Here is a 144179-nt window from a genome sequence, read left to right as displayed (position 1 = left end):
TGTTCCTGCTCTCATTATGGAAATAAGGATTTTTTTTTCCTGGCATCATTAGTAGACTTGTATCTTCAAACAACCATTTCCCATCTCAGGTTTTTTTGTTTTATAGTTCCGTGCTAGGAAAATTGGTTTAAATCTTTGCTTTGCTCAGACGATGCTTAAATTTTAATCTGCAGTGAATAACAAGTGTGGAACTCCTTTGTTATCTAGGTCAGCATTTTATATTATCCAGTGGGAATCTTGTGCAACTTCACAGGAGACCCATCTGTTTTACTGCTCTTCTCATCCTGCCAATAAAAAGTCACTTCTAATAGTAAGAAGAGCCACACATCATTGGTGGATTCACAGGAGAAAATGAGCCTCCCCTGCCCCGTCCCATGAAGAGTTGTTTTAGTTCTAAGAACTTGCAGTTTCTGAACAGAACCTTCAGTGAGTTACATTTCAAGTCAGATTTTAATTAGTTGATGTAATAACTATTGACTTTTCTTTAGGAATATGCCAGTATTATTGATATGACAATTAAAAGCAGAAAGATTAGTCTGTTAAAGAAGTACTAATTGACTTTTGTCTTACCAGGCTAAACAATTAAGAGCTGATTGGTCAAAATAAAGTGAGCTGTATCTGTAATCATGGAACTTGGGATTTCACTTCTTCTCCAACTTTTTTTTAATGTTTTTGTCTGAATAATCTGCTGAATTGATAGATGTTTTCAGATGAATTTTAATTGAGTAGCATAAATAGAAATTGCAGAAGTTTGTGTTTATTGTTGATGCAGCCGTGGAATGGTTTGTAGACAAAGGAGAAAGCTTTCCAGAGATTTGGAAATTGTTACATTTTGATGGTGCTGATTGGCTTAACCATGTTTTCTAGTAATTTTCTAGTAAAAATATAATTATTCATTGTGCTGAATTTTGTATCTTAATACATTGACTCCCTGTGATGTAGTGTGGATTCTTTAGTTTGCAAAGTGGATGCAAATTGTGCCTAATAATGATATTTGTCGGAAGTTGGTTCCTCTTGTCATGATAGGAATGTGGGTTCCTTTTGCCTGGACACAAATGACTGCACAAGATACAAAGTACTCTGTAGGGTGTCGCGGTGCCTTTAAGAGAACTCAGTCTCTCTGCCTGCCCAGGCTAGCTCAGGCTCCGCAGCAAGCTAAAAGGTACAGCCAGGCGAGTCATGCAAGCCTGCTGATCCCTGTGAGTTCTTGTCTCCGAGAGGCTGTGTGAGGCGGTGGAGAAGTGCTGACAACGACGGACAGAAACTAAGGGAGGAGCCAGTCGAGTAAACTAACAGAAGGTTTATTTGGGGGTCACAGGGGACCTCCTTACCACCTGCCGAATCCTCAGACTGTGCCCCCTAGGCTTTTGCAACATGATGTTTTATACAGCAGTGACGTGGGGCGTGGTAAGGAGGTTACAACCAATGGGCTTCAACCAAAGAGGTGGTACGAACATGGGGTGACATTACAGAAACCAATCAGGGACAACAGGGAGGGGTTTACACAGACCATGAGGAAAGATTGACAAATAACTGAAGAGTTATATGACTTTGGGAATTCCAGGATAATACCAACAGGGGAAAATGGGGTACAAGGAACATACCATTGTACAATCAACCTGTATCAACCTAATAAACTTATTATGAACTTAATTCCACACGACCACAGTAGGGTATTTTTTTTCTTGACATTTTCTGCATTGTCCTAGCAAACACCATTTTCTGATTTGAAGTAAACGTTCAAATACTTTGTTGCCAAAAGGCACAAGAGTCATCCCTTTCTGTTTGGGGAAAAAAACAACTTCAAAATCTTGAAAATACATGAAATCCAAAATTGTTATAACAGCAGGAGTTTTATGTCATCAGAATGGGTTAACACCATTTTCTTCTATGCTATAAAGTTAGAAAAATAGTTTTCCCATTAGAGCTAAATTTTAGTTGTGTTGCTGATAGAGAATTGAAATGTTTAACTGCTAAATTGAAATTAAACTCCTGCTGACAGCTCTTATTTATCACTTGCAATAGTTTTTGTGTACTAAGCATTGCTCTCCCTTCTCTTCCCATCCAGGTATAAAGGGCACTGATGGAGCTTCATAATCAAGATCTAGGAAGACAAGACTTGAAGGATATAAATTGATGCTGATGATCTTATTTTGCTGATTTGGATTCAAGTTTTGCCGATTGCTCCACTGCTTAGAAGGCTTTGGATTCTTCTTGTGAAACTGTAATGTGATTTTGTTTTCATGAGAAAAGAACATTTTAAATTGTCTGCAAAATTTTCCTTTCTGAAGGTGTGGTACTTGCAGTTTTGACAGTTCTTCTGTTTGTCCTGTGTGCTGTAGGACAGTGGATGACTCTGGCTTACTGATGTTTGTCACACCAGTCTTAGAGCTTAAGCAGAAACTTATTAAAAAAAACCCCAAAACCTTTGCATTTTTCAAAAGTTTCCTTTTGGGTAATTTGTGATGTTCACATATATACACTGCTGCCTATATTTTGTGTCCACATAACACAGCCTAAAGTCTTTACAGCAGTCCCAGGAAAGAAATAAAATGACCCAGGGCTGTGTGTAAGGGTTGCAGAGTGCCAGAAAATGCTCAGCTGTGCTGCTGGTGGGTGCTCAGAGCCACAGGCCATTTTCTTTGCGGTTTTGTTGCTTTTTACATTCTGTGCCAGTTTTTCGTGCTGCATTGTTGTTTGGGGTTTTTTTAATGCCTATATTGTGCACTTCAGCAATGTCTGATGTACTCCAGGGCTGGCTGGAAGCAAATCTGGGCTGAGGGAGGATGGATGCTGATACTGAGGTGAGGAGATGGACAGGAGGCAGTGGCACAGGGGAGCCACAAAAGTGCCTCCAGTTGTGTCTCTAGGAGCTCTCTGTGTCCTGGTTGATAACACATCAAAAGAACAAGGAGAGCAGCTTCTGCTTTGCTCTGGAACTGCCTCAGTTGCTGCCCAGCAGACCAGCTCTGTCCAGGGATGGCTGGGCAAGCAGCAGGAGCCAACATCTGTCCCAAACCTGCTGCTCCCTCCTCCCAGCCCAGCTCAGTGTCCTCCTGGGGTTGCAGTCCCGCTGTGACCACTCACAGCACTTCTGGGTCTGTGCAGCCCAAAATTGCTTTGTGTTTCTGTGGAAAGGACAAAATAATCTTCTCCGAGAGAGAGAGATGGCTTAATTTGAACTGAAGGAAGTTGCCTTGAGTGACTGAACTGAAAGTACATTTCATGAAGGAGGTTAAGGAGGAAGAACAACTTTTCTAGGGTGAAGGAGTATCTCTGTGATGGTAGAGTCGGCGACAAAGTATCTCTGTAAGCAAAGTAGCAGGGGTAGCACGTGGTTTATTGTGAGGGCCTTGCTTGTAGCTGCTAGGCACAGCTAAAGCAGGCCAGGAGAGCAGGAACAGCGAACCGAGACCAGAGCCCCAAATACCGTACATTAAATATCTTTTCAAGTTGAATAGTATGAGTTGGACTAACCAATCTAATACAAGATAACAACACATACAGCCAATAGAAATGTCCCACCACCCAAGGCAAGCAGAAGGGGATTGTTTAATCAAACGATCTGGCCCTCAAACGATCTGGCCCTTAGCTTAGCAGGAGTATATTGTTTAATCAAACGATTTGGCCTTCAGCTTAGCAGGTCGTTGTTCACAAGCTGATGGCCCTGCACCCCACACCCTAAATCTCAAAGCATGCTTTCATTTCTATCTCGCTTGTTGAACTCAGACTCCCAGAATCTAAACCACCATATTTGCAAGGTCTTTCTACTTCATCTTTCCCAACACTAGGGGAGTTCAGGAAGGACTGTGAAGGTGTTGGTACTGCAGAATACAAATACATCTGAGCAGAAATTGAGGTAGAGACAAAAAGATATGTAATCCTGTAGTTCTGACCCAAACTTTATCCAGAAAGTAACTTTGTCAAACATTTAGAAAGGAAAATATCATGGCATGAAAAGTAGATGTGAAGAGTGGCAAGATCTTGGTGAACTGGATTAAAAATTATTACCCAAGGGTATGTGGCACTTTCAAGCACTGAGGCATCTGAGAAGTTTTACACAGTTTAAAAATTATTTTGTTCTTTACACAGTTTAAAAGTTATTTTATTCTTTCTCTGTATCGCACTGTGGATGGAGTTGGGGTTCTTGCATCTTGTGGAGTGGGAATATCAGTCTGGAAGGTAAAGGAAAGAATTGGGCCAAAGCCCAGGATTCTAACACTGACAGTCACACAATTGAGTGATATTGCATGAGGTTCCTGATGAAGCATTATCTGAGCAGAAAGATGGCACTACCTTGTTTTTTCAGTCACCAATAAAGAAATCACTTGTTTCTAACCATAACAGTACTAATTTCTTAAAAAATGGAAATAACACGTTAAGTTTTCTATTATCCTTTTAGGTGAGCATTTTGTTTTGCTGCAAGCAAATCACCTAAAAATTAACTGCTGAAATAGATTTTTTTTCATTATGTACACTCACAGGAGACTACTTTAAAACACACTTGATTTGACAGTCTAAAAACAAAAATTCAAATAGTTATCACAAATGCTGTGTTCCTTAGATTATGTACTCCACTTCATATTTTTCAATGCAGGCCAATGTTCTCCAACTAACCATTTCAAAAATCTTTAAAACTATTTAAAAAAGAAACAAAAAACCCCAACAAAACAAAAGAAGTCTGAGAATTTTTTCAAAATTCAGTGAAGTAGCTCTCTAATTATATATTCAAGCTGAATTATCTTTTTCCTTTCATGACATTCAAAGCAAGAAACAACATTTAATTTAAATAAAAATCTCAGTGTGGTAAATCAGACTGTATATTTATATAGGACTTTCAAAGAAATCTGTGCATTGACTATTCCAACTGCAGGTCAATTATATATCTTAAAACTGAATACATGGGACAAATAGTGATTTAAATTGACAGTATCAATCCATCTCTGAAGAAATGGAATAATGTGGTACATTGGAGAAAATTATCTACAAATAACAATTGAGAATAGCACCTAGAGCAGATCGACAAACTACAGGTAGAACTAAAAAAAAAATGGGATTGGAAAGTTTGAAAACTAATAATGTTTGGAATGTTTTTAATTAAAATTTTGAGGCAGCTATTCAACTATGAGGTGTTGCATAATCCTATGTTCATTTAAGTGGAAATGAATAAGAAAATTGATATGAGGAAAACCCTTGAAGTGTGATGTCGCAATAGGACGTGAAAGAACCACACAGGGATTCGGAGATGTCCAAGTGGGAAAGAAGGGACGAAGTTTATTTTCATTCATATTTATACATTTTGTGGCACCGGCTGCGGATTGGAGGATGGAATCACCACCCCTCCAACCACACTGGTCAAACAGACAGTCAATCAACTTCTCTCCTCCTCCATAAAGTAATGTAAACAAAAAAACACCGTTGGGTAAACAGAGCTGTATTTACATTCAGAAACTGTTAGAATTGTCAGAAACTGACTCCAAGAAGGTAAACAATTCAGAAGGCTAGGAAAATTTCAAAAGAACAGGGCGACAGCGTGAAATTCCCAGTTATTTATAAAAAGTTAAAGTTCTATTTTTCTGTCTCTCCTAACAGCAGTAGAAGTCAGGTAATAATAGCAGATTTGTATTGCACTTTAATCCAACATGCCACAGTCTCAAAGGTTTCTTTGCATCATTCCAGCAGGTGTTGAATGCAGAACTTCTTTGAAAAAGCTGTTGAAAGATTGTAGGTTTGGGAGGTTTATGTGATTTGGGAGGACTATCATCGAATTTGGAAGGAAAAAAAAAGGAGAAAAAAGTTGGCTGCTGAGCACTGTGTGATGAAAGTAAGGTCAGAATGATTTTCTTGTTCCAGTTTTCATATGGGTCACTAAATATCTCAGCTCTTGTCGTCAGAGCTGCTGAACAGGTGCAAGTTTGTAAAAATCAGGACATTTGTGGTCATTACCAGTTTCTAAATGTAATGTTTGTTGCTTGTTATTTGATACCATTTGATATTCAGGGGTGAAGAGCCAAACCTAGAGCTGACTGGAAATTTTTTAGTCAATGAGTTGTTTTTCTAAAAGAGATTTAAAACTCAGTTATGAAGTCTCATTAATACCATTGTCTGGTACGCTATGTCTTCTGTTGGGAATTTTTCAGAGCAGTGGAACTCTGAATGTCTTTGAAAGCACAGGAAATGCTATGGCAGGTGTGCATTTTCTGTCACAGGATTGCATATGCTGCACTTCCCAATCTTTATAGGAAACAGATGGGAAACCTCATTTCCTGCGAGACAGAAGTGGAAATGTCCCCTCACTTCTCTTCTTTGGCAAAGCTGGTTTGAATCTTTGCTGTTGTGAGACAGAAAGAACAAGAAATAAAGAGAAATAAAAGGAAATATGAAGTATATTAGATAAGGTAACATAGGCTGCTTTGAGGAGGATCCTTCCCTTTTATGTCAGATCTGAGAGGCCAAGCATCCTCCTGCCTCCCACTCAGGATTGCTTTCTTTTTCTCTTTTCCCCCCCTTCTTTTATAATTTTAAAGGATTTTGTTTGCCTTTTCAATGCAAAGTGGGTCATCTTCAACTGCAAGCTGTTAAGCTTTTGCAATCCAGTTTTCAAGAAAATTAACCAGCTCATTCTTACCCAGATCATATGGGGGCCCATGTAGCCTGAGGATTTCATCTTGGATCTAGTTCTCAAATATTTTTTCTCTGGTCTGTAAGATTTTATATCCTTTCATTAGACTTGTCTACTCAGGCTTTTCCTCAGCTTTCAAAAATTTACAGTTTTTGTCTTTCCATCCTATATTCCCCTTATTTGACTCTTCTCAAGCTCTTGAGACACCCAAGCTCTCTTTGACACCATTGTTTTCCTAAAAATCCACAGAAAAAAAAAATCTTAGGAACACTTCTAATCATGCTCTTTTTTGCTGATTAACTGGTTCTCAGAAGATGGTCGTTGTAGCAGCATGGGAGGATAGAGAAATGCTTCTACCTTCTTGAAGCGTCTCCTTCAGAAGCTGCTCAGAGCAGGCCATAAGAACAGCCATTTCAAGTCCATGCACACACACGCCTCAGCGGAGGAAAGACAGGAAGGGCCTCCTGTATGATATTTTCCAGTGAGGTTTATTTCAGCGTGCTGAAGGGATCAGGAACAGAAGACCCAACCATGTGGTCTGCACAGGTGTTAAGTATGGAGTCCAGGAACCAATGGTCTGAGGGCACAGGGGCAGTACAAAGACAGGGCAAGGGGTAGCAAACCTATAGGGGGGAATGAGGGATGAACAATTGGGGTGGACAGGGTTAAGTGGCCAAAGGGGGGGCAATCTAAGATAGATTGGCAATAGTTCTGCAGGGCACCATGGCAGAAGTCCTCTCTCAGCCTAGGCAAGGAAACTTCATGGTACATTCTTCCAGGAAAAAGCCTGGAAGTTTCTCTGAGGGGCTTTTTAGGGTTCCCACAGGTCATTGTCTCTTCCAATATTGTGATGCTATAAAGTCTCAAGATGTTCATCTGTGTAATATTCATGTTTTAATATTTTAAGTCATATTTACTTAGTCGTTACTATGCAACAGGAAAAAAGCAAATTAACAAATGTGGAGCTCTGGCCTGATGTCAGGAGCCTCCCAGTGTGTCTGGATAAATATCTTTAAAACTACCTCATCTGTGACAAAGTAAAAAAGGAAGCTGCCTACACAGAGGAGGGAAACTCCAGAGGATGCTGTTGAAAAAGGAAGTTGTGTTCTCCTAAGGATGTAAATAGCTCAGGCTGGTACCAGTCACCCACACAGGACATTTGTGCCTTGCCACACTCCCTTGTCAGCACACCCAGATTGGCTGAGAGTGTCAGAAGGGAAAAAGCCAAGCCAAGCCTTTGCTGTGCTGATGTTGAGAGTGTTCCAGGTAAATTTGGTCATTCCAGGGCAATTTCTTTTCTGAGGTCACAGGGCACCCCCACAGCAGCACCGAGCTCTCCAAAAGCCCAGAGGCACCACAAGAACACTTTTATCATGTTTAGTCAGCAAAAGAATTGCCCTGGATCCATTGTAAGGAGTGGACACTGAACTTCTGGAGCAGCCCCTCCTCTCTGCAGGGCTTGGGGTGTTCACAGTCTCAGAGGTGCAGCAGTGACCCTGCTGAGCACCACGAGCTGGGGACTGCACCAGCTCTCCTTGTCTCACTCCTGCAGCATGGTTTGCACTCAAAATCTTAATTGAATCCTGCAGGAATGAATTACATTTTCTTTGGAAAGGAAGGAAATAGTAAGATCCAAAACACAGTTGACAAACAGATGAAATGCTGAAGAACTAGGGGGAAAAAAGTACCAAAAAAGGGGAAATAACCTTCAATTTAGAAACAATTTTACATAGATTGAAAGTACATGGAAACAGTCATCAGTGCCTTCAATTGTTCTTAAATAGTTGATTTAATACAGGATATTGCTAATTTTGTCTAAAGAAAGGAAGGTATTACATTTACTATGGGTTGAAAGTAGTATATCAAGTAAAAATTAGGATCCTTTGCACAATCCTTATTAATTTTCTTCTCTCCAGAATTAATGTAGTAGGTATGCATTTCAACACTGGGTTAAATTCTCTCTTTTTATCAATTTGATGTGAAACTGTCTGGATAATGAATCTGATTGGATCTTTGTAAACATTTAACCACAACCTTTAGATATTGCCCACGGTTGGACCCATGCTAGGGAGTGTTGCACTGTGGTTTGAGGGGTCCCCTGGGGGCGTCTGCGGGGGCCCCCTAGGCTGTGGGTTCGTTGGTAGCAGCAGGCAGGCAAGGAGACTCCACATGGCTTCTGAGGGTGCTAGTTAGATGAAGATTTATTGGGTGTCCCATGCCAGGCAGCAGCATGGTTTCTGAGGGAAAAGTGTGTGTGTGTCGGTGGGGGGGAGGGGGGGGAGGGGAAGGGGAAGGAACGGGGAGAAAGGGAGACAGGGAGCAAGAAAGCAAGAGCAAGAGAGCAAGAGAGCTTCTCATCTCCCTGCATAGCTTAAGAGGGAGATTCAAAATGGGTGTGGAAAAGGACTTGGGCCAATGGGATTGCAGATACATGATATTTCAGGGGAGGGTTACAGATTTGGAATAAACCGTACATTTTCGAGGGGTGGCACAGAGCATACCATTTCACAGAAATGCAACAAGGGAGCTTTACTGCTCATTAGTTGTAGTTAAACTTTTTCCTCAGCAGCCTGCTGTGGCAGATGATGCTCAATAGTAAAACTACTCCAAAACTAGTGTCTTGTGAAATAAAAGTATACAGAATGAGAATCAATGAACTTCCAACAGAAATAACCTTCAACAAAGTCCTCTTTAGTTACTGCTTCTCTATGCAGTTGCAAAATTTTGAAGAATATATAGTTATTGCATTAAGATCTCAGATATTTCTATGTTTACTCTCCTTATATACCTGAATATCTGCAGGAAAAGATTTTGACAGCTGAGTTCTGTGGGTATGATTAAATATTATTGTAGTGTTTTTTCTGTATATTCATCTATTTTGATTTATTTATGGGTTGTACACACTGGAAGGGTGCTAGAAATCCCCCTCTTTTTGTTTGGTATAAAATTGTAGTGAATAGCTGAGGGATCAGGAGAGAAGTGAAGTACTTCAAGGACAAGTTCAAGGCACATCTTGATTTGTGTGGTGTCAGCTTCACAATGTGGAAAGCTACAGCTGGGGGCTGTCTGCTCTGGAGAGAAAATGTACTCACACTCAAAGCCTAGGAACAAAACAGGAATGACACTGGGCAGCACAGAAGGTGCCAGACAAAAGAAAATCCAGTGAGCTCAGGAAATGACACAGGTGGTAGCTCATTGTACTATCATAATGTGACAATCTGATTAATTTCACAGCAGATAAGGTGAAAAAGTTGATTCTTCATACTGGGAGTCAATAGAAAAGTTCTCTCATTTGTCTTTGCTTGGCTTCTTCCACTGTGACACAGTTTTGTGCTCTCTGAATATTCATCCTCAAGATTTTGGACTTGGATTTCACAGCACAGCTGCTTTTCAAAATAAACCAAGTCGAAACCCTGCCATCCCTCAGACATCCCTTTAAAAATTAATGTACTTTGGGTACACAAGTTCTGGTCACCCTACAGCTGAAGCATATTGCAGGAGCAAAACAAAGTACATTGGATGATATTTAAATGGAATTGGGCTCTGCTGAGCATGTTCATGTTGATGATAGAAATTAATCACAAGCAGAATTTAGTAGGGACAATGCTCAAACGAGTGGCTGGTATCTTTGTGTATCCTGTGTTTTGGGATGAACTCTCAATCATCCAGGGATTTTCCTTACCCCACAAAAGGCTTGAATGGGTACATTTTGTGATTAAAAACCAGCAACAAAGACAACTCGTAATATCTGGAGCTGTAGCATAATCACTGTGCTAAGATAATTTGATTTGTGTGTGTTGGGAGCTAAAACACCAGTTGGAAGTCTCACCATTTGTGTTGTGTTTCCATCAACCTCCAGCACAGGAATTCCTGTGGCCACCATGCAGTGGAATGAAAGTGCTGCTGTTCCCGGATGTGCATCTTGGAGCAGTTGTGGCCCTTTCATTCCCTCCACTGCTCCAATACTTGCAGTTGTCCACAGAGTCCCTGGCAGTGCCTTCCCTCCTCATCCTCATCCCATCCCAGCCCTGTCTCTGCTTGGAGCTCCTTCTCTGGTGGCACAGGATGGAGATGACCCTAATGGTTCAGGGTTTGAGGGATTTGTCATTCCTGTGGGAAGGGACGTTGGTGACACTGAGCCACCCAGGGTTCCTGGGGGGACACAGCTGCTGATGGGAATAATGTAGCACACAGTTCTAGGCTAGATGTGAAGGAAAAATAGATACAGCCCAACCTCAGCCCCTTAATGCTTAATCTATTAGAATTAATGAAAAAGTGAAGAGACAAATCACCTCTTTTTGTCTAGAGGGCCATACCAAATGCAGTCTGCTAAACAGAAATCAGAGCTTCTCCAGGAAGAAAAATTGCTAAAATTTGACATTGAAAACCATAAAATTTGTTGTGGGGTGAACAAGAAGAAGCAAAGCAATGTTTTGATGCTGGTGTGAGATGGTGTTGGGCACTTAGAGTGAAATCAGTCTGTATTTTGGATGATACATCAGAAAGCTTTAATAGATAAGAACAATAAAGCAATCTCGTTATTGAACCCTGGAGGGCAGTTAGGAAAAGCAGATAGCAAAATGCATTGCTGATTTGGAAGAAAAAAGTCTGCAAGAGAGCCAGAACTTTGATCATGGAGGAATTTTATTTAGGAGATTTTGATTGTGATAACTATATTATTTCAAATGTTTTTGGATGACAGTACTGCATTACCTAGTGAGAGAACTTGTGGAACAATTCGTGACTATTTGAGAGCTAATCCTGTGAAAAAGACAAGTCTCATAAATAAAGGAGCATGTAGGAATTAGTGATAATATCTGAACAGACATGTTAAGAATAAAGAAAGAAACAAAAGTTTGATTGCGAAGCAGCTGATGTTGAGGGAATATTAAAATGCACTAAGATTTTAAGTATCCATGTAATATATAGGGAATCATTTAACAGAGAAATTTGAAATGTTTCAGAAATTGTTAGCAGCAATGATATTGTAACTCAGTTTAATTAAAAGGAATTAATAAAGCAAAAGAAAATTATTAGTTGGTGAGCATAAAGAATAGTGCAAACAATAAGATTATTTCTTCACGATATCTGCGATAATAAGCATGGCAAAATATTTGATTATTGAGGCAAATGCCGGAGAAACCCAGCTAGCTCGCACACCCTGGCACTGCACAGTGAATGGCTGTCTGCACGCCGGAATGCCGCTCGGGTGACGGTGGAGCAGGGCTGCCGAGTCTGGCAGCTGCAAAGCTGATCTCAAACGGCAGTTGAATGTGCTGTGCTGTGGGTCAAGGCAAAGAACAGAGAGAGGGTCTCTCGGGTGCTTCTCAAAGGATTTATTCCCCCAAGCGCTGTCACAGAGAAAAGCCAAAATGCCCGCACTTTCACAGTCTTTTTAAACGGGGGAGGAACAAGAGGAGGATACAATTCTTCAACCAATCTAGGGTAAAAATGGGAGGGGATTTAGGGGGAACTCAAAGTATGACAGCCTAAAGGGAAGGCGAGTGGAAAAGATCACATGGGCCAACAGGACATCGAGGAAAAGGGGGATTCCAGGGTGGAGTTTAGGACTGACAAGGATTTCTCTGGAAAAAGGGGTAGGGATAAGGGAGGAGTGACATTATGTAGATGAGGTAACAGGTGGGTCTGGGGGTGAATGACAGCTGAGAGAGGGAGCGGAGAACTTGGGGTAAAACCAAACAGATTGGGGGAGAACAGGAACAAACCATTCAAAAGGGTTTACAAAATATGCATAAAGAAAAACCCACCACCACAAATTATAAGGAAAAATACATGAAACTTAAGGTCATGAGAGAAGTGCAAAACTTGGGTCTTAAAATACAAAAAAAGAAGTATTCAACTTTTATTTACTATTTTGCTAGCTTTTGTTTAATGGTGAGTACTAAAAGTAAGCGATCCAGTGGAGAAAATCTGCTGAAGTGTTGAAAGCTGTTGGCTGAGTTCAGTGCTCCTGTGTCTTCTCCTGATCTAAAATAGAGTGAAAAGTGGATAGCAGTGAGGTGAAGTGTTGGGCAGGAGGGAGAGATTTCAGACAGCACCATGACAATATAATCTTCAAACCAAAGCTCTGCTCTTGGTGAGCCTGGCCCATTTCTTGGGGAAATGGGGTTTTCAATTCAGGCTTGCTCTGAAGCTCTTCATGAATTAGGCCACTTAATTTGTGGCATGGAAAGACTTCTCGTTGGTGTTCACAGCTTGTTCGGTTTAACACCCATCCCACTATTTTATTGAAGTTACAGGCATTCCACTACTACACACCTACTAAAATGGGATAGAAGTCAAACAAAAGCAATTTAAAATTTCATCTGTTCTGTTCCATCTTCACCACAGAAGTCTGTTGTGGTGTGGGTTTTTTGCTTTGAGTTTTCAGGCTAGCTTTCTATTTCATTTGTGTGTTATGATTTAAATTATGCATACCATTATGTGTCAGTTCTCTGTATCCCTGCCTCTGTTGCTAGAATCTTCTTTTCCAAACTTCCTTAGCTCGATATATCATTTGCTATTTTGTATCATTACACTGCTTTTGCTATTCCTATTGGATTTAGTTCTGTATACCTGCCTTAGACTCCTCCCTGAGTGCATTCTCATTGGTTGTTTGCTTTGTATTGCCCTGTCTATAAAACCCACAGCGGGAAGTGTGTTCCCGGTTCTTGGGGTTAAGCTTTTAGTTTTTATTCTTCAGTAGTACCTTTAATAAATCTCCTCAGTTTACCCCAAGACCCGTCTCGCCTCTGCTTCATCGCTGCGCCACAAAAGTACTCGCTGAGACCATCTGTAACCGAATTTCTTAGAGATCGTGAGCATAATGTACTGTGGAATGAGATGTGAGCTATCCCAAACTGGGCCTCAGATTTGGGCCTGCTAGGCCTCAGCTTTTAGCCTGTGTAGAAGTAGATAAGCTTTGTGGCGCAGCTAGAAATTGGGTTAAGGTATGGGTATCAATAGAATAGGGCAATTACTGTAAAGACACAGTAGCTGCCTTAAACTGTGATTGTTTACATATTTGTCTATGCTCACTGCCAATAGAAATGCACCTGTTACTGTAAACTGTTCTTACTGTATATAACCGGCCATTTCGTGAATAAAGAGGAGAATGTATGTTATAACCATATTGGTCGGACCTGCGTTGCTCTGTCTCCAACCCCAAGATAGAGTCCCAGCCTTCATTCTGGCGTCCGAACACGGACCTGTTTTTCTTTTTTATTTTTTGCTTCGATGCAGATGCTTGGACGTTTTGATACAGATTTTATTTGATTTTATGACGCTTTGATGTGGAGCTTAAATGCGTAAAGCCCCTGCCGTTTTGGAGTTTGTTTTGTGTATCTGGATTTGGTCTGAACTGAATACATGAACATTCCTCAACTTACAGGGCTGGAGGCTGGAGAACGTTTGCTGCCTCATTTCACTTGAAGGACGACAGCGACACGCTGTAGGGAAGGTAAGCAAAAACTGCGGATTGAAGCGAAAGGCTCTAAAAAGATGGAAAAAGATTATCGTGCTGCCCTGCAGCTTTTAGCTACAATTGCCTCCAAGAGGGGTGAAAAAATAAAGGACACTGATATAGACCAGTTAACCCTATGGGCTCGGAAAAAAGGAAAGTTGAATCAACCATCGCTTCTCTTTAGTGAAGCAGAATGAAGAGAGATAGGTGAATTACTATGGGACTCTGTTGTTTCGCAAGGGAAAGAAGCAAAGATTTGCTCAGAATTAGGCGTGATTTGGAAAAAAGTGATAAATACCTTGCAAACATTCGCTGCAGAGCGCAGAGCCACCCAAGCTGCAATTTTAGCCTTAGAGAGAACGACTCCTTGCCCTTCTGACTTAGGGGTCTCTCTCCCCGAAATAAAAGAACCAAAGAAAACATCCAGGGTAGCCAGATTCTTCGGAATAAGTTCCACACATCCCGTTAAAGGGAACGCAGCTCCCCTCTGTTCGTCCCTCCACGACGTGGTAGATGTAGCTGACCATGCGGTCTGAGGGCAGGAAATGCTTTTGTCGCTCCCCGAGGCAAGTGAGAGCAGACAGGAAGTGTCTTGGCCACCAGACTCAAGGGGCGGAGTGAAAGACGAGGAGGCAGGCGGGGTCGAAGGTGGAGCCGGGTGGGCACAAGTGATGCAGCAGAGAGGCGGACCTCAGGGCGGTGCTGAGAGCCGGGCGGTGTTAGATTGCTCCTCGCCGGAAAAGGAGATGATGTCATCACCACGTGACCAAAACAAACATGGCTGCGCCCATGCCGGACCCCGAGAATGCAAATTCAGTTCAATCTGAGACCCCTGCGCCCCCACAGCCTGCTTCAGCAAGACCTGTCACCCATCCACAAGCATCCCGCTACCCCCTGCCAGAATCCGATTCTGACGGAGAAGCTTTTGAGCCTGACGACCACTGCACACCTCGACCACCAAAAAAGATGCAGAGATCAGATGAATTACAGCAAATAATAGCTAAGCTCGCTGAACTGTCTAATCGCCAGAGTCAATTAGAGTAACAAACAATCGAAGCATCTAAGATTTCTCCACAAAAAACGCAGAACTTACAAACCCTTTCATCATTACACAGTAAGCAGGCACTGCTGCCTGCTGCCCAGCAGATGGCGCTGCGTGCCAACCAAACAGACCCGATCCAGAGTCGCTGGTCCACGGCGAAGAAAAGTGCCATTCTGGACGGGGACTATGAAGCTGCAAATTTAATAGCCTGCCCGGTGTTAATTGAGCAGAACACCGCGAAATGGCAACCGCACAAATGGAAAGTTTTACAATCTGCTAAACAAACTGTAACTCAGCATGTAATTAGATTGGAAGCCGCGAAAAATATCATACAATATATTTTTACGGCTGATCTCCCGTGCCCGGCAGATAGTGCCAGCATCATGACTCTCCTGCTTAGCCCCTCACAATTTCTTATTTTTGAAAGGGAATGGAGATGCCTTGTGACTGAAGAAGCCAACAAACACCAAACAGTAGTAGATCCATTCTATGGGATACAGCCTGACATGCTCACGGGGCATGGAGCCTATGCCATGACAAATGTACAATTAACTTTTCCAATTGAAATCCACCAACTGTCCCAGGCATTAGCCCACAAAGCCTTGCTACTGGTGCCAGATAAGAAAAAGCCTGCGTCATACGCTAATATTAAGCAAGGAGCTACAGAACCATATGGCCAGTTCATCAATCGTCTATCTACAGCTTTGAAAGATGCCCCAGATCTGCCTGCAGATGTGCAAGAGCATTTATTTCTCTCCCTTGCATTTGAAAATGTCAATGCACGCACCAAAACCATACTAGCCTCCCTTCCCCAAGGTTGTGGAGCCGATGAAATGCTAGTAAGAGCAGCCAGAGCAGAACAAAATAATCAAACAGCAGCTTTCACTGCAGCTATGCAGGATGCAATGCAACAACAAGGACATATCACAGCTGCACTGACAGGGAAAAGGCATCAGCTATTCAAACAGCAACAAAAAACCACTGTCGAGCATCATTTGCTTCAGCTGTGGTGATACAGGCCATTTTAAACGAACTTGTCAAAAGACTGTGTGGTGTCACAAATGTAATGCAGACACCCACGCCACTGAAGCTTGCAAAAAACAGGGAAACTTCATAGCCAGCGCGCTAAGGCAGCTCGCCAAGACACAAATCAATGCCTTGGCCCACAAGATTCCAAAAATGGCTTCTTAAATAAAAACAGGCCTGCTACATGGGGGAGTCTCAGAGTAGATATAACAACAGCAGAAGTTGTTACCCTGCAAGACAAAGAAGTAACCCTGATTCCCACCGATGTTTATGGACCAATGTACAGCACAATTTCTCTAGTTGGAGGTTTATTATTAGGAAGATCCTCCACAGGTAAACAAGGTATAATCATAATTCCAGGAGTCATTGATGCAGACTATACTGGACAAGTGAAAATAATGGCTTATGCTTTACAGCCACCTGTGACTATTCCAAAAGGGAGCAGAATTGCTCAAATTATCCCATTTGAAAACATTCTACCAAATCGTCAGCTACCAAAACAGCCAACTGAGCCAGAAAGAGGAAACAGAAACTTTGGATCAACTGGCCACAATGTTTTCCTTACAGTGAGCCTGAAGGAGCACCCACGGATTACAGTAAAACTCCAGCGAGGTGATGAGATCATTGAGCGATCGCCACTTCTCGACACAGGCGCAGATGTTTCGATAATGAATCAACTACACTGGCCAACTAATTGGCCGTTGCAGTCACCCTACACCCACGTAGTGGGGGTAGGTGGCACGAGTGTCCCTTCAATGAGTGCAGACCCTATTCGTATTATCTTTAATGATAATCAAGTCATTGTAGCTCATCCTTATGTTATGCCAATGCCCGAAAAAATTCCAGGACTGTTGGGCAGAAATGTGCTTTCCCAGATAGGGATGGTCCTAACCACTGATCAGCATTTTATTTAATGGCCACTGCAGAGCAGCCACCCATTTTAAAAATCACCTGGTTGACTGAAACTCCTGTATGGGTCGAGCAGTGGCCAATGACAGAAAAGAGGCTGCGAATTACCAAGCAATTAGTACAAGAACAACTAGAAGCAGGTCATATTCAACCCTCAGTGAGTCCATGGAGCACACCAATTTTTGTGATCCCCAAAAAATCAGGAAAATGGAGATTATTACATGATCTTTGCTAAGTCAATGAGCAAATGCAAGCAATGGGTGCCTTACAGCCAGGCTTGCCAGCACCAACTATGATCCCTCAAGGGTGGAACATTGTAATCATCGATTTGAAGGACTGCTTCTTCACCATCCCGCTCCATCCACAAGACACTCAATGCTTTGCCTTCACTGTGCCATCCATCAACAGAGCAGCCCCAGCACAATGATATGAATGGATTACATTACCCCAGGGGAGTCGGAACTACCAACGTGTCAGTTGTTTGTTAGTTGGGCTTTGCAACCCATTCGTCAGCATTTTTCTAGCGCAATGATTTATCATTATGTTGATGACATTCTTATTGACACCAAAACACCATTGACAGAGACAGAGTTAAACTGGTTGATAGCACAGTTGAAACATCGTAGACTGACCGTAGCCCCAGAGAAAATACAGCGATCAGCTCCTTGGAAATACTTAGGTTGGCTGATCACAAGTGCACAAATTCGCCCACAAAAAATTACTTTACATACTAAAATTTCCACCTTACATGATGCTCAGAAACTCTTTGGGGACTTCCAATGGGTTCGTACCATTTTAGGAATCACCAATGATGATTTGCAACCGTTCCTACCGTGGCTTCATGGTAGTGATGCCAGCAGTCCTCGAACGTGTACCCTTGAACAACAAAAACCTTTGAATCAAGTGTCAAAAAAGTTACAGTGTGGTTGGAGTGCTCGTCGGATAGAGCACCTTCCACTGTCACTTTTTCTTTCCAACGCTGATGTCTGTCCATTTGCCATCATTTTTCAATGGCAAAAGGAAAAGGGGGAACGCCTGTCTAAGTTTAAGTCAACAGCAAGTGTAATAGAATGGGTGTTTTTACCTATACAACCAAAGAGTCGTGTCCTGACTAGAACAGACACTCTTGCTGCGCTCATAAAAAAGGGTAGGGACAGAATTATAGAGACAGATGGGAAGGAACCAGCAGATATCAGCGTTCCTGTTAGAAGTGAAGATTTAGAGTGGAAGCTGAGAGATTCTGTCACATTACAAGAAGTGTTGCTAGGTTTTACAGGTGTGGTTCACAACCAGCAGCCAAAAGGCCCAATGTGGACTCTAATTACACGTTACCAATGGCTGGAAAGGCCTTTGTGTTCCTTGACACCAGTAAAAGGCAGAACAGTGTTTACAGATGCTAGCCGAAAAGTAAAAAGAGCTGTGTGTGTATGGCAACAACAAGGAGAGTGGATGCAACATTTACTTCAGAGCGAAGCAGGAAACAGCCTGCAAACCCTTGAACTGAGAGCAGTGTGTTGGGCTTTACAAACCTGGAACAAAGAACCTCTCAATGTTGTTTCAGACTCGTTATATGTAGTTGAAGTTGTGCAAAGAATTGAAGATGCGCTCATCAGAACCACTCAAAATCAGTGACTTGGAGAACTGTTTCTGCAGCTGAGAAGTATACTGAGACAGCGTCAGCATGCCTTTTGTGTTATGCACATTCGTAGTCACCAGTGCAACAGTGGTTTAGGAGAAGGCAACACACGAGCAGATGCTGCAGTCAGTTGTGTTGCTCATATTCCTCCTGAAAACAAATTTGTACGAGCTCTCGATAGCCATGAGAATTTTCATCAGAATGCTAGGGCCTTGCGTCGTCAATTTCAAATATCTATGAACGATGCACAAGGGATCGTGCGTGCCTCCCCTCAATGTAGTCATCATGGGCCTGGCCTTGGTCTAGGCACGAACCCCAGAGGAATGAAAGCTTTAGAATTGTGGCAGATGGATGTAACTCATGTTCCGGAATTCAGAAGATTGAAATATGTCCATGTCACTGTTGATACTTATTCTAAATTCATCTGGGCCACAGCACAATCAGGAGAAAGAGCTTTGCATGTTGAAAGACACCTGACTGTTTGCTTTGCAGTGATGCGAGTGCCTGCAGAAATTAAGACCGACAATGGTCCAGCCTATGCCGGTCAGCAAGTTGCTAAATTTATGCAGAAGTGGGGAGTCAAGCATACCACCGGAATCTTTCACTCTCCCACTGGTCAAGCCATCATAGAAAGGGCTAATCTGACACTGAAAGAATATTTAGCAAAGCAGAAACAAAATGATAAGACTGACATAACTAGCCGATTATCTAAAGTACTGTTTACTTTAAACTATTTGTGTTTAGCAGAAGGAAGAGAAGAGCCTGCGATTGTTATCTACCACCATGCAGTGAAAGAAGGAAGACCACAAGCGATTCCAGGGCTTTATGTATGTCATAAAAATATGCAAACGGGTGAATGGCAGGGACCAAGTCCTGTGTTATTTAATGGTCGCGGCTATATGTGTGTTTCCACAGGAGAAGCAGGACCTGTTTGGGTGCCGAGCCGATTTACCCATGCGTGTCCGCAGTCAGAGATACCAACTAGCGGTAATAACCACGGTGACAGTGGTGAATTACCTGAAGCACCTCAAGAAGACTCAGAGACTGCTGAAAATTAATCGTTATAGCAGAAATAAATAGTTGTACTGTTACAGTTATATGATTAGGGTTGTGATAAGTCATTGTTAGGATTTAAGTTCAGGTAATAGGCAAGTGTTATTTGTTTTGTTTTCTATAAGAGACAACTAAAATGATGAGCAGAATGTTAGGTGTTGGGATATTTGTTTTAATTAATGTTCTAATAGAAACAGGATCAGGAATGCTTGAAACTGACCCAAGACAAAATATCTGGGTTACTTGGGCCAACCAGAACAAACAAGATTCCTTTTGTTTGTCTTTAGCCACACCATCTAATCCTTTTCGGACTTGCTTGATTGGGGTCCCAGTGGACTCCATGACAGAGTTCAGAACCTGGTCTCAAATTCGAATTGATCCAAAAAGTGTTTTAGGAGCACAAGCTGCTGTTATTGCACAAAATCTTAAAGTTGCTAGTACAGAGCCTCAGGAACTTGATCTTCTAGGCTCTGTGCCGGGAAATTACTGTTTAATTTTTGGACATTTTATGATAAATTCAAGCTTGTTAATTATAGACAAACAACAACTAAAAGATGACAGCATTTGGTTATCTCCCCATTCCCCATTGTACTACAATTACACTGAATATTGCAACAAGTGGACTAAGTCTGTGACACCATTAACAGGTGCTGCTAAGAAGTTGCCACCAGGGATCTTTCTCATTTGTGGAGATAGAGCCTGGTCTGCAATGCCCCAAAAAGGTATAGGAGGACCGTGTTATTTCGGTAAATTGACATTGTTTGCTCCTAGCATTCATCCAGTTTTAGGATTGTCTCAAAAAACCCGACGAGTCAAACGTACTATGTCTCAACTAGGCCCCAACTGTAAAGATCGAGTTAACTTATGGCAGCCTGCAGCTGTAATCTCAGCATCCGTTTTTGCCCCAGGAGTTGCTTCAGCGCAAGTTCTCACGCAATTAAAACATTTAGCCTGATGGACAGGAAAACAGATTAATATAACATCCAATTTGCTAAGTGAGCTTCCCAAAGATGTTAATGATATTCGTCATGCGGTGCTCCAAAACAGAGCCGCTGTAGACTTCCTCCTTTTGGCACAAGGGCATGGATGTGAGGAATTTGAGGGCATGTGCTGCATGAATTTATCAGATCATTCACGATCGATTTACAAACAGTTATCACAGTTGAAAGAGAACATGAAAAATCTTGTAGTTGTAGACACTCCGTTTGAAAAATGGCTTGGATCATGGGGTTTCACTGGTTGGATCAAAGATTTGATTTGTTTTAGCATAATAGTACTTATTGTTATCGTAATTATCTTAATTATCGTGCCTTGTTTAATACGATGCATGCAAAAATTAGCCAGCCGTGCCTTAGCATCAGTTTGGATAGCTCAAAAAGAAAAAGGGGAACTGTAACCGAATTTCTTAGAGATCGTGAGCATAATGTGCTGTGGAATGAGATTTGAGCTATCCCAAACTGGGCCTCAGATTTGGGCCTGCTAGGCCTCAGATTTTGGCCTGTGTAGAAGTAGATAAGCTTGTGGCGCAGCTAGAAATTGGGTTAAGGTATGGGTATCAATAGAATAGGGCAATTACTGTAAAGACACAGTAGCTGCCTTAAACTGTGATTGTTTATATGTTTGTCTACGCTCACTGCCAATAGAAATGCACCTGTTACTGTAAACTGTTCTTACTGTATATAACTGGCCATTTCGTGAATAAAGAGGAGAATGTATGTTATAACCATATTGGTCGGACCTGCGTTGCTCTGTCTCCAACCCCAAGATAGAGTCCCAGCCTTCAACCATCGGAGTTCCTGAGCGGGGAGGAAGAGCCTCCCCAGGGGGAATGTGTCACAATCCAATGCTGCCGTGCGCGTCCTGGGAAACGCACACCGGGGCAGAAGTCTCCTCTCCCCAGGGCTCGCAGAGAATGTATTGCCAGGGCTCTATTAATGGGGGCTGGACAGAGCAACGCACGGTACAACCAATATGGTCAGATCATACGTTCTCCTCTTTATTCTCAAAATGGCTGGTTTTATACAGTTTCAGATAGTTTACAGTTGCAGGTGCATTCTAATTGGCATTCAGTGTGAGAAAGAATGCAAACAATCTTAGTTTAAGGCAACTACCGTGATTCTACTCTAACTGTCCTAACTAAAGCATGCACTCACCTTAACTTAAATTCTAACTGCACCACAGGCTTATCTACTTTCACACAGGCCCAAGACTGAGGCCCAGCAGGCTCAAACCCTCGGCCCAGTTTGGGATAGCTCAAACTTCATTTCATAACAAGTCATGTTCATGCTATAAGAATGTACATCCAAATGCTTGTTTCAGATGATTGTGTTTCCTTACCCACATACACTCTAATGACAAAAATAAATCTTGTAGGGAATTAAACTTCATTTGGACTTCTTACAGGGAGGTTATATATTAATTTTCTCAAAACTTATCCAAAATCTTCATTGTTGTGCCTGCAGAATGTTGCCTTTCTGCAGGAAGGTGTTCCTTCCTCTTCTGCTGTTGACTGACAGGATGAGCTGTCACCATAGCAAGAGAATAAATAATAAAAAAAAGGTCAGGTTACCAGACTTTAAAACAGGGGATGGGAAACAAACAAATAATCTGAGAAAAAACTAAACTGTCTGTCTCCTGAAATTCAGGTGTTGGTAACACTCCTCATAGGGTAAATCTGCATTTGAAGACCTTGAGGTACATGTAGTATATTTGAGCATCAAATTTAGATTCTGAGATGTAAATTAAGGCAGAGAAATGTTTTATTTTTAAATCAAGGGCCATGCAAATGTCTTTTCACAACTATTTTTCCGCCTGTAAATAGGGGAAGAGTACCAGCATTGCAACAGCAAGAGTCAAATTTCCTCAGCACACTGATGCAGGGAGTTTGGATACTCTCACTGCACCCTGGATCTGCTTTTTTCCCATATCCCATGAGGAGCACAAGCCTTGGTTTGTCCCTGTGGCACAGTGTGTCCCATGCACTGTGAGTTACTTGGGATAGTGGTCATGTTCCAGCAGGAAAGGTTGAGACACCTTCAGACCAGCTGGGAGTCTGATACACTCAAGGGACACATAGAAAACTGAGAATCGTGGTGTTGGCCTGAAGTAAAGGGAGACAAAATCTGAAATTCAGTGTTTCAGACTCAGCTGTAGTAACTGAAAACGTGTGTACACCTTTCTGCCCCTGACTAGAAATCCTATTATGAAGCTGATAAAAACCATTTTCAGAGTGGCTTCATCAAATTGACACTTTCAGGTAAAATCTGGCTAGATCTAGCAAAAATGACTGCTTACAGACACAGAAATTGGCTGAGTTTTGCTTAGAGAAAGCTGCATAAATCTTGTTCACACCTCATAGTTCTTCTCATCCCTCTTTATCAGTTTTAGCACCAAACATCAAAAGGAGACACTTTTTAGAGGTGTGAATACCTAGGGCTTTAAAAATCTTATCACTGGCCATCATGGATATTGTGCCCCTTCTAGCTGGAAAGCTTTCTGGTTTGTAAAACACTTCAGCATCAGTGTTGTGATTCTCTCAAAGCACAGATTCCACTGCTCTTGAGAAGGGAGTGCTCATTTCTTGTTGGTCCATCTTTCATTAAACTAAAATTGCATTATTTGGGCTGGAAATTATTTGTTTTTAGTAACAGGAGTTTCAATATTCAATATTACACTTTTCAAGGTATCTTGGAGGGATTTTGCATTCCTGCTTTAGGTTTCTTTATTTGAAAATGCCAGCTGTTAAATACAAGAGAGAATCACGCTTCAAGGCTCTGAGAGATTAATTGGGAAATGTGTCCTCTGTATATCCTAAATTATCAACTTACATAAGGCAAATAATTAGCAACAAAATGTGTTGCTCAGAGAAGTACACATTTGTGTTCTGTCTGAGGAACATTTCAATCACTGAGCTGCCAGTGTTAACTATGGCAGCAATCAGGAATCAGAAGCAAAATCAAGATCCAATTGTATTCCATGCAGCATATAGACCAATTATGTAATTATTCTTTAAAAAATATATCATTGGAACATTTTGCAAAGGAAAGAATGCAGGTTGCCTTTCATGTGGCATTTTCTGTTTTCTTAATTGCCACTTTTTAACGAGAGAGCTGATGCTGCATGACCCCAGTGTGTTGGTTTTGCATGGATGGTAAAAACTAATTAGTGATTGACTCTTAAGACTGATGGCCAGATTGGCCAGTTAAATACAGGTATACACCTCTGGGTCACACAGGCTTTAAATCAGCCCAGGAAGCCTGGGGACTTCCTTTTTCTTCTGGCCAGTGGAACAGGTAACATCGAGTCGGGCCGTTCTGTTGGAACGGCCCAGGCTGGCTGGGCCCTGCTGCTCCCCCTATCCTGGTGGGGGGAGCTGGCTGAAGGCCTGGTCAGGCTCCATTGGCTCCCAGTGGGGGAGGGGAGGCTGCAGCTTAACATCAGCTAATCCTAAAGCCTACACTCTGAGCCAGCCAAGCCGGGAGTGCTGTCTGCTGGGGCCCTGATATAAGCTATGGGCCCGTTTGGGCCAAGCCTGCCCCAGTTGTCACTGAGAGGTGGGCAGGGCTCCCCCCTCCCAGGGTGAGAGGAAAGGAGAGGAGAAGCCTGGCCACTCTGAGATCTTACCCTGGGGAGGCTGCTGCCCAACAGAGATCCCATGACCACTGCAGGCCTGGGCAGATTTAACCCTTTCCTGGCAAAATGAAGCTTTCAAAGCTTAATCCTCCTTTTGAGTAAGAAGAAAAGGACAGTGATTGAACGTAAAGAAGACAGAGCATGAATTCATTGGGGAGAGAGAGTGAAGAGACTTTTTGGAAGGTGGGTTTGAGGAGATGCTATTTTAAGCTGAATTTCTCTTATCAAGCCATGGAAATGAACTCTATGTGTAGATTATCCTTTAAATCATGGGAAAGATATGCGTTTGGGGAGATGATTGTTAGATTTATGTGTGGATCTTGAGCAAAGGTGTTTGTGATGGACTAAGTGATATTGATCTTATGTCACGAGCCAAAGGATGGTCGTGATGGTTCGTTTTGATTTCAGAGTGCAAAAAGAGGCAGTGATAACTTAATTCAAGTGAAATCAATTGTATCTTTATTGATACACACAGTTATGCGATAGAAAAGAAGGGGAAAGAAGAGAGGGAGAGAGAGAGGGAGAGAAAGGGGGGGTAAAGAAAGGGTATAGCTACCAACTGACAGACGGGAGTCCTCGTGACGCCGATGCCAACAGACCACCTTCGCAGTCTCCGTGGCATGTAGGTCAATGGAGCCGTCATCCGAAGGGGAGGCCTCGAAAGCCTGCTCTTCTGGTGGAGTTGTTATAGTTCTTTTCAAAGCGAGAGGCAAGAAGCCAGGAAGGGGGGTCAGTTTCGTGGGTATCGCAGGTGTTCTTTCACAATAGGGGGAGCGGTGCAGCTCAGGTCTTACCAAGTACGGTCAGTACAGGAACATCTCTTTGCAAACATGGCCAGAAAACCGTAACCATCCCCATTGTTTCATGCATGGGTCCCTGAGGAGGGCGTCTTGGTCCAGTGACAGCAGCTGCAGGGAAAACTTGGCCTGTGCTGTGGCTCAGGGTCCATGGGTTAGGGTCTTGGCCTCTGACAGTCGTGAGGCAGAAATGAGGGATTTTCGGACCGACTTTTACATCTTATGAGATGCTTGAACAGAGATAGAGATGAGACATCCTCTGCACCAGTGAAGAAGTGAGAAGATATTTCTATTTCCTGAGAGGAAGAATCCTTTGTCTTTGGAGTTATTCATCTTTAAAAGGTGACACCCCAATATGCAAGTCTGTTACATTCCCCTGGGAAAATGGTTTCTTCCCCACCCAGGGACCCCTGGAACTCCTGTCATGTAGTCTGACCCTTCCTTCCCTTTCTGACCCCATTGGCTGTGTGCCAGCTTGCCCCTCCCTCAGAAATCCTGAGAAAAGGCCCTGTCCCCCTGGGATCTCCCTCTCTCCTCGGACACCACCTATGAAATAAACTTCGCTGCAGCAAAAGGGTGAGAGCCTCTTTTGAATCCTTTTCCTGTTTCCTGAGATAAACCTCCTAGGCCTGAGAAGGACTGAGCTAGCTTGGATTCCTTAAAGGGAATAAAGGGGGTTTATTCTACAGTTGGCACCCAAGTGGGTAGAAATAATTTGTGGAAACCCACGAGGAGCTGGGGACCTTTCCTGGGTCTCAGAAGCTTTTTGGGAAGTTCAACTACCCTAGCCTCTTGGCCACATTTTGTTGCTATAGGTGGGTAGGGATAAGCTCGTAGCTTGTGATTTTGCCCAGTCACGAGTGAGCTAAAGACAGGATCTTCAGTTGCTCCTGACTCAGCATATGCTACCACGGACCAGGTAAAGACCTCCGTTTGGTTGGTACCACAAACTGGGAGGGAGTAATTTTACCTTTGCGAGTAGCAGCGGGTGACTTTAGGACCCAGCGTCTAGGATTTTTTTTCTTTTTTTTTTTTTTTCGTTTCCGATTGCCGCGGCCCGCCGGCCCGTGGAGCAGCTCCGCACAAGGAGCCCGGGTTTTTGGGGAAACCCCGGCCCGGCCAGGTATCCCATCAGCCAAGAAAGGCTGCGGGACCCCCCCGGTGCCACCAGGGCTGGAGAAACGGCGCGGACATGTGACCGCAGCCTTGGAGCTTTCCCCGCCTGTTCTCTCTGGTTATAGGAGACACAGGAGTTACATACAGCTGACTGAAGCGGCTGGAGGCTGGATTTTGAGCAAATAGCTTTTAGTAATATCGAATCATGGGCATACAGCTATCTGCTCCTCAAAAGAGTGTATTAAAACAACTTCAAGACCTTTTGATTAACGTTAAAATTTCCAAAAGGCTGCAGAAAAAATTTGTTCGCTGGTTAGAACATGAATTTACTGAAGCTGAATTGTTACAGATGGATACTGTTTCCTTTTGGGACCACGTGGGTACTGTGATTACAGACAAAGTACAGGATAATGATCACGCTGCTTCTGTATTTATTCCCATATTTTTACAAGCTCGTAAACATCTTCTAGAATTAAGCAAACCTAGCCAGGAGCAAAAACTTCCCCCAAGTCCTCCTCTCTCTGATCCACCTTTATATCCGGGTTTACCTTTGTCCCGGGATCCTTCTAACAGAGACAGTTTCTCTCCGACTGATCTCGGTGGGAGTGCAGCGGCGGCCCAGGGCTCCTGCCAGGCTGCAGAGCCCCTGGGGGTCACATTCCACGTGGCTGATAACAATGGCGGCTGCCATGTGCTCCGACCGCCCTCCCACAACCCCTTCTCCCCCCTACCCCCTCCCTCTGCCCCGGCCCCCGCCCCTGCTCTCTATCCCTGTGCCAACCCCTTCTGGCCTCCAGCAGCCCCGCCCCACCCCTCCTCCCCCTGCCTCCCTCCCGGCTGCCCCGGCAGCACGGAGGGGGACGGGCCCCCCTCCCCTCACAGCCACGGCGGGGAGTGTGATTGCCTCACAGCGGGGGGAGGGCGACAGCCTGGTCTGCCGAGCCAGCACGGACAGAGTATGCCTCCTCTTCCCAACCCCCAAGGGACTGCAAACGCTGTAACTCCAGTGTCCTAAGGCCCTGAGAGATCAGCAGCCGTTTCCAGACCCTTGGCAAATGCAGATGAACACATTTTCTCTGTTGCTCCTGTTACATATTTTGGTAGAAGGCAAGGTTCCAGGCAATACCAGCCGATCTCCTACCAAGATAAGGAAGAGCTGTGCAAAGTACAGCGTGAGTTTGGGAGGGACACTCCCATCTTTAAAGGGATGTTTAGAGCCACATTTGATTCTAATGAAATGGTTCCTAGTGATATTAAGGACTTATTCAGATGTCTGTTATCTCCCTCAGAGTATGATCTGTGGGACAATATGTGGAAAAGAGCTTTAAGAACAATTTTACAGGAGATTCAGCAAAACCCTAATATGGCTAAGGACACTGAGAATAATGATATTACATTTGACCATCTGTGTGGTGAAGGTGCCTGGGCTTGCCCCGAAAAACAAACTCGAGTGTTATCCAAGCCAATTTTACTTAGGATTAGCAATGTTGCAGAGAAAATGTTTTATCAGCTACCATCATTGGAAGGGAAAGGAAGTTATATCAATGTTAAACAATTTGCAACAGAGAATTTCTTGCAGTTTGTTGATCGTCTGAGGACACAGGTGGAACACCAAGTACCAGATCCCGTGGTGCAGGCAGAGCTGATCAAAGAGATGGCTCAAAGAAATGCCAATGAGACCTGTCGTAGAATTATTCTCAGTCTCCCCTTAGACCCTCCACCTACTCTGTCCCAGATGATAGAAGCTTGTTCCAGACGGGCAGAAATGTTCTGCACATCTGAAAGACATCCTGGAACAACACACCCACAGCATACAGCCCCTGCGGGACCACACCCCAGCAGGCAACCGATGCCACCAGAGCAGCTGCAGCGCATCACCTGCCTCCGCTGCAGGAAACCAGGACACTTCGCCAGATCCTGCCCTCAGAACCAGAAGCAGAAGAAATCCCACAAACAAAAAAACTGAATTTACAGCGCGTGCCCGCTGTTGATACTACAACGCACAAAGATATAAATATAGCGGGACTCACATTGGCAAAAGCCTCTCTCTTAAAGAAAAAGGGGGAGGGCAGGTCACAGGGTGTGGGGGTGCAGAAAAATGTAAATGTTAAATGCTCAACTAACAAGGTTTGGCAGCCACTAGGCCGTTTTAGACTTGTAACTACCAAAGGCTTTCATTTCAGATCTACTGAGTGGATGGTTATAACAGTGGACCTGTCACACATCTCACAGGACCTGACGGTTTACCACATGGGATTGGACAGTGAGTATTTTGTTATTGGGGACACGGCACACACACCTTTGGAAACTGAGATAGCTCCCATGACCATTAAGGGAAAAATAATAGGCCTCATGTTGTTGGCTCGTTGTATGCACCCACCCTTTTATCTGGTAGCGGGGCAAATTCTTGCCCAAACCATTCCTGTCCCAGCAGAGATCACAGCAGACGATAAATCACCAGAGGTCTACTGGACAGAAGTGGTGGGGGAACCTAAACCCTCTATGATGTGCAACATTATTTGTGGGTCAGAGCGCCTCCTAGTGGCAGGAGTGCTCGACACGGGAGCTGACATTACCGTACTGCCACAAAGTATGTGGCCTTCGAACTGGGAATTACAGCCTATGGCTGGCAAACTTCAGGGCATAGGAGGAATCACAATGGCAAGAATTTCGAAAAACGTGGTGCAAATTGAGGGACCTGATGGAAGGGTGGCGAATGTCCGCCCTTTCGTAGCAGATTATAAGGCCCCACTGTGGGGGAGGGACACCATGTCTCAGTGGGGAGTCCAATTGGTCATTCCTAAAACACCCCAGGATTTTTGCAAGTAGCCACTGTGAAGCGCCCTACCCAGAAGTTAAAGTGGTTGGAAAACACCCCAAGATGGGTAGCACAGTGGCCTTTGAGCAAAGAAAAGCTCAAGGCGCTGGAAAAACTCGTGGAAGAGCAATTGGCTCAGGGACATATTGTGGAGACAACAAGCCCCTGGAATTTCCCGATCTTTGTGATAAAGAAGCCGGGAAAGGACAAGTGGAGGTTGCTCCATGATCTAGGAGAAATTAATAAAATAGTAGAAGACATGGGACCCCTCCAACCAGGAATGCCCACTCCAACAATGCTCCCCCGAGATTGGAAATTGGCTGTCTTAGACATCAAGGACTGTTTTTTCCAAATTCCATTGCACCCTGAAGATGCCCCTAGGTTTGCCTTCTCAGTTCCCACTGTCAATAGACAGGCTCCAATGAAGCGCTATCACTGGAGGGTCTTTCCCAAGGGTCTCAAATCGAGTCCTTTCATATGCCAACAATATGTAGCCTCATTACTGTCTCCAATACGCGCACAGAGAAAAGAAGCCATCATCCTTCACTACATGGATGATGTGCTAGTGTGTGGCCCCAATGACTCCATACTCCAACACACGCTTGACCTAGTGGTTAAAGTTTTAACCTCTGCTGGATTTCAGTTACAGGAGGACAAGGTTCAAAGGATGCCACCTTGGAAATACCTGGGCTTGCAAATCAGTGCAAGGACTGTTGTTCCTCAGAGCTTAGAAATTGGTTGCAATCCAAAAACTCTAGCAGATCTCCACTCCCTGTGTGGGTCTTTGAATTGGGTGAGACCCTGGCTAGGCCTCACAAATCAAGATCTAGAACCCCTCTTCAATTTATTGAAGGGGGAGAAGGAGCTGATGTCTCCCAGGGAGCTGACCCCAGAGGCAAAGACAGCAATCGAAAAGGTACAAAAAGCCTTGTCAGAGAGACAGGCTCACCGGTGTGAGCCAAAGGTGCCTTTCCAGTTCATTGTTCTAGGAAAACTGCCACACCTGCATGGTTTGATCTTTCAATGGATCGAGGAAGAGAGAGATTCACTCTTGATCATAGAGTGGGTCTTCCTCTCCCACCAAAGATCCAAGACCATCACAGAGCCACAGGAGCTGATAGCTCAGCTGATTCGGAAGGCCAGGGTAAGATTGTGTGAATTGGCAGGTTGTGACTTTGCATGTATTCACCTCCCGGTCAGACTTTCAGAGGAGGGAAAGAACTCTCCTGAGAGATTGACCAAAGAGATGTTTGAGCATTTGCTGCAGAGTAATGCCAGTCTCCAATTATCTCTGGACAGCTACAGGGGCCAAATATCAGTCCATGCCCTGTCCCACAAGTTGTTCAATGAGGAATTCCACCTCATTCCTCATGAGAAAAGGAGTCGGAGACCACTCAAAGCTCTCACAGTCTTCACAGACGCATCGGGGGCTTCCAACAAGTCGGTGATGACTTGGAGGAACCCACAGACTCAGCATTGGGAAGCTGATGTTGAGTTTGTGGAGGGATCCCCCCAAGTGGCTGAACTGGCCGCAGTGGTAAGAGCTTTTGAGAAGTTCTCAGAACCAATCAATTTGGTAACTGACTCTGCTTATGTGGCGGGAGTAGTGTCCAGAGCGGAGCAGGCTGTGCTCAAAGAAACAGAGAATGAAAATCTCTTCAGGTTGCTTTCAAAGCTAATCTATTTGGTTTCTCATCGACAGCACCCGTTTTACATGATGCATGTGAGGTCACACACTGATTTGCCAGGTGAGATCGCAGAGGGGAATCGCCAGGCAGACTCCCTTGCAGCACCAGTTGAAAAGGCACATCTCCCTGATGTCTTCCAGCAGGCAAAACTGAGTCACCAACACTACCATCAAAATGTGCCAGCCCTGATCCGACAATTCCAGCTAACACGGAGCCAGGCTCGAGCCATTGTAGGTACCTGTCCGAACTGCCAGCTCCAGGCCATGCCATCAATGGGCACGGGGGTTAACCCCAGGGGCCTGGGCAGCTGTGAGGTATGGCAGACAGACATCACACACATTCCTAGCTTTGGTCGCCTCAAATATGTTCATGTGAGCATTGACACATATTCAGGTGCAGTGTATGCCTCTGCCCACGCAGGAGAAAAATCCATGCATGCCAAGCAGCACCTAGTGCAAGCCTTTGCAGTGTTGGGAATTCCAAAAACAATCAAAACTGATAATGGCCCAGCGTATGTGTCCAAGGAGTTCCTAGAATTCATCCAGCAGTGGGGAGTGGAGCATAAAACTGGCATCCCTCACTCCCTCACAGGTCAAGCTGTGATCGAGCGTGCACACCAGACGCTCAAACAGGTTTTGAGTAGGCAGAACACCTCGGCTTCATGGATGACTCCACAGCAGAAGCTCTGCAAAGCCATGTTCACTATCAATTTTCTGAACTGTTCATTTGAAAACATGAGTCCACCTGTGGTACGTCATTTTAACAGTGGTAATCAGTTTAAATTGTCTCAGCGTCCACCGGTTTTGATTAGGGATCCTGAAACTTGGGAAACCAGAGGTCCCTATGAGCTTGTGACCTGGGGTCGTGGCTATGCATGTGTGGCTACTCCCTCAGGCCCCCGGTGGATTCCCCAGAATTGGGTGAAACCTTTTGTCCCCAAAAATCCAGCTCCAGCAGAAGGGGATGAGAAGCAAGTGACTGATGCTTCGAAGAGAAGACGCCGCCGGAAGGAAGAGAAAGAACCTCCCTAGGTGTGGATTCCTTCTGGCAGAAACAGGAACCTTTTAACATGTTTTAAAAATGTTTATTTTTCCGTTTTAGAGAAAACCTATCTCCCACTCAACCCTATGATGAACCCCATCCAAGTTGTCATCCTGCTAATGCTGAATAGTCTGGCAGCTGCATGGATGGTCCCTCAGCCACATCAGAACGTCTGGGTGACCCTGGCACAGACACTTCAGCAAGAAAACATATGTTTGTCCACTGCAGCAGCTAAAAACCCTATGTCCACCTGTCTGGTAGGAATTCCTTTGAAGGCTGGAGAATTTCCAGCAAGTTTGGGCAAATACAAGTCCAACGAAATTCCAGAGGCACACACCCCACAACCACACAAGGATCATCAAAAGCAAGATGTGTTTGCCATGAACCCCTTAGTGGAATGGGTGCGGGGTTTTCCCAAGGCAGCTCAGGAACCCCAGGAGTTAGAACTATTGGGTTCCTCCCCTGCCACATACTGCATCCATTTCTCTGTCATCCCAAAACCCTCTAGCACTGACGAGTACCACCTTATAGGGCAGTTCCGGGGAGAATTTACTGCAAAGAGGTGGTGTCATAATATAAGCCACATTGTAGCAGACAACCCATCTCACTCTAGCCCCAGAAGCCTCCCTAGAGGATTGTTCTTGGTTTGTGGGGATCGAGCATGGGCAGGAATTCCATCCCGGCTTTTCGGAGGGCCATGTACCGTAGGGCGATTGTCCGTATTGACACCCAACCAAACTTTAATTCGTGAATGGACTCACAAAAACAAATCGGCTGCCAAAATTCAAAAAAGGAGTGCTGACTATTTGGACCCAAATTGTAATTCAGACATTTTCCATTGGGCAAAGTCAAAAAGAGTTGCTGTATCCCTGTTTCTTCCATGGGTAGCAGCAGCCAAAGCTCTAGGTGAATTGGGCCACCTAGAGTGCTGGGTGGTCAAGCAAGCTAATTTAACATCCATCGCCATCAGCTCTCTCCTAGAAGACGAGGAGATTACCAGACAGGCCACCATCCAGAACCGTGCCGCTATCGATTATCTTTTGCTATTGCATGGACATGAATGCCAGGAATTTGAAGGACTCTGTTGCATGAATCTGTCCTCAAAGGCTCCAAACATCCATGCTGCCCTCCGAAGCATGAACAGCATGATCGGAGAAGTGAAGCAAGAATCTGAAGATTGGATCAAGGAACTGTTCAAGGGCTGGGGATTCACTGGGTGGTGGACTTCTGTAGTTAAAACAATTTTGTTACTTTTTGTTATCCTTTTCCTTGTAACCATAGCATTCGGGATCCTACGCTGTTTGATTTTCAAGGCTATTAACGGCCTCATATCTTCTACCTCAGAAGTCAACCATATAGAGTTGGCAAATCTAAAGCGATCTGGTTTCCCTACCAACCATAAGTGGTGGGAAAACCCACACTCCGTGTCAAACAAAATCTGAGGATGTTTCTCTGTATCTTTTAAAACAAAAAAAGGAGGAGATGTTACATTCCCCTGGGAAAATGGTTTCTTCCCCACCCAGGGACCCCTGGAACTCCTGTCATGTAGTCTGACCCTTCCTTCCCTTTCTGACCCCATTGGCTGTGTGCCAGCTTGCCCCTCCCTCAGAAATCCTGAGAAAAGGCCCTGTCCCCCTGGGATCTCCCTCTCTCCTCGGACACCACCTATGAAATAAACTTCGCTGCAGCAAAAGGGTGAGAGCCTCTTTTGAATCCTTTTCCTGTTTCCTGAGATAAACCTCCTAGGCCTGAGAAGGACTGAGCTAGCTTGGATTCCTTAAAGGGAATAAAGGGGGTTTATTCTACACAAGTCAGAGTCCGGTGACCCATAAGCAGCTTGGGAAACTGCTAATGGGAGGGGTCACCAAAGAAGGTTTCCCTGGGTGGCTGTTTTTGTGACAGTTAAAACCCACAAGAGAACTGTTCTAGGTTGTCAGTGGGATCCATGACTCTAAGAGAGACTTCTCTCCTAAAGAATTGATGAAAGACTATTTTCAAATGGTGAAACTGACTGAAAATCACAGGTTGTCTCTTTAAGTGAACAGTTTGTGGGGGAAGGATGAGTGTTTTGAAAGTTTCTTTTTTTTTTTCTCTCCTTTTAGTGTGTGTTAATAAAATCTGTTTAACTTAAGTTGGGCCTGTTTTGCCTTTTTCTCCTAATCCTATCTCACTGAGGGAAAAGGGAGCAGATACTCAAACCACTACACTAAATTTGGCCAACAGAAACAGACAGGTGAATGTGAAACCACTACACCCCAGTTAATGATTTACCTCAGTTTGCTCTCCTTTTAACTGGTTCTTTAGAAAAGGGGTTTCATTTTAATAGTTCTTTTTTCAATAGTTCTTTTTTTTTTCTTTTGCTACAAACTTGCTTTGCTTTGTTTTCTTGAATTGGGTCTTAGTGAGGTTAAGAGCAGTGCTAAGCCAACTCCACAGTAGGAAAAAGCCTTCCCAGGAATACAGGTGTAACAAGAATATTCAAGTACTAAACTTTACAACCTTATCAGTCATGTTTTCACTTTACCACAAACACCATTATAGCTGTTCTTAGCTATTGATTTGATCTTTGTTGTTTTGGGGGGGTGGGTTTTTGGGATTTTTTCCAAATATCAATAAATCAGCCCTTTAAATGCAATGAAAATTCAAAACTTGGGTTTGTCTTATAACTTAGCAAGGCAGTCTGAGAAGCAGAGGGTTGTAACCTTTATATATCTTGATTACAAGAAATTGTGATTCATATGTCTGAGTTTAGAAATGGAATACAAATTCATCTCATGTCACTGTATGCAGAACTGGGGAAGCTGAAACTGAGTATACTTCTTACAGTAGATGTAATGCTTTTTGCAAATTTTTGTGTGCATCAGCTTTGTTCTAATTACATTCCCAAATGTTCATTAAAGACCCAAACAATTTTTGTTTTATAAATGGGACTTAGCAGCATTAGCAGCAGTGATAGCACAGTGAATGTTCCAAGGCTGGAAATAGGAGTTCTGCCTTTTCCAGTTGCAAATCTGATTCAATTCAGACATTTTATTAATCATGACAATATGTTGCTGACATTTCAGCAGAGTTCAGTTCCTGTGATACAGCAACAAATCTCACAGAGGCAAGTTTCATACCCCAGCGAGCCTGCAGACAGTGGTGTTCTCACATTTCCTTTAAATTTGTAACCCAAAAGAAACAACAAATATGTAATGAAAAATGGCAAAATACTCAAATCACAGCAGAGCCTTCCTATCTATGTTCTATGATTTTCTTTGTCTACCCTTCAACTGAACTGATAAAATTGTGCTTGTGCCATCCCAGTTGTATAATTACAGCTGCACAAAAAGAGCTGCCGTGGTCATAGAGATTAGATTTTGTGTTTGAGGAGCAAGAGGCACCAAGGTATTTTTAATGTTATCTTAAAGGTTTTCTACTAAAATATGGCAACAGAAAGCAGAAATATGTTTCGGCCAAGAGCCATGTTACCTGTAATAATTAAGCATCTTCACTCATGAAGCTAAAGGTGAATGAACCCTTAACTCCTTTTAACCCTTGCCCTGAATTTGGCTTGCTTTTATATTAAACAGAAATGGTGGGAAAGAGAAGAAAGGATTTTTTTTTCTTTTTTCAAGGAAACAAAGTAAAGAAAGGGAAGATCACTTTGAAAAATGTCCTGCACCAAAAGCAGGAAGAATTATTTTCCTTACCTTCTGTCCTCTGCCCCAGCCACTCTCCAAACTGGTGATGGTCTCAGCCAACACTGGAATAATGTCCAGGGACTTATTCACTGATATTATTTCACTGTTTGTCAAACAGTTCTGAACTGTGAGTTTTTGGGAACACTTGGTTTCAAAACAAATAGTCAAACTTGCCACAAATCATTCATAATAAATATTTTTCCTGCTTTCTTTGCATCTGTGGCTCACGTTGCAAAAGCACTTGGAGGCCTAAGCTGACATTAAAACAATCAGTATGGTAAAAGCTGTGTGTATAGATAGTAAAATGAAATATTTATGTGAAGAATGTCTCTACAAATAATACTTAGGGCCAAACAGCATCAGCACTTTTGGGGATTTGCTGTTGTATTCATGTTCCGTAGGATTTGGTATGTTGTGGCTTAGGACTGTCCAGGCAGAAGAATTCCACAGATTTATCCCATAAAGAAGGATATTTTCAGGTGTTATCATTTAAACATGACTTTTGTCAGCCTCATATCAGCATAGTTTTTTTAAAAACTTTGAATACTTTGAGTGAAATGCTCTTTACAATCCAGTGGTGCTTGAGAAGCCTCTGTGAACACAGAAATGGACTGGGGAGGTTGAAGAGTTTCCATTTCTTCACAAATAATGCCAGTGACTATGAGAATCCTTTGCAGTCAGAAAATGCAATGTCTCCTCTCTGCAGCAGTTCTGGCACACACTGTTGTGCTGCAGAGCTTGAAAGTTTTCCAGATGAATATTTTAAATAATAAGAATTTTGGAGGGGGCTTCCAGGTTGCTTTTTTCAGACTGACTTCTTTGGGAGTAGTATGGGAAAAAAAAAAAAAGCCCAGAACAGCAAAGCAGTTATTATAACCGTATCTAGTAGTTCCTTTCCAGAATCTGTTCTTTTCCAGTACCTCTTACTCTCTGCTCAGATTACTGCAGTGTAGCTATCACGTGAACTGGTTTATAATAATTTTGGTAGGAATCTGTAGGGACCCAGTTAAGGTGCCATTTTGACAGGAGATTAGAATGGGGAAAACACAGAAGGGCACAAGTCCATGGAGAATTCATTAGGATGCTAATTTGATTATTCTGTGATTATTGCAGTGAGATTTCAGTGTGAGCCTTTAGAGAACTGATGATGTGGAAACAAAAAGGTGTCAATGTGTATTACACTGTCATTAGAAAAGAAATCAAACACTAAGAAAATATAATGAAAAGAAAATGGTACTAAGTTTTAATGCAAACTGGAGAGCTTCTTGGTGTTCCTTCCATTTCATCTCCTCGTGTATCATGTTCTGTTTGTGACAATCAGTGCAGAGATTGCTGGCTGGGCTTCCCCTGCCAATATTTGAGCTACCACAGAAGCCATGCTTTGTTTCAGTATTGGCTTCCCCTTTTCCTGGTATTTCCCAGGTGTAAATTCTCCTGCCTGGTTCAGGGGAATCCGCTGACCAGTGGGACAGGTTGCAGTTCCAGGAACACTGGAGGTTGGATTTGCTGCCTAAAACCTGACTGTAGAAACTTTCATGCCGAGGAAAATCATGTCTCTGGTCTTCCCAAGTTAGGAGAAACAGCTGGCATTCCAGCATGAGGACTTTTGGGAAGAAATAAAACACAAACAGGTGAGAACTTTTGTATGTGCTCTGCCTAAGATCTTTTGTGGAACTATTTGGTAAAATAGAGGTGTGAAATTAAAGAGTTTTAGCTATTTTTTTAGGTATATGATTTTTAAGTTCCTGTTTGGTTATGATGATCTGGAGTCATGCAAGCAGCTTGAAAAGCAGAGTTTGAGTTGAAGTAGCAAAAGGTTTTCTGAGGTTTTTTCTGTACTCATATTCTATAAATTATGATTGTAGGTGGACACAGATCTTCAGGGACTTATTTGCATGAATGTTTTTGTGTAATAGGAGCTGTGTTTTGTGTAGTAGGATTTTCACTTCTCCAAAGTGTTTTGTGCAGTAGGATTTTCACTTCTCCAAAGTGTTTTGTGCCACTAATTCCTCACTGCAGTGTCATGTTCCATGAAAATGATCAAATAACCTTCATTTCTTACAGGTAGGATGTGGTGGTGGGTTTTTATTAAGCTGTTTTGAGTTCTGTATCTCAATGGTTCTTCCTTGTTTCCTCCCGCTCAATGGGTCAGGTGCTGTCCGGGCATGTCCCCCCTTTTGTCTCTTTGTCTACCTCTCCTACCCCTGCCCTGCCCCTAGAAGCTTTGGTCAGCTGTCCATCTTTCCCCTGACCCTGCCCTAGGTTATGGAAAAACCCCTGTCCATCTGTCCTGGGGCCAATCACCTGCTTGTTCCACACCCCCCACCCCTCGAATTTAAAAGCAGGCGTGGGCTTTGTTCCTTGCTCCTTTTCGTCCCCCCCTCTTGGGCAATAAAGGTCTCTGAGAAATTGTATGAAAAGGAGTCTTCTCTAGTCCTTGCTCTGAAGTCTAGACACTGCAACACTTGTTGCCATAGAAGAACAGCCTTGTTCTGCACCGTTACCTGAATCTGCTGGCAGATTTGGGATCGGTCCTTGGCACAGCCAGGATTCAGACCTAGCTGGGATTCTTCTGGCCGTGTCAGTAGGAAATCTGTATTTCTTCCATGTAGTGACTACTGCTGCTGATAAATGGAATAGGATTATGGCAAAACGTTCAGTAAACTGGAACGATGTCCTGTGACAAGAGCCTGGGTACAGCTGCTCTGTTAACGCTGGTTTTGCTGTTCATCACCTGCTACTATTGTTCATTTGTCTGTTCTTTGCAATAATTATTTGGTGTTTGGCCAAGGTGAAGACAAAAACTTCTTGGGCTTGGGTGACAAAAACAGCAACAGGCGATTGCAACACTTCCAAAATCTTTGAATAATTTGCATTTATGAGTTGGGGTTTTTGTCTTTGACGAGACTCTGATGGTTCCCCGCGTGCACAGGAGACCTCCCACTGCAGGTTTTTCCAGGTGTCTCCTTCAACAGATCTGGAATTCTGTGGGTTCTGTGCAGGGCAGATTCTTGCCACATGTGTGCAGCATGGCACACAAGACCATTTCTAATCCCTAAGAAACCAGATTGATGCAGGAAGAAAATGGCAAGTCACAGAGATTTGTTTCCTAAATGTAACAACTACTGTGACTGTGCACGAGTGCTCCTTGGGGAAAGGCACATTTCCTCTGAAAGATAACTTCTGTTAGATAAATTCACTGACTGATATCTAACAGATGTATTTATAGCTAATAAATCAAAGTTATATTAATAATATCTCAGATTAATCAGAGACTGAATTCACTGTAACAGAATCAAAACAAAGTTATTTTTAGAAGTGACGTTGACCAGAAATGGTGAATGTTTGCAAGCAGAAAATAGATTAAGGCCATGTTAAGATGTAAAATAAACAACTGGCTTTTTTGTGTCTTGGCTTGATCCAAAAGATGTTCTCAAGCATTGTCAAAATAGAGATGTTCTAAAGGAAAGCAGTGTCTGTCTTGATGTACAACCTTTCTTGCAAGACTGTCAGCTGAGACAAAGAGAAATACAGCCCAGTTAATTCCTAGGAGTGCCTCTACTGGACTAAGATTTGATTCTGGAAATTCAGAGCACTTAATGCATCTCCAAAGCACCATTCTGGTCCTGCCTGGTTCACAGAAGTGACAACAAATTTAGGAAAACTGAGTTTGAAATTGGGTTGCTATGACTGAGATCGGTTTCAGCTGGACCCAAATGTGCTTCTCACATGGATACACAGTCATGGTCCAGATATAACAAAGAATCCTTACAGAAAGTTATCCTTACTGCCCCAATACTGAAATGGGAGTTAGGGCTGTGTCTTATGGTCACTAAAATTTATGTAAGTAGCTACAGAAATGGAATTTTAGGCTTTAACAGATTTCTCCCCAATTCCAACATATCTTGCCTAAGAACATGTATTGAGATTAAACCTTGTGAAAAAAAATGAGCTTGTAATTTGTGTTGTAGACAAAGTTTAGATCAATCACTTTTTACACTATTTCACAGTTCTTCATTTCATACACTTGTGTAGCTACTTAATAAAAATACATAATGCATGGTTTTATACTCTAAATTGTTAGTTTATAATAATTTTATGTCATCTACTGTAATTATGGCACTGTGCAATCTGTAATAGTTGACAATATTTTGGCAGAAGGATCTACTGTAATATTTACAAGGCATTTCTGGCTCCATTTAGTTTTCATTGTGCTCCCAGTTATTCTCCTGAGTTATTTGGATACCAGTATATAAAAATGTCTGTTGTTTGCTTTGCTTCTTGATTAGTTAATAAAACATTTTAATATTATGGAGCTTTCCAAGAGAGATATTATACTCCAAAACATCCATTATGTACAGAGAAAGTAATGAAGTTCTGCTGGTCCTGAAGTAATTTCACACCATTTAAAGCTAAGCTCCATTGTTTAATCATTTCTAATAATTTGCTTATAAATTCCAGTCAGTCTCAACCTAACTCTATGGATTTATTTTTTTTTGCTTAATTTTTGTTTTCATTATCCACTAGATAACTGGTGTAATTCCCAGACCTCTGCAGAAGTCACAGCTAGTTTGGTTGGCTGGGCTAAATATGCCTAAGGAACATTAACTGCAGTCACAGATTTCTAGAACTCTGTACATTTGGAACTCTGTGGAAATTGTACACATATTTATCTGCAGTAGGTGTTTTGTTATCCAAATGGAAGCTGCAGCTGCTGAACACATCATGAAGCAGATCTCTTATTTTTGTACTTGATGGGAGCTTCAGCTTCTCCCAGATTCAGATCAGACTACTGAGGAGGAGATTATCATTTATATAACTTTAAATTTCAAATTTGCATTTTGTCCATGTATCTCTAAGTATACCATGGTGGAGCATTTAGATCTTTATTTGAGATGAGGGGAGGTTGTGTGGTAGTGAAAACCATGCATAAATATCTGGGAGAATGACACTGGGGCCGGAGAATTCCAGCAAGCTCTTACTCCAGCTTCATGCCAAGAGTGGCTGCCCTCGAAGTACTTGCAGCCTGAGTGGCAGTGCAGAGCAAAGCTGCTCTCTACAGCTTCTGTATAACGACGGTGTCGAGGTTCGAAGCAAGAATCAGAGAAGGCTCTCTCATAGGTCTTTATTTGCCAAGGTGGTACAAGAGAGAGAGCACAGGCAGGGTCCCGCGCTAACATTTAAACTGAGGAGCAGAGGGGGTGGTGCAGGTAGGTGATTGGCCCCAGGTTAACACAGGGCAGGGTCAGGAGAGGGGGACAAAGGGACAGGGGAGGAGATACCTTTGGATGGTACCTGATTTATCAAGGGGGGTGGGGAAGCAGGGATGAACCATTGCGATAAACAACTCCAAACCAGCTTAACAAAACCCACCACCACAGGAGAAAATGATTCTGAAGTTTGCTCTCATTTGTTAATTGCAGATCATTGCTGTTACAGACAGTGAATTATGTGGATGTTTATGACTCCGGATGGCAGATGAGTGAGTTTACATTTGCATTTTGATTTGGATCAGAAATGTGTATTTGAAGTAAATGTCCTGATTGCCTGCAGGTGATCACGCTTTCATGAGCACCACGGAGCAATCCTGGAAGGTGCCAGTGGTTATTTGTGGGTGAGGAGATGCATTCCAGGAGAATCTGGGAATGGGAGACTGCAGGGGTGCTGAGGAGGAGACAGGAAACCAAGACCTTCACTCCTTGCTGTCATTAATTACCATGGGCCACTTCAGAAATTAGAGTTCATCAAGTTGCAGTCACTTAGACCAGAAAGAACATGAAACATGTGATCAAATAGTTAGTATTTACAATTGTCCCTTCATTTCTGGTGTGAAATTGTGGAGATGAACAGGCCAGTGCCATTCCCATGCCTGCACGCTGAATTTGATGCATCCCCTGCACTCCCCTCCCTGCATGGCCAGGCAATGACATTTGTGGGAATCCTGGACCCCTCTGTCAGACACTGAGGGGAACTGAAAAGCCAATTCCTGTTGCTGCCTGTGGCCATGAAGGTCCAGCTGAGTCAAAGAGCTGACCTGGGGCATCAGCAGGCAGAACTGTTGAACAGAGCACGGACTCTGGGGTGTGCAGAGCAAAAATACTGGAGAATAATAATTGTAATTCAGGCATTTTGATCAGGGAAAGCTCAGGCTGGTTGGAGTTGTAGGTTTTGTTTAGACTGGAAATGTTTCTTTAAGGGATTTTTCTCCTGACATTTCTGATTTATATTTTAAAGGATAATAAATTTCCAGTTATAATTTAAATTATTTTTGTGTATGAATTTTATTTGCTGTTCCAGTCATTATATAAATATTTTTATGCCCTGGAGAGCTCTCTTTAGCAAATCAACAAACTTGTGATCTATACTAATTGAATTATGAATCATTTCAAAACCAACACCAACAAAAAATGTGGTGCTGTTGTCCTTTTTTTATTTTTATGTGTACTGTTTGCATTTCAATTTCTTTAATTTATTTTATAAGTTTCCATTATCCAGAGACAGGGCTGGATCCAACACTAATGGATTATTTTCTCTGCCAGTTCAAAGTGTTGTGCATGAGAGACAGTGAGAAATATGACACAATGCTAAATTCAAGAATGAACAAAAAAGTTTGCTCCTGCATCAACAATGAAGATGAAAATATTAGATAACTTATTCTGTGCACAAAAAAAAAACCAAAAAAAACCTGTATGTAGGAAGACTTCAGCAGTTATTGATTCTGAGGATGGTTCCATTCCTTTATTCCCTCCCAAATGTTTTATTTGTGATCACAAGTCATCTACTGCAATAAGTGATTATGAAAACTGCCAGCATGCAATTAATCAGAATAATATAAATATTCAAAACAAAAGCCAGAAGAATATGCAGCAAGCACAAGAAATTTGAGGTCAAAATAAAAAAAGGGGTTTTTATCTTCTTAACAAAAAACCCAGAGAAACTATGAATAAATTTGTCATTTGCTCTGAGATAATAATGCACTGTATTTGAAGGTCCCACATCTGGACTTTTGTTGTACTGAAGGGAAGTATACTCCAAAGGTAGACTTTTCCCCAGGAAGATCCTGTTGCCATTTCTGACTTGAATTCTTTTATGTCAGCTATTATTGCAATGCAAAACTGCTTCCTCCTAAGCAATTAAATATTCCACTGGAATTTGGGAAAAGCATTCGGAAGCTTTTCATTTCCTTTGATGGAGTCTATAATAGGAAGAACAAAAACCTGTGTTATTGTGAACTGGGTTTTGTTTATGGTTTCAGGCATTTTAAGTAATTTTGAGGTAGACTTCGGTTCTCTGAAATTGCATTTGGAGTCTGTTTTTAGCCCCTGATTCTGCTGCAAGGCTCCATAGCTTGTCTTGCAGCATCTTTTGGAGGTGTTTTATTTTCCTCAGGGTTGCCACAGCTGATGTGAGCCTGTTATTTCATAGCCACATCTCTGTTTTGCACCTGTGTAGGACACTCTCCACGTTATTGATGTGCTTTTGGTTTTGGGGCATAAGCAAAGAAGGGAAAATAGGGCAACAGAGTGTCTCCATGCATAGTTTGAGGTGTTCTTTAGGAAATGGCTTAGATGCTGATTTGCTTTTAAGATTTTCCAGACCTCACTGGAGGAAGTGATTTTACAATACAAATTCCTCTCAGCATGTCTGGACACAGAGATCACCCCTGACCCAGAGAAGCAAATCTGCCCCTAACACAGAACAGCCTCTTTTAATGACTGTGTGCTTGGTGTTTGAAACTGATTATTTTCTGGGGAATGGGATTCCTGTTCAATGTTTCATACCTCCTAAATATTCAAGTCTCCAAGCCCAGAACAGCAGTTCATTGAAGAATTGATCAGTGCTGGGTTGTCATTTTTTTCTTCACACAATGAAGACAATTCTTCAATATGTGTGATGATGTCACACACAATTAGCAGCATCAACTGACCCCATTCTGCTCATCTCCTTAAAATATTAAGCCAATTTCAGGATCAAGCCCTAATAACTGAGGATTTCAAACTTGCTGTTATAGTATCCTATTTGCCCAGACAATAATTGCACTCAAAGTCAAAGCACAGAGTTCACAGACCTCTGCCCTAGCACTGCCCAAATTTGTTGCTGGGTTAATTATAGCTGAGAAGAATTCAGAAAAGACCAAAAATTGGCGACCTTGGATGCTTGTCTCAGCACATCATGTTTATTACAAACTATTAATGCATCATGTTTATTACAAACTATTAATGAGTCTTGTACCCAATGAGAGCTGTATTTTTGAATATGTTCTCTGCCTGAGATTATTGTTGCTGCAAGTGTCCTGACACTATTAAGGTGTTTAAAATAATACATTTCTTTCATGTAAAACAGCTTCATTGATCTCAGAGGTTTATACTCAATACAAAACCACTTATGCTGTCATTTGCTAATTAATAATTTAAAAAACAGGGATTTTGTTGAGTTTAGATTTGCATGGTTAATAATTAACTTAACACCATAATCGAAGGGTGTTCTATTTGTGTCATGAGTGGAGGGGGAGCTTCCGACAAAGTTTATTACAAAGGCTCCAGTTGAGTGTCCAAGTGCAGAAAGGACCCTCTGGTTTTCTAAAATCCTTGGAGAGGAGCCTGGATGAGGCTGAGTCAAACCTTGGCCCCAGTTTGGAGCACTGCTCTTCCTAGCTGTGTTATTGGGGTGAGGGAACAGGTCTCTGGGTGATAGAACCCAAAGCCTTTGTGGTCCCCAGAGTCCCAGAGGAGAGCAGAGCAGATCCTGTGAGGGAGAGGCAAAAGGCCAGGGACTGTCCTGGGCTGGCTGAGTGCCTCGGTCACCTGGGCATATGTCCAGCCCTGAGCATTGCATCTGACAGGGGGTGAAAAGGCACAGCTTACCATTCCCTCTGCATTATTTATGCATCTCAGTGTTTGGAGATGGCATTTATTGCATTAAAACAGCAGGGAGAAGCTCAGGAAGAAAAAGAAATCTTACTAAACCAGAAGCTTGAGTCTTTGCAAAACATTCCTAAAGTGGGAGTTGGTCACTGGAAATCTTCAGATGGGTAGCTAAGGATGGTGGTAATGAGCAAGGACAACTGGCTGGTGTACTCAGAAAGCTGGAAATTGCTTTAGAGCAGAACCCTTATTCTGGATACCTTTTAAACTGTGCTATCAAAAGGAATTCCTTTGACTGCAGCCTAATACAGCACCTCTGCCTCCAGTAAGGACTGAAAATTCTCTTTCTTCTTTGTAAGAACCAGCATATTTTAATATTGTTTCAGTCAGCATATGCAAAAATGATACATTAGAAAAGAAACTTGAAAGCATAATATTAGTAGAAATATAAATTTGGCACAGAAAATCCAAACTAAAATTGCAGTCCATATTGAGATAGGAAAATACTGAATATGAGAGGAAGGATGAAAGGTGAAGTCAAGTATTTTGAATCTAAATCCAGTGAAGTGCAGAATTACCAACTGCAAATAATAGTAAGATCAATATGTTCATTTTTTTTACAGAAATTTGTTTCAAATTTTTGAGCCTGTTACTTGTAGAGTTAAAACTTTCCTAAGTTTGTTTTACATCTGTGAAAGAAGTGATCACTTAACAAAAAATCCCAAAACAACTCCCGAAGCTGAGGCTTTCAAAGTGTTGCTATTATTTCCTGGGCAATAGCAGAAGATTTTGCTGGAAGTCAATAGGGCAGAGTATTCTGTAACAGATTTTTATTCTTGTCTAGGTGTAGTTTTGAGATAGTTCTTTACAATCAAAATTAGAACGCAATTACCATATTAGAGCAGGTGAGTTGTAGTTGCCTCTTCAAATCCTGATCCCAACAATGTTCCCTGCATCTGTATCTTTCTTTAGAAGCACAAGGATAATGTTCAGATGATAAACTCCCTGCCAGTCTGACTTTTCAGAAATGGTAGCAGATGCAGCCTGAAAATCCTTCTGCCTATCAGGAGCCACAGAATGCAAGTCCCATGGGAGCTTTGGGAGGCCCAATCTGTCATTGCAGACAAAGGAATGAGGAACCTGTGAGAATTTCACCTTTCTCATATGAGCAAACATATCCCCATTTGACAAGCCCATTCTCCAAAGCTCTTCTGTTTTCCTCCCTCCACCTGCCAGTGTGCCAATAAGATGAGCATTTAAAACGCTATACTTTTTAATTACTAAATAATTAATCTCATTTGTCAGATGTCTGAAAATGTGAACACTTTGTTTTTATTTCTCAAAGCCCCATTGCTTGTGTGAATAAATAGCTAAGCGGTCTTTACTTCCCAAGGGGAGTGCAGTCAGGAAAAGGTGGAATTGGGCAATTAACAAAAGAAGTGAAAACAGTAAAATAAGAAAAGAGGCTTCTGAAAAAGTTGGTGTTATTCTGAACTCCCCACAGCCATTCTGTGGGGTTCCACTTAATTGAGATAACACAGTCTCATAAAGAGACCAGGGGAAGGTGCCTATTTAAACTTTGTAACTAATGAATAGTTTCTCAAGGATGCTCAGCAGTGATGTTGAGAGTGCTGCTCATGTTATTGCTGCTACGTCTGCGGCTGGGTCTGGTTTGACTTTGCACCGGAAGAACAAAACATCTCTGCTAACACAGATTTGTCCATCTGTCACTGAGGGAGGAGGTCAGTTGCTGTTATCAGCATGTACTTTCCATTTCCTAAGTGCTGTCGCAGTTTCAAGAAAGTTTTCCCCTTTCAGACCCTTATAACAAGAGAAGAACAAATGTGTTGGTTTAACAGTTGTAATTTTCATCTTAGCATCAAACAAGAATAACAAGATAATGTTTCTTGTGGCTGTGTGTGAAATTTAGTTTATTAAGTTTGTTATATGTTCCTTTGTTCCCTCCTCATCCACATGTACCCCTGAGGCAAGTGACGTAACTGTCAGTTTTCTGTCACTCATGAAGCCCGCGAGTTTTGTATTTCTCCCTCTCCCCTGGTTGGCAAAAATTGAACATTTCACCTGTCTAACGGTCCCTAGAATTCCTCTATTGGTTGTTTTGCCTTTACCCCTCCCTGACACCATCTGTATAAAAGTGTACGCAGAACCGCCCTCGGGGCAGTTGCGAGAGCAGACGCAGGCGCGTGATATCGCGCTTGCCGCACAATAAACACTGCTACCTCACTGCCTCCCATCCTGCCTCTGCTACGTCACTTTGAGACCGCTGCCAAAGATCTCTCGAAACAAGAACCCACAGGAATCAATATCGTCGCACAGCGCACGAACTGATCCTCATACTGGGCTGGCCGTGCGTGGAGACGCTGAGGTCTCGAAACACAGCACCATGACATAAATTATGGTACCCAATCCGTGGGGCTGAGAAGAGATCGACGGAGGTCTCGAAAGCCCACGGAAAAAGGACTGGCAGACTCCGTGCCAGGCGCGTGGTCTGAGAACGCGGTCCGTGAGCGTTGCAAGCAGCTTTGGTCGAAGCAGTCTCGTGGACTCGAGGAAGAGCTCTCGGAGCGACAGGGAGGTAGCGCCACCCTCTTCGCACTCGAGGGAAGGCATCTCCCCCAAAAGCAGAGGTACCCCGAGATCGGTTTTTGCATCCACCGCCAGGAATTTGGTAAGTATCCCCGCTGTTTCTGCGGAGCAGGTTTCGGTTTTGGGAAGCCACCGTCGGAAAGAGTCCACGGAGAGGCTGGTAGCACGACTGCTGGGTTCGGAGCACTTTTGCTCGTTCGCCGGTTTTCGGTTTTTCTTTCCGTTTGTTTTCGCGATTTTTTTGTGCGGGAGCTTGGTTGTGCTCGTGTGTGTGCAGCCGCTCACGTGGCGGTCGGCGGTGGCTCGGAAGGAGCGCGTTTCTGGCAGCCGCTTTTTCGTTTCGCGCTGTGCGCCAGTCTGGTTCACAGATTTAGCGAGTGCGAGGTGCCGGTCTTTTAAAGGCGCAGCGGTTTTTTTTTTCTTTTAAACATTTATTTTCTCGATCTCGGTTTGGGAAAGTGCCGATTTAAGATCTAAACGGGGAAGGAGATGGGTGCCTCTTCCTCGTCGGTACAGGATGGGATTTTTAAGGTTCTGGTTGAGTTGTTAGAATTTAAGAAAGCTAGGTTTTCTAAAAGTTGTGTAAAGCGATTTTCGCAATGGCTCTGTGTGATCTTCCCAGAAATCTTGCAAGCACATGCCTGCAGCCGGCAATTTTGGAGCGCTGAGGAGCAGAAATTGGCAGATTTGGCAGATGCAAAAAGCAGAGACCCACAAAAATTTGTGGCTTTAATTGTGCAGCTCAAAGCCGCCGCGACGGAATTCAGAGACTTTGAAAAAGAACCATTGCGAGGACAGCTTGCCCCGGTTTGCCCTTCCCGCAGCCCCAAACCCTCTCCCTGCAAAAAAGGAATTTTAAGGAAAGCGGCAGACAAAAGGTCTACCAGCCCTGGCTTTTTTCAAAATTCCTGTTCCCCCCGCCTGCGTAGTCTGGGCCGGACTGCGCGGGATGCTTCTAGGAGCCCTGGCCCGGCGTCTAGAAGTCCTTCCCCCACCTCGATTTCTCCCAGTTCCAAGCCAAAAGTTTATTTTAAAGTTGCTGCGTCACAGAAGCCTCATGGTGGTGGCTGTGGCGTCCAAGATGGCGGGGACAGTGTGGTCAGTTCACCATCCCCCCCTCTTTGTCCCCACAATTCTCTTCGTCCTCTCCACCCTTCCCCTTCACCCCACCCCTTCCTGTCCCCTACCCCTCCCACCGCCCCGAAGTTCCCACCCACCTGCCCTGCCCCCGAGCCTGCCCCCGGACCCGCCTGCCAGGCGGGGCCACAGGCGGAGTCCCCAGCGTGTCCCCACCCAGGAATTCGGTCATGTTGTTTGTTTGGTTCCCACGGTGATGCTTCCAGTTCCCACGGTCAGAACCGGGAAGTAAACAACCGGGAACCAGGGAGTCAGCAGGCTTGTTTCACTGCTGCTCCGGTAACATTCAGGCACTCCCGGGGGGACACCAGCGACGGTCCGAATTGGCAACCTTTTTCCCAAGAGTTGATTAAGGATCTCTGTAAAGCCCACAGAGAGTACGGCAGGGAAAGCCCGTACTTCCGTGGTCTCCTTACAGCCGATCTTTCTAATGCTGCAGTTGTTCCTGCTGATTTAAAGCAGCTGTTTTCATGCTTCATGAATGTCACAGAGTTCAAACTCTGGGAAGCGTCATGGAAGCAGCTGGTGCAGGAAACACTTCCACGCCTTTTACAACAGCCAGATACCGCAGTGGATGGACAAGGGAATGCGATGTCCCTTGAGCTCCTTTGTGGTGAAGGCCAGTGGATTTCTCCTTCCACACAAGCCTCACTGATTCCCTCTGCAGCCCTCACAGCAATTAGAGATCAGGCTTGCAAAGCGTTTTTTAACCTCCAAACCCACGCTCCCATGCCACCTTATACCATGATCAAACAGAGTCCAGCTGAGCCTTTTGTAGATTTTGTGGAGAAATTGACCCGTGCAATTGAAGTGCAGGTCAGGAATGAGAGTGCAAGGGATCAGATTTTAGAAGAAATCGCATTTATTAATGCAAATGATTTGTGTCGTTCAGCAATTTTAAGTCTTCCTCTAGATCCACCCCGCACACTTCATTCCATGCTCCAAGTGTGTCAGGTCAAGGTCCCTTTCCTCAGCTGTGGGACTCAGCCTCGACCACCTCTGGCATCTTCTCTCCCGTGACCTCCACGTGTGTCTCAAGCGTCCCCTGCAGGCCAGACGCTGCACAAGCCTTTCCAACGCCGCTCGTCCTTCCGTGGCAAGCAGCAACAGCAGTGCTACTTCTGCGGAGAAGAAGGACACTGGGCTGCCTCCTGTCCTCACAAACACCAAGGACAGACGACAACGCCCCGAACACCTGGGACTCCTCCACCTTTCCAGCTACAGCCAAAAAACTAAAGGGGGAGCGCGAGTCCACCGAGCGTGAGGACTCTAATCGGGTGGACCAGGTGGGGGGGTCAAAAGGGGGTCAACCAATTTGTGAAAACACACCGGACTGGAGAATTCTCTCTCCTGAATTTCAACTTGCAAAACCCATTTTAACAACTAATTCTCTTTATGAACCTTACAGGTTGCAGATCACAGAACCTCTGATTCTAAGTGACCACGACTGGCAGGTTGTTACGGTAGATCCTTGCTGTGTCAGCGACTGGCCATTGGTAGAGTGCAGTAAGTACATCATCGTTGGGGACTGCAAACACACTCCGCAAGAGATTGAGGTTCTTCCTGGGCGACTTGTTAACTGTCCCAAACGCCTCATCCTCTGGCTGCGTTGTATTCACCCACCCACATTCTTGCCAAAAGGGCAGATAATTGCACAGGCCATCCCATTCGGGTGCTTTGGCCTCCAGAACAACACAGTCACAGTTAACACAGTACATAAGGTAACAACACAGAAACCCAGGGTGAAGTGTACATTCATATTGGGTGGGGAATCCTTTGATAAAATTCTACTTTTTGACACAGGATCAGACTTAACTCTTGTCCCAATCACAGACTGGCCAAAGCACTGGTCGCTGGAGGACGTGGCAAGTCACGTCCAAGGTGTGGGAGGCCTTCAATTGGCACGGCAATCTAAGAGCGTGGTGAAAGTAAGGGGACCAAATGGACAATTGGCATCTGTACATGCTTTTGTTTTAGATTATGAGGAGCCACTGCTTGGTAGAGACCTCATGGCCCAGTGGGGGGTCACAATTAACATCCCTGAACCCCCACAAAATTTTTGGGCAGCGACCGCTGAGAAGCGCCACATCCAAAGACTGAATTGGAAAACTGATAACCTAGTCTGGGTGGAACAGCGGCCCGTTTCTAAAGAGAAATTACAGGCACTTCAGGAGCTCGTAGAAGAGCAATTGAAAAAGGGTCACATGGAGGAGACTAATTCTCCTTGGAATTCACCTGTCTTTGTCATCCGCAAGGCTGACAAGACTCAGTGGCGGCTCCTTCATGACCTCCGCCAAATTAATAATGTTATTGAAGATATGGGATCTCTCCAACCAGGAATGCCCTTCCCAACCATGCTCCCTCGAGACTGGAATCTGGCAGTCATTGATATAAAGGACTGTTTCTTCCAAATTCCCCTACACCCAGACGAAGCCCCACGTTTTTCCTTCTCTGTTCCTTCCATCAATTGAGCGGCTCCAAGGAAACGATATCACTGGCGTGTTGTTGCCATGAATTTTCCTGGTTTGCTGAGCGTTCATATTAAAGGAGAAATGTGCAGTTTCTCACGCTGGTGAATTGTAAACACAGGACCATGTTTTGTAAATATTGGCAATGTTATGAATGCTTTCTCCAAGACAAGGGGAGGTTGAATGACAGCCTCCTGGACCAATGTGACAGGAGAGGTGGCGATACCCTTCTCCAATCCATGGTCACCTTGCCACTGATATATAATGGAAAAATAAACTAAAGGTCTTCTGCCCTGCTGCTGTTGATGCACCCACATCTGTGTCCCCAGTCTGTTTTCCTGGTTGGGCCTCCACGGTGATAGCGTGTATTGCCGCAAGGTCTGAAAGTCTCTCCAGTTCTGTGTCAGCAATTTGTAGCTTCCTTGTTATCCCCTGTGAGAGCAGCCGCAGAGGAAGTAATCATCCATCACTATATGGATGATATACTTGTGTGTGCCCCGACAGATGATTTACTGTCCCACACACTTGGCCTTGCAACAAATTCGTTAGTTGCTGCAGGTTTCGAGCTGCAGGCAAACAAGATTCAGAAGATGCCACCCTGGAAGTACCTGGGCTTTTAGATAAGTAAGCGGACCATTGTGCCGCAGAAATTGGAGATCGGGACAAAAGTCCAGACCCTTACTGATGCCCATCAGCTCTGTGGCGCTTTGAATTGGGTAAGGCCCTGGCTGGGTCTGACTACTGAGGACCTAGCCCCTCTTTTCAATCTTTTGAAGGGGGGAGAGGAGCTGAGTTCTCCTAGGGTACTTACTCTGACATTGAACCCTGGAAAGACTGGGGACTAGAATAACGTGCGTCCACACCAATATGGTTCTAAGCACGTAATTCGATTTATTCTGTGAGATGGTGGGTTAAATACAGACGGAATAGTTTACAAGAACAGGTGCATTCTGATAGGCAGTGAGAATACAGAAATATGTAAGCTATTGCAGTTTAAGGTAGCCACCGTGTCTTCCCAGTAACTGTTCTATGTTAATGACACTACCACCTTAAGACATTCTCAGTAGTAGATAAGTTTATCTGTCAGTACGTATGCTGAACGTACTGAGGCCTGCTAGACCAGGCCTGAGGCCTGGTCTGAGGCCTGGTTTGAGGCCCAGGTGTGGATAGCTCTACCTTATAATACAAGCTATCCTCCTACACATCCCCCCTTTTTTCTTTAGAGCTATCCAAACTGGGTCTGTGACACGGTTGGCTGCTTCTACATATACTGTTATGAGCAAAGCACTACTTGAGTTACTTAAGAAAAGCCTAAAGATCTTAGCTGCTAAAAGCAAAAAGATGAGAGCACACTATATTCAGTCCTTGCTCTTCATTCATACGCAGGTTCTAGATTAAAGTTTCAAATCATCTGCTGTCTCCTCTTCTTCTGCACTGCCTGATGATGTTTCACAGATGAAGACTTCTCTGCTGTCACTGAGCAGCCAGGGTTACTTCTGTCAACGCAGCTGCAATGCTGTGTCTGTGTTGCTGTCTCGCTGTCTGGTTCAGCTTTCGTTAGTATCTCATTGAGTCTACAGCTTGTAGAAAAGAAACTAAAACAGACCTGGTATGTGAATTAGCATTCTCAGAGACAAGGAAATAGAATAGGAATTTTGCTTACTAATGAAAGTGATAAGCGATTATCAAACTATTTCTGCTATCACCCCAGAGACTGCACACTGCTGAAACGCTTTTCTTTAGTGAACCTTGACATCTTTCCCCGGGTAAAGATGACAATCTTCACTCCAAGCTGATTCAGCTGTCATTCCGATCGGATCAAATTGTCAAGTTAAGATAACTTGCATATTATTTTTTGGAGCAGAAACCTCTGGGCTTCGTTAACAAACACCATCCGTCCAAGTTAGAGTTAGAGTTTGGCCAGAACTCAAACTCTAAAATGGAGTGATGTTTTTAGCATATCTTTTAAAGACAATTTCTAACAACAATAAACATAAAATGCCTAAAATACAACAAACTGTCATAATATCATTACATAAAAGAGACATTTAAAAGCTCAGATAAAAGATTGTTCCAATCACTCGGGAACTCGTCTTTTCTGGAACTCTTCTTGAAGACAGTTGAGTACCAATTGGAGCAATCACAGGATCAACACCTGATGGAAAAATCATCAATGATGCTTCAGGTATCTCTCTCCAAGACCTTCTGAAAAACACTTAAAGATTTAACAAACTGAAATGCAATGTCTCGACTCACACAAGAGGTACCAAAACAAGCCTAAAATCTCATTTCAAGCGAAATGCGTAACACAGTTAAAAGAATCAAATGAAGCTTCAAAAGGACATGCTAAAACATTGCATAAAACATACAAGACTGATTACAAAAGAGACAAACTATATACTTAACATGACACTTAAGAGAAAATTCTGACTTACACCTAATAATATAACCATATCTGTTAACAACATTCATGAAATATTTAGATGGCTAAAAAGATGAATAGAATCATTTAAAATGACAAGTACTTGTTAGAAAACCCTATAGACAAATAACACAACATAAAAACTTGAACATCAGTTTACAAATGCTACTAATTTATATACTTAACATGTCATCGAATTATATTTTAAAACTCTTATCTTTTACAACTCTCATACACTAAGACACCTCACAACTAACAATACAATCAAGGATCTAACAATTTGCATCACTTTAAATCTTCTTTATCAATGTTCTGTTATTATCATTTCAGTTAAACCTGTTTCTTCCCTCTTTCTCGCTTTTTTTTTTTTTTTTTTTTTTTTTTTTTTTTTTTTTTTTTTTTTTTTATGGTTCTAAGCACAGTTATAACATCAAACTTGTTTTCACTGGGCAAAACTGTTTATTTACTCATTGCCCTAAGACCTTTCTCAAAGATTTCATGGCTCTACTGCTACTGCTGGCAGGATTATCAGTGAATTTCTGCTGCCCTGGCATCCTCCTGCCCAGGAAGATTGCTGGCTCTCTCAACTGCCTCTTGAATGTCAGGTAGTTCAAAATGCTGTGAATCATGTTTCCAAAAGCTCTTATGTGGCTGACAAACGACAAACATGGACTTTACAAGTACAATTTCAGCCTGTAGATTACTTAGCTGTTTCAGGAAACATTATTCTCGACTCACTGGCTGTGGTCGAAGCTGGGAAGATTTGCTATTTGGAGAACCTGGGAGAAGGTCACTCAGCTTGAGAGAATTTGTGCCACATGACTTTGCTCAGCAGAAGGCTGGGCTGTCATGGCCCTGAATTCAAATTACCTCTATTATAACTTATCTTGATCCTCTCAAAATTCACACTGACTGAAAAGTCTCACTGGCTAAAGTCCCTTACCCTTGTCCCATTCTGTCAGGCATGGGGACATCACGGCTCTCAGCTCTCTCACTAGTGCCATCACTGAACAAAACATACCACCACAGTCCTCAGGCTCTGAAACTCATCCCCTGAGGCACACTACTGTGCGCCCCCATCGCTGCAGCACAGGACATGCTCGCCTGGGACTAAGCCAGCACAAACTTCCTGAAAAATGATCCTCTGGTCACCGCCCCAACCCGCCAAGGAGGGGTCATAAAAACAGATTCTCTCAGGCCATTCACTCCCCAGCCTCAGGAGTGACAAAGCACTAAAAGCTAATGTGCAAGACAGCCTTCTCTCATCTCTCTCCCTAGCACAGAAGACCAAACTCAAGAGCAGTAGCAAAGCTTCTCTGCACAAACAGGTGTGCCAGAGGCTGGCTTCAGCCAGCTGCACCCACCTCTCTAGGCAGGATAACAACGCTGAGAGTTCTGAGATGAGACTTTGTTCAGCTCTGAGAATCATTCTCAAAAACAACTACTAGAAGACCTAGCAGTGACGCAAGGGACCACTCCAGCTGGAGATGTCAGCTAGAGCCCTCTCAGCACCACTTACTCAAATGCAGCTAGCAGGGCACTAATAACTATTTTCTATGTAATTTTAAATCTAGTTTCCTTTTTCTCTCTCTTTTTCCTCTTTTTTTTTTTTTTTTTTTTTTCCTATGGTTCTAACTAAACTTTACAAGTTAAACAACTATACCTTTTACAAATTATAAAACAATCTTTAAATCAACTAACTCCTAAATCTAACATAAGTAAGTCTCAACAACAATCTACAACCTTCATTAACTTTATAAACTCTATGTGTGGTAACTCACTAAAAAATCATTACTAATTAAACTCCTTAACATTTAAGTATAGACTTAACTTAAACTTATCAGGGCCCAAATCCTAAAAACAAGCTTTAAAATTATATGTCTAAAAATAATTAACTCAAACTCAAATTAATTCACACAAAGATTAATTTTAACAACATCAAAATGTAGAAACAACTCATCCTTACACAGAGTTAATAACTCTAGCTAAGAACTCATTTCTATTTCATTTTTTGCTTTATCTTTTTCATGATAGGATATATCTTTCTTTTTCACGTTGCATTTCTCACACAGTGATGGATTCTTTCACAACAGAGGGACAGATGACTATTTTCCCTTCTTTTTCTGGTGTTTTTCTTGCAATGTCCACTTGTTGCATGTTTTCACTGTCTCTGTTTAACAATCCTGAAGGCTTCCTGGGTAATAGCATGACATAGGGTCGAGTTACGATGCTTGCTTATCTTCAAAGACGACACTGACATGCCTCTGCACTCAGCGAAGGGGGGGGATAAGAAGATTTCAGAGCCCAGTCCGTCGGCTAGTGCAGTTGATTGGCAGACTGCAGGGGCATAGGAGCCTCTAATTGAGCTGATGGTGTGCTGGCATTCTCATTAGTAGACATCTTGTTTATTATATTTTTGAGCGGGACAGAGAAAAAAAAAACAAGGCTCGGCCAGGAACACTGCCGGTCGCTCCGCTGCTGCTGCCGCCCTGAGATCTGCCTCCTTGCTGCATCACTTGTGCCCTCCTTGTTCCGCCTTCGGCCCCTCCTGCCTTCTCATCTTTCGCACCGCCTCCCGGGTCTGGCAGCTGGGCTACTTCCTGTTTGTTTTCATTCGGCCCGAGAGGTGCGGGGAGCATTTCCTGCCTTCTCCCTGCACAGCCGGCCAGAGACGAACAAAGGGAGGGGCAAAGCGAAGCTGCATTCTCACTCTCGGAATGCGTGGAATGCATGGAATCTCCACTGAAGCGTCTGGCTACCTTAGATTTTCCCTGTTGTTCCTTTGTCTTGGAGAGGGAAGCAGAGGGACAGGGAATCTGTTTTTCTCCGGCTAAAATTACGGTTTTGCTCTTTTCTGCGAATGTTTGCAAGGTATTTATTGCTTTTTCCCAAATTACGCTTAACTCTGAACGTCTCTTTGCTCTTTTTCCCAGTAAAACTACAACGTCCCATAGCAATCTGCCTTTCTCTTTCCGTCCTGCTTCTCTGCAAAGAAATGCTGGCCGCTTTCGCTTTCCTTCTTCCCGAACCCATAGGGTTACCCGATTTATATCAGAGTCTTTGATATTTTCGCCTCTTTTCGAGACAATGGACGCTACAAGCTGCATGGCAGCCAAAAGGTACCGGTCCATAATTGAATCCCTCCGCGTCTGCCGCTCTTACCTTCTCTCTGCTGACAGTAGGTGGTACTGTCGCCTTTCTGACCAATCCAATCGACAGACGCTCCCCAGCCTGCCTCGGAAATTCTGGACTGTAGTTCGCAAGCGACACACACACGTCCTAAATCAAGCGAGGTCTTCCAGCATTTAAGCTAAATAATTGACAGCATTTAAGCTAAATAATTGACAGCATTTAAGCTAAATAATCACACAGCATCGAAGCTTTATATTTCAGTAAAATCCAGGGCTCTGTCTCTAAGTTCGGGCGCCACTGACATTGAACCCTGGAAAGACTGGGGACTAGAATAACGTGTGTCCACACCAATATGGTTCTAAGCACGTAATTCGATTTATTCTGTGAGATGGTGGGTTAAATACAGACGGAATAGTTTACAAGAACAGGTGCATTCTGATAGGCAGTGAGAATACAGAAATATGTAAGCTATTGCAGTTTAAGGTAGCCACCGTGTCTTCCCAGTAACTGTTCTATGTTAATGACACTACCACCTTAAGACATTCTCAGTAGTAGATAAGTTTATCTGTCAGTACGTATGCTGAACGTACTGAGGCCTGCTAGACCAGGCCTGAGGCCTGGTCTGAGGCCTGGTTTGAGGCCCAGGTGTGGATAGCTCTACCTTATGATACAAGCTATCCTCCTACATTACTCCAGAGGCAAAAACAGCACTTGAAAAAGTTCAAACAGCAATGTCTTCCATACAGGCACACAGATGTTACCCAGACCTGGCTTTCCATTTCATCATCCTAGGAAAGCTGCCGCATCTGCATGGCATCATTTTTCAGTGGGACCAGTCTGCGAAAACACCCAGAGAAGGTTACAAGGGCCAAGGCGGGGGAGATCCTCTTCTGATTATAGAGTGGGTCTTTCTCAGCAACCAGCAGCCCAAAAGAATGACACAGCCACAGGAGCTCATGGCTGAGCTCATCCGCAAAGCGAGAGTGCGGATGAAAGATCTGGCCGGTTGTGATTTTGAGTGCATTCACATGCCAATTGGCTTGAAGACGGGCCAAATGACAAAATTCATGTTGGAACACCTGCTTCAAGAGAATGAAGCATTGCAATTTGCCCTAGATTCCTTCACGGGCCAAATTTCAATCCATCGGCCGGCCCACAAATTGTTTAATTCAGAAGCAGCATTCACATTAGCAATGGAAAGTATTCGAAGCAGAAAGCCCCTCAAAGCTCTGACAGTTTTCACAGACGCGTCTGGGGCTTCTCACAAGTCAGTTCTGACTTGGGAGAATCCAGAAACTCAGCGGTGGGAAGAAGATGTTAAGGAGGTGATGGGATCACCTCAGATTGCTGAGTTGGCCGCAGTCGTTAGAGCCTTCGAGAGGTTTCCCGAATCATTCAATTTAGTACTGACTCCGCATACGTTTCGGGGGTGGTGTCTAGGGCAGATCAGGCCATTCTGCAAGAAGTGTCCAACACCGCTCTGTATGAGCTGCTCTCGAAGCTTGTAAAGCTTGTCTCCCACCGAGAGCATCCATTTTATGTGATGCACTCGAGATCACACACTGATTTGCCAGGGTTTATTGCTGAAGGTAACAGGAGAGCTGACTCCCTCACTGCTCCTGCAGCAATAGCCCCATTGCCAAACATATTCAAACAGGCAAAGCTCAGTCATCTGCTTTTCCACCAGAACGTGCCAAGCCTGGTCAGACGTTTCCACCTCACATGTCAGCAGGCCAAGGCGATTGTCGGCTCGTGCCCATCGTGTCAGTCCCACGCCATGCCCACACTGCATGCCGGAGTCAATCCTCGCTGGTTTCAAAGCTGCGAGCTCTGGCAAACAGACATCACACACATTGCATCATTCGGAAGACAGAAATACGTCCATGTATCAGTAGATACTTTCTCAGGTGCAGTTTACGCCTCTGCGCACACAGGAGAGAAAGCACAGGATGTCATTAAACACCTCATCCAAGCCTTCTCCTTTATAGGTATCCTCAAAGGTCTCAAAACTGACAATGGCCCAGCGTACAAGTCAGGTGAGCTCTGCAGCTTCCTGCAGCAATGGGGAGTGGAGCACAAAACAGGCATCCCACACTCCCCCACAGGCCAAGCGATTGTGGAACGGACCCATCAGGAAATCAAAAGGGTCCTTGCACAACAACAGCAGGTACTGAAAGTTGAGCCTCCCTCTATCCGTTTGGCCAGGGCACTGTACACGATCAATTTTCTTAACTGCAGTTTTGAGGTGTTTAACCCACCAGTCGTGAGACACTTGGGATCAAGTTCTGATTTCCAACAAAAAGAAAAGCCACCGGTCCTGCTCAGGTCTCCTGAGAGCGGATAGGTAGAAGGCCCATATGACCTGGTGACCTGGGGACGAGGGTATGCCTGCGTCTCCATGCCCACTGGGCTCAGATGGGTCCCTGAAAAATGGGTGAAGCCTTTTAGGAAAAAGCAGGGGGAGAGAAGGGAAGATGTACCACAAGTCGCTTCTGCGGCACTGCTCCGCAAAAGGCGAAATTGCACCTAGCTGACCCTGCCCATTCTCTGGGAATGGGAGGACCCCTCACCTTTCTCTTATTTTCAACCGTCATGCTAATTATTATGTGTTTTAAAGTCTGTTTTTCAGTTTTTAGTGTGAAAGATCCAACCCAGACCAGAAAAAGTCCACCACCATGGCACATTTCCTGCCGATGATTCTCCTCTTCATCACCCTCCTGGCTGCCCATCATACCAGAATCATCCCTCAGACCGAGGCAAAGGTCTGGGCCACCCTTGCTACACCTACAGGCCAAGACCACATTCGCCTCAGCAAAACCTCAGCCACAGCTACAACTGAGGACATCAAAGAAGCCATCAAAAAAAGGAGGGACTTGGTGAGCAAAATCAAAGAAGAGACATCAGACTGGTTCACAGACCTTTTTAAGAACTTGGGACTCTCGGGTTGGTCTGGATCCATTTTGAAAACCTGTTTGTTTGTATTATTTGTAATTATAATTGCTTTAGTTGTGATATGTTCTATTAGAAAGATGATTTGTAAGTTTATGTCTGGTGCTACATCTCCCCCAAAGCCGGCTGTGAACCGTGTCTCCATGGCAACTGTTCCTGAGGAAATGGCATTGGAAAATTTAGAAAAGTCCTGGGAGGACGAGAGCCTCTATAAGGAGCAGTGGTCGTCCGTGCAGTCAGGGTTCAGAGAGAGCTTTTCTGAGTCTGAACAGCAGCCTCCTACATGCCAGGTTTGCTCATCTTATTAAAAGAAAAAGGGGGAGATGTGGCGGTGTGTGAAATTTAGTTTATTAAGTTTGTTATATGTTCCTTTGTTCCCTCCTCATCCACGTGTACCCCTGAGGCAAGTGACATAACTGTCAGTTTTCTGTCACTCACGAAGCCCGCGAGTTTTGTATTTCTCCCTCTCCCCTGGTTGGCAAAAATTGAACATTTCACCTGTCTAACGGTCCCTAGAATTCCTCTATTGGTTGTTTTGCCTTTACCCCTCCCTGACACCATCTGTATAAAAGTGTACGCAGAACCGCCCTCGGGGCAGTTGCGAGAGCAGACGCAGGCGTGTGATATCGCGCTTGCCGCACAATAAACGCTGTTACCTCACTGCCTCCCATCCTGCCTCTGCTTCGTCACCTTAAGACCGCTGCCAAAGATCTCTCAAAACAAAGAACCCACAGGAATCAGTATCGTCGCACGGCGCACGAACTGATCCTCGTCCCGTGTCACGGTGCCTGGGCTGGCCGTGCGTGGAGACGCTGAGGTCTCGAAACACAGCACCGTGATAGTTTCCTAGTATTTAAACATTTGTTCCTCCTGTGATTCACTGCAATGAACTTGTTGCTAAAAATTTGTAAGCATTTGTGAACATGAGCTGCTCTCCTCGACCATGTGACACATCTGTGACCATTTCATCCTATGCGGATCTCAAAAATCTCTCTACCTGTGCCTTGCTCAAATATTCTTATAAAACAGCAGCCTTCTTGTTGACATAGGCTTTTGAATTTGTCTCTTACAGCAAACAGTCAGCTTTCTGAACATCTGCAGCTTGCCTTTATGCAGCAGGTCTTCAGAGCATGCAGGACATGAACTGAACAAGCAATGAATTGTGACTCTCACCAAGTCCTGGGTGTCACCTGCAGATCCCTGGGTCCTTCGCTGCTCCCAGAATCTCACAGGATTTCTGGAGGGTTGGGCTTCTTCCTTCCATGCCATCATGTCAGTGGGTTTGCTTGCATAAACAAATCTGTTCTGCTTGTAGCTTGACCATCCAGGACTGTAGAAAGGTTTGTTCATTCTCTGCATGGTCACCCCGAGGTCAGAGTGTAGCCATGGCTTTTTTCCTCCCTCACAGCTAGGGTAAAACCCTTCTGTTCCTAGTGAGGAGCTACTGTGGGGTCTGTAGGTGTGTCATGAGTTGGCACTGGCCAAATGCCAGTGCACCCATGAGTGTATGTTTTTCCTAATGAGCTACTGTAAGATGTGGTCAAGAACAGAGCAGAGCAGGCCTAAAACTTGAAATGGAAAGACAACTTTATTAAACTACATAACAACAGACAATAGAAAAGAAAACCCAAACACCCAGAAACAGAAATGAAAACCTCCCAGAACATTTCTTCTCCTCCCCCAATTTCCATCCCTTACATGCTCAACAGTTAACACCTGCACATTACCCTCATCTTACTTGCTTAAACCTCCCACAACCCTGGGTTCTCCATCAAAGTCATCATCCCTTAAAAAAACCATCTTCAATCCATCCAGGGAGAGAGGAGTCTCTCTTGCACCACAGACCCCCCACAGGAAACACAGGTGCACCTTCCTGTGTTCCCATGTCACCCATGGCACCACCCGGAGAAGCCTGCCATGGTGACATCCTCCTTTCCATGTCCAGTGCTCTCACCACCGTCCATGGACCAAAACCGCATAAAGGGCTCTTTTAAGGATGTTTGGACAAGTACCAAAAACCAGCCATCTCATATTGGGACAAGCAGTCCCCCCCACATTTACCCCTGGGGCCGAGGGTTCCAAGAACAGGCCACAAAGTCTTTGGCTTTGAGCCAAAAAGCATCCACCCAAATACAGTCTTATTTATGTTCAGGAGAGTTCAGGGTCCATCTATGGCTAACATTACGCAAGAAAAGTCCAGCTCAGAAGCCACTCCTCTTCATCTCTAGCCATCAAGGGGGTCCTTTTCATCGTCCTCTATCATCTCGGTCCCAGGCTCTCTCTCTCTCTTCTGAAACCACCAGCCATGAGAATCAATGTCTGGGAACAGTTCTCCTCTGCCTTAGAAAGAGTTAAAAGCTTCTATCTCCCAGCAAGGCCACAGGCTCAGGCACACTCAGGCTCCGGCAACTCCCACATGCAGCAGCTCGGCACCTTCTCCCTGGGGGGAGGAGGGGGGGGTAGACGAGACAAGGGGGGGACGGGGGACGGGACGGGACAGGGATGGAAGGCACCTCCAAAGTTCTCCACCCCTCCATCCTGGATGGGGCTGGCCCAGCTCCAGTCCCGTTCTCTCTCTTTCCCCCCCCCCGGGGCCCCGGGCCTACCTCAGCCTGACCACCTGGCCCCCCTCCCCCACCCAGCCTGGTCAGCTGGGCAGGGGAGGAGGGAAAAGGTGCTCCTCTCCTGAAAGCGGAGCCAGAAAGAGGAAGTCCGTCTGGGAGTCCTTGCTTTTAACCCCCTTGTGTCCTCAGAGGCGTGTCCAACCCCTCAGTGGCCACTAAAGGTGCCAACATTCAAACCTGACCACTGATTGGTTTGACCTCAGCTTCCTGAAAAACTCACTTCCCCTCAAACCAAGACAAGGTGTAAAACATTCAAAACTAGGAGAACATCCTTTAATGGGTGTAAGAATTGCAACAGAATGGATAGTCTGAATTGGAGTAACAAAACAGGTGTATTTCACTTTGCTGGAAACCTTTTTTGTTACCAAATGAGGTGCTAAGTTTCAAGGAAAGAATTGTTACTGTCTTGGTAGGTGTTTATAGCTCTTTTTTATTATATATGCGTCCTTCAGGATCTTATTGTTCTGCTGGATGTTGTTTTCCCTTCTCCCCAGCTATGGGCCTCTGGTGCATTTTTTCAGGGGAAGTCAGATAGATATATACCAATAAGCATTTACCATGTAGCTATTCAGTACATTATTTTTCTTAATGGCATGTTTGCTTCCTAAGCTTTTTTCTTTACTACCCCTTTTCTTTGCTTCCCAGATTCAAGTAGACTTTGTGGATGTCACAGTTACTTCAAAAATATTTGGCAAACAAGTTATTTCTGACTAGGAGAAGCAACAGACTTAATCCAGGTTATCCTCTGTGCTCCTTGAGAATAGATGCCTGCTTAATCCTATAGAGAAGTAAATACTGTCTAGAACAAAACATCTCTATGCTGTAAGATTGCTCGATTTTAATTTATTTTATTTTTTGTCCAAAGAGGATGAGAGATTTTTGCTTTAACAGTTGTGTGAAGAGCTGAATCAATACAAGATAAGACCTCAGAGGCTTTTTCCTCATGCTGAACTATTGGATAAGTGCCTAGGCTGGGTACAGGTATAAAGTCTCTAAAGATCTTACCACATCTTAGTATCTAAATAAAGTAGTTTATTTATACAAAAGCACATATCTGAAGGCAGAGAGTTCTAAGAGCGGCCTTATTCTACAACCAGTTACAAACCTAGGCAAAGAAAGTCTAAACAAGACAATAACTAAAGCATAGAAATCTTAACACATACAACTCAAATGAGACAGCGAACAAAGCACAAGATTCCTAACAAACAAAGCTCTAATAAAACCATAGACAGAGCATATAATTCACAGCCTCAGGGTAAAGCAACCTCTTATTACTGTCTGCATTTTCAATCGCTGGGATCACATTAACAGAGAGGAATCGATCACAAATTTCAGACAGGAATCTCAGCCACAGGGATCGTAGTAACAAAAGGGACCCCGAAATTCCAAACCCACACAGAGCCCTCGGCCACAGGGACGCGGACGCAACGGGAAATCCCGAACCACACAGAGCTCCCGTCCGGGGGATCGCGAGGGCAGTGGGGGCCCGAGCCACGCAGGGTTCCCGAGGGCAATGGGGGCCCGAGCCAAACAGGGTTCCCGTCCGGGGGACCGCGAGGGCAGATGGAGGGTCCGAGCCGCGCAGGGTTCCCGACCGCGGGATCGCGAGGGCAGATGAAGGGTCCGAGCCGCGCAGGGTTCCCGTCCGCGGGATCGCGAGGGCAATGGGGCCCCGGGGTCCCTCCCCACACAGAGTCCCCGACTGTCCCAACCGGCGCACCGGTAGCAAGTGCTGCAGGGGAAAAGGGGGGACCCCGGGGCCCAGGTCCCTTAGAGCGGGGACCGCGATGTATAATACCTTAAAATCCCGTCTCGGCTCCCTGTCAAGGATCGTTCCTCAGGTTGCAAAGAGTGGAGGTTGGATCGATGGATCGAATTGATCGATCAATCGATGCCTCCACCTCCAACCCTGAGGCTTTTTATCCAAAATTGCAAAATGCATATTCATATTTTTTATCTACACACTAACCAATCTAGGTACAATTCTAAAGTTCGTAAAACTACGAAAAACAGTATCAGAACCTACGCACATAACATATCTATTAACGCAAAACACTATCTTGCTAGCCTCAAGTTCTATCTTATTATTGTAAAAAACCTCTATCCTATCATATATGAAAAACTCTATCTTCCCTGCATAAAGTTTATACGAGTTACAAACAGCAGTCTACCCTATTTTTGTTATGTCTTTAAGTTTATACGAGTTACAAACAGCAGTCTACCCTATTTTTGTTATGTCTTTACTCTATCACTAGGCCTGAAGCTGTGTCCTTCTACACTGAACTAGGACTTAGGGCATGTAAAGCTTAAAGCTAAGGGTTAGATTTCTACTTTGTGCATTTAAAGCTTTTATACATTCTAATTTTTCTAAAGGCTTTATTTCTATCTCTGTACTTTTCACTCTCTGTGGAGGATCCATGGAAACATGGACTCCGACAGATAAGCCTGTATCACTTTATACCTTGGTGTGCAAGCTGCCTTCCTCCCCTGCTTCCTGTAATATATGTTATAAATAATTCATGCTAAAACTACAGTGTTTACAGTGTTTCTGAGAATTAAGTCCCAGCAACAAAGAAAGAGCAATATGCACTGGTGATAAAAGATGAATATTTGTCTGCAAAAAGGGTATTCCAGGGGATTCCCATCTGGCACCAGCTACAAGGAAGGAGACATATATTAGCATGCAAAAAGGAAGATAAGATCAACGATAAGAAAGCAAGACAAACTCCCCCTCCCCCCCCCACATGCGAAGCTTGTAAATGTATAAAAAAGGCCGTGTGATCACTGTCTTTTGTGAGTCAAGAGGGAGCAATAAACTCCGTTTCACCCAGCGCTGACTGCCAGCCTCAGCTCTGCGTGTCTTTGCTTGTGGCGTTTTGCGATCTTATTTTGACTATGGAATAAATTTTCTTTAATTATCAAATTGAGTCATCCATTTATAACATTCCCATAGCAACCTGTGGCTGTAGCAGAGTATAGGGTCACACCAGGAACTCTATCATGTGTCAGGGGTGCACAGAGCATAGCAGGCAGCTCAGGAAATTATCATTTTCTTTACCATTTGGTGTTGGTTCAGTCACACGGCTGTGTTCACTGTATCTCTGGAACATTACTGCTCAGAGATGAGCAATGTTAAATGGGTGTGAATGTGCTGAGCTGTACCTTCCTCCCAGCCTCCCTACAGGAATCCATTTTCTCAATTTATAACTGAGACTGGGAATTGCCAGGAGCAGCCTCCCCATCCCGAGAGCTCCCACAGCCCAGGGCAGCTGAGGGATGAGAGGAACAAAAAGTGAGGAGAAAAGTGAAATGGAGGGGGAGTGCAAAGCAGCCACGCAGTGATCCAAAGAGACACGGTGAGCAGGGTGTAGCACTGAAATAGTGACATGACAAAGCCACTGAAAGGCAGAGAAAACAGACTCTCCCAAAGCACTGCTATTATATTTGTTATATGAGGTTGGAAGGCTGCCTAGCTCAGCTTTTGTATCGATGTGGAGGCCCTGCTTTCATAAAGCCACACAAATACACAATATCACTTTTTAGAACCAACTTGATCCAAAGGTGTTTGACTCTTTTGTTACTATCTGTAATATATGATGTAATTCATGTTCATGCAATATAAATGTATAAGCATCCATGTTCATGTAATATGATGTATCAATGTGTTATAAATGTCCGGCCAATTCCAATTAATAAAATATTTTTTATTAATTAAAGAATTACAGAACAAAAATTTGGGCAAACCAGCAATCGGAAGTTCAGTGTAGAGACCCGGGATCGGCACTGGGTGAACCTTAGCTACAGCCTCTATCGCACTGTAACTCCCCCTGTTCACAAATTCAGTCCTTTTTGGGGTCCTCTTTTATACAGTTTATTTTGCCGGTGGAAGAGTATTTCCCCACAGTTCGTCTTTGATATTCATTTCTGCTGTCCAGTCTGCTGAATAGGGCTTCCGAGGGAAAATGAATATTAAGTCCGTTCCTTAGGAGCATGAATGGGGAGATAAAATCATGAATGTAGAGGCGTTCTCCCCGATCCATATCAACTCTAATGGCTGGGTGCTTCACAGTTTCACTGCCCTGGAGGACTGATTCTGATCTTGGTCCACCCTTTATTCTGGTGTTAAGGTTGCACTTCCTGAATTCCCGGTAGGGGTATTGTTTCTCCCGGATTCTTGGCCTTGGGTGTTGCCCATCCTAAAATTCGTTGGCTTCATACCCAACCAGCTTGTGCATTTTATTTTAAAAAACATATTTTACATCACATTTCATATACACCAAAACACAAATTATTCTACTGCATTTATCGCAAATGGTATAAGTTTGGCCAAGTTTTAGGAGGAATACAGTAGCAGTCACCCAGGCTTGGAAATAAAGTAAAAAGGATTAAGAATTGAAAAGCGCCCTTGCTCAAAACTTGGGCAAGGACTATGATGTACAACAGAAAGGAGGGTGGCTACCAGAAGAGATAAGCCCACTCCAGAGATGGACTCGCTAACAACCGACAATTAAAGCTCAATATGGATCTAGACTCCATCATCCAGGGTGTGCATCCCAATACAAGATTCCCCAAAATCGAATCAAGTATTCATCTCTTCTCGGAAATCCAATCAACCTTCTGGCAGTGAGGACAGAATTTCATGAATATGCAGCAAGAGTGGGAAAAGGACAAAGAAGTATGGAGAAATGCCCTGTCCAGTCAAAACTATATAAACTGACTCTGCTGGGACTGAAATTGTGAACAGGGGAGCTATGGTGCAATAGAGGCCGGAGCTAGGTTCACCCAGTGCTGATCCTGGGCTCTACACTGACTTGCTTTGTGGTTTTGTCATTTTGCAAATTTTGTTTACAAATTTTATTTTTGTAAATTATTAATAAAATTCAGTTTTATTGATTGTATTGGCTACGTATTTATAGCAACCTTGGGGACTCATCCGGGATCCAGTTTTTGGGGTCTACGGTCCTCCTCTTTCGGTCCGGGAGGCGCTCCACTGATTCAGCAGCCCGGCAGAATGGGAAGATCTCATGGAACTGACTGGACATACCAAACCAATTAGAAAAAGCCACAAGCAAAAGAGGACAGGATAAAAGCTGGCTCAGGGGCTCTCGGAAAACTCAGGGAGGACTCGAGGTAAGGGGTCCTCCGAACCGTGGTATAGTTTCTCTCATAAAATTGACGTGCACAAAGAATCCATGCAGGAAAAAGGCTCCGTAAGTACTGAGTGGTTGAGTGGAGTGACTGAGCGTGAGTGAGATGTGATATTATCACGAGGTGAGTGCGGACCCCACGATCGCAGTTCTGTTATCCCGCGAGGGAGACAGTCGGTCACGGGGGAAGCGAATGACTTATCTCACGTCAAATCTGACCCAGGGAAGGGTTGGACATGAGTCACGGCGATTAAAAAGGAAGGGACGTCCTTGGGAGTTTAAGGGCTGGAAAACCTTCTAGTCCAGGACCAGGGCAAGTCCAGGAGAATTAGGCAAATAGAGAGATCATCACCAGGTGAAACCCTCCTTGTTGGGCCCTTGTGGGGCTAGTAGTCTGGTGATATCGAAATCAGGAATTGGGAATACAGTACTGGGTAAGTTCAGGATTTGTGAAGTCAGAAAAATCAGGACTTCAAGGGTGACAGGTTAGATTGCAGTAGCCTAGGCAATATGGGACAGGGGAAGAGTAAGTCTCTAAAGAAAACTGAGGAGAAATCCTCTGAGAAACTGAAGGATAGCACCCCAGAAATCCCGTGGCCCCATGATTATGGAAGAGATCGCTCTCAGAGGAGGAAACTACCACTGCCAAGAAGGGACTCCGATAGTCAGAGGGAAAGCCCTGAATGCTGTTACTGCAAGCAAAGGGGGCATTTCAAGAGGGATTGCAAAAAGAGATGTCCAGGACATCCCTCTGGCCGCCCTGGAGGGTTTGGAGACTGGACAGGGGGGTCTGGGATCTGTACAAGGGTGTCAGCCAGCCTCACACAGAGCCCAGGAGTACACTGCTTCTGATCCCTGTCCACGGGAGTGAATGCCCACATTGTATGAAGAATCACAAGCCCAGAGAATTCAAAATAAGTAGTAGTTAGTTAATCACAGAGTGTAGATGTAGAATCTAGGATTTTTAGTATATGGGCTTGAAGATGCAAGATGGAGGAATTGGGGAGTGGTCCTGTCCTCCTTGTTCTTGTTCTTTTCCCCCATTTTCTGCTGAGTTGTATCACAAGGATTGGTTTAGAGTAGAAATGACGTGTTAACATAGGTAGCAAGTATTGGTAAGATTTTGTAAATAAAAAGTACGTTGTGGACAGTGGTTGGACCAGGGAAATGGTACAAAGGGTCCGGGACCCTCTGATCCGGGCAGTCCGCTGCATGTCCTGCTCTGCTGGGGATGCCTTGCAGAGCTGAGAAAGAACTAAGAGATAATGAAGAATAAACAACCTTGGAAACATGCACTGACGGACTCAGCTTGTCTTCTCTAGCTCCGGCGTGAGACCTTTTGGGCAAGAGAAGCTTGAAAGCCTTATTACCTTGGGGAACAGCAACCCTTTCTTTTTATCTCTTGTCTCTGTTTTCCAGGGTATGCTACTGACAATGAGTCCTGAAGACTTCAGAACAACGCAACGAACTCAGCTGGTAGAGCTCTCCTGACGACAATCGTGAGCCACGGGGTGGTGTAACAGTTGATCCAAAGGTCCCTCATCTGCCTCATGACTGTCAGAAGAGACCCCAGGGACCTGGGCCGCAGCACAGGAGTTGTAGCCTGATTAAGGTGGGATCTAGGGCTTCTCCCTGCAGGTGCACCCTTTAGACCGAGATGCCCTTCTCAGAGATGAACAATGGACACTGTTACGGTTCCTGTGCCATGTTTGCGGAGGCTGTGTTTGCTGTCCTGTACCGACCGTACCTGCTGTGAAGGTTCAGGCACACTGCTCTTCCTTTGTGAGAGAACACCTGCAGTGCCCACGAGATCTCTCCCCCTTCCCGGCATGTTGCCCTTCGCCTCAAAAAATAACTATAATAATCACCCCCAGAGAGGAGACTCTCTGAGGCCTCCCCGACGGACAAGACAGATCTATTGGCGCGTGCTACGAGGACTGCGAAGGTGGTCTTGGTTTCCAGTGTCACGAGGACTCTCGTCTGTTTAGTCGGTAGCTATAACCCCCCTTTTCCTCTTTTCTCTCTCTTTTTCTTTCCCTTCTCTTCTATCGCATAATTGTGTGTATCAATAAAGATACAATTGATTTTACTTGAACTAAGTTCTCATTGCCTCTTTTTGCACTTTGAAATCAAAACGAACCATCACGACCATCCTTTGGCTCATGACATTAAATTTGGCGTCACCGTGACAGGGTCCTGATTGACAGAGGGGTTGCAGGTTGTCTATAGTCTGTACCAGGAGGAGAAAGATTCGCCTCAGCTGCACCTAGCTCGTCACTAGAGTGAACGATGCTGGAAAGCAAGGGGGGCTTCTCTAAATCCTTGCATACTGTAGACACCTAGGTAAAAAGCATCCCTACAGTCTTTTGAGGTGTATCTGTCTTCAGGATTTCACAAAAGATCTCCTAGTGCAAAAAGAGAAACTGTTTTGTGTGTGTAAACTGTCTTGTTGAAGTGAAGGGACAACTTGACATAATTAAACAGTGCCTCAGCAGACAGGATTTGTCCCTTCACCCCTCCCCAGGGAAAGAGGGGAGACGCAGTGTAGTTGTGTGTGAATCAAACATTACCTCCCTGTAGTGGTTTTCTAATCACCTTCACAAAATGAATGATGAAAATACACATAAAACCGCATTTTATGCACTGCTAGCAAAACACAATTGCAAGCCATCTCCCGGTGGCAAAACTTGAGCTCAAGAGCATTGGTTCAATCTCAAAAGTGTGATAAATAGGATTTCTTCTTTACAAAGTGAACTGAAATATAAAATTGGCAAAGACAAAGCAATAATTTGCTCTGTTTTGGGAGCGTCTCTCAGCTGCCATAGAAAACCACCATAAGTGGTATGAGGAAGACAAAGCTGTGATAGATACCCTCCAAAATGTAGTAAAAATATTACAGAGCCAGCTAAAAGAAGAATGCACTGAAAATCATTTACTGAGAACTGCTTTAAGAGGTGAGTATTGCAAAAATCAAATGAATTCTGACTCCTTAAAGGAGACAGAACAAACTGACACACTTGACACCAAACAAAGTTACCCACACAAAGAATTAGAAACAGTTAAAAATTGTGGTGAAAATTGCTGTCCTCATTTGAGACCCCTAATTAAAACAGAATACAACTATATCAATGATGAAGATTTTGACCCGCATATTACAACTAAAGAAACCCCTTATACAGCTACAGAGTTAGTTAAACTGAAAAAAGAATACAGCAGGCTTCCACACGACACCGAAACAGAATATGTCTTTTGTGTGTCTCTCACAGGAGGAGACCAAATTAAATTAACTGAACAGGAAGCCAGTGGATATTGGGGGCATGGAGTCTTTTTAACAGCAGGAGACAAACATGACCCATGGTCCCTAACCCAACGGGCTGCCTTTTGGGCAGGCGGAATTAATGCCTTAGAAAGGGGGGATCCCGTAGCTATAACCAGCACCCCTGATAATATATTGGAGAGTGTACATAAAGCCGCCTGCCTGCAAATGATACATGAAAGGAAATTAATTCCTGGATGTGACTCTCCCATGCAATTGCCTGTGAAGCCCGAAATTATGACCCCTTTAATCTGGAGGCTTCCAGAGTCTATAAAACCAACCGCAATTGCTTTACAAAAAAACATTGCTGCATTAAGTCCTGTGGAAAGACTAGACAGATTTCTTGGCAACCCCAGCAAAAGAACCAGATCTACTGATCAAGGTTCCAGCCCTTTTTCAATTCCCTCCCAGGCGCCAACCGCTCAACCCAATTCAGTTGCTAATGACCGTAACGTTTGGGTTTGGAGCGAAATTGCAGTAGAAATGATAAATTACAGTAGATAGTACAGGCCAGTTACTACACCAGAAGACACTTCTCAGAAAATCAAAGGCATCAGAAATGTTAAAACTACCAGAAACGAAAACTCAGAGAAAGGAAAACACATCTCTAAACATCAACACTGGTGGCTATTAGGTATCAAAAGGGGGGAGCCCAAAGATGTCATGGATGGCTTGCCACTAGATAAATTGCAGAAGATAATCTCAAACTGGCATTTTAAAAAACATAACCTGCCAGCGCTATTCATTGCTAAGAAAACACAATCTAGCACACACATTCCTTCCGATGATCCGGGCAGTGAGCCCAGAAATAATCAAACAATACAACCCACCGCACCCTCCACCTCACAGAAAGCAAACAAGTCACATCAAAACTCCCCCTCTCAAGACCTAATAGATTTTAGCAGTGAACCAAAAAAGGTTTTTCACTGAGACCATTACTTAAAGGTGAGCAAAGTAATGGCTTTTGGATATATCTCAAAATGCTCACAAAAACAGAGAAAGGAGACTTAAAAATCACAGCCATTACAGGTCCCAAAAGAGCACCTATAACTTATCTTGTTGAGACAGGTGCTCAAATCTCTGCCTTAATTAGAGATGCACAGAAGTATGGTGTCGTGGTGCCTTTAAAGAACTCAGTCTCTCTGCCTGCCCAGGCTAGCTCAGGCTCTGCGACAAGCTAAAAGGTACAGCCAGGCGAGTCACACAAGCCGGCTGACCCCTGTGAGTTCTTGTCTCCCTAGAGGCTGTGTGAGGCGGTGGAGAAGCGCTGACAACGACGGACAGAAATGAAGGGAGGAGCTAGTCAAGTAAACTAATAGAAGGTTTATTTGGGGGTCACAGGGGATCTCCTTACCACCTGCCGAATCCTCAGACTGCACCCCCTAGGCTCTTGCGACATGATGTTCTATACAGCAGTGTCGTGGGGCGTGGTAAGGAGGTTACAACCAATGGGCTTCAACCAAAGAGGCGGTACGAACATGGGGTGACATTACAGAAACCAATTGGTAAACTTGAGGAGGGGATTCACATAGAATTGACAGATAACTGACGGTTACATAACTAGGGAGATTTCAGGATCATACCAACTGGGAAGAACAATGGGGTACAGAGAACGAACCATTCTACAAACAGAATTCTATAAACTTTATGTAAACTTAAATCCACACTGCCACATCTCCCCCTTTTCTTTTTATTAAAATGACGACAACTGGTGAGGAGGTGGCAAGTACTCTGATTCTGGGTATAACTCATCAAACCCAGACTGAGTCGTCAGCCACTGTTCACATGGTGGACATTCCTGTTCTTCCATGTCTTGGAGGTCGACCATCTTGAACTCTTCCAACTCTTCGGGAATGCTGAATTGGTTTACCAATGGATGGGGGGTAGATGTAGCACTTGAAATTATCTTATTTAGCATGCATTTGACTAAACTTAAGGTAATTATTGCAACAATTATAATGAACAAAATCAACAGACAAGTCTTTATAATTGACCCAACCCAGCCCGAAAGTCCCCAGCTCTGTAGAAATCCATTCAACCAATCAGCCGTCTCCTTTTTAATTTCGCCGACCATGTCCCGCATCTTTGTGATGGTTTTGCGCACGTCCTCAGCCTTTGATGTTAGATTGAAGCAGTATAGCCCCTCAAACACCTCACATGTGTGACCATGCTGGAGCAAAAGGTAGTCTGTGGCTGCTCTGTTCTGCAAAGTGGCCTGTCTCATAATCTCCTCATCTTTTAGGACGTCAGCCAGGGCGTTGGAAGTCAAATTCACCTGTTTCGCCACCCAACATTCAACGTGAGCCAATTTGCCCATCGCCTTAGAGATAGAAACCCAGGGCAAAAACACAGTGATTGCGACTCCTTTAGGTTTACTCCAATGAATAATTTCTGAGTCACAGTCACGATCTAATTCTTTCAGATCTCACTTTTGGATTGCCGAATTGTGTGTGCAATTTTTTCTTTTCCAATCCCAGATTTGGGTTCTGTTGGGGGTGAAAAGGCCACACCTACCGAGGGTGCACGGACCTCCTACAAGGCGAGAGGGGATGCCTGCCCATGCTTGGTCCCCACAAATTAAAAAGCTTCCCTTAGGGAGCGCCAAGGGCCTATAAAGCAAGGTGGAAGCCATTCGCACGTGGGCTCACACCACGGATTGGCATTATATGCTTTGTTTGATTGGAGAACATTAGTAAAGGCTTTCAGTTGTTGTTGAGGGGGAATAAGTGTAAACTGAACACAAAAGGGCGCTTTTGAAGAACCAAGGAGTTCTATCTCCAAAGGTTCTTCTTGAAGGTTTTCCAATTTGGCAGTAAAACTGCACCATCCGACAAATGGATTTACATTGGGAAGAGTTCTCTGATCCATAACTACCATTGAATGTGAACCATCGGGAACCTGCGATTTACTTATCCTGATGGAGTTTTGCAGCATGGCTTCTGGGAATTCTAAATGTTGGAAAGGGATCTCCACGAGACAGGTTGACAGAGGATCGGTGGCTGAGGCTTGGCTAAGGCATATGTGGTCTTGGCTGAGGGACTTTGCCAAGGTGGTCCACACACTGGCCTTAGGCTGCGGGACCATCCAGGCTTGGTGTTGAGCCAGGAGGTCAGCATCAGGATCAACGTGACAAGAAGGATGGACATGATGTACAGAGTCCGGGGCTGGATCAGGTTCTTGACAACTGAAAAATAGACTTGAAACAAATATGATTAGCTTTAACGATACAGGTAGTAGGAGAAAGGTAGGGGGTCCTCCCATTCCCATAGAACCGGGAGAGTCAATTGAAACAATGTCTTTCTCTTTCGGCAAAACACCTCCCTGGCAACTTGTGACACCTCGTTGTCTCTTTCTGATTGTTTCTTCACAAATGGTCTTACCCATTTGGCAGGGACCCACCGCAAGCCTGTGGGTGTAGAGACGCAGGTGTACCCACGCCCCCACGTGACGAGCTCGTAAGGATTGTGTACCTGACCTGATTCTATGATCCTAACAAAACTGGCGGCTTTTCTTTGAGGTCGAACTCAGAGTTTGATCCAAAGTCACGCATGATAGGTGGGTTCAAAACCTTAAATGTACAATTTAAAAAGTTTATAGTATATAAAGCCCTAGCCAGTCTAATTGAAGGAGGTTCGATCTTTAGAACCCGTTGCTGCTGAGCAAGGACCCTTTTGATCTCTCGGTGGGTCCTTTCTATGACTGCTTGGCCCGTGGGGGAGTGTGGGATGCCGGTTTTGTGTTCCACTCCCCATTGCTGCAGAAATTCGCAGAATTCCTTGGATTTGTACGCTGGACCGTTATCAGTTTTCAGGATCTTTGGAATGCCCATGAAAGAGACAGCTTGTATCAGATGTTTCATTACTTCTTGGGCTTTCTCCCCTGTGTGGGTGGAGGCAAAGACTGCACTGAAGAAGGTATCTACAGGAACGTGCACATATTTCTGGCTACCAAATTGGGGGAAGTGTGTAACGTCCATTTGCCACACCTCGCAGCTCTTTAGGCCATGAGGGTTGACTCTGATGTGCAGTGTTGGAACTGTGTGTGATTGACACGATGGACACGAAGCCACAATGGCCCTTGCCTGCTGGCGCATGAGATGAAAGCGCCAAACGAGACTTGGCACATTCTGGTGAAACAATTGGTGGCTGAGCTTCGCCTGCTCGAAAATATTCGGCAGTGGGGCTATTGCTGCAGGGGCAGCAAGAGCATCTACTCTCCTGTTTCCCTCAGCAATATAACCTGGCAAATCGGTGTGCGATCGCATATGCATCACATAGAATGGCTGCTCTCGGTGGTAGACTCTTTCGCAAGTTTTGAGAGAAGCTCAAAAAAAGCTGTGTTGGACACCTCTTGCGAAACTGCCTGATCTGCCCTAGAAACCACCCCCACAACATACTCAGAGTCGGTCACCAAATTGAATGGTTCGGGAAACCTTTTGAAAGCCCTGATGACAGCAGCCAACTCATCAAGCTGAGGTGATCCCATCACCTCTTCGATGTCTGTCTCCCACTGCTGAGTTTGAGGATCTCTCCAAGTCAGCACTGACTTGTGAGATCTTCCGGACACGTCCGTGAAAGCTGTGAGAGCCTCCACAGGCTTCCTGCTGCAGACGCTTTTCAGAGCCAATGTGAACTGCACATCCGAATTAAACAATTTGTGGGCTGGCCGATGGATTGAAATTTGACCCGTGAAGGAATCTAGGGTGAATTGAAGTGCTTCATTCTCCTGAAGCAGGTGCTCTAACATTGGTTTTGTGATTTGGCCCGTTTGCAAACCAATTGGCATGTGAATGCATCCGAAATCTCAGCCGGCCAATTCTCTGATCCGCGTTCTTGCCTTGCGGATTAGCTCAGCCATCAATTCTTGTGGCCGTGTCATTCTCTTGGGCCGGTGGTGGCTGAGAAAGACCCCCTCTATGATTAGAAGATGGTCTCCTCTGCCTTGGCCCTTCTTACCGTGTTTGGGTGTTCTTCGTGACGTGTCCCACTGAAAAATCACACCATGTAGGTGCGGCAACTTCCCCATGATGATGAAGTTAAATGGCAGGTCAGGCTCATATCTATTTGCCTGCCACATAGACATTGCATCCTGTACCTTCTCCAGAGCTGCTTCCGCCTCCGGGGTAAGTGACCTAGAAGAACTAAGCTCCTCTCCCCCTTTCAATAAATTGAAAAGAGGGGCTAGGTCCTTGGTGGTCAGACCCAGCCAAGGCCCTACCCAATTCAACGTGCCACACAGCTGATGGGCATCCACAAGAGTCCTGATTTTCGTCCTAATGGCCAATTTCTGCGGAACAGTGGACCGCATACCAATTTCCAGGCCCAAGTATTTCCAAGGTGGCATCTTCTGAATATTGCTGTCCTGTAACTCAAAGCCTGCAGCAACCAACGAATTCGTTGTGAGGTCAAGCACGTAGGCCAGCAGATCATCAGTTGGGGCGCAAACGAGTATGTCATCCATATAATGATGGATGATTACTCCCTCCCCCGCTGCGCGAACACAGGACAGCAAGGAAGCGACATATTGTTGACAAATCACTGGGGAATTTTTCATTCTCTGGGGAAGCACCTTCCAGTGATATCGCTTCCTTGGGGCCGCTCCGTTGATGGAAGGTACTGAGAAAGCAAAACGAGAGGCATCATCAGGGTGCAAAGGAATTTGAAAAAAGCAATCCTTAATGTCTATTACAGCCAATGGCCAATTTCGTGGGAGCATGGTTGGGGAAGGCATCCCAGGCTGGAGAGACCCCATATCTTCTATGACTTTCTTAATTTGGCGGAGGTCGTGGAGGAGCTGCCACCGAGTCTTGTCAGCCTTGCGGATGACGAAGACTGGGGAATTCCAAGGAGAGTTGGTCTCCTCTATGTGTCCTTTTTTAATTGCTCATCCACGAGCTCCTGAAGCGCCTTCAATTTTTCGGTGGTGAGCGGCCACTGGTCTACCCAGACTGGTGTATCAGTCTTCCAATTCAGTCTTTGGGTAGGGTGCTTTTCAGTGGGGACAGCCCAAAAATTTTTTGAGGGGGTGGGAATGTCAATTGTGACCCCCCACTGGCCCATGAGATCTCGTCCGAGCAAGGGTTCTTCATAATCTAAAACGAAAGGACGCAGACTCGCCAATTGTCCTTTCGGCCCCTTAATGTGCACCACACTCTTGGACTGTTTTGCCAGTTGGAGTCCCCCTACACCTCTGACGTGTCCAGCAACGTTTTCCAAGGCCCAATGCCATGGCCAATTCCTGATGGGGATGATAGTAACATCTGCCCCTGTTTCAAGAAGTGTCTCAGCATCAAAGGATTCATTTCCCACCGGAAATGTACATTTGATCTTTGGCTTGTGAACTGTTACCTTTTGAACTGTGTTGACTGATGGAGTGTGTTTAGAGGATAAGTTTCCAAAAGGAATTGCTTGCACAACCACCTGTCCTTTTGGCAGGAATGTTGGCGGGTGGGAACATCGCAGCCAAAGAATGAGGCGCCTGGGATTGTTAGATAGTCTCCCAAGGAGAACCCCAATCTCTTGCGGAGTGAATTTGCAATCCTCAACGATGAGATACTCACCTTCAATTGGAGGCCAGTTCTCTATCTCGCCGGGATTGATGACGACAAAATGCCAATCGCGGTCACTGAGGATCAAAGATTCCGTCAGCCTCAACCTGTAAGGTTCAAAGGTAGAATGAGTTGTTAAAATCGGTTTTGCCAAGTCATGTTCTAAAGATTGAGTCGTGTCAGGTAATTGAGTGTCACAAGCCGGTTCTTTCCCCCTTTTCTCCCCTGCCCGGTCCATCCCATTGGTGTCATCGTGCTGGGTGAACCCGCACTCCCCCTTTAGCTTTTTTGGAAACGGCGGTTGGGGCGTGGCATTCCCTGTGGTGCTACGTGTTGTGAATTCACCTCCTTGCCCTGAGTCTGCTGTCTGAATGCCTGGAATTGAGCTTTGACTGGACATTCAGTTGCCCAATGACCACCCTCCCCGCACAGAAGAAAAGGCTTGGTTGGAGCCTGGAGGAAGGACAGTCTGCGCAGCAAGGGCTTGTTGCGTGAAGAGTCTGCAGTGGTTGCCTCTGCAAGGTTGACATCCTGTGCGACACGAGACGGTTGAGTTGGTCAAGTCAGAAGCCTCGGGGTCAGGACGGAACTTTAATCTGGCACACCTGTAACATACTCTGTGGAGTTCTAGAGGGGTCTAGAGGAAGGCTTAAAATGGCTGCACGACATGAATCATTGGCAATAACAAAAGTGATTTCCTCTAGGATCCCTTCCCTAGCCTGCTCATTTCTAACTTGGAGCTTGATAGCTCATGTCTATTTTTCAACAAAGTCTACAAAAGGTTCAGCTGACCCTTGTTTAATCCGAGTATATGGAGGCAGGGGACCATGAGGCTGCAGACTAAAAAATGCCTTACATGCAAGCTCTTTGACAGCATCAAGGGCAGGAGCAGGGATGAGGGAAGCCTGGGTGGTGACAGACATCCATTGTCCCTCACCACAGAGCAACTCAGGGGTGAGAGCATTGCCATGCTCGTCAATCGCTGTGTCTGGTTGCTGTAGGAAATGTGGAAGCGAATCTCTGAGCAACTGTTTCCATGCCCCTTCCCAGAGTTTAAATTCTGTTGTATTCATGAGGCATGCAAACAGTTGTCAGAGATCTGCTGGAACAGCAACAATTCCTGAAAGGTCAGCAGCAAGGAGACCTCTGAAGTATGGACTTTCTCTGCCATACTCCTTATGTGCCTTACACAGATCTCTAATGATGGACTGGGAGAAGGGATGCCAATTAGGATTGGTGGCATTGCCTCCTCTGGATCACCTGTAAGTCACAGGAGTGGCAGTTAAAAGAGGATTGGGGGTTCCGTGATCGGGATCGTCAACTTCCGGGTTCCAAGCGTGGGAATAGGAAGTTGGGGTGTGGGAACCGCAGTTCCAAGATGGCTGACTTCCGGGGCAGGGTGACTCATGGGAAAGCACTGACTCCGCCTCAAGGGCGTGTCTGTGGGCAGGGCTGGTGGGTGGGATCTTTGGGAAAGTGGGAGGAGTTGGGGACCGGAAGGGGTTGGAGGGACGGAAGGGATTGTTGCGCCATGGGGTCGCCACCATTTTGAGACGACGACTGTGCCACATGGTCGCCGCCATTTTGGGATGCTTGTGGCGCCGCAAAATTAAAACAAACTGTAAGTTTTTCAACTCGGAAAGTCTGGGGAGGGCATGATCCTCGGACTGCCTGGCCAGGGCTTTCAGAGGAATCTTGGGCAGTCTGGCCTCGACTGCACGGGCAGGGCGATCGAGGGACCTGTGGGGAGCCAGAGCTGACAGACCTCGGGGCTGTCGCTCCCTTTAGAATCCCTTTTCTTGGGAAAGAGGGGTTGGGACTGGGGTGAGGATAAACTGGGGAAGGATGTCCTGAACCTGGCTTTTCCTCCATTTCCCTCTTTTTCAGTGTGGCAGCCTTAAGCTGCAGGACCAGGAATGAGTAATTTTGAACTGTTTTGTCCCCTGCATTAGCCAATTCTAAGATTTTCTTCTCCACAGTGCACCAAAACCGGGCACTGTGGACTTGTGCTGGGGATACTTGAGGGAAATGTAGGAAAATCCATCAGACCAACCTCTTCAAGCAACTCTTAGAGAATTTAACTTTCTCTAAGTTTAAAACTTCAACTAAAACATAAAACACCCCCTTCTGAGCTGTGGAGAGACCCGCACCCATTCTGCTCTCAATGTTATACTTACAACTCACTCACAGGACCAAGATTTAACAAAGGTAGCAAGTGAAATCAGACACCACAGCGCACTTCAAAAACCAGCACTCAAAACCCATGCACTCTCACCAACCATATAAAATCCAGCTGGGGCACTGCGAATAACTCAAGCTGGCTGAAAGCAAACTGTTCTAAGTCCCGTTGGGGCTGACAGCTACGCGCATGAGCAAATTAAATCTATTGAAAACTCACTAAAAGAACTAAAGCTGCCGGAGAGTAAAAACCAGGGAGAGGGACCAACACCCACACCCCTGGGGCTGCGCAGCCTGACGACCTGGGTGACACACCGCACAGGTGGCCCACGGAGGGAGAGAAACTCAATCCCACACACACACACCTCCGTCCTCAGAGAGAAAATGGAGGGTACTCACCGCTCTGGCTTGGGTGCAACACTTGATCCGGGAATTCTCCGTCTGAGAAAGACCTCCCCCAAGTGCTTGGAGAGGCTGCCTCCCTCATCCGCCAGGAGCACACCCCGATTATCAGAGCTGCTACGACTGGGGGTAGCGTGATGTCCAAGGATGATCTTTGCAAGCCCAGAGATTCAAGCTGCATCTTGCCAGTCCTCACCACGGGGTCCGTCGAGCTTCTCAGGCCCCCACATTGGGCACCAGCGCTGTCGAGGTGCCTTTAGAGAACTCAGTCTCTCTGCCTGCCCAGGCTAGCTCAGGCTCTGCGACAAGCTAAAAGGTACAGCCAGGCGAGTCACACAAGCCGGCTGACCCCTGTGAGTTCTTGTCTCCCTAGAGGCTGTGTGAGGCGGTGGAGAAGCGCTGACAACGATGGACAGAAACGAAGGGAGGAGCCAGTCGAGTAAACTAACAGAAGGTTTATTTGGGGGTCACAGGGGACCTCCTTACCACCTGCCGAATCCTCAGACTGCGCCCCCTAGGCTCTTGCGACCTGCCGTTTTATACAGCAGTGACATGGGGCATGGTAAGGAGGTTACAACCAATGGGCTTCAACCAAAGAGGCGGTACGAACATGGGGTGACATTACAGAAACCAATGGGTAAACTTGAGGAGGGGATTCACATAGAATTGACAGATAACTGATGGTTACATAACTAGGGAGATTTCAGGATCATACCAACTGGGAAGAACAATGGGGTACAGAGAACGAACCATTCTACAAACAGAATTCCATAAACTTTATGTAAACTTAAATCCACACTGCCACAGTGTGGAGTTGTGCCAACAAAAAAGAAATACTGTTTTCTAAATGCGCTTGGAATATCTGAAGTTATGAGAGCAGCTTTAGTAAGAATTCTCCTGCCAGGAGATGAAAACCTGCTCTCTATAGACATAGTGATAGGAGACATTCCATATAGTCTCTTAGGGTTAAATGCCATCATTGGTAAACAATGGTTTGACACCGAGGGGAATCTCTGGTCTTTTGGCACACCAATGCTCAGCATTAGACTACTTCAAACAGCACCGCCCTTACCACACAGCAAAGTGACAAATGTCAAACAATACTCGCTTGCGCTAGGTGCAAAGGAAGGAATAAAACCAGTTATACAAGATCTGCGAGAACAAGGAGTTACAGTACACACTCACTCTCCCTATAACTCACCAGTCTGGCCTGTCAGAAAGCCAAATGGTAAGTGGAGACTGACAATTTATTTTCGCAGATTGAATTCAAACACAGAGCCCCTAACAGCAGCTGTTCCAAATTTAGCTGAATTAATAATATTGATTCAAGAAAAAGCTCACACAATCATGGCAACCATAGATGTCAAAGACATGTTTTTCATGATACCTTTACAACTAGGCAACAGAGATCGATTTGCTTTCACCTTGGATGGCCAACAATACACATTTACCAGACTTCCCCAAGGCTATCGACACTCTCCCACCCTTGCACACCATGCTCTAGGCCAAGAATTAGAAAAAATACCCATACCTGACAATGTAGGTGTTTATCAATATATTGATGACTTTCTTGTGGGTGGAGATGAAGTAGAAGTGGGAAATGCCCAACAGAAAATAATTTCCCACTTAGAAAGCCTTGACTTACAAATCCCACCTGAGAAAGTTCAAAAACCTTCCCATGAAGTAAAATTTCTGGGCATTTGGTGGAAAGCAGGCATGACCTGTATTCCCCATGACACTTTAATTTCCTTAGATCAGATTAAAATGCCACAATCCAGAAAAGAACTGCAACATGTTTTAGGATTACTAGTGTTTTGGAGAAAACACATCCCAGATTTTTCAATAATTGCCAGACCCCTTTACAACTTGCTGAGAAAGGGAAAAAATTGGGAATGGGGTGATTCCCAACAGGAAGCTTTAAAACTGTTAATTTTTGAAGCAACAGCCCACCAAACACTTGGTCCTGTTCACCCCACAGATTCTTTCCAAGTAGAATGGGGTTTTGCTACCTCAGGACTGTCAATTCACATTTGGCAAAGAGGTCCTGAAGGCCCCACAAGACCTGTTGGTTTCTTTTCCCGTGGTTTCAAAGATGCAGAAAAGAGATACACTGTTTGGGAGAAAGGGTTGTTTGTAGTTAGTTTAGCTCTTGTAGAAGTAGAAAAGATCACACGACAACAGCCCATTGTCCTGAGAGGCCCCTTTAAAGTCATTAAAGCAGTCACTGCAGGAACCCCGCCACCAGAAGAGGTGGCACAGAGGGCCTCAGTTAGGAAGTGGTATGCCCAAATAGAACATTACTGTAACATTTTCTCCATAAGCGAAGGGGCTGTAAAGAACTTACCCATACAAGAAACAGAAAACTTGGATAACAGCCAAGAGAAACCAGTTTCAGTGATCCAAGTAGCTCCCCCTTTCACACCTGAGCAGTCAGCAAACTCCTGGTTCACAGATGCTTCAGCCAAGAGAGAAGGAAAGGTATGGAAATTCAGAGCTGTCGCTATTAACACTTCCTCTGGTGAATGCATTATCACAGAAGGGGAGGGCAGTGCTCAGGTGGGTGAACTTACTGCAGTGTGGAGTGTTTTTGAACAAGAAGCACAGAATACTTCTCCTGTCTGTATTTACACTGATTCCTATGCTGTGTTTAAGGGATGCACTGAGTGGCTTCCCTTCTGGCAACAGAATAATTGGGAAGTTAACAGGGTCCCAGTGTGGCAAAAGGAAAAGTGGCAAGAAATTCTAAACATTGCAACCCAAGGAGACTGCCATTGGGTGGGTGCCAGCTCATCAGGGAGATGAGAATCCTGCAGGAGAGTGGAACAACAAAGCTGATGAGCTAGCAAGACTGAGTCCCCTGAAAAATGATCAAATTGCAGAGGACTGGGAACACCTGTTAGAATGGTTGCATGTGAAAAGACAGCACACTGGTATAAAAGATTTGTACCAAGAAGCCCTTGCTCGCAGCTGGCCAGTCACCAGAGAAATGTGTAAAACATGCATATCAGCCTGCAGCCAATGCCGCAAACGATTAGAAAGACACCCTCTGGAAGATGACCCTCTGCACCTAAGAACAGGTAAAGGCTTATGGGATGCTTGGCAGGTAGACTACATCAGTCCCTTTAAGAGGTCAGGAGGTAAGCGTTATGTGTTAGTAGGAGCAGAAATAATATCTGGGATAGCTCAGGCTAATGCATTCAAAAGAGCTACAGGAGAAAACACTGTCACAGCACTACAGGAGTGGTTTGGAACCGTTCCCAAACCACAAGAGATCCAATCTGATAATGGGTCTCATTTTACTGCTAAAGTGGTGCAAGACTGGGCAAAAGGTGAAGGTATCAAATGGGTTTTTCACACCCCCTACTATCCCCAGGCAAATGGAATCGTAGAAAGGACAAATGGTCTCTTAAAATGATTTCTAAAACCACATGAGGGAAACTGGGATGTTCGGTTGTGGGAGGCAGTGAAAAGTGTCAATGACAGATGGGGGGTAAATGGGTGCCCCAAAATCACTGCCTTCTGCCCAAAAGCTCCAAGCCTAATCCCCTCATTACGGGGACCAGATGACTCCAAAAATCCAGCTCATTACCCTGGACAACCAGTTCTAGTGAATCTAGTGAATCTCCCTGGGGAAGGAGCATCAGATAAACACACGCTGGATAGTCCCTTCATTTTAACTACTCTGCCCCTTAGTGGCAGATTTTTGTTTAGTTTACTTTTAACAGATGGCTGAAAGAAAATGACAAGGACCATGCTAAAGCTAGTGATTCTTCTCTGCGCCCTTCTACAACTCCGTGGCCAAGAACCAGCTGAGTGGCCATGGACCGAAGCTACCTACAGACACACCACCACCATGGGGTCTTACTCCAGCCTCAGAGGACGTCGCCCGACTCTGGCAACGGTGGTACTGCATGACTTTAAACCGTATCATCCCAGTGAATGGAGGTGGGATTGAAATGCTCACTCACACGCCTTGAGTGGAACTGTAGGTGAAAAGATCCAGGTGTCATGCAGAAAGGTAGAAGGGTGTCTATGAAAAAGCTTCCTCGGTTACAGTTGCTGGAAAATTCCTAGAGCTAGATGGGATGAAAGCTTTACACCCCAAACTCACTGCAGAATTCTGTTGCACAACTAAATGGAAATGCATTAAACAAATTCCCCTTAGAATATGCTGCCGTCACACACAGGATCCCAAGATTGACAATGTAGTAATTACAAAAGAGTGCAAAACTGAACCTACTGACTGTTGGTATAATTTTACCCTAACCCAAACAATGGATGTATCATGTAGTTGGTTCAATAACTCGGCAAACCGGTTAGGTCTGAGAGGCTTAGCACATAAATTTAGAATAAACGCTATGGCTAAGCCCATACTGAGTACAACAGCTCCATTTGTCATAGAAGTAACAGAGAGCACACCCATTACATCCCGGATCGTAGAAATAACTCAGAGCACTCCTATCACATCCCAAATCGTAGAAATAACTGAGAGCACTTCTATCACATCCCGAATCGTAGAAATAATTGAGAGCATCACATCCCAAATAGTAGAAATAGTAGAAAGCACTCCTAGCCATTCTACCACACCACAAATAGTACACACAATCACCACAAAGGGTAGCAATCACATCCCAAAGGGCAGAGGGAACTAGCAGCACCCCCAACCATTCTATCACTTCCAAAGAAACTTATAGCTCCCAAAACCTACTCAACATTGAATGGCCATGGTCCCAAGCTTTTACTCATTTTACTGGATCCATGGGAAATGTGAAAGGTTTAAACCTGTTAACTGTTTTTATGTATGATAATCAAGTGTACACTGGGTGGGAATGGGAACACTGAGATGGGAACACTGCCTCAGCCAGAGATCTGACCAAATTACAACACCCCCTACAGTCATCCTTATTGGTTTTAGGAACGACTCAGTGGCTTTTATCCAACATATTACCAAATTGGGAAAAGGTAAATACAAATGATCACAAATTGATAATTGATGCTCTTAGTGTTACTCAAAACAATATTTCTCTGGCTCTCAGCTGTGTCCAGGCTCAATTGTGGATGCAGTCAGCTGCTGCCTCGATTATAAGAGAAGGCAAAGAAGGCATTTTCCCCACTGAAATTCGGAAAATAATTTGGGATAATGCCAACGATTTTGAAAAAGATTTCCAATCCTGGTGGAACTTAGTGAATGTCACAATTCAGTAACAAATACAGCTACAGCTTTTGTGTTAACTATCAGCAATGCTTCAGTGTATACAATATTCCCCATCATTGCATCAGGACTGAACCCAGACGGAGCTACTCTCTACCCTCTCGAGCACAGAGAGTGGGCCCGTCAAGTCGGTGAAAATTGGCAAACTGTTAACTCAGAGTCCTGCATTGTCCGAGAACAACAAGGGTTTATCTGTGAAAGTAACGCAATCGCAGCACAAGACATCTGCTTAGATACAGAACAGAATATCTGTCACTTTGAAATACATCCTAATGAGACTTCTGAAACAGTTCTTGTGTATATAGGCAATGGATGTGCATGCTTTAGGACTGCTTGTGATGTAGTAACCATAGAGAATGTTATACTAGAAACTAAAAATCATTCGAATTTTTGTGCTTGTAACTTTACCAAAATAACAGCCTGTGATTTCTCATACTCAGCTCCAGTTACATCTTACCAGCTTCTGCAATCTAACTACACACTGATCCACAAGCTATGGCCTACTCCGATTGGGATGAACCTCACTTTAACAAAGCGATTGTTGCTTCACCAAGATTTAATTAGGATTTTAAAGAAAATTAAGAAAAATGGACAAAAGACTTTAATAACTGTCCATCACAATGTGGAAGAAATCCACCGTGTTCTGGAAAGGGTAAAAAAAGATGCCGAGCACAGGTGTATGAATACTCTCTTTGGGTGGTCGCCCACAGCTACGAGTGTCCTGAATAAATTGTCTCATCCCATCGTTGTTCTTTTGATTTTAATTTAGATTGGTTTTATCAAGCAATCTCATTCTTTTTGAATTGGAGAGTGATGAAACAGCTGAAATGGTTAACCTCTGTGATGTATGCACACAATTTAGTGTACATATCCCCTCCTATAGATATACTTAGAGATGTTGACACAAGACAAACTTTACAAGTAGGCCATAGCCGTGGACTGTGAAATGGATTTTGCCTAAGTAAGATAAAGAAATCTTAGAGATACATATTTTTAAGCCAATTATGTATTTTTGATTTTGTGTGATTTGTGTTGATCGCTTTTAAAAATTGTTCATGTTATTCAAAAATTGTTTTAATTAATATTATCATAATCTTTTTCTTTGAAAAATTGTTTTATGACTTTTGCCTTGAATATTTGAAAATTGTTTTAATTAATAATATTATGAATTTATTTTGAATTAATATTGTTAAGATTTTGTCTTGATTATTTGACTTTGTAAATCATTTACCATTATAATTTGTCTAAGAATTTTATTAATCAATATTAACTATTATTTGGATTTGTTTTAAGATTTTAATATCATTGTGATTTGTTTTATCATTGTGATTTGTAATAATCAATATTAATCATTGTTCTACATCTCTTGTTTTCCCTTATTCTCCCTCTCTTTCTCTTATTCTCTCTCTCTTTTTATCTCTTGTCTCTGTTTTCCAGGGTATGCTACTGACAATGAGTCCTGAAGACTTCAGAACAACGCAACGAACTCAGCTGGTAGAGCTCTCCTGACAACAATCGTGAGCCACAGGGTGGTGTAACAGTTGATCCAAAGGTCCCTCATCTGCCTCATGACTGTCAGAAGAGACCCCAGGGACCTGGGCTGCAGCACAGGAGTTGTAGCCTGATTAAGGTGGGATCTAGGGCTTCTCCCTGCAGGTGCACCCTTTAGACCGAGACGCCCTTCTCAGAGATGAACAATGGACACTGTTACGGTTCCTGAGCCATGTTTGCGGAGGCTGTGTTTGCTGTCCTGTACCGACCGTACCTGCTGTGAAGGCTCGGGCACACCGCTCCTCCATTGTGAGAGAACACCTGCAGTGCCCACGAGATCTCTCCCCCTTCCTGGCATGTTGCCCTTCATCTCAAAAAAGAACTATAATAATCACCCCAAAGAGGAGACTCTCTGAGGCCTCCCCGATGGACAAGACAGATCTATTGGCGCGCGCTACGAGGACTGCAAAGGTGGTCTTGGTTTCCAGCGTCATGAGGACTCTCGTCTGTTTAGTCGGTAGCTCTAACCCCCCTTTTCCTCTTTTCTCTCTCTCTCTCTTTTTCTTTCCCTTCTCTTCTATCGCATAATTGTGTGTATCAATAAAGATACAATTGATTTTACTTGAACTAAGTTCTCATTGCCTCTTTTTGCACTTTGAAATCAAAACAAACCATCACGACCATCCTTTTGCCTGGGACAGCCTGTATCCTTATTCTCTGGGGAAGGTATCAGGGTGGTTATCCAGGCCAATCTCCCCTTAACTCTGAATGCTAAACAGAACAGGCATACCAGCAACACCAGCCACTGTATGATATTAGCATTTAGAGAAGATTTAAACACTTCAAACACTGGTGGAGTAGACTCAAAGGGCTGAGTGAAGGTTTGGGAAAAAATTTCCCCTGGTGTCATTTCCTCACACTAGGTACCATTGTTCAAGTAACCCCCAAAACACACAGTTAGGGTGTGATAGCTCTGAATCCATGTGCCTGCCTTCCAGAGAAAGTTAAAAATCCATGAATTCCTCATCTTTTAAACCCATAAAATAAACTGGATAACAGCCGCAGCAGCCTTAGTTATAGGGCCCATGTTTAGATAAGGGCCTGCAAATGGCAGAAACACAGCCACAACCACATGCCACCCAAACCAAGGTGAGCTAGACCATATGATGCTGTCCAACAAGGCCTCTATATGTAGTGCACAAAAACCTAATTACCCCAAAACTGTTATTCCTTTCCCTCAGTGCCCTCAGGCCCGACGTCGGGCACCAAAATCTGTTTTTGTTTTGAAAGACAGGTATCTGTCAGGGAAAACTGGAGTTCCCCTTGGAATGGAGAATTTAAAAAACCCCTCCCTCCAAATTATTACAATTTTGCAATTAGGAGCTTTCAGGCAAAAATATGGGAATAGGAATAACAGTTGTTTACCAGGAATATAAAAAAAATACAAATGCAGTAGTACAAAAAACAAACAAGCAAACACAAAAGTCCTAGAAATCCCTGACAGAGTCAGAGATACGACCTGACACCCTGTTGTCAGGGTGTTGGAAGCAGTCCAAATAAGTCTTCCTGGAGTAACAGATGTTGTTCTGTGAAGTAGAGATGATTCCATTGAGAAAAGAAAAGGATCCAGTGCTGACGAGATGGGTCTGGTCTTTCCTCCAAGGATTCAGTGGGAAAACCAGCTGCCTTAGTGTTTGGGATTGGAGGTTTTATGCTGGTGGAAAGGTTTTGGCTCCTCCCACTAGGTGGAGCATCTCACAATATAATGAAGTAATGTTATCAGTCATGTGAGAGGCCTTGAATCGCCCATTCACAGGTGATGTCCCTTGGAGGAGGATGGGTGCTGGAGTAGGATTGATGGAGCAGGAGAGAAGAACAATATCTCCCAATGGGTTTCAACAGATGAAAATAGAATACACATTTTTTGGTTACATTTTTCAACCCATGACAAACATCTGAGAGACAAGAAGGAAACTGCACAATGTTGGTTGTTAGGAACCAGAAGCAACAACTTGAAGAAAAACAGCTTAGAGAAGCACCACAATATCTGCATGATATTCCTACAAAGTTCTGAAACTGGGGCTCTGAACTGATGCTGGATTCTTCTATCTTGGTCTTGTTTGCTGCTGGATCTGGATTTGATCATTCCTTGTGCCACCACAGCCACTCAACAAATTGTTCTCACTGTGCCTTCCAAATTCTCCTTGTTCTTCACCCCTGGTCTCCCCTCTCATTTACTTTCCAGCTTAATAAATCACACAAAGCAGATGCAGAGAAATCACATTGTGTCACTGCCTAAAGCAGGAATAAACACACCCAAGACATCCCTGACAGAGGTTTATCTGTATTGCTTTTAAAAATTTGCACTGAGCGTAAATCCATAACCTTCAGAACTGCTGTCACCAGAAGGAACATTTTCTTCATGGTTGTTTTAAATTCTCCTTGCTAAAATTTGTCTCATACTTCTCACACTATCCACTTCTATTTCTGTAAGTCTCCCCAGTTCTTTTTCACTTATTATTTCACCTCTCATTTTATCAGCCCCATTTATTCCTCATAAAATAAATTCAAGGTTTTATTTTCAATGACAGACAAAGCTCAGAAAGACACACACCTGCCTTCATTCTGCTTTGGATAGTACTCTTCTTTCCTGATTCCTTCCACTGTTTGGTTGTGTTTTTTTTCCTCTTTCATTTTAACCCTTCAGGATGTGTAGGAGAGCAGAGTACAGAACCTGAAACTATCAGTGACTCAGAAGAAAAATCACTACAATTCCCAAACCCCTGAGATCCAGCAGACTGATGGCATTATATGGACAGAGTTATGAGAGGAGAGGGTGCAAAGTATTTAAATAAAGGAAAAAGGTAAACTAACATTTATATATTCCACAGCAGTTTATAATCTCTGGCTTTACAAATATTAAGCACAGAACTGTCAAAAGAGAAGATTCATTGGCTGGCAATCTGATCCACTCAGCATGGACTGGGTACAGCAATTCTTAATTGCCTCTGAGGTAAGCCTGAGAAGATTCAGAAGAGAAGTTCCTGTGCAATGAAATTTAGTGAAAGCTGTAGATGGGGCAATGTAAAGGATCTATAAGATTAATTTAATGTTGATGAGAAAATTTAAGATGAGGTTCAGGGAATTAACTCCAGATGCAATCTGAACTTTTATGACATATAAATAATTACACAGGCAATAAAAAGAGATTAAACTGATTATTTTCTTTGACTCTTTAGTTCTAGGATTAATGTGTAATGCAAAATATCTGCTTCCATTTTCAGAAAGCAAGAATGACTTGTACAAGGTAAAACACCTAAAGTGAATTTGGAGATGTAGAGAATGTTTTTCTCCTCTTCAGACTGGCACTTTGAAGAGACAGAATTGAGACTGGAAATATTTTATTGTCAAAAATAAACCAACAGGACTGAAAGGAGAGCATAGGATCAATTCTGAATGACTGTGGAGTCTGTAGTCCGGTCTGGATAGCTGCACTCTTCCCGGAGAGAGAGGTCTCACTAAAGACAGTCCTCTGGGGGTCTCGGGCAGTCTTCGGCAACTGGGCAGCCTCAGCAAGGTACAGCCACTGGCTGCAAGTGATTCAGCTCTTAGCAGTGGTTTCAGCTCTTAGCAGTGGTTTCAGCTCTGCCTTGCGAGGTTCTCCCAGGCTGACTCAGGAACAGAGACAGAAGTGCCGTGTAGCAAATTCCACAGGGCAGCCTTTATTGACCAGCCTTACAAAGGGTAGCCAGGGATGGCAGCTCCTCCCTAGCAGGGGAACTGTTGGGAGTATTTATGGGGGAAGGCAGGGGTGGTACCAAAGGGGAGAAACCAATGGGTTTGGAGAGGTATATCAGTGTATTATGGGAGCCTTGTTCTGACCTGAGAGAGAACTGCCCCATCTAGGTCCTCTCTCCTGGGGAGGGGTTGAGATGAGCTTATCACATTCCATTCAAGGGACATCCCTCCAGGGCAGAGGTCTGGAAGGTTTATCCACCTCCACAATCAATGAAGAATTTATTTTTCAATATTTCCTCTCCAAACCCCCAAGGTGAATCTCTGCCACTGCATTTCTGGTGACCCACAAGGTGTCATTAGCACATGGATGAGACCTCTCAACAAACAAACCAAGGGCAAATACAGACTGTGGAAACTCCTCCCCAAAGATTAAACAGACTTTCATATTGTGCCATATGGTATGAAATAATTCATGTTTAATAAAATATATGGTATAAAGTCATTCATACTTAAGAATAAAAAGTGTTTAGAAATTGTGATGCCCCTGCCAGTAACAAGGGAAGGGACCCATTTGCAATAGAAAGAAGGGTGGCACCAAAAAGAGATGGGTCTTCTCCGGAGATGGACCTGACAACGACGCAGAGATTAACACACAATATGGATCTAATCTCCATCATCCAGGGCGTGCATCCCAATACCCGGTTCCCAGAAATCGAATCAAGTACTCACCCCTTCTCGGAAAACTATTCTACAGACCAGCAGCAAGGAAAAGAGGCTACATGAATATGTTAAAGAAACAAGAGAAACAAAAGAAGTATGGAGCAACCCACTGTCCAGACAAAAACTGTATAGAAACAGACTCCGCAAGGACTGAATTTGTGAACTCAGGGAGCTTCGGTGTGATAGAGGCCGAAGCTGAGGTTCACCCAGCGCTGACCCCGGGCTCGGCACTGATTTTTGCTTGTGGCTTTCTCTGATTTCTATATTGCCGTTTTTCAATAAAATTCTTTGTTGATAAAATTGGCTAATCATTTATTACAAACCTGGTGACCTGTATGGGATCCAATTTTGGGGTCTGTGGTTCCCCTTTTTCCATTCAGAAGGGGCCCTGCTTATTCAGCGGCCTGGCGGAATGGGGAGACCCCGTAGAACCAATTGGACACCGAACCAATCAGGAGAAAAGCCACAATCCAAAGGGGACAGGATAAAAGCTATCTCAAGGGCTCTCGGAGAACTCAGGGAAGACTCAGGAAAAGGCTCTTCGAAGCTGCGGCACAACTACACTCATAAAAATCTACGTACATGAAGAATCCAAGCAGGAATAGGGATCTGTAAGTACTGCGTGGTTGAGTGGATTTAGGAGTCGGTCTGAAAATCCCTCATCTGCCTCACGACTGTCAGAGGCTGAGACCCCCATGGACCCTGGGCCACAGCACAGGAGTTCTGGCCTGACCGAGGCGGGACCCAGGCTTCTCCCTGCAGCTGCACCCACTGGACCAAGACGCCCTCCTCAGAAACCCGTGCAGGAACAATGGACACTGTCACGGTTTCCTGGCCGTGTTTGCAGAGGCCGTGTTTGCTTTGACTGATTGTGCTGTACCTGCTGCAGAGCCCAGACCTGCTTGCCCCAAACCTGCCTGATCTGAATGGTTGCACCTGATTCTCAGAGCAAGGGGCCTCCTCACAGTGACTCTTGGGTGCTCCCCCCACGCTGGCCGGGTGCCCCCTGCTTCTGAAATGACTATAAAAGCTTCCCCCTTCACACTCTGAGGCCTCCCCGGCGGACGACAGATCTATTGACGCACGCCACGAGGACTGCGAAGGTGGTCTATTGGTACCAGCGTCACGAGGACTCAGGTCTGTTCAGTCGGTAGCTATTACCCCTCCTTTACCCCTTTTCTCTCTCTCTCTCTTCTTTTCCCTTCTCTTCTATCGCATAATTGTGTGTATCAATAAAGATACAATTGATTTTACTTGAACTAAGTTATCATTGCCTCTTTTTGCACTCTGAAATCAAACGAACCATCACGACCATCCTTTGGCTCGTGACAGTGGGGAGTGACCAAGCGTGAATGAGATATGATATTATCACGAGGCGAGTGTGTACCCTGCGACTGCAGTTCCGTCCTCCCGTGAGGGAAATGGTCGGTTAAAGAGGAAGCGGTTGGTAAAACATATTTTCGTGTAAGGTCTGAACCTTGGAGGGTCGGAAGTCAGTCACAGGAAGGCTAGAATGGAAGGTACGTTCTTAGGAGTTTGGGAACTGGTAAACCTTTTAGTCTAGGACCAGGTAGGTCCAGGAAAAGTAGAGAGCTCATTACCAGGCAAAAATCCCTCAGGTCAGGCCCCTGCAGGGTTAGTAGTCTGGTAATACCAGATAAGAATTGGGCAAGATACAATACTGGTTTAAATTTAGGTGTTTGTGTAAGTAAGAAGATGGAACTTCACTTAAAATCAAGGGAATAGTAGGCAGAATTGCAGTAGCCCCCAGAAGAAATGGGACAGAGAAAAAGTAAAGTTCAGGGAAAAACCTCTGAAAAATCCCATGGGGCAGCCCATTGGGATAGTTGTTAGAACATTGGGAGGAATGCCCCATAAGGAGAAAAAACTCCAAGGAGATGATTCATTATTGTGTAGAAATCTGGGGAGGAAAAGAAATAAGGAATCATGTAATTTGGCCCATGTTTGGTACATTCAAGAAGTGGACCTGTAGAGCCTTGAGTGTTTATGTAGCTGGTAAACCGTCACGGGATGAGGAGGAATATGAATACGCCAGGATGTAGGAAAAAGCGGATATCAGACTCTTCCCGATAAAAATTAAAAACCCCGTCGAAACCCAGGGTGACTCATTGGAACCCCTAGACAATCTCCCACTGCCGTATCTAATGCTTTTACCCGAGCCTGCACAATCTCAGCCCCCCCCCGGCACCCCTGGGACCCCCACCTCAACCTGTGCAGGTGGCTCAAGCCCCTCTGCCGGTAGCTTGGCACCACTGCCAGAGCCCCAGCTCCCACAGGCGGAATTTCAGCCTCAGCCCATGTAACAGGATTTCTTAGAGAACATGGATATGACGTGTTATGGAATGAAGTTTGAGCTATCCCAAACTGGGCCTCAGGTTTGGGCCTGCTGGGCCTCAGTTTTGGGCCTGTGTAGAAGTAGATAAGCCTGTGGTACAGTTAGAATTTAGGTTAAGGTGTGTGTATGGATTAGATAGGCTAATTAGAGTAGAATTATGGTAGCTACCTTAAACTGAGATTGTTTGCATTCCTTTTCACACTGAATGCCAATTAGAAAACACTTGTAACTGTAAATTATTTGAAACTGTATATAACCGGCCATTTCGGGAATAAAGGGGAGAATGTATGATTTCACCATATTGGTTGTGTTCTGCTTTGCTCTGTCCAGCTTCCATATAGTTAATAGAGACCCTGGCTTCAAGCCCATGCCCACTTCCCAGCCCCAAGATCTCCTGCCCCTAGAGCACCCACCTCCCGAGCTGGATCCAGCATCCCTTCCCAGCCCCAGCTCCCCCACACACCAAAGCTTACCAGAAATGGCCTCCATCTCACCAGCTAGGAGGACGTGGAGAAAATTAAAGAGGATAAGTGAGGAGGATAGTGAAAATGAGGAAGATAGGCACAATCTTCTCCCATTAAGGGAAGTGCCAACTGCCCCAGGAATTATTGGATACGTGAATGTGCTGATTAATACTGGAGATGTAAGAGCCTTTAAGAAGGAAACAGGAAATCTAATAGATGATCCTTTGGGGGTCTCAGATAGACTTGATGAATTCCTAGGTACAAGTATTTATTCATATGAAGATATTACGGCGATATTAAGATCATTGTTTAATAATGATTAGACAAGCTGGAATGCAAGAATGGGAACGCTGGAATCTCCAAGGTACGCCAGGAGAACTGAAGTGGCCAAACCAGAGACCAGGGTGGAGTGCTCAGACAGAGGAAGGTCAGCAAAATATGATAGACTTAAGAAACATAGTAATTCAAGGTATAAGGGAGACAATACATCAGTAAGGTATTTGGGGAATCCCAAGGTGTCACGATCCAAGCAGGAATCGTGATAGGTTTGTGTGATCTCAGAGTGCAAAAAGTACTCAAGGGGACAATAGTTTAATCATACACCAAATGCACCTTTATTGAGTGTATTTTTTCTACATTGTGATAAACTGTTACCAAAGTTCTCTGTCCATCTTCTTTAATTTTGTTTAAAATTTTAATCAAGTCCTGATGGAGCAACAGTTGCTTTACCAAAGTAGGGTTCATCCCTATAGGGTGTCATGGGTTGACATTAGACAAAATGCCAATGCACCCATGAGGGTATATTTTACCCAATGACCTACTGTGAGATGTGGTCAAGAACAGAGCAGAGCAGGCCTAATACTTGAAACAGACAGACAATTTATTATACTACATAACAATGGACAATAGACAAGGAAAGAAAAACCCAGCCACCCAAAAGCAGAAGAGAAAACCTCCCAAAACACTGCTTCTCCTCTCCCCAATTCCATTCCATACATGCTCACTCAGTTGACTCCAGCACATTACCTTCATCTACTTGCTTAATCCCTCAACAACCCTGGGTTCCTAATCCAAATCATCATCCTTTAAAATTCAGACAATCCACATTCCATCCAGGACGAGAGGAGTCTCTCTCGCACCACAGACCCTCCCCCACAGGAAACACAGGCCCACCATCCCGTGTTCCCACGTCACCCATGGCACTGCCTCGAAGAGTCTGCCAGGGTGACACCCTCCTTTCCATGTCCAGCACTCTCACTGCCGTCCATGGACCTGCACTGCAACAGGGCTCTTTTCAAGGATGTTTTGGCCAAGTACCAAAAACCAGCCATCTTCTCATTTTGGGACTCAGGTCCCCCCCATTTACCCCTGGGGCCAGGGGCTCCAAGAAGCAGGCCAGAACGTCTCTGGGTTTGAGCCAAAAACATCCACCCAAACACAGTCTTATTTATAGTCAGGAGGGTCCAGGGTCCGTCTATGGCTATCATTATGCAAGAAAAGTCCAGCCTCATAAGCCACTCCTCTTCATTCCGGCAATCGAAGGGGCTTCTTTTCATCTCACATTACCCTCTCGGTCCCAGGCTGTCCTCTCTCTTCTAAAACCACCAACTATGAGAATTCAGCATCCAGGGATGACTCTCTTCTGCCTTAGAAAGAGTTAAAGCTTTTATCTCCCACCACCAAGGTCAGGCACAGGCGATCGCAGACACTGCAGCTCTCACAAGCAGCTCCAACTCGGCACCTTCTCTCTGTGGGGGGAGGAGAGAGACGGGACCGGGGGGGGGAAGGGGGGGGGGGGGGAATGGGATGGGACAGGGAGGGGGACGGAAGGCACCTCCAAAGTTCTCCCTCCACCCCTCCATTCTAGATGGAAGCTGGACCAGCTCCACTCCAGCTCCCTCTGTTCCCCACCCCGAGGCCCACCTTGCTCAGCCAGGCCCACCTTGCTCCCCTCCCCCACCCGGCCTAGCCAGGCCCGGGCAGGGGAGAGGAGAAGACGCTCCCTCTCCGAAAGCAGAGCAGGGAAAGAGAGAGTCCTGCTGGGAAATCCGGCTTTTAACCCCTCGTGTCCTCAGAGGCGTGTCCAAACCCTTAGTGGCCAACAAAGGTGCCAATACTCAGACCTAAGGACTGATTGGTTTGACCACTACTTCCAAAAAAAACTCACTTCCCTTCAAACCACGACATAGGGGTAGGGAATAGCTTGTGAATAAGTGTATAATTGGATTGTAAAAGGTAGTGAGAAGTAACTGAAGCCACATAGAAAAAATCACATCCTACAATTTTGGTAAAATTACAAACACATAAATTTAAATGATTTTTAACATCTACTACTACACCTTCTACAAACAAAACATCACAAATAGTTCTTAAACATACACAACCATGGCCTATATATACAAGCACTGTTTCAAGTCTTATTAAAACAAATCTCAAAATGACAAACATTTTGTTCTGTGTCTAGACAAATGTCTTGAGCTCTAATTGAATTACCTTAACAGATGAACTGTTGTTGTTCCCAAACAATACAAAATTCTAAATTAACAGTTTTCAATTTCTCATCCATTTAATGGGCCCATTACCTGTGCTCGAAAGGATCAAGAATAGCTCCATCATGATTCAATCTTAATACAATATTAAGGAATATTAAATGCAATAAAACATATTAAATATATATATTAAAACATTACATATAATTAACACAAAGGCTGTGGCTATGCTTTTATAATAAAATTATAAATAAAATTCACTAAGTTCCACCAAAATTAAAAAACCTTTTCCAAAATCAGTGGCACTGTCCCAAGTTATTTTCCAAATTTCAGTAAAAAAAGTGCCTTCTTTTATAATCAAGGCAGCAACTAACTGCATCCACAACTAAAACTGGAGGCAGCTAAGGACCAAGAGATGTTGTTTTGTGCAACACGGAGTGCATCAATTATCTGTTCTCAATTTGGAAATATGTTTAAATTTGGTCAAATCTCTAGCTGTGGCAACCAATTTATTCAATAATACTTCCAAATCAATGCTATTTAACATTCCTAATTTTGTTCCCACAGCACCAATAATATTTAAAATATCACCAGTTTTATCAGGGTTTTATGTGGTCTTTACGTCCCTCAGAGTTCTCCTGTGAAAAGTAAACACAACAGTCTGCCTCCAAAGGCAGAAAAGTTAGTATGAAGGAATTATCCAGCATTTATTTATGCTTGGAGCTGTCAGGTAAAAAGCAGTGATTTTGAGGCTCTTGTTTATCCCCCATCCATAAGGGGTATGAAAAACCCATTTGATTCTTTCATTTTTTGCCCAATCCTGGACAACTTTAACAGTAAAGTGAGACCCATTATCAGACTTGATCTCCTGTGGTTTTAGGAAAGTTCCAAACCATTCTTGCAATGCTTTAACAGTATTATCTCCTGCTGGATTTCCATCTATTTGGTGAGAAGCTACCCACCCCACAGCAAAGTTCCCTTGGCTTGCAATATTTAAAATTTCTTGCTGCTTTTCCTTTTGCCACACTGGGACTCTGTTGACCTCACCATCAGTTGCTGACTGCTCGGGGCAAAAGGGAGGGGCTGTTTCAGTGACTGAGGCAGGTTTGTCTGGGCTGCCATCCAAGTTATTGCTAGGTTTTCCACAGCTCCTAACAGCTTTAATGACTTTAAAAGGGCCTCTCAGGACAACAGGTTGTTGTACTGACAGTCCTGAAAAAAGCAAAGCTCCATTCCACCTGGAAAGGATCTGTAGGATGAATAGGGCCAAGTGCTTGGAGAGCAGTTGCTTCAAAAATCAACAATTTTACTGCTTCTTCTTGAGAAGCACTCCATTCTCCTTTTACTCTTTTTCTCAGCAAGTTATAAAGGGGTCTGGCAATTATAGAAAAATCTGGGATGTGTTTTCTCCAAAACACTAGTAATCCTAAAACATGTTGCCACTCTTTCCTAAATTCTGACATTTTAATTTGATCCAAGGAGGTTCATGTCATGCCTCCTTCCCACCAAATTTCCAGAAATTTTTTTAAGTGGGAATTATTTTCTGTTGGGTATCTCCAACTATCTCTACTTCATCTTTCCCCACAAGAATATCATCAATGTATTGGTAAACAGCTACATTGTCAGCTATGTGTATTTTTTCTAATTCTTGGGCCAAAGCAAGGTGAGCAAGGGTGGGTGAATATCGGTTCCCTTGAAAAGGAAGGCTTTGCTTTGGCTTGTTGCCTGGGTGCTGAGAGGGGGAGGGTGCGGGGGGTTGAATTGTTAGATTGTTTCTGGGCTCACTGCCCAGATTCTGGGAAAAAAGGTGTGTGCTGGGCTGAGACTTTTTAGTGAGGGGTTACCCCGGCAAATTCGGGTTTTCTTTGGGGACCCCTTTTTTAATATCTAATAGCAACAAGTGTTGAAAGCTAGTGATCTGTTTTCCTTTTCCTTGTTTTTCACTACTAAGAGTTTTAACATAGTTGGTCAATTCTACTGCAATTTCACTCAATACACAGACATTACGATCATCGGCAAGTGAATTAGATTGAGGGGCTGGGGGCTGGGAGGGGGTAGGATAAGGACTGAAACCATGATCCGTAGATCTGGTTTGTTCACTCAGGTTTTTGAGGAATCTGTCTAGCCTTTCTGCAGGACTTAAAGCAATTGCAATAGGTTTAAGTGATTCCAAAAGCTCTCTAAAGGAATCATAATTTCAGGCTTTACAGGCAATTGCACTGGTGGTTCATCATGTATCATTTCCAAGCAGGCAACTTTGTGAATGTTTTCCAGGGGCTGTTCGGGAGTACCAATCCGTCGGTGTGCTCACAGAGAGCCAATGGGCTCTGTCGCCGCTGGCCCAGACACAGCGACAGGGTGGTAGGGGGTCAGTCTGCGACCAACGCAAGCAGTACTGACTCCTGTGGGTTCTTTGCCTGGTAGAGGCTTATGCGAGCGATGGAGATTGGACAGGCAGTGGAAAGAAAGGAGGAAACAATTCCAGACGAACAGAGGGTTTATTGCAAACACCTCCTCAGCCCGAAACTGTTCGGGGGGAGAGGGATGCGGGGGGTTTTTGTCCGAAGGATTCGGAGGGGGGACAAAGGGGGTGGCCAGCCACTGCCAGCCAACCGGGGCAGGTTGTCAGGGGATACAGGTGTAATAGAACATCACTTGGACTAATCAGGGGAAAAATAGGAGGGATTTACAAAGGCGGGAGAAATGACAGGCAGCTAACCGTGTGTCGCATGACAGGTGCCGGAGTCATGTGAGTTAAACAAAGGAACAATCGAGGGGTGGGGTACAGGGAACCAAACAAGTACAAAAGTATAGAAAGCCTAACCGATTAAATTAACACACTGCCACATCTCCCCGTTTTCTTTTTACTAAAAGAACAGAAGTGAGGGGGGTCCGGCAGATGCTCAGAGTCCAGGTAACATTTGGCGAATCGAGGTTGTTGAGCTGGCCACTAATCGTCTGCGAGGCTTTCACCGTCACTTTCTTCTTCAAGCTCCTTTTCAAGCTCCTTCAACTCGTCTTCAGGAGCCGTGGCCTTGGCGACCCGAGCAGCAGCCGGAGAGGGGGTAGATGTGGAACTTAAAACTAAATTAAAGATCTCCTGATTAGTCCGAAAGCAAGACAAACAATTAAAATAATAAACAAAATCAACAGACATGTTTTTAAAATGGACCCAGCCCATCCAGATAAACCACAACCTTTAAAAATGTTGCTCATCCAATCACCTGTCTCTCTTTTGATGTCACTGATCATATTTTGCATCTGTGCAATGAGTTTTCGAGTGCTCTCAGCCCGAGTCGACAGATTAAAACAACATAGACCCTCAAACTCCTCATACGTGTGATCGTGGAGAAGTATGATGTAGTCTATGGCTGCCAGATTTTGGAGGGAAGCTTGCCTCATTATTTCCTCGTCTTGCAGGAGGTTGAATAGGGTTTTCGAGGTTAAATTTGCTTGTTTCGCCACCCAACATTTTAAACATCCCAATTCCCCCACGGCCTTAGCAAAGGAGACCCATGGGGCAAAATTTGTGATTGCGACCTCTTTAGTTTTGTTCCAATGAATAATTTCCGAATCGCAATCCGGGTCTAATTTTCTAAGGTCTCTTTTGGAAACTGCCAATCCATGTGCACCACTTTGTTTCTTTTGCTTTTCTTTCCAATCCGTGATTTGCATCTTGTTGGGTGTGAACAGCCCTACCTTCCCTAGGGTGCACGGACCTCCAGAAAGACGAGAGGGGATACCTGCCCAAGCCCCATCTCTGAAGATCAGAAAGACTCCCTAGGGTAACTTTTTGGGGTGGTTGTGAATTTGAGGGGGAAGAACTCCCTTGGCCAACTTCTTGCACCACGAGTGGGCTCTGTCTAGCACTTTAGATTGAAAAGCGTGCTTGGTGCGGTTGTCTAAAGCGTCGGCCGAATTGGTAATACGAATGCAGGCGGGAGCTGTAGTTGCTCCGAGGAGCCGCAGCTCTCGGGGTTCCTCTTTCATATCTGGCAGGGAAAGCACAAAATTCTTCCAGCCAATAAAAGGATTAAATTGGGGGGTCTTACTGATGCAGTGGGCACAATGGAGAAGTCTTTCAGGCATTTCCCACTGTCTAAAGGGAATCCCCATGAGGCATGTGGACATCGGGTCTGAGGCTGATGCTTGATTGAGACAGATGTGATCCTGTCCCATAGATTCCGCGAGAAGAGCCCACACGTTGGCTCGCGACTGTGGGACGGTCCAAGCTTGGGTGAATGTTAGCAGCTTGGTCAGAAAGATCATGGTCGGGAGGCTTAGCATCTTGGGTCCGGGTCTGAAAAACAAAACTGGGGGGCCAAAAATTATTAATTTGGGTCACAGAAATAGGTAAAGGACAGCTCATGGTCCCATTCCCACAGGATGGAAAGAGAGGGTCTGGAGGAGACTCGCCTTCGACGGCGGAATGCTGCCGAAGCCACCTGCGGGACGCTGTCGTCACGCTCCCTCTTCCTTTTAATGAATGGTTTTACCCATTTGGCAGGTATCCATTTGATCCCGGTAGGCGTGAGGACACAGGCGTACCCACGCCCCCACGTCACCAGGTCAAATGGACCCTCCACCTTCCCTGACTCAGGCGATCTCACCAGCACCGGGGGCTTGGGATCGAACTGCCACTCCTTGTTGCACCCAAAGTGTATGGTAATGGGCGGATTGGGATTTTCAAAGGAACAATTTAGAAAATTGATGACATAAAGGGCTCGGGCCAATCTGATTGCCTGCGGTTCCACCTTTAATACCTGTTGCTATTGTTTAAGGACCCTCTTGATCTCTTGGTGGGTCCTCTCTACGATTGCTTGGCCTGTGGGGGAGTGGGGGATGCCTGTCTTGTGCTCCACTCCCCATTGCTGCAGGAAGCCAGCAAATTCCTTGGACTTGTACGCAGGGCCGTTGTCTGTTTTGATCCCCTTGGGGATGCCCATGAATGAGAAGGCCTGAACAAAGTGTTGGATAACATGTTGGGCCCTCTCACCTGCGTGCGCAGAGACATAGACAGCGCCAGAGAAGGTATCGACGGAGACGTGAACGTACTTCAGTCTCCCAAATGATGGAATGTGGGTGACATCCGTCTGCCAGAGTTCACAGCTCTCCAACCCGCGAGGGTTGACTCCGGCATGCAGGGTAGGCACAGCGTGGGACTGACAGGAAGGACATGAGCCAACAATCGCCTTAGCTTGTTGAAGTGTGAGGTTAAAACGTCTAGCCAAGCTAGGCGCGTTCTGATGGAACAGCTGATGGCTGAGCTTGGCCTGCTCAAAAACGTCAGGCAACGGGGCTATCGCTACAGGGGCAGCAAGAGTGTCGGCCCTCCTGTTACCCTCAGCAATAAACCCAGGCAAATCGGTATGCGACCTGGTATGCATCACATAAAACGGTTGCTCTTGGTGGGAGACAAGTTTGACCAATTTCGAGAGCTGCTCATACAGAGCTGTGTTGGACACCTCTTGTAAAATTGCCTGATCTGCTCTAGATACCACCCCCGCTACGTATGCGGAGTCGGTTACAATATTGAGAGGTCCAGAGAATCTCTCAAGTGCTCTGACGACAGCGGCCAACTCGGCTATTTGAGGTGAACCCTCAACTACTTTAATATCTGCCTCCCACTGCCGAGTTTCAGGGTCCTCCCAAGTCATCACTGACTTGTGAGAACTCCCGGACGCGTCAGTAAAAACTGTCATCGCATCGAGAGGTCTCCTGCTCTGGACACTCCTTAAAGCCAATTTAAATGTTACGTCCGAATTAAATAGTTTGTGGGCCGGCCGATGAATTGAAATTTGGCCCGTAAAGGAATCTAGAGCGAATTGAAGTGCTTCATTTTCATGAAGCAGGTGTTCCAACATGGGTTTGGTCATTTGGCCTGTTGACAATCCAATTGGCATGTGAATACATTCAAAGTCGCACCCTGCCAAATCTTTCATCCGCGTTCTTGCTTTGTGGACGAGCTCAGCCATAAGCTCTTGTGGCTGTGTCATTCTTTTGGGCCGATGGTGGCTGAGAAAGACCCACTCTATAATAAGAAGAGGGTCCTTTCTGCCTTGGCCCTTGGTGTTGTGTGCTGATGTTTTTGCACCCGTGTCCCATTGAAAAATGATCCCATGTAGATGTGGCAGCTTACCCAGAATGATGAACCGAAAGGGAAGCTCGGGATCGCATCTGTGTGCCTGTCGCGATGTCATTGCCTGCTGGACCTTCTCCAATGCTGCTTTTGCCTCTGCGGTAAGCACCCTAGGAGAACTGAGCTCCCCTCCCCCTTTCAATAAATTGAAAAGAGGGGCTAGATCCTCGGTGGTACGACCTAGCCAGGGCCTTACCCAATTCAAGGCACCGCAAAGTTGATGGGCGTCCGCAAGGGTATGGACATTTGTCCGAATTTCCAATTTTTGAGGCACAATGGTCCTCTTACCAATCTCCAGGCCCAGGTACTTCCAGGGTGGCATCCTTTGGATCTTATCTTTTTGCAGCTCAAACCCTGCAGCAACTAACGAATTGGTTACAAGGTCAAGCGCTCACGTAAGTTCATCTTCGGTCGGTGCGCAAACGAGGATGTCATCCATATAGTGGTGGATGACAACCCCCTCCGTGGCTGCGCACACAGGGGACAGCAAGGAAGAGACGTACTGCTGACACATCACTGGGGAGGCTTTCAACCCTTGGGGGAGCACCTTCCAGTGGTACCTCTTCCTTGGGGCCGCTCGGTTGATGGAAGGAAACGAGAAGGCGAAACATGGGGCATCGTCCGGGTGTAGAGGAATTTGGAAAAAGCAATCTTTTATGTCAATTACAGCCAGATTCCAATTTCGTGGCAGCATGGTTGGGGAAGGCATCCCAGGTTGGAGAGACCCCATATCTTCAATTACTTCGTTAATTTGGCAGAGGTCGTGGAGGAGGCGCCATCGTTTTTTGTCACTCTTTCGAATGACAAAAACGGGCGAGTTCCATGGAGAATTGGTCTCCACGATGTGACCTTTAGTTAATTGCTCCTCCACGAGTAAAGGCGGAGCCCTGGTAGATCGGGGGCTAGAATAACGTGCGTCCACACCAATATGGTTCTGAGCACGTAATTCGATTTATTCTGTGAGATGGTGGGTTAAATACAGACAGAATAGTTTACAAGAACAGGTGCATTCTGATAGGCAGTGAGAATACAGAAATATGTAAGCTATTGCAGTTTAAGGTAGCCACCGTGTCTTCCCAGTAACTGTTCTATGTTAGTAACACTACTACCTTAATACATTCTCAGTAGTAGATAAGTTTATCTGCTACTACGTATGCTGAACGTACTGAGGCCTGCTAGACCAGGCCTGAGGCCTGGTCTGAGGCCTGGTTTGAGGCCCAGGTGTGGATAGCTCTACCTTATAATACAAGCTATCCTCCTACACATCCCCCCTTTTTTCTTTAGAGCTATCCAAACTGGGTCTGTGACACGGTTGGCTGCTTCTACATATATTGTTATGAGCAAAGCACTACTTGAGTTACTTAAGAAAAACCTGAAGATCTTAGCTGCTAAAAGCAAAAAGATGAGAGCACACTATATTCAGTCCTTGCTCTTCATTCATACGCAGGTTCTAGATTAAAGTTTCAAATCATCTGCTGTCTCCTCTTCTTCTGCACTGCCTGATGATGTTTCACAGCTGAAGACTTCTCTGTTGTCACTGGGCAGCCAGGGTTACTTCTGTCAACGCAGCTGCAATGCTGTGTCTGTGTTGCTGTCTCGCTGTCTGGTTCAGCTTTCGTTAGTATCTCATTGAGTCTACAGCTTGTAGAAAAGAAACTAAAACAGACCTGGTATGTGAATTAGCATTCTCAGAGACAAGGAAATAGAATAGGAATTTTGCTTACTAATGAAAGTGATAAGCGATTATCAAACTATTTCTGCTATCACCCCAGAGACTGCAAACTGCTGAAACGCTTTTCTTTAGTGAACCTTGACATCTTTCCCCGGGTAAAGATGACAATCTTCACTCCAAGCTGATTCAGCTGTCATTCTGATCGGATCAAATTGTCAAGTTAAGATAACTTGCATATTATTTTTGGAGCAGAAACCTCTGGGCTTCCTTAACAAACACCATCCGTCCAAGTTAGAGTTAGAGTTTGGCCAGAACTCAAACCTTAAATTGGAGTGATGTTTTTAACATATCTTTTAAAGACAATTTCTAACAACAATAAACATAAAATGCCTAAAATACAACAAACTGTCATAATATCATTACATAAAAGACATTTAAAAGTTAAGATAAAAGATTGTTCCGATCACTCGGGAACTCGTCTTTTCTGGAACTCTTCTTGAAGACAGTTGAGTACCAACTGGAGCAATCACAGGATCAACACCTGATGGAAAAATCATCAATGATGCTTCAGGTATCTCTCTCCAAGACCTTCTGAAAAACACTTAAAGATTTAACAAACTGAAATGCAATGTCTCGACTCACACAAGAGGTACCAAAACAAGCTCAAAATCTCATTTCAAGCGAAATGCGTAACACAGTTAAAAGAATCAAATGAAGCTTCAAAAGGACATGCTAAAACATTGCATAAAACATACAAGACTGATTACAAAAGAGACAAACTATATACTTAACATGACACTTAAGAGAAAATTCTGACTTACACCTAATAATACAACCATATCTGTTAACAACATTCATGAAATATTTAGATGGCTAAAAAGATGAATAGAATCATTTAAAATGACAAGTACTTGTTAGAAAACCCTATAGACAAATAACACAACATAAAAACTTGAACATCAACTTACAAATGCTACTAATTTATATACTTAACATGTCATCGAATTATATTTTAAAACTCTTATCTTTTACAACTCTCATACACTAGGACAACTCACAACTAACAATACAATTAAGGATCTAACAATTTGCATCATTTTAAATCTTCTTTATCAATGTTCTGTTATTATCATTTCAGTTAAACCTGTTTCTTCCCTCTTTCTTGCCTTTTTTTTTTTTTTTTTTTTCCAAGTACAGTTATACCATCAAACTTGTTTTCACTGGGCAAAACTGTTTATTTACTCATTGCCCTAAGACCTTTCTCAAAGATTTCTTGGCTCTACTGCTACTGCTGGCAGGATTATCAGTGAATTTCTGCTGCCCTGGCATCCTCCTGCGCAGGAAGATTGCTGGCTCTCTCAACTGCCTCTTGAATGTCAGGTGGTTCAAAATGCTGTGAATCATGTTTCCAAAAGCTCTTATGTGTGCTGACAAACGACAAACATGGACTTTACAAGTACAATTTCAGCCTGTAGATTACTTAGCTGTTTCAGGAAACATTATTCTCGACTCACTGGCTGTGGTCGAAGCTGGGAAGATTTGCTATTTGGAGAACCTGGGAGAAGGTCACTCAGCTTGAGAGAACTTGTGCCACATGACTTTGCTCAGCAGAAGGCTGGGCCGTCATGGCTCTGAATTCAAATTACCTCTATTATAACTTATCTTGATCCTCTCAAAATTCACACTGACTGAAAAGTCTCACTGGCTAAAGCTCCTCACCCTTGTCCCATTCTGCCAGGCATGGGGACATCACGGCTCTCAACTCTCTCACTAGTGCCATCACTGAACAAAACATACCATCACATTCCCAGGCTCTGAAACTCACCCCCTGAGGCACACTACTGTGCTTCCCTCATCTCTCTCCCCCAGCACAGAAGACCAAACCGAAGAGCAGTAGCACAGCCTCTCTGCACAAACAGATGTTCCAGGGGCTGGCTTCAGCCAGCTGCACCCACCTCTCTAGGCAGGATAACAACGCTGAGAGTTCTGAGATGAGGCTTTGTTCAGCTCTGAGAATCATTCTCAAAAGCAACTACTAGAAGACCTAGCAGTAACGCAAGGGACCACTCCAGCTGGAGATGTCAGCTAGAGCCCTCTCAGCACCACTTACTCAAATGCAGCTAGCAGGGCACTAATAACTATTTTCTATGTAATTTTAAATCTAGTTTCCTTTTTCTCTTCTTGTTCTTTTTTTTTCTCTTTTTTTTTTTTTAACTAAACTTTACAAGTTAAACAACTATACTTTTTACAAATTATAAAGCACTCTTTAAACCAACTAACTCTTAAATCTAACATAAGTAAGTCTCAACAAAAATCTACAACCCTCATTAACCTTATAAACTCTATATGTGTGGTAACTCACTAAAAATTCATTACTAATTAAACTCCTTTATATTTAAGTATAGACTTAAACTTAACTTAAACTTATCAGGGCCCAAATCCTAAAAACAAGCTTTAAAACTATATGTCTAACAATAATTAACTCAAACTCAAATTAATTCACACAAAAATTAATTTTAACAACATCAAAATGTAGAAACAACTCATCCTTACACAGAGTTAATAACTCTAGCTAAGAACTCATTTCTATTTCATTTTTTGCTTTATCTTTTTCATGATAGGATATATCTTTCTTTTTCATGTTGCATTTCTCACACAGTGATGGATCCTTTCACAATAGAGGGACAGATGACTATTTTCCCTTCTTTTTCTGGTGTTTTATTGCAATGTCCACTTGTTGCATGTTTTCACTGTCTCTGTTTAACAATCCTGAAGGCTTCCTGGGTAATAGCACGACATAGGGTCGAGTTACAATGCTTGCTTATCTTCAAAGACGATACTGACAGCCTCTGCACTCAGCGAAGGGGGGGGGGTAAGAAGATTTCAGAGCCCAGTCCGTCGGCTAGTGCAGTTGATTGGCAGACTGCAGGGGCATAGGAGCCTCTAATTGAGCTGATGGTGTGCTGGCATTCTCATTAGTAGACATCTTGTTTATTATATTTTTGAGCGGGACAGAGAAAAAAAAAACAAGGCTCGGCCAGGAACACTGCCGGTCGCTCCGCTGCTGCTGCCGCCCTGAGATCCGCCTCCTTGCTGCATCACTTGTGCCCTCCTTGTTCCGCCTTCGGCCCCTCTTGCCTTCTCATCTTTCGCACCGCCTCCCGGGTCTGGCAGCTGAGCCACTTCTTGGTTGTTTTCATTCGGCCGGAGAGGTGCAGGGAGCATTTCCTGCCTTCTCCCTGCACAGCCGGCCAGAGACGAACAAAGGGAGGGGCAAAGCGAAGCTGCATTCTCACTCTCGGAATGCGTGGAATGCATGGAATCTCCACTGAAGCGTCTGGCTACCTTAGATTTTTCCTGTTGTTCCTTTATCTTTGAGAGGGAAGCAGAGGGACAGGGAATCTGTTTTTCTCCGGCTAAAATTACGGTTTTGCTCTTTTCTGCGAATGTTCGCAAGGTATTTATTGCTTTTTCCCAAATTACGCTTAACTCTGAACGTCTCTTTGCTCTTTTTCCCAGTAAAACTACAACGTCCCATAGCAATCTGCCTTTCTCTTTCCGTCCTGCTTCTCTGCAAAGAAATGCTGGCCGCTTTCGCTTTCCTTCTTCCCGAACCCATAGGGTTACCCGATTTATATCAGAGTCTTTGATATTTTCGCCTCTTTTCGAGACAATGGACACTAAAAGCTGCATGGCAGCCAAAAGGTACCGGTCCATAATTGAATCCCTCCGCGTCTGCCGCTCTTACCTTCTCTCTGCTGACAGTAGGTGGAACTGTCACCTTTCTGATCAATCCAATCGACAGACGCTCCCCGATCTGCCCCGCAGATTCAGAATAGTAGTCCGCAAGCGGCACACACACGTTCTAAATCAAATCAAGCAGGGTCTTTTCCGCATTTAAGCCCTATAAACCAGCATTTAAGCCCTATAAACCAGCATTTAAGCCTTATTGACCAGGCTTCGTCCCAAGTTCAGGCGCCAGATAAAGGCGGAGCCCTGGTAGGTCGGGGGCTAGAATAACGTGCGTCCACACCAATATGGTTCTGAGCACGTAATTCGATTTATTCTGTGAGATGGTGGGTTAAATACAGACAGAATAGTTTACAAGAACAGGTGCATTCTGATAGGCAGTGAGAATACAGAAATATGTAAGCTATTGCAGTTTAAGGTAGCCACCGTGTCTTCCCAGTAACTGTTCTATGTTAGTAACACTACTACCTTAATACATTCTCAGTAGTAGATAAGTTTATCTGCTACTACGTATGCTGAACGTACTGAGGCCTGCTAGACCAGGCCTGAGGCCTGGTCTGAGGCCTGGTTTGAGGCCCAGGTGTGGATAGCTCTACCTTATGATACAAGCTATCCTCTTACACACGAGCTCCTCAAGCGCCTGTAATTTCTCTTTTGTTAGCGGCCACTGCTCAACCCAGACTGGTTTATCTGTCGTCCAATTCAGTTTGAGGGTCGGGCGCTTCTCAGCAGCCGCTGCCTGAAAATTTTGCGAGGGGTCGGGAATTTCAATTGTGACCCCCCACTGAGCCATGAGGTCTCTTCCAAGCAGGGGTTCCTTGTAATCTAAAACAAAAGGACGGATGGCAGCCAATTGTCCTTTTGGCCCCGTAATTTTTACCACGTTTTTTGACTGTTTTGAGGATTGGAACCCTCCTACACCTTGGATCTGTCGGTCCACGTCCTCCAGGGCCCAGTGCGACGGCCATTCCGCGGTCGGAATGAGGGTAATATCTGCCCCCGTGTCAAAAACAAGATCTTTATCTACCGATTCATCTCCCACAGTGAGCGTACATCGCACTAAGGGCTTACGGGTGGAAATGTGATGTACAGCATTTACAGTAAAGGTAAGATGTTCTGGGTCACCATAAGGAATTGCTTGTGCGATGACCTGGCCCTCGGGTAAAAATGTGGGCGGATGAGTGCAGCGCAGCCAGAGAATGAGGGCCCTGGGGTTGTTGTGAAGTGTCCCCGGGACTACCTCAATCTCCTGCGGAGTGTATTTGCAATCACCGACGACGATGAACTTACCTTCGCCGGTCATTGGCCACTGATGTAACTTCTTTGGGTCTATGGTCACAAAATGGAAGTCCCTATCCGTCAGGTACAATGGTCTGGTGAGATGCAACCTGTAGGGTTCAAAAAAGGAAGAGGTAGTGAGAATAGGTTTTGCTATGTCATGTTCAGGTGTTCTTGAGTCTGGTGTAGAATGTCCATCCAATTGACCCCCTTTGGAGTTCCCTGCCCGGTCCACCCGATTGGGGTCATCGCGCTGGGTGGACCCGCGCTCCCCTTTCAGATTTTTTGCTGTGCCTGGGAAGGCACCGGTGTTCTTGGAGATGTATTTTGAGTCCGCTGTAGTGAAGGTTTCTTAGGGCAGTTGGCAGTCCAGTGTCCTTCGTCCTTGCAGAAGAAGCAGCGACCAGGGCGGTTGCTGAAGGAGGGTCGCCCCCGAGGCGGGAGATGTCAAGGCTGTTGGGATGATTCTGCAGCATGCACAGCCTTGGGCGGAAAGGTTGCCTGGGAGGGTGGTGGTGGGTTCCTCCGGGCAAGGAAGGGCACCTTCATCTGGCACACCTGGAGCATGGACTGGAGAGTGCGGGGCGGATCTGGGGGAAGACTCAAAATTGCCTGTTTACACAGGTCGTTAGCATTAACAAAAACAAGCTCCCCTATAATACCTTCCCGTGCACTTTCTGTTTTAACTTGAACTTCCACTGCTCTGGTGAGCCGCTCTACAAAGGCAACAAATGATTCAGAAGGTCCCTGCCTAATGGTGGTATAGGGTGGTGATGGTGCGTCTGGCTGCAAACAAAAGAAAGCCTTGCAGGCTATATTTTTTATGATTGGAAGGACTGCTGAGGGTATTAGAGCTGCCTGGGACTCAGGGGAAACATAGGAACCTTCACCAGCAAGCAACTCAAGAGAGAGGGGATTGCCCTCTTCATCGATGGCTGGAAAGGGCAACTGAGGCATTGCTTCTCGCAGGGCCTGTTTAAATGCTGCGTCCAAGAGCTTAAACTCTGTGCCATTCATCAGGCAAGAGAAAAGCTGCCGGAGGTCTGCTGGAACAACATGGACACCTGCGAGATCAGCAGTGAGGAGGCCACGGAAGTAGGGACTCTCCCTGCCATATTCCTTGTGCGCCTTGCATAAATCCAGAATGATGCTTTGGGAAAAAGCATGCCAATTGGGTTTTGGTGTGTCACCACCACGTGTTCTGCGGTAGGTGACAGGCGCAGCAGAGAGAGTGACCTCTGGCTCACCCTCGCTCATTTCTTCCGGCTCCCAACCGTGGGAACCGGAAATGAGGGCGTGGGAAAATTGCTGGCAAGATGGCGTCCTTCCGGGGCAGGGAGAGGGACTCGGCCCTGCCTCAGGGGCGTGTCGAGGGACAGGGCAAGTGGGCGGGACCATTGAGGAGGAGGGAGGGGTCCGGGGAGGGGCTATGGGAGGGGCGGAGGGAGGAGCTGAGGGAAGGAAGGGGTTGGAGGAAAGAAAGGAGTTCAGGGGATGGGGGAAGGGTGGCGGCCACGTGGAGGAGTGGACGCCATTAGATGGGTCACTGCCGCCATTTTGTGGCCAGTGTGATGCATTTAAATTAAACTGAACCTTGGGTTTGCAACTCGGGGAAGCAGGGGGAAGGAAAGGTCCTCGGTCAGCTTGGCCAGAGCTTTCCGAGGGGTCCCCAGCAGTCTGTCCCAGGCTACTGGGGCTCGGGGGCCGGGAATTTTTCGGAGAGTCTGGGCTGACAACTCTCTGAGTTGCCGCTTTCCTCAAAATTCCCTTTCTCGGGGCAGAGGGGCTGGGATTGGGTTGAAGGGAAACCGGGGCTAGCTGGGGTTCCTGAGAGCTTTTCTGCACTCCCTTTTTCGTCGCTGCTGTCTTTAATTGCAAAATTAAAAAGGCTAATTTCTGTGTGTTCTTTTCCCCGGCGTTGCCTAATTGTAACAGTTTCTTTTCCACCAGCTCCCAAAACCGGGAGGTGTGGACCATCGGCGGGGATGCCGTCGGGTAGTGCAGGAAAACCCATCTGACCAGCTTTTTTAAACAATCCTTAGAGAACTTTATTAGCTTCTAATAACGCAACACAACTGTAAAACACTCCTTTCTGGGAAGCAGACAGAGAAGCACCCATTCTGCCTGCGTAATTTCTGGAGCCAGCAAACGAAAGACGCAACGAAAAAAAACCCGCCGCTGCGCGCTTTTTGAAACCGATATTTCACACGCCCGACTGCTCTGCAAAATGCCGGCGCACGCAGCGAAACCGAAACTGGCTGGCCGGCGAAAAACCCCCACCTGCCGGCAGCCGCGCCGTGCGAGCTCGCGCTCGCGCACAAAAATAAAAGCTTTAAATCAACCGAGGGAACGGAAAAACACCGGGGGGGGTGAGCCCAGGACAGGGGCCAAAAAACCCAAATCCCCGGAGTCGCGCGACCTCAGCAAGGGGGGGCTGTCCCCCACAGGCTGCCAGAAAGGGGAACGCCGTCCCCACTGACCCGCCCCGCGGTCTTGGGGGGGTCTGCTTACGAACCCCTGGCGTGATGCTCCAAAGCTGCTCCAGAAGATCCACCACCGGAGAAGGACCGTCTTCGGGACGCGGCGGAGACGGCTGCCCTCCTCTTCCCGGGGGAGCGGTCCCTCGCGGAGGGTGCTCAAACCCGGGGCGATGTGACGTCCAAGGATTATTTCAGGTGAGCTCAGCTCCTTGCTGAGACGCACCAATCCTGCCCGCGGCTCCGTAAAGGCGCTGAAAGCCCCTTTCCAGTGCCAGACGGTGGGCGCCACACCTCCGTCGGTGTGCTCACAGAGAGCCAACGGGCTCTGTCGCCGCTGGCCCAGACACAGCGACAGGGTGGTAGGGGGTCAGTCTGCGACCAACGCAAGCAGTACTGACTCCTGTGGGTTCTTTGCCTGGTAGAGGCTTATGCGAGCGATGGAGATTCGACAGGCAGTGGAAAGAAAGGAGGAAACAATTTCAGACGAACAGAGGGTTTATTGCAAGCACCTCCTCAGCCCGAAACTGTTCGGGGGGAGAGGGATGCGGGGGGTTTTTGTCCGAAGGATTCGGAGGGGGGACAAAGGGGGTGGCCAGCCACTGCCAGCCAACCGGGGCAGGTTGTCAGGGGATACAGGTGTAATAGAACATCACTTGGACTAATCAGGGGAAAAATAGGAGGGATTTACAAAGGCGGGAGAAATGACAGGCAGCTAACCGTGTGTCGCATGACAGGTGCCGGAGTCATGTGAGTTAAACAAAGGAACAATCGAGGGGTGGGGTACAGGGAACCAAACAAGTACAAAAGTATAGAAAGCCTAACCGATTAAATTAACACACTGCCACATACCAACTAGTTAAATGGTCTCCCCTTTCCAAGGCGCTAATCCCCTCTGCCCAGTAAGCTGCACATTGAATCAGGGACCATGGGTTACGTTTGTCTCCCGTTGTTAAGAAAACTCCATGTCCCCAATACTCACTAACTTCTTGTTCTGTCAATTTAATTTGATCTCCACAGCTGAGAGATACTCCAGAAACATGTTCTGTCTTCGACTCGTGGGGGAGACATGAGTACTCTCCTTTTAACTTAGATAACTCAGTGGTGGTGTCTGGGATTTCTTTAGTGATTATATGTGGGTCTGAATCTTCATCATTAATATAGTTGTATTCTGTTTCAACTAAAGGTCTCATGCTAGGGCAGCAGTGTTCCCCACAATTTTTTTCTAACACCAATTCTTTCTGGGGGTAAATCTGATTAATGTGAGGAGTTTATTTTTCCTCTGCCTTTTTTAGGAAGTCAGCATTCTCTAATTTTTTAGAATATTCACCTCCCAAGGCAGCCCATAGCAAATGATTTTCATCTCACAGCAAATGGTTTTCATTTTTCAAAATTTCAACTAAACTTTGAAGGGAGTCTATTATTGCTTTTTCCTCACTTCTTTGCTTAAAGTGAGTTTCTATAGCTGCCATAAGGCAAGCTCCCAGAACTGAGCAGAGTATGGTTTTATTTTTGCCCAGTTTAAATTTTGTTTCATGTTCTAAAGAGGATATTGTATCAATTACATTCTCCAAGTTAAACCAGTTAACTTTCGCCCATTCTTCTCCCCCAGGAGAGTGCCGGGCATTGTGTTTTGCCAACAAGGCATAAAATGCAGTTTTATCTTTTACAGTGAAGTCCTCAGCCATGTTTGTGAAGGGATCAAAAACCACTTCAGGGAGGCACTGCTTAGTTACACACACACATGCACAGCAGGGCTGTGTCTTCTCTTCCCTGGGTGGGTGGGGAGACCTATCTACCTGGGAGGTTCACCTTCAATTACAACGCAGGATGTCTCCCCCTAACACCAGGTAGTCAGTCCCGACTTTTGTACTCAAAGTTCTTTTGTGAAATTCTGACAAGAGAACCCTCAATCGAGTTTGGGGTGCCTTTACACCTTAAGCATGTGCAGTGTGCAGGGATTCAGAAAGGCCCCCCTTGCTTTCTAACTGCGTTCACCAAGGTGAAGGGCTAGGTGCGGCTGGAGCCAAACTTCCTCCCCCTGTTACAGACTACACACAACCTTGCAACCCCTCTGTCTGTCAGAATCCTATCTGTGCCACCAATTTAATGTCACGATCCAAGCAGGAATCGTGATTGGTTCGTGTGATCTCAGAGTGCAAAAAGTACTCGAGGGGGCAATAGTTTAATCATACAACAAATGCACCTTTATTGAGTGCCAACAACACCTGTGATAGAGGGAATGAGAAAGGAACAATAGGATACAGAGCAAGGAAAGGGGGGGCAGGGGGATATAGCTACCAACGGCAGGGACGTCCTCGTGGCATGGCGTCTGGCCAGTGGATCCGTCTTCTGTCCGTGGGGAGATCTCAAAGTGTGAGTCACAGGGGGAAGCTTTTATAGTCATTTCAGAAGCAGGGGGCACCCGGACAACACAGGCAGAAGCCCGGAGCACCTGGCCAAGGTGGAGGGAGCACCCAAGAGTCATTGTGAGGAGCCCTGTTGCTCTGGGAATCAGGTGCAACCGTTCAGATCAGGCAGGTCTGGGACAAGCAGGTCTAGGACAAACAGGTCTGGGCCTGGCCGCTGGTAAGCACAGGCTGTCCAGCTGTCCATTGTCTTCGTACAAGTTCCCATGTGAGCCAGCTCCGGTCTGGTGGACATACCTGCAGATCAATGCTTGGTACACACACACCGTGGCTTAGGCCCGAGCCCCTTGCACACAGTCCCTTCCTTGACGGGGGTCCTTGATGAGGGTCGCGAGGCAAAACCAGGAACCTCCGGGCCCCGACTCTCACACAAGGGAAGGATGAAATGCCTTCAGAATGGTTAAATAGATTAAGGAAAAGTCTGCAGGTGTACTCGGGGACAGACCCTAATTCTCCCATAGGAGAGGTATTGTTAAAAACTCAATTCGTAGCAAAATCGTGGGAAGACATACTGAGGAAACTTGAAAAGATGGAGAATTGGCAAGAAAAAGGGTTACAGGAACTGCATAGAGAGGCTCAGAAAATCTATATGAGAAGGGATGAAGAGAAGCAAAAGATACAAGCAAAGGTGCTAGTCGCAGCTGTCAGGGAAGTGCAGAAGCAGAAACATTTCCATGATTCTGGGAAATCAGGGAAAGATGGCACCCAGAGGAGGCAGTCGCCCCCACGCCGAGAAGGACCCCCAGTAACCAGAAAGAGATCCCCAAGTGTTTTTAATGTAAGAAAAGGGGACACTTCAAACAGGATTGCAAGAAAAGGATAAAAGATGAAAAGATGTTCCAGGAGGACTAGGAATGTCAGAGGCTTTTCATTTTAGAGTCTAGAACATCTAAAGAGCCTTTGAAAAAATTAAAAATAAGACCCCCAAAGGAGGAAATATCCTTCCTGGTTGACTCAGGGGCCAAGCGTCCCAAGGTCTAGAGATTACCAAAAGGGTGCACAAAAAGCAAAGATACCATGACAGTAAAAGGAGCTAAAGGAGAGCCCTTTAAGGTTCCAGTTATTAAAGATATAGAGAATTAAAAGAAAAACTTATAACTGCTCCAGTGTTGAGCCTTCCTGATGTGAAGAAGCAGTTCCAGTTGTTCGTAGATGTTAGTAATCATACAACACATGGGATACTAACACAGGATTGGGCTGGAACCAAGAAGCCTGTAGGGTACATATCAAAACTCCTAGATCCTGTGAGCCGAGTCTGGCCCACCTGCTTACAGGCAATAGTTGCAGTGGCACTATTAGTATGTAATAAATGTGGTATATTAATTCTTGTTTTGGTGCATGTAAACCATAAATATGTTCTATAAAATAAAGATGCCAGAAGGCCAGGCACGAAACCAGCTAATCTCAAGTTGGGCGACACCCTGGAACTCAGAGAAGGACAATGCCTTGCCTGGAACCGTGACTCCGCTGTTGACATCAGAATGAAAGGAAAATCAAGATCGAAATCAGTCCTCCAGGGGCAGCAGAACTGTGAAATGCTCAGCTATCACCAGAGATACTATCAGGGGGACCCTCTCCATTCAGAAATTCGTCTCCCATTCATACAAAGAAGGGAAGAAATCAGCACCCATCCTTTCGCAGGGAAGCCCCATTCAGCCGGACAGACAGAGAAGATGAATTTGAAAAAAACACCTCAAACACAAAGAACTGTGGGGAAACCCTCTGCCGCCGGCCAAATAAACTGTATAAAACCAGGACCCCAAAACAGACCAATTCGTGAACGAGGGGGTTACAGCACACTAGGGGCTGTGACTGGTTCACCCAGCGACGATCCCGGGTATCGGTGCTGTACTTCCAATTGTTGGTTTTGTGTGGCAGTGTGCAAATTAGGTTTATCGTATTATTCCTTTGTTTTCTCTCGCACGTGAGTGCACCTGTCGTTATGTAACAGTCCGTTACCTGCCATTCATGCTGCCCACGGTTTTTTGTATTCCTCCCCGCTTCCCCGGTTGGTTGTGCACGAGTGCGCGGGGGTGTGCTTGTGTTCCCCCACTCGCGCGGCAGTCAGCTGGGAAAGGGTGAAGCTCGGGAAGAACATGTTGCTGGCTGCCGGCTTTTGTTCCGCACTGCGTCCCGGTGTTCTGCTGCAGATTTAGTGAGTGTGTGTGTGTGCCAGTGTTTAAAGCGCACAGCGATTTTTTTCTTTTAAAGATTTTTTGTTGCCGATCTCGGTTTGGAAAAGTGCTGATTTTAAGATCTATACAGAAGAGGATGGGTGCTTCTCTTTCGTTGGCACAGGAGGGAATTTTTAACGTTCTGGTTGAATTGTTAGAGTTTAAGAATGTTAAGTTCTCAAAAAGCTGTTTGAGGTGGTTAGTCCGATGGCTCTGTTCGAACTTTCCAGACCTCTCCCGAGCAAAAGCTCGCAGCCCTCACTTTTGGAGCACTGCGGAGAGAAAACTAGCAGAATTGGCAGATGCTAGGGACAAAGACACGCAGAAATTCGCGGTTTTGATTTTGCAGCTCAAAGCTGCCCCGGCAAAATACAGGGAGTTTGAGAAAGAGCCTCTGCAAGGACGAACTGCCTCGGGTTCCCTTTCCCTCAGCCCCAAACCCTCTCTCCGCAAAAAGAGAATTTTAAAAAAAGCGACAGATAAAACGTCTGTCAGCCCCGGCTTTCTTCAAAATTCCCATTCCCCCTGCTCGGGCAGTCGAGGCCAGACTGCCCGGGACCCCTCTGAAAGCCCTGGCCAGGTGATCAGAGGACCTTCCCTTCCCCCAAATTCTCCCGGTCCGAAGCCAAAAGTTAGTTTTAAAGTTACTGCGTCACAAAAGCCTCAAAATGGTGACTGTGGCACCCAAAATGGGGGGGACCGCGTGGTCTGGTCACCATCCCCCTCTTCTTCTTCCCACAATTCCCTTTGCTCTCCCCACCCTTCCCCTTCACCCCACCCCTTCCCGTCCCCTACCCCTCCCAGCGCCCCGAAGTTCCCACCCACCTGCCCTGTCCCCAGACCTGCCCACAGACCCGCTTGCCAGGCGGAGCCACAGGCAGAGTCCCTGGCGTGTCCCCACCCCGGAAGTCGGCCATCTTGTTTGTTTGGTTCCCACGGTAACGCTTCCAGTTCCCACGGTTGGAACCAGGAAGTAAACAACTGAGAACCAGGAAGTCAACAAGCTTGCTTCACTGCAGCACCAGTGACTTACCGACGATCCCGGGGAGACAACAACAATAATCCTAATTGGCAACCTTTCTCCCAAGAAATCATTAGGAATCTCTGTAAAGCCCACAAAGAGTACGGCAGGGAAAGTCCATACTTCCATGGTCTCCTCACAGCCGATCTTTCTAATGCGGCAGTTGTTCCTGCTGATATTAAATAGCTGTTTTCATGCTTCATGAATGTTACAGAGTTTAAACTCTGGGAAGCAGCGTGGAAGCAGCTGTTGAGAGAAACACTACCACACCTTTTACAGCAACCAGATACAGCGGTTGATGAGCAGGGGAATACTATTTCCCTTGCACTCCTTTGTGGTGAAGGCCAGTGGAATTCTCCTTCCACACAAGCCTCACTGATTCCCTCTGCAGCCCTCACAGTAATTAAAGATCTGGCTTGCAAAGCATTTTTCAGCCTCCAAACCCATGCTCCCATGCCACCTTATGCCATGCTCAAACAGGGTCCAGCAGAACCTTTTGTAGATTTTGTGGAGAAATTGACCCGTGCTATTGAAGTGCAGGTCAAGAATGAGTGCAAGGGATCAAATATTAGAAGAAATAGCATTCATAAATGCTGATGATTTATGTCGCTCAGCTATTTTGAGTCTTCTTCTAGATCCTCCTCGCACACTCCACTCCATGCTTCAAGTGTGTCAGTTCAAGGTCCCCTTCCTCAGCTGTGGGGCTCAGCCTCGACCACCTCAAGCATCTTCTCTCCCACGACCTCCACGTGTGTCTCAAGCGTCCCCCGCAGGCCAGACGCTGCACAAGCCTTTGCAATGCCGCACATCCTTCCACGGCAATCGACAGCAGCAATGCTTCTTCTGCGGAGAGGAAGGACACTGGGCTGCCACCTGTCCTCACAAACATCAAGGACAGACGACAACACCCCGAACACCTCGGACTCCTCAACCTTTTCATCAAACACCAAAAAACTAAAGGGGGAGCACGAGTCCACCCAGCGTGAGGACCCCAATTGGGTGGACCAGGCAGGGGGGTCAAAAGGGGGTCAACCAATTGATGATAACACACCAGACGAGACATTTCTCTCACCTGAATTTGAACTTGCAAAACCCATTTTAACAACTAAATCTCTATATGAACCTTACAGGTTGCAGCTCACAGAACCGTTGATTCTAAGTGACCATCGATTGTTGCAGAGCCAATGACTGGCCATTGGTGGAGGGCGGTAAGTACATCATCGTCGGGGACTGCAAACACACTCCGCAGAAGGTTGAAGTTCTTCCTGGGTGACTTGTTAAAAGTCCCAAGGGCCTCATCCTCTGGCTGCATAGTATTTACCCACCCACATTCTTACCGAAAGGACAGATAATTGCACAGGTCATCCCATACGGGGACCCTGACTCCCAGAACAACACAATCACAGTAAGCACAGTATACAAGGTAACAACACAGCAACCCAGGGTGATGTGTACATTTATGATGGGTGGAGAATCCTTTGATAAGGATCTTCTTTTTGACACAGGGGCAGACTTGACATTGATCCCAATCAAGGATTGGCTATCACACTGGGCTCTGGAGGACGTGGCAGGTCATGTCCAGGGTGTAGGAGGCCTTCAATTGGCACGGCAATCAAAGAGCGTGATGAAAGTAAGGGGACCAAAAGGACAATTGGCATCTATACGTCCTTTTGTTTTAGATTACGAGGAGCCACTGCTTGGCTGAGACCTCATGGCCCAGTGGGGAGTCACAATTAACATCCCTGAACCCCCACAAAATTTTTGGGCAGCAGCCACTGAGAAGCGCCCCATCCAAAGACTGAATTGGAAAACTGATAACCCAGTCTGGGTGGAACAGTGGCCGCTTTCTAAAGAGAAATTACGGGCGCTTCAGGAGCTCGTAGAAGAGCAATTGGAAAAGGGTCACATCGAGGAGACTAATTCTCCTTGGAATTCACCTGTCTTTGTCATCCGCAAGGCTGACAAAACTCGGTGGCAGCTCCTTCACGACCTCCGCCAAATTAATAATGTTATCGAAGACATGGGGTCTCTCCAACCAGGAATGCCCTCCCCGACCATGCTACCCCAAAATTGGAATCTGGCAGTCATTGATATAAAGGACTATTTCTTCCAAATTCCCTTACACCCGGACGAAGACTCACGTTTTGCCTTCTCAGTTCCTTCCATCAACCGAGCAGCTCCAAGGAAACGATATCACTGGTGAGTGCTTCCCCAAGGTTTGAAATCCTCGCCAGTCCTGTGTCAGCAGTTTGTCGCTTCCTTGTTGTCCCCCGTAAGAGCAGCCGCAGAGGAAGTTATCATCCATCACTATATGGATGATATACTTGTTTGTGCCCCGACAGATGATTTACTGTCCCACACACTTGGCCTTGTAACAAATTCGTTAGTTGCTGCAGGTTTCGAGTTGCAGGCAGGAAAGATTCAGCGGATGCCACCCTGGAAGTACCTGGGCTTTTAGATAAGTAAGTGGACCACTGTTCCGCAGAAATTGGAGATCAGGACAGAAGTCCAGACCCTTGCTGATGCCCATCAACTCTGTGGCGCTATGAATTGGGTAAGGCCCTGGCTAGGTCTGACCACCGAAGACCTAGCCCCTCTTTTCAATCTTTTGAAAGGGGGAGAAGGGGTTGAGTTCTCCTAGGTCACTTACTACAGAGGCAAGAACAGTGCTTGAGAAAGTTCAAACAGCAATGTCTTCCAGACAGGCACACAGATGTGACCCAGACCTGCCTTTCCGTTTCATCATCCTAGGAAAGCTGCTGCATCTGCATGGCATCATTTTTCAGTGGGACCAGTCTGCAAGAACACCTAGACAAGATAATAAGGGCCAAGGCGGGGGAGATCCTCTTCTGATTATAGAGTGGGTCTTTCTCAGCCACCATCGGCCCAAGAGAATGACACAGCCGCAAGAGCTCATGGCTGAGCTCATCCGCAAAGCGAGAGTGCTGATGAAAGATCTGGCTGGTTGTGATTTTGAGTGCATTCACATGCCAATTGGCTTGAAGACGGGCCAAATGACAAAATTCATGTTGGAACACCTGCTTCAAGAGAATGAAGCACTGCAATTTGCCCTAGATTCCTTCACGGGCCAAATTACAATCCATCGGCCGGCCCACAAATTGTTTAATTCAGAAGCAGCATTCACATTCTCAATGCAGTGTCTGGAGCAAGAAGCCCCTCAAAGCTCTGACAGTTTTTACGGATGCATCCGGGGCTTCTCAAAAGTCAATTCTGACTTGGGAGAATCCAGAAACTCAGCAGTGGGAAGAAGATGTTAAGGAGGTGATGGGATCACCTCAGATTGCTGAGTTGGCCGCAGTCGTTAGGGCCTTTGAGAGGTTCACCGGACCATTCAGTTTAGTTACCGACTCCGCATACGTTTCGGGGGTGGTGTCTAGGGCAGATCACAAGACGTGTCCAACACTGCTCTGTATGAGCTGCTCTCGAAGCTTGTAAAGCTTGTCTCCCACCGAGAGCATCCATTTTATGTGATGCACACGAGATCACACACTGATTTGCCAGGGTTTATTGCTGAAGGTAACAGGAGAGCTGACTCCCTCACTGCTCCTGCAGCAATAGCCCCATTGCCAAACATATTCGAACAGGCAAAGCTCAGTCATCTGCTTTTCCACCAGAACATGCCAAGCCTGGTCAGACGTTTCCACCTCACACGTCAGCAGGCCAAGGCGATTGTCAGCTCGTGCCCATCGTGTCAGTCCCACGCCGTGCCCACACTACATGCCGGAGTCAACCCTCGTGAGCTTCAAAGCTGCAAGCTCTGGCAAACAGACATCACACACATTGCATCATTCGGAAGACAGAAATACATCCATGTATCAGTAGATACTTTCTCGGGTGCAGTTTACGCCTCTGCACACACAAGGGAGAAAGCACAGGATGCCATTAAACACCTTATCCAGGCATTCTCTTTCATGGGCATCTCCAAAGGCCTCAAAACTGACAATGGCCCAGCGTACAAGTCAGGTGAGCTCTGCAGCTTTCTGCAGCAATGGGGAGTGGAGCATAAAACAGGCATCCCAAACTCCCCCACAGGCCAGGCAAGAGTGGAATGGACCCATCAGGAAATCAAAAGGGTCCTTGCACAATAACAGCTGGTACTGAAAGTTGAGCCCCCCTCTATCCGACTGGCCAGAGCTCTGTACACAATCATTTTCTTAAACTGCAGTTTTGAAGTGTTTAACCCACCAGTCGTACGACACTTTGGATCAAATTCTGATTTCCAACAGAAAGAGAACCTGCCAGTTCTGCTCAGGTCACCTGAGAGTGGACAATTTGAGGGTCCATATGACCTGGTGACGTGGGGGCCCGTACGCCTGTGTCTCCAACCCCACTGGGCTCAGATGGGTTCCTGCAAAATGGGTGAAACTTTTTAGGAAAAAGCAGGGGGAGAGAAGGGAAGACATACTGCAAGTCGCTTCTGCGGCGCTGCGCCGTAAAAGGCGAAATTATACCAGGTTTACCCTACCCATTCTCTGGGAATGGGAGGACCCCTCACCCTTTTCATATTTCCAGCCCACATGTTAATTATTCTTTGTTTCAAGTCTGTTTTTCAGCCTTTCAGTGCGAAAGATCCAACCCAGACCAGAGAAAGTCACCACCATGACACATCTCTTGCCGACAATTCTCCTTTTCACCAACCTCCTGGCAGTCCATCCTGCCTGGATTGTCCCTCAGTCTAAGGCAAACATCTGGGCCACCCTCGCTACATCTACAAGGCAAGACCACATTTTCCTTATCCAAACCTCAGCCGCAGATCCATTGTCCACCTGTCTTGTGGGGATCCCATTCAAGGTTAGAGAATTGCCCGAACCCTTGCTGAAAGAAGCCAAAAAGATAAGTAGATCCCAGGTCCCTGATGGGTCCCACTCTATTGTGGCAGGAAGCAAGGTTCCAGATATTAACCCCCTGGTAGGCTGGCGAAAGTTTGTGTCCAAGCTGAGTGAACTCCAAGGGGAGCCCTCCGAGATTGAGCTCCCTGGGTCCTCAAAAGCACAGGTTTGCGCCCAGTTTACCATGACCCCCGCCACAATCATCAGGGAAGGCCCCAAATAACATCGGACAAACTAATAAATCGTACCACACAGACCCTTGGTGTGAGCGAGTTGCTCAAGTGCCTGTGGCATCCAATTGGTGGACGAAACCCATCTCACTACCCAGGGGAATGTTTCTAATTTGCAGAGAAAGGGCCTGGACAGGCATCCCCTCTTGCCTTTCCGAAGGTCCATGTACACTGGGAAAATTAGGCTTGTTTACACCCAACAAAACACAAATGATGAATTGGCAAAGGAAAAAGGACAGTACCCACAATTCAACCATTCAAAAAAGAGACATAAGGAATCTGGACTTTGACTGTGACGCTGAAATAATTTATTGGAACAAACCAAAAGGAGTCGCAGTCACGATATTTGTCCCATGGGTCACCATTGCAAAGTCCATGGGGGAATTGGCTCACCTCGAGTGCTGGGTTGCTAAACAAGCCAACCTAACTTCAAATGCCCTGAGTGACCTCCTGAAAGATGAGGGAATCACAGGACAGTTGACCCTTAAAAATCAGGCCTCAGTTGATTATCTTTTACTCCTCCATGGACATACATGTGAGGAGTTTGAAGGCCTTTGCTGTTTTAATTTGTCATCTAAAGCTGAAGACATCAAGAAGACCACTGATGAAATGAAGAACTTAGTGAGCGAAATCAAAGAGAAGGTGTCGGACTGGTTCAACGGCCTCTTTAAGAACTGGGGGGGTCTCGAGTTGAGTTGCATCCATTTTAAAAACCTGTGTTATCGTTATAATTGCTTTAGTTGTGATAAGTTTTATTAGAAAGATAATTCATAAGTTTAAGTCTAGTGCCACATCGTCCCCAAAGCCAGTTGTGAACCGTGTTTCCATGGCAACTGTTCCTGAAGAAGTGGAAATGGAAAACTTAGAGAAGTCTTGGGAGGACGAGAGCCTCTCTGAGGAGCAGTGGCCGTCCATGCAGTCATGGTTCAGAGACAGCTTTTCTGAATCTGAACATCAGCTTCCTCCATGCCAGGTTTGCTCATGTTAATAAAAGAAAAAGGGGGAGATGTGGCAGTGTGCAAATTAGGTTTATCGTATTATTCCTTTGTTCTCTCTCACACATGAGTGCACCTGTCGTTATGTAACAGTCCGTTACCTGTCATTCATGCTGCCCGTGGTTTTTTGTACTCCTCCCCGCTTCCCCGGTTGGTAAAGTTAAATTTCCCGCATGCTTAACAGTCCTGGGGATCCCCTTCATTGGTTGTTGTACCCTCACCCCTCCCTCTCACCTATCTGGATAAAACTGCGCAGACTGCTTTCGCGCGCAGTCGCGGCACAGCCGGAACGCGTGTGTACATACAATAAACTCCGCTGCTATCTGCTGCCTCCCTCCTGCCTCTGTCCGAGTCATTTTAGCACCGCTGCTGAAAGGATCTCTCAGGAACAAGAACCCCGTAGGAATCAGCATCGTTTGCGCGGCGTACGAACTGATCCCTCAGACGATATTCACGGTGCCAGGGCTAGCCAGTATAGAGACGCTGAGGTCTCAAAACGCTGCACAGTGACAGTTTTGCCTAAATTTTGCCTTGTAATTCTTTAATTAATAAAACTATATTTTATTAATTGGAATAAAATTGGCATTTATAACAGTAGAAGAGGCTTAGAAGGTCACCTTCGGTGCACCATTGGTGGTATATACCCCACACAATGTAAGGAGTATTTTGCAACAAAAAGCGGACAAATGGCTCACTGATGCTAGACTTCGGAAGTATGAGGCTATATTGATTCATTCACCTGATTATGAGTTGTGGACAACCGCTGTTCAAAATCCAGCACAGTTTCTGTTTGGTGAAGCATTAGGAGAGTGTAGTCATAATTGTACAGAGGTGGTGTAACTACAGACAAAGATAAAACAGAATTTGGAAGAAGAGGATTTGGAGGACGGAGAGAAATGGTTTCTAGATGGATCGGCAAGGGTTATAGAAGGGAGAAGAAAGTCAGGGTATGCGATAGTAGATGGAAAGTCAGGAGAAGTAATAGTCAGGACCTCTAAGTGCCAGTTGGTCAGCACAAGCTTGTGATTTGTATGCAGTTTTACAAGCACTTAAGAGTTTAAAAAGGAGGAGAGAGACAATTTTTACTGATCCTAAATATACTTTCAGGGTAGTCCACACATTTGGAAAAATTTGGGAGGAAAGAGGATTAGTCAGCACTCATAGACTAGAGTTGGTCCATGAAGAATTAATAAAACAAATCCTAGAAGCAATAAGAGAACCTGAGGCCATTTCCATTGTACATGTAAAGGGGCATCAAGTAGGAATGCAATTTTGAATTCGGGGAAATAATTTGGCAGATAGAGAAGCTAAGAAAGCAGCACTCCTAATGATAAATACTCTGGAGGTTGAGAGAGATTAAATACAAGAATACCCTCCATGTCCTTTGCAAAAAGAAATTTAAGAGTATTAAAAAAAGGGGGGAAAATGGGAAGAGGGAAAATGGAGATTACCGGATGGTAGAGAATTGGTATCTAAGGATTATATGAGAAAAATTCTGAAAAGACTCCACCAGCAGACTCATTGGGGGGCACAAGCTTTAGCAGAAAAGTTTCTAAAGTTCTTTGGATGTAAAGGGATTTATGAATTAGCAAAGCAGGAAGTACAAGGGTGTATGATTTGTCAAAGAATAAACCGGACCAGAGCACGGCAAAATCTTTGAAGAGGCTGTCCCTTGGCTTATGGCCTGTTCGGACGAATCCAGATAGATTTTACTGAATTGCCTAAAGTAGGGAGATATAAGTATTTATTGGTAATAGTAGATCAATTGACCCATTGAGTGGAGGCCTTTCCTAATGCACGAGCTACAGCCCAGACAGTCTCAAAGGTAATAGTAGAAGAAATTATACCTCGGTATGGGATAATAGATTATATCGATGCGGACCAAGGGACACATTTCACCTCCAAAATTATAAAGCAGCTAGCAGATGCCTTAGGGATTCAGTGAGAATATCATACACCATGGCATCCTCAGAGTTCAGGGCGAGTAAAAGGGATGAACCAGACGCTAAAAGCTCAGTTGTCGAAATTGATGTTAGAAACTAAAATGTCCTGGGTTAAGTGCCTTCCTTTAGCCCTGCTAAATATAAGAACTATGCCCCACTCTAAGAGTGGACTATCACCCTTTGAAATGCTATATGGAATGACATACTATTGGAAAGGCCCAATACCTCCAAGGGTCCAGCCTTGCAGAGAAATGGCTTAATAAATAGCGAGATGGCTTCTCTAGATATGGTTTGTAAAATAAAAGGTTTTAATAACAACAAAAATAATAAACATTATAAAACAAAGAAATACAAGGTGAACACAGTGTAGAAACCACTCTTACACTGGCTAAGGCAGTCCAAAAAAGCTTCTAAGTTCTTTTGTGCTCTTTCTTAAATACTGAATGACCTAGGTGGGCTATTTGGCACCTTGCCCAATGAAATTGACAGCAGGCTTTGAGGTACACTTCCAAAGCCCAATCAGTGCCTCTGTGCTGGTACTGAGCCAATTACAATGAGCAGGCTATAGAAAATTCTAGTTTAACTTCCTTATACATTCCAAGGTAAACTGAAACTCTTTCCCTTATATAGAAGCACCTGTTTGGGTGTAAGAATGCACTCCTACACCATATGAGCATGGGATGCCAGTTGGACACCCCAGGCTGGATGACGGCTAAATTCAGCCCTATTTGATAGCAATAAATAAGAACTTGTGAGAGCTAAGAAAGAAGGGAGTAATAATGCAAAGCACTCCCTTGGGGTTTGCCATACACAAAATACAACCAGGAGATGACATATTGGTTAAAGTCTGGAGAGAAGTCTCTCTAACTCCTTACTGGGAAGGTCTTTTCTTGTCCTTCTAACCACAGACACAGAAGTTCGAACAACTGAGAAGGGCTGGACACACGCTTCTCAGGTAAAGAAGATCAAACGACCAGAGGAGAAGCCTGAGTGGAAAGTAACCTCTTCCCTAGGAGACCTGAGGATAAAACTTCATTGGGGTGCTAAATGACTGAAGAGGACACGATAAGTTGTTTAAAACCAAGATGTCCATGTTATCTGTGTATTCATTTTGAATGTGGTTACTGTAGTGAAATCAGGGTTGTACATTGTAGAAGGGGATATAGACCTAAGAGTTTGTGTACCAAGTGTCTGGAAACGGAACAAAATCTGACTAGCTGTATCTTATTGCTCGCTACAAACTTGGGTTTACTGGAGTTAGATTCTCCAGAGTGGTTTCTCTTATATCAAAAAGGGATAAGGGGAAAATTGGACTCCAGAGCACAAGTACTAGCAGTCGAGTGCCGAAGAACTAATAAAGGACCCTGTAACGCTGATTCAGTAAAGTTATCGAGGTGGGCACCTTTAAGAGGAGGTATACAGCTCGGTCTAATTATGGAACCCCTGAAGAATACCCCTGCTGCCAAGAAGATGGATTACCTCACCACCGGTTGTAACCTGGTGGGCGCAGGCATAGGCAGAGAATGTGGGGAATCCTGACGATCCTGAGCCTAGTTGTGTGCCAGATGGTTGGCCTGCCTTTGGAGAATCAGCTCAGTGCTGAGGGGCAGAGCTCCATAAATGAGTGGGAACCGTGCTTTAAAACTGTCCTAAAGGGGCAAACAGCTACTGAGACTATGGCATACCAAGCCAAATATAATTGCCGAGATGACAAAGAAAACGGGTACTGTACCTATAATGGCACTCGATTCAGAATGTGTGGATTGGAAGGGGAAATAGTTTGCTTACGACCCAAGAGCGATGCCTAAGAACGAGCAGCCAGATTTGTCATCCAAAAAGGGAAAAACTTTAACCCATGCGCTATACAAACGACATGCTGAATGGATACCTACTATCCCTGTTTGTAACCACTGCAATCGTACGGTGTGAATTGGAGGTAGAAAGGAATCCACATTTATAGCATGTTTTCAAGTAAATAAGTTGTGTTATGACAATAACCAGTTAGAGATGTGTGTAATGAACAGGAAGACTTATTGGTTAGGAAAAAAATTCAAATATGATAAGTTATTCCTCAAGAAAGAGCCTATAATGCCAGATCTCCTAAGAGATGACAATGAGAGAATATGTTTGAAATTTGAAAAAACTTTTTGATTTTCGAAAAATGAAGAAGGGATGGATCTGGAGAGTAAAATAAAACAGGTATTTCAAGAAATAAAAAGGCTGGAGTCAGAAGCAAGAAAGAAAAAGATGGAGCTAGAAAGGCAAAAATGTTAACTGAACAATATGAGCAGCTAGAGAAGCAGTATAGCAGTTGGGGATTACCTGCTTCAAACAAAAATCTGTTCATAGACTTAATGCAAGAAATCGCGACCGAGTTTGTCTAATTGCTGGATCTGTGGAGGACTGAAGTCCGCTGAAAAATGGCCTTGGAAAGGTGAGAGCTTAACTCCAGAGCAGCTTCTCAAATGGGACAATACACAAATATCCAAAACAATGCCACGACCTGAGGGATGGGTTTTAGATCAAAGAATAATTGGAACACTTTGCATTAGCAGAGAGGGAGAGGAATATACCAAAGTAGTGGGTTATACTCTCTGTATATCCACTCTAGCTGTAAATTCGATTAACAAAACCAAGGTCTGGCAACCAGAACCTCCTGTGAGATATTGGAGTAGAGCAAAAGAAACAAATTGAGAGTGGATTGACCAGTTTGGGTTATGTTGGCACAAAAGCTCTGGAGCTAACCCTTACCAATCTTTGGAAAATTTGAGAGACTACTGGAAAGAGTCAAGAACCATAAATATTAAATGGAAAGCCCCTGGCCCAATATACTGGATATGTGGTAAGAAAGCTTACAGTGAGTTACCACCCAGGTGGAAAGGCCCCTGTCCTCTGGGAATGATTCGGCCCCCCTTCTTCACACTACCTAGGTCTGAGAGTAGTCTATTGGGAGCTCTGCTGTATGAAACCCTGAACAGGGAGAAAAGGGAATTGAAGAAAGAACTCCCAAACGCAGGTGGGAATCAAAAATGAGGAAATGAGGATTGGCCCACAGAGAGGATAATAGAATACTATGGCCCTGCAACCTGGGCCCAGGATAGAAGCTGGGGATACCAAACCCCAATCTATCTACTGAATAGACTCATAAGATTACAAGCTGTGGTAGAAATTTTATCAAACCACACCTTGAATTGTATCAAACGCTCTCGAATTATTGGCCAAACAAGATTCCCAGATGCGGGCTTTCGTATATCAAAATCGAACAGCATTGGACTACCTATTGGCTGAGGAAGGAGGAGTCTGTAGGAAATTTATTAAGTCCGAGTGTTGTGTAGAGATCAATGATTATGGAGAAACTATCAGAGACCTAGCAGCAGAAATTAAGAAAGTGCCACATGTTCCAGTTCAGAAATGGAATTCTATACTTCAGGCTTCATGGTGGGATCAACTGTTTGGAGAAGGAGCATGGTGGAAAAAAGTAGGCTTCTTTATATTATGCTCTGCAGCTGGGATATTTTTGCCCTGCCTAATACCATGTTTCATTCGTCTAATACATTCTGTAGTACAAGGCATGCAAATCACAGCACTGCCTACAGATCAAGAGATCAAGTGGGCCCAAACCCTAAAGTACTGAGAATAATGAAGTTAAAGAAATAAAAAGGAAAAAGTAAAGTGGCAGAGGTTTTAGCAAAATTTGAAGCACGGGTAAAAGAAGAAAAGGACAACTATGAAGGATGTCGTACAACATTATGGGAGGAACGGGATGACTATAAGGATAGCTTCGAACTAGAATAGAATTTTTTTTTAGGCAAGGGAAACTATTTAAGAATTACCTCGTGGTAATGGCATGTACACTAAAATACTGTTGGTACAAGGGTAAATTTGGTAAAATTTTAGTAAACTGTAGAATCTAGATTAGATTGTTCCCATGTATTACTGTGATGGTCAGACAGAGATAAAAGGTGGTAACAAACTAAAAGCAAATCAAAATCTGAACATAAAAGAACACGAATTAAAGTGCCAATATAGAAGGGGAGGGATTGTGATATATGGTATGAAATAATTTGTGTTTAGTAAAATATATGGTATAAAGTCATTCATGCTTAAGAATAAAAAGTGTTCAGAAATTGTGACGCCCCTGCCAGTAACAAGGGAAGGGACCCATTTGCAATAGAAAGAAGGGTGGCACCGAAAAGAGATGGGTCTTCTCCGGAGATGGACCTGACAATGACCCAGAGATTAACACACAATATGGATCTAATCTCCATCATCCAGGGCGTGCATCCCAATACCTGGTTCCCAGAAATCGAATCAAGTACTCACCCCTTCTCGGAAAACTATTCTACAGACCAGCAGCAAGGAAAAGAGGCTACACGAATATGTTAAAGAAACAAGAGAAACAAAAGAAGTATGGAGCAACCCACTGTCCAGACAAAAACTGTATAGAAACAGACTCCGCAAGGACTGAATTTGTGAACTCAGGGAGCTTCGGTGTGATAGAGGCCGAAGCTGAGGTTCACCCAGCGCTGACCCCGGGCTCGGCACTGATTTTTGCTTGTGGCTTTCTCTGATTTCTATATTGCCGTTTTTCAATAAAATTCTTTGTTGATAAAATTGGCTAATCATTTATTTCAATATCAATTGAACACAATATTTTCAGTGAGTTACAAGCATGCCCTGTTAATGATTACCATGAAAGTGTCTTCCTCGCTTTTGGAGCTCTGTTGCATTTAGCAGATTTCTCTAGATCTGATTGCAGAAAATTCATTACACATGGTGTTGGTGGAGGGTTAAAAAAAATATAATTTCTGTATAAGTTAACCACGGGGTTAAGTTGAGGTATGTGTGGGGGGAGAAAGGTAGAGAACGTACAACTGGAACTTGACGCAGCTCAGCTTTGGAACAAGCGTCAGCTTCTGCAACCAGCTCCATGCTATTGTAATGACCGAATCAAGTGTGACTGCAACTCAGGGGATAATTGAGAAGCATTGTTTTAACCAAATCAAGTGTGGATCAGGGTAGAAGCGTAGGTATGATTTAAGATAGTAACTAAGGAATAGGATAATCAGTATCTAGGGGTGGAGGTTAGTTAACATGTGTATAATTTAAACTATAAAAATCACAAATCGACTCTGTATTTTTCGGGCACAAGATTTGGGCACTGTATGCCCCTGTGTCCCGTGCGCTTGAATAAAGAACCGCATATGATCGCCTTCGTGTGGTTATATGTTTTCCTACGCTAACAAGGGAATGCCCAAATACTCGTTTCTAATATTTCCTGACCTTGTGACGTTCTCTGACTGCTTCCATAATATATGATCTCCAGACTCACTTTTTTGATCTGCTCTTTAGGGTTTTAATGGAAACAGGAGCGAGGTGCCTTCAGCTGATGTGGAGCTTCATTAGCCAAACATTCCTGCCTGCGTGGGAAAGTTCAGTCCGGAGCCTCCTCACAGGCTGGCACAAACACACCTGGTCACTCCAGTTCCTCAGTCATGCTGTGCCAGGGCACACGTGGAATTACCAAGCTTCAGAGGCCTTTGCTCATTTCCATGGTGCCTACCTGAGGGGAAACTTGGAAAAAAAACCCCAATGCTTAAGTTCTGTATTCCTCAGCACAACAGAATCAAACCTATTTGTCCCCCTGTGCCAGTGATGGGGAAGACAGAGAAGCACTGAATTTTCTCCACTTAAGTGTTGGGTCTGATCTGGGAACAGGCTTTTTGGTGTCTGCCACCATCCATGCTGCTCTCAGGGTACAGAGCTGTACTTTCAAGAGCAGTGTCATGACTTTGCTCCTACAGGAGTTAGGAAAGCATCAATAATATTGACAAGGACTCTAAAGAACCACCCCAGACAACCCTGTTTGGGAAACACGAAGGTTGTGACAAATTAGTCAATAGTAACATCTTCATTTCCTGTCCACCTCTTACCTCTGGGGCACCTACATTTCCACAGTTTGTTGATATTCTGGAGCCTCAGAAAGCGGTTGTGACTTTCTCCTTTAACTTTGAAATATTCAAATAGTGGCTGGTAATTTTATTTTTCAAAACTTCAATACATAAGCATTTATCTCAAGGACTGAATGAAATGATTCAGGTAACCCTAGAATGCAGATAGCTCAGCAGTAACTAATTTGCTATCTTTGATACACCAGAGGTGAACAGATTAAGCAAGCTAGTTTGCTATCTACTAGATAAGAGAGGGATGCATTATCATTTTCTCTGATTAGTATCTTGTGCAGGTAATTATACTTCTCCTTTGCACATAATTAAAGTGAAGGTTGATTTCCATTCATTCTTCACAGTGGTAAAATTATCAAGTTACTTCTCAACTAATTATTTTCTGTAGTATAGCCCTGTTTCAAATCACTGTCACATTCCATTTAGCAAACACAATAGCTCTGAATAAGATTTAGCACAGTCTGGGATTTTTACTGCAACAATAAACCTGATCCACAACCACATCTCTTCACTGTCCCTAATCCTACCACTGGCCTGAATGACACCCAGGGGAGCAGATTCCATAAGAAAAACAAACAGTTGTCATTCCTCACTGCTGCCAACTTCACTTATCCTCCAGTTCCACTGCACACAGCAGCACTCAGCTAGCTCAAAAATGTGAGTGCTCACCAGCTCTCAACTCTGATCACAATTCCTCAACTCCCACCCCAGTGCTCCCTTGCCCAAATCAGGGAGCCAACACCTGGGGAGAAGCTGATATCAGTGCCTCAGACACCATGCATTTAAAATGAGTGAAATCTCATCATGCATTTCCCTGCCCTAGAGACTATAAAAATAAATTTGACTCAGGAGTGTTTGATTCCCCTGACTGGCCTCGTGTTGAGCTTTCACTGCAGCCAAGGGACTTAGCCAAACACGGAACATCGGGCACTCATTCCTGATAAGGCTGGCAGCCTCCTACTTCTTTGAGCCTCCAAAAATGCAGTCATAAACTCAAACAATACAGATGTGCTTTTCCACAGTCCATTTTTAGTCAATTCTAGGTGACCAGTAGCAATTTTCTAATTAATTTTATTTCCTGTCCCAACAGAAAGCCTAGGTCATACATGCTTCCTTTGACCCTAAACCTGCATCCTAATCCCAACCTTAATTCAATTTATCAAGTATGTCTGTGTGACCAAGGCAGAGAAGAAAACACGATAGTCATTCCTTTTGTTTGACAAAAGACCTAAAAACTTCCTGGAAATCATATCTGCTTCTGTGCCTAAAGGACAAACAAGCATCACTTTTTCTTCACTGCTAACACTATTATTTCCATGCAGAATGTGGAATTAAAATCCATTTAAAAACCAGTCTTTTCCAAACTCTAATCTTATTCATAACCTTTTATTCCAAAATGAGCTGTGTTTCTGGCCTTTGTGGTATCTATGGAACTGGTGCTTGCATGAGAAGTGATCTCCAGCAGCACTGCAGTTATTCCTGGTTCCTTCACCTTCTAGAACACAGCTTTGGATCCAGCTCCTGTGGCCCCAACACAGCTGTAACCTGCACTGGCCAGCAGGACACAGCTGACACACAAGACAGCAGTCCCTGGGTAACTCCACTCATCTCCGACTTCTGGACAAAACACAAATGCAATAAAAAAATTATAAATGTATAAAAACATTTTTACCCAACTTTATCTCTACCCTTCCCCTGGTTATGACTTATTTCGACCAATACTGAACCCAAGCACTCAGCCCCTGCAGACACAGTGCCCACCCCGGATTAGAAGCCCACACAGAATACAGGAATAGGTTTGATAATTTAATGTCTGCGTCTTCTCCGAAGCACCAACCCCAGTCTTCACTAAATACTTAATCACAGCAAGAACTTCCACTGAACCAACACCCGTTATAAATCCCTGCCAATGCCTGCACTCATCCCACTCCTCTCTGCTGAGCAGACTGCAGTGACAAGCTAAATATACAAACCCTGAGTTCCCACACTCAGGCTGGCACCTAGTTCTAACTTGACTGGCAGTCATGTGGGGTGAGCAGTACCTGCAGCAAAATTACTCATTAACCACCCTTCCCTGTGACATCTCTGCCCAGATCCCCAGACTTTGCAGAGACACCAGGTTCTGTACCAGGCAGGGCACTGCCTATGTGTATGTGAATTAAGGCATGAGTACCCATGGATGTGTAATACAGTGAATTTCTGTGGTGGTTTTTCCCCTCATTCCTTTGTCACTGCATGACTACACCCATAAGAAGGGTCATGTGAGTCAAGCAGACAGATGTGAGATAAAATACTGATATCCAGCTCTTTCTGTGGACACAGCAGTGTGAGGAGTGGTTATATGCCTGCTGGTAATGTGTTTTACAGCAGTGGCACTGCTCTGACAGGAAAGAGCAGCTGTTCCTTGGGCTGCTCCTCTGCCAGGGCCTGGAAATACCTGAAGTTGTGCTGTTTTCTTGGTGGGGACAGAGACTGTTCAAGTTTTGTAATGGAAGATTCACATCCTGGTCTTTCCCAGTGAAAGGAAAAGCAGAAAAACTAGTGCCTCTCATCCTCTCTTGGTCATTTTTCATCCTAAGCAGGTAAACACCGAGTTGTTGGAACAATCCTCCATATCACCCTGTGACTTCTTCAAATTTTGTGTTCCCCTGTGATACAAGAGTTTTATGGACAAGAGTTATGGGGACAAAACTGTGAGTGCTCATCCATTCCTTTGCACAGATAGCTCAGCTAAATCCCAAAGTTATAGCACTCTTATGTGCTCATGAATGAATGCATTAACTATTCCTCCTATTGAACTCTAAGGGCTGCTGCTCATTACTCTGATGGAGGATCTATTACACATTACAGATGAAGCATTTCTTAAATGATCTTGCATCTTGTATATAATACAAGAAATGTAAACCTAATGATAAACATAGAATATCAAATAATGATATTCTGCAGTTTATCCACCAGATCAAATAAAAACTATTAATTGAGCAAGTGTCTTGGTTTTCTTGGTTTGAGGGGAAGTGAGTTTTTTAGGAAGCTGTGGCCAAACCAATCAGTGGTCAGGTTTGAATGTTGGCACCTAGAGTGGACACTGAGGGCTTAGACATGCCTCTGACAACACAAGGGGTTAAAAGCAAGGACTCCCAGAGGGACTTTTTCTGGTTCCGCTTTCAGGAGAGAAACATCTTCTCCTCCCCTTCCCAGCTTACAAGGCTGGGTGGGGGAGGGAAACAATGGGCCCGGCTGAGGTAGGCCAGTGCCCGGGGGAGGGGGGGGGGGGAAGAGAGGGAATGGGACTGGAGCTGAGCCAGCCCCATCCAGGATCGAGGGGTGGAGAACTTTTGGAGGTGCCTTCCGTGTCCCCCCCCCGCCAGGAGCTTTTAACTCTTTCTGAAGCAGAAGAAAACTATTTCCAGACATTGATTCTCATGGCTGGTGGTTTCAGAAGAGAGAGAGAGACAGCCTGGGACAGAAATGATAAAGGAAGATGAAAAGAACCCCAGATGGGCAGAGATGAAAAGGAGTGGCTTTTGGGCTGGACTTTTCTTGCATAATGTTAGCCATAGATGGTCCCTGAACATAAATAAGACTGTATTTGGGTGGATGCATTTGGCTCAAAACCAAAGACTTTGTGGCAGTGATTGCCACTGTAGGAGTAGAGAACAGAGAAGAGAGGAAGAGAGTGTGGTGGCGCCCTCTGTCTTGAAGGATGAAGACTTCTGTTCTTGGAAACCCTCGGCTCCAGGGGTAAATGTGGGGGGGACTGCTGTCCCAATATGAGATGGCTGGTTTTTGGTACTTGTCCAAACATCCTTAAAAGAGCCCTTTATGCGGTTTTGGTCCATGGACGGTGGTGAGAGCACTGGACATGGAAAGGAGGGTGTCACCATGGCAGACTTCCCTGGGCAGTGCCATGGGTGACATGGGAACACGGGACGGTGGACCTGTGTTTCCTGTGGGAGGTCTGTGGTGGGAGAGAGACTCCTCTCTCCCTGGATGGATTGAAGATTGTTTTTTTTAAGGGATGATGACTTTGATGGAGAACCCAGGGTTGTGGAAGGTTTAAGCAAGTAAGATGAGGGTAACGTGTAAGTGTTAACAGTTTGAGCATATAAGGGGTGGAAATTGGGGGAGGAGAAGAAATGTTCTGGGAGGTTTTCATTTCTGGTTTTGGGTGTTTAGGTTTTCTTTTCTTTTCTATTTTCTTTGTTGTTATGTAGTTTAATAAAGTTGTCTTTCCATTTCAAGTTTTGGGCCTGCTCTGCTTTGTTCTTGACCACATCTTACAGTAACTCATTAGGAAAAACATACACTCATGGGTGCACTGGCATTTGGCCAGCGCCAACCCATGACAGCAAGTTTGAACAAATACATCCATAACAGTCTTGATCTCCTCAGACAATCTACAAACAGTTTAAATGAGCTCAGTCACACGAGTTCCTCTTCACAAACTCTTCCGCTTCAAACCTGCCTGCTGACAGATCTCTCCCACCTGGAGCTGAAGACACCCACAGGGCGTGGAAATGACAAAGAATGAGATGGAACTGCTGTGGTGGTCACAGAGCAACTTGTGTGAGAAGAGACCCCTGGGCTCCCCTTAGTCGTGGTGTGACCTGCCACCCTCAGGACTTCTGGTGTGACCTGCTACCTTCCTGACCTGTGGTGTGACCTGCCACCTTCATGACTCAGAGGTTCATCCTACACACACTCAGGCAAGCCCAGGCAGCTTGTGGGGCTTTTGCCTTGAAATTTTCTGGAACTTATTTGCTGTCATTACCTACCTACAAGAAGAAAAGCAAGAATGGAAGCAAATCCATGAAAAACACTAAACAACATCACCAGCAAGCCCACAGACTCAGTTGTCCACCAAGCACAAGCAGACCAGCTTTGCCATTCCTTCTCTCAATATCAGCTTTGAATTTGGAGCTAATGATTTTTCTTTGGAGGAAACTGTCTGTTGGGTCACTCCCCACATCAGCAGCCAAAGTCTACTAGAAAACAGACAGGAGCATTTCCCTGCACTCACCCAACTGCAGTCACCAAGTTAGGAAGAAAGAAATCAGCCAAACCATCACACTGCTGGTGTACCTGTGCAGGGCCAAGAGCATTACTGCTCTGAATATCTGTCTCACATTCAGCAATGCTCAGTCTAACACTGAAAATACAGTGTACACAGAACAAAACTGACACAACATCACTGTCAGTCAGCTCAGGTTAGGCATGACTGTCAAATTATCAGATAAAAGCAGAGGGGTTTTTTATTAGCATAAACATTAATTATTATTGTTTTGCAAGCTATCATATCCTTCCTGTAGCAAAATAGGTTTGTTATTTCAAGAGGCAGGGGCTTCTCCAGTAACTTCACTTGTTTGAGGACATGGGGAAGGAAGTTTGTGAAATATCTCTGGGTTCTGTGTCATTTCAGAAATTAATTATCTACTTGATCTCTTAAAGCTTCTGAAAATTGCTAGAGAGCTAACTTGTCAGGATTCACATGCTAAAAACACAAAAATAAAGTTGAACAGCATGCAGAAATTAGGACTCAGTATTGAGAGCTATTAAGAGCAGGTGAGGGTCAATGGTAGATACCTCAGTAATTCTTTCAGACTATCTATGAAAAATTTTTTTAAAGATTAACAGTGCTGTGAGATTTTTAAATTAAACTTGTTGTGAACAGCACTGAAGAATGCAAAGCACATCTTATTCAAGAGATCTATCACCCATGGAATCAGCATTTAAGTCACACATCACCAGAGTGAAACATTGCAGTTTGCTGTCTAACTTATTTTCAAAATATTCGGCTTTTTGTTTTGCTTTTTCTTATAATTTTTACCTCTGTAGAGGGTTGGCTAATAAATAAACAGGTCAGGTAAAATGATGTTAAGCAGATGAGGAAAGTATGAAATTAATTTGGTAAGCAAAGAAAACCTTAAAATCAACCTAAGGCAAAGAAATAAAAAGAAAAAAAATTATGATGATAAAAAGTTAAAAGAGGACCAGCATATTCCTGAGTGCTATAATTGGTTGAATGTTTTTTTTAACAAAAAATCACTTTTGTAATAGAATACTTTCTTTCACAGAAAGCAACAACTTTGGTTGAACAAATTTTAAAACTGAAAATATGATTTACAGAAAGTGGAGCCTTCAATGTTTTCTGTGAATGGCTCGCATCTCTTGGTAGATGGAAAGCAGTAAATAAGCTGAGGCTATGTTTTTCCTTATTTTTGAATTTCTTACAGTTTCCTATCTAACAAAACAAAATATGAGAAAGCAGAAGGAAAAAGTTTTGTACTTGCATATAGCATTCCAGCAGACAGAAAAAAAAAAGTAATAAAAGGCCAGAAAAGTTTTTCCCCTTTCCCCAACCTTCCCCTGTCCTTTTTAATTTTCACTGAGGAAAAACGTTAGCTCTCCAGAAAAATTTCAGTAATGTTTTTTCTGCAAATCCCCATGGGAGAATTCTCATTCCTGTTCAGCTCTGTTGCGAGTTATTCTCATCCCTGGAGATAAGCATACCTTGTGCCTGTGCCACGCTACTTTACAGATTCTTTAGTATGACAGATGCTTAAGTCAGTGATTTTATAGCCCCATTTACTTCATTGGCATTTTCAAGTACTGAACTCCTGGGCCAAACATCAATTTTCACTTATTTATCAATAACTGGGATTACACACAGGAGGCTTTTCCCCAAACCTCCCTCCCGAGCAGCTGTGCAGGAGGGAGCTGAGCCACCTCTCCTGCCCCCTCCAACACTCACAACTTTATCCAAGGAGCCTGACACAGCCAGGTTTTGTCTGAAGAAGAGAAGAAAAACGAGGGGCAAAGAACCCAGTGAGGGTCTGCGATGTACTGCTCCCTTGCAGGGAGCTGTGCTGGACTGTGATGTGCTTTTGAAATCTGGCTACTGCTGCTTTAAGGATAAAGATAAAGGACTGGCAGAGGCTTCAGATGGGAGAATCCAATGGTTTAAACAGCAACAGGTTGTTCTTTGCTCCTACAAGACACTGGAATTTCCCAGCTGACTGTGGAAGCCCAGCACAGCTGACTGCATGTATCCCAAGATGTTCAAGGCATTCATAACTCAGCTTCTCCTCACTGTCCCCTATCCAAGCCCCCCTTTCCCTGGGGAGGCTCTACAAGTGTCCATCTGTCTGCCCTTGAGCTCCCTTCCAAGATGTCACGAGGCCAAATCATATCAGACCAGTTGGGTGACCCATAGGAATCAGTGACACTGATTTACATTCCCTTTTTGGTGTATTTAACAAGAGACAGCTTGTAATGAGCACTAGCAAGTGGCCACACTCACAACCAGTGTGTGTTTGTGTGGCACTCTGCTAAGCCCAGGGCAGTGTTTTTTAGTTCCCAGCAGGACTCAGTGGCTCAGGAGCAGTGACCAGGCTGCAGAGCTGCTCACCAGGAGTGCAAGCAGAGTAGGGTCACAGCTGCCTTCCCAGCACAGGGGGAATGCACAAATTCCCTGCAACTCATGGCCCCATCACTGCAGTCTCTGCCCTTCCTACCAGTTTTCCAGGCATTAAGATCTATTTCTTTGAGTACAAGTAGAGGAAGGAGAGTATGTTGAATCACATCTAAGTATGATCATATAGTCAGAGGTACCTGAGCTGGACATGCTTCAAAAAATGGAAATAATCTACGAGCAGTCATCAGCAACAAAGCAGGTGTCAAAGCAGCTCAAGCACGGAGAGCAGGAAATTAGAGGGAATTTCAAGGCACTGCACATCAGAAAGCTTGTCACCCTTTCCAGGTGAGAAGAATACAGGGAAGTCAGCAGAGACTTGGGATCTAGCACAGATCTGGCACCCTCTTGTGCCACTTTCAGCATTCTTACATTTGAATGAGGCACAGAACCTGCTTTATGAATGTATCATGATAATGATAATACTTTGCACTTCAAAAGCGTCTTCTCTTACACAGTCTGAAAGATTAATGAATGAGACTTCACAAACCCATGCTAGTTAGCATTTAACTGATCACAGTGTTTACACTGACACACACGTCTTTATTTTTTGAGAAATAATTTCACTGAAAGCTTCAGTAAATTGCCAGGAAAAGGGAGTTATAATCATCAAGGGCCAAATCCTGTGTGATGGCTCCACATCAACTCAGAGAACATCATGATTTGGTCCAGTTAATTCACCAGTAATTTTTACTTTTTATATTCTCACACACCACAAAGTTTTGTTGACTCATTCCCTCACTATTGATTTGATATCATTATTTCTCTTTCTTCATCTTGCAGTAGTAACTGTGCCTGAGAAGACTAAAGTGAGATCAGTCCTCGAATTGCTCTCCTTGGCTGCTGAATTTTCTTTTTAAGCTGCAAGTACTCCAAATTTTATGGCATATTTGTTGAGCAGAAAGCACAGCATGCAAATCAATAGACATGCCTGGGCTGCTAAGAGAGAAACTCTTGACAATCTCAAAATAGAGCCTGAAAACATGACTTGGTGCATAGTGATTCCTTGCTCCTCCCAATGACCACAGGTTCTTGTTATCCTTGCATGGACTCCAGCTCCAGCAGTACTCAGCCAGTCCTGGGTATGAGGCAGCTCTTCATTCTCATATCTGAGCTCTTTTAGTCATTCCTGTTTTGCAGGAGGATGGGTTTTTGCTCTTAAGTGTTCAGGTCCTCTGAGACATCCAAATCCATTTGAAATATTTACAGAAAATGCAGAGGACAGAGGGGAGGGTGGTGCTGTCTGCAGAGACCTGCCAGCCTAACCCTGCAAAAACATGTCCATCACTACCACTAATCTTTCTTTGAAAACCAAAGCAGGTGTTTCCTTCCATCTCCGGGTTGATGTTCCCCGAGATTCTCCTCGGGGCGGCCGTTCCCCGAGGTGGTGAAATCTTCCCCCAGGGTTGCTGTTCCCTGGGTATTTCCCTGGGGTTGCTGTTCCCCAAGATAATAAGGTTTTCTGTCTCCTCTTTGCCCTGAGCGTTTCGCACCGAAGGCAGAGACGACACTGTGAGTCCAGCAGCTCAGGTTATCAAGGTTGTTTATTTCATATTATCTAACAGTTCTTGTTCGGCTTTGCAAGGCGTCCCCAGCAAAGCAAGACACGCCGTTGGACTGGCGCTGGGCTGCCGCTGGACTGGGGCGGATCAGAGAGCCCCGTACCTTATGTACCGTACCCCCGACCCAACCACAGTCCAAGACGTATTTATTGTTTACAGAACATTACCAATACTAACTTGCTACGCTAACATGTCAGTTCTATTCTAAACCAATCTCTAAAGTCCAAATCAGCAAAAGATGGGGGATGAGAGCAAGAACAAGGAGCACAGGGGCCACTCCCCAATTCCTCCATCTTGTCCTCTCAACCCCGTATACTATGAATCCTAATCTCTATATTTATACTCTATGACAAACTACTATCTACTTCTAAATTCTTAGGATCTGTGATTCTTCCTTCATGTGAGCATTCACTTCCATGGATAGAAGCCAGAATCAGAGTCCTTCTGGGCTCTGTGGGAGGCTGGCTGACCCCCTTGTACAGATCCCAGACCCCCCTGTACAGCCCCCTGACTCTCCAGGGCTGTCAGAGGGATCCTCTGGACTCCAACATCTCCCCCTCCTGTTTGCACCAAAAACACCCTTCTGGCAGCTCCATCCATGGCACGCCGCATGCATTGAAGCAAACATGGCACGAACACCAGAAGAATCACAAGTCCCAACAAAAAATATATCAAAACCTTTAAAAGTTCTCTCCACCACGCTGAAAGATTGAACCAATTGAACATCCCATCCAACCATGATCCGGTGACTTCTCCAAGTCTGTTGACACTGTCCCGCAATCGCTTTATGTTTTCGTGAATGGATCTAGAATGGTCCGACAAATTCATACAACACATTCCTTCAAATTCCTCACACCCATGTCCATGTGCCAGCAATAAGTAATCAACGGCTGCTCTGTTTTGAAGAGTTGATCGTCTCACACCGTCAACATCAGTCAACATGTCAGTCAGTGCAAGAGAGACAGATTTGGCGTTTTTACTCAACCAACAACCCATATGATCCAATTGCTTTAGGGCTGATACTATTGCCCCATGTGGATAGAATATAGTCATTAAAACCCTTCGGGTTTTGCCCCAAGTGTAAACACTGTCAGTGCAATTGGGATCATACTGTTTGATGTCTCTTTTCCCTCTATATTTTCGTTCTCTCATCCATGTCATGTTAGGTGTTAACAATGAGAGTCTTCCAATACTACATGGACCACCTATCGCCTGTGCAGGGATCGCGGGCCAAACCCTGTCCCCGCAGATTAAAAAGATCCCTTTTGGCAATTGCGCTGGACCATCATGGTTGAATGGTTTGTTCTGCACCTTGGTGTAATCACACCAAGAGGATGCATTCTTATAAAATTCTTGATCTGGTGTGACATTTACTACTTTGTTGCTTGTCACCCCAGAAGAACCAAATTCCACACAGAATCCCATTCTACGTGAACCAAAAATTTCCAATTCCTGAGGTTCAGAAAGAGCCTTGGGCAGAGATTCCACCCACGCGTCCCATTCACCCTCTGTTGGGATCGGCCATTCACTCACTGGCAAACCCACTAAACATGTTGAAAAGGGTTTTCCTGGCTTTGAGTGAGTCAAGCAGATGGTGTCCAACCCTGCCGCTTTGGCTAGAGTTTCCCAGATATTTCCTTTTAGTTGAATCATTGGCAAATCTGCCACCTTGCCTAAGGCAATTGGTGAAAGGATGAGGCACAGCAGTAACATCTGATCAACCTCCATATTTAGAGACCTCATTCCTCCTGGGAATTTCTGAACTCAAACAACACCCAAGTCACAGAGAAAAAAAACCCCAAGTCCCAAAGTCTTTTGCACACCAGACGAGGAGATGTTCACGGCTTTGGCACTGGCTCACGTCTGCGTGCTTGCTTCTGTGTTTCCGGGGCTTGCGTCTGCTTGTTCCTGGACTCGGTACGGTTTCACGTGTCTTGCCGACACCCACTTTGGTCCAGCTCCTGTGGAGACACAAGCATAACCCTTGCCCCAAGTTATTAATTTGAATGGACCTTCGATCTTTCCTGACTCTGGGTTTTTGACCAAGACCAAGGGATTCTCTTTCAGTTTTGCTTGAGAACTATTTGAAAAATGTCTCACAATCGGTGGAGTGGGCTCTGTGAAAGAGCCGTTCAGGAAATTCAACACATATAAAGCTTTGTTCAGGCGCATATGAGGTGTTGCGTCCGCCTCCCCCCTTTTTTGTTTGTCCAAAAGGGACTTCAGTGTATGATGTGCTCTTTCAATGATTGCTTGACCTGTTGGAGAATGTGGGATGCCAAAGGTGTGCCAGACACCCCATCTTTTCAAAAATTTGTCAAGCGCTTTTCCTATGTATGTTGGACCATTATCTGTTTTTATCTCTTGCGGAACGCCTAACGATGCAAAAGCTTGCAAAAAATGTCTGCACGCGTGTTGCGCTGTTTCACCTGCGTGCAGAGATGCAAAAATTGCGCCTGAAAATGTGTCAACCGAAAAATGGATATTTTTGAGTTTACCGAAAGATGGATATTTCGTTACATCAGTCTGCCATAGCTGCAGACTTTGCAATCCTCTTGGGTTGACTGCTCCCATGGATGCGGGGGGTTGCACAAGCTGACAGTCCGGGCAAGCACTTATGATTTCTTTCGCCTCACTTTTTGAGATACGAAAGTTTTCCATCAGTGCTTTTGCATTTTGATGAAAAAATGCATGACTCAGCCTTGCTTGTTCAAAAATATTTGGCAGAGTCTTCGAAATCGGCATTGTCAATTTGTCCGCATGTGCGTTCCCCTCTGCTAAAAATCCTGGGAGAGAGGAGCGTGCCCTGATGTGTGAAACAAAATATTCATGTTCCCTTTCCTGTAACAAAGTCCTCATGCAAGTCAAGTATGTGTATAAATCTTCATTATCAACTTCTTTCAGAAGCGATCCCTCAATTCTCTTGACCACATTAGCGACATATGCTGAGTCTGTGATCAAATTGAAAGGCTGTTTGAACAGTTCAAAAGTTCTCACCACTGCTGCCAATTCTACAATTTGGGGTGAGCCTTGTACTATTTTTGTGTCTGATTCCCATTCTCCTGTGATCTCATTCTGCCACGTGATTACTGATTTGTGGGTTTTGCCTGAGCCGTCAGTAAACACTGTCACGGCATCCAACGGCACCTCACTTATTTTTGGTTTTTCTCTTAAACTTATTTTTGCCTTCAGTAATCTGTGGCTCGGAAAATGAATTGTACAAATGCCTGGGTAGTCTAGCAATGCAATTTGCAAATCTTCTGACTTTTGCAGTGCCCAATCAAAATATTCTTTTTTCAGAGGCAGGTAAATCGTAGCAAAGTCTTTGCCTGCCATGGACAACAGTCTCGCTCTGGCCTTTATTATAATTTGTGCTATCATTTCCAAATTTGTGAGAACTGTTTTGGAGGATCTATAGGGTAAAAAGGTCCATTCGATGATCAACAATGGGTCTTTTTGTGACATGTCCCACTGGAAAATCAGCCCATACAGCTGTACTTCCTCTCCTAAAATTGCGAGAAAGAATGGTAACGATGTTACTGAACGATGTGCCTGTCTTTGCTCAAGATTTCTTGCAACTTTCTCAAGAGCTTCCTGAGCTTCTGGTGTGAGAACTCTGGGAGATTTGATGTTACAGTCACCTCTCAAAAGATTGAACAATGGTGCTAGTTCATCATTCGTGATCCCCAAGATCGGCCTCATCCAGTTGACTTCTCCTAGAAGCTGTTGTAGATCTTGTAAAGTGTGGATTTCCGACCTGACTTGTACTTTCTGTGGCCTGATTGCTTGCTCCGTGATCTTCCACCCTAAATATTTCCACGGCGCAATCTCCTGAATTTTTGAGGTGGAGATTTCCAATCCTGCGCCTTGCACTTCTGCAATCACGCTGTCACGAGCCTCTTGCAGTTCTTGTCGAGTCTTTGCCGCGATGAGCAGGTCGTCCATATAGTGAACGATCCTGGCTTCCGGATGTTTCTCTCGCACTGGAGACAAAGCTCGTGCCACAAACCATTGGCATATTGTCGGTGAGTTTTTGAGGCCTTGCGGAAGAACAACCCAATGATATCTTTGCAGGGGTTCCTCCCTGTTGATGCTTGGAATTGAGAAAGCGAATCGAGGAGCATCGTCTGGATGAAGTGGAATGCTAAAGAAACAGTCCTTGAGATCAATGATCACAAGTGGCCAGTCTCTCGGGATCATTGAGAGAGTTGGGAGTCCAAGTTGCAAAGGACCCATTTCTTCAATGACCTCGTTGATTTTTCGGAGGTCATGAAGCAATCTCCATGAGGCTGAAGTCTTCTTGTGAATCACAAACACTGGAGAGTTCCATGGGCTGTTTGTTGGTTTGAGGTGTCCTTTTTCCAACTGTTCTTTCACTAAGTTTTTCAATGCACTCAATTTCTTTCGTTCAAGGGGCCACTGATCCACCCAGACAGG

At 44.8% G+C, this 144179-nt stretch overlaps 2 long non-coding RNA genes across 2 annotated transcripts; both read right to left on the bottom strand.

The window, feature by feature from the left end:
• Positions 1 to 24818: 24818 nt before the first annotated feature.
• Positions 24819 to 91512, bottom strand: LOC134564911 (uncharacterized). Its single transcript, XR_010083701.1, has 2 exons — positions 91278 to 91512; positions 24819 to 24984 (listed from the first exon to the last, which is right to left on the bottom strand). It is a non-coding gene; the product is annotated as an uncharacterized LOC134564911 (long non-coding RNA).
• Positions 91513 to 94160: 2648 nt separating this feature from the next.
• LOC134564914 (uncharacterized) lies at positions 94161 to 95378 on the bottom strand. The gene is made up of 2 exons (XR_010083705.1): positions 95223 to 95378; positions 94161 to 95047 (listed from the first exon to the last, which is right to left on the bottom strand). It is a non-coding gene; the product is annotated as an uncharacterized LOC134564914 (long non-coding RNA).
• Positions 95379 to 144179: the final 48801 nt, after the last annotated feature.

Source organism: Prinia subflava (assembly GCF_021018805.1).
Source record: "Prinia subflava isolate CZ2003 ecotype Zambia chromosome W unlocalized genomic scaffold, Cam_Psub_1.2 scaffold_22_NEW, whole genome shotgun sequence".
NCBI classification, from domain to species: domain Eukaryota; kingdom Metazoa; phylum Chordata; class Aves; order Passeriformes; family Cisticolidae; genus Prinia; species Prinia subflava.
Note: the sequence above shows the minus strand (reverse complement) of the source record. Positions and strands in the feature narration are given on the sequence as shown.